At 40.5% G+C, this 116,241-nt stretch overlaps 1 protein-coding gene across 2 annotated transcripts; it reads right to left on the bottom strand.

Moving 5' to 3' along the window:
* Window positions 1-16,404: 16,404 nt before the first annotated feature.
* Window positions 16,405-115,825, bottom strand: zcchc14 (zinc finger, CCHC domain containing 14). 2 transcript variants are annotated; one of them, XM_078210752.1, is made up of 13 exons: window positions 114,804-115,825; window positions 93,915-94,026; window positions 81,840-81,913; window positions 80,379-80,450; window positions 74,420-74,532; window positions 73,404-73,498; window positions 71,799-71,859; window positions 65,500-65,728; window positions 54,404-54,495; window positions 47,327-47,454; window positions 41,390-41,533; window positions 35,726-37,180; window positions 16,405-26,666 (listed from the first exon to the last, which is right to left on the bottom strand). In XM_078210752.1, the coding sequence occupies exons 1-13, from the start codon at window positions 115,377-115,379 to the stop codon at window positions 26,611-26,613; spliced, it is 3,207 nt and encodes a 1,068-aa protein (XP_078066878.1). In that variant the 5' UTR covers window positions 115,380-115,825; the 3' UTR covers window positions 16,405-26,610. The 2 variants fall into 2 exon arrangements, with proteins under 2 accessions (XP_078066878.1, XP_078066879.1); XM_078210753.1 differs by lacking the exon at window positions 41,390-41,533.
* Window positions 115,826-116,241: the final 416 nt, after the last annotated feature.

Below are 116,241 nucleotides of genomic sequence, written 5' to 3'. Positions count from 1 at the left end.
CTTTAAGGTTTCCCCAAATGTCACTAGTAATATTTTATTGTAATGAAGATATTTTCCACCCTTTCCGCTGGCGGGATCTTCCAGTCCTACTAACAGCGCACCTCTGCCGTGTGTCTCCTGGCAGCGCGGGGTGGATTCAATGGAAAATCCCTTTAACAGCAGTGGGACCCAGAGATCATGCCACCAACCAATGGCGCGCTGCCACTGAGAAATACACTCAGGAGGAGCGGGGGGGGGGGGGGGGGGCGGCCTTGGAATCACACCTGATGTGCTTTTAATGCACTGATTCATCATTAGTATCTTCCTTTAAAGGTAAGTTGAACCTTACATTGACCAGTCTTATGTACTTGTTCACATGCAATACAGTGCTTTTCCAAAGGAGAAAACACTACAATGCAAAGAAAAATGTTATAAAATGTTCTGTTAGCCTGCCTTCTCTTTGGCTGTGATTTAAATGGCTCTAGCTGATTTAAAACAAAACTTGATTTTGATCTAACCATTACATTCTGCTTTTGACACTTGAAAATCTACTTATGAAAATATCTAACCAACTGCTTCTTTACATTGATTGACAGACACCATGTTTTGAATTTGAAATGACCACACTCTGCTCTTTCCTTCCCAGAGAGCAGTCCATTGTTTGCACAGCTGTAACCATTATCAATGCTTGGCTGAGTTTCAAGTGCTAATGGGTTTCAGCACAGAATCTGAAAAGGAAGGATAGTTTCACAAAATTATCATAACAAACTGTCCCTTTAACGTGGCTTCAGGTTAGTTGACAAAAGCTAATAGGATTACAAGTATTATGAGATTTATTTATATGGTAAAATACATTTTTCCTCAGGATCAATGGTCTGATGTGTTTTAAACAGTGATAAGTTTTTTTTAACCCAAGGAATGCAAAACATTTCTATTGATATTGCATGCAATTTAAGGATTCTACATGATGCGTTCTCAAACAGTGGCCATGGTAGATGCATAGTGGTGGCATGGAGGGGCATTGAGGAAGTATTGGAGTGCATAGAGGTGGCAAGGAGTGACATGGATGATCTGTGGGGACATAGATGATACATAAGGACATAGAGTTAGCATGGAATGGTATGGGTGATTTGAGGGCAGGTGGGTGGGATTGAGGGGCAGGTGCAGGTGAGGGAGGTAAGGTTTCAGGGGTCTTTAAACATTGAGGAGCTGAAATGCATACTGAAGAACTAAGGCGGGTCATTTAACTGGCCTATTTCCATACCTGCAATTCCCATGCGCTCCAGTGCAGCTCGCAAACTGCACCATGAACCTAACCCAAGTGTGAAAGGAGAAAAATGGCCTGTGAAGTCACATGTGGGTAGGTGTGCAGTTTGTGAGCAACAAATAGATCGGTCAAGTCTTCCTGAACACAGAAAGATTTGGCCTTATGGATTGAATTTATTTTTTTCTATTCTTTCATGGGATTTGGATGTCTTTAGCTGGGCCAGCATTTATTGGCCAACCCCAATTGCCCTTAGGGGGCATTTAAAAGTCAACCACATTGCTGTGGGTCTGGAGTCACATGTCAGCTAGACCAGGTGAGGATGGCAGATTTCCTTCCCTAAAGGACATCAGTGAACCAGACAGTCAACAATTGTTTCATGGTCGTCATTCCAGATTTGTATTTATTTCAAATTTCACCATCTACCACGGTGGGATTTGAACCTGGGCCCCCAGAGCATGATCATCAGTGAACATCCTAACTTCTGACCTTAAGATTGAAGGAACATCATTGATGAAGCAGCTGAAGAGCCTAGGATGCTACCCTGAGAAACCCCTGTAGCGATATCCTGGAATGGAGATGTTGACCTCCGACAACCACAACCATCTTTCTTTGTACTAGATAGGAGAGATTTCCCTCTGATTCCAATTGACTCCAGTTTTGCTAGGGCTTCCTGATACAGCACTTGGTCAAATGCTGCCTTGATGTCTAATGGCAGTGACTCTCAGCTCACCTCTGGAGTTCAGTTTTTTTGCCCATGTTTGAAACAAGGCTGTAATGAAGTCAGGGGCTGAATGACCCTGGTGGAACTCAAACTGAGTGTTGGTGAGCAGGTTATTGCGAAACAAGTGCTGCTGGATAGCACTGTTCATGACCCCTTCATCACTTTACTGATGATTGAAAGTAGGCTGATGAGGTGGTAATTGGTTGGGTTGGATTTGTCCTTTTTTCTGTATAGGACATAACCTGGACAATTTTCCACATTGTTGGGTAGATGCCAGTGTTGTCGGTCTACCAGACAGCTTGGCTAAGGGAGTGGCAAGTTCTGGAGCACAAGTCTTCAGTGCTATTGCTGGAATATTGTCAGGGCTCGTAGCTATTGCAGTATCCAGTGCCTTCAGCTGCTTCTTGATATCACATGGAGTGAATCAAATTGGCTGGCATTTGTGACGTTGGAAATGTATGGAGGAGGCCAAGATGGATCATCCACCTGACACTTCTGGTTGTAGGTTGTTGAAAATGCTTCAGTCTTGTCTTGTGTTAATGTGCCCCTATCATTGAGGATCAGGATATTTATGGAGCCTCCTCCTCCAATGAGTTGTTTAATTGTCCACCACCATTCACGACTGGATGTGGCTGGATTGCCGAGCTTAAATCTGATCCTTTGGTTGTTGAGTCACTTAATTCTTGTCCATTACTTGCTACTTCTGGTGTTTAGCATGCAAGAAGTCCTGTGTTGTAGCCTCACCAAGTTGACATCTCATTTTTAGGTATGCCTTTTAAAATTTATTTATTAGTGTCACAACTAGGCTTACATTAACACTGCAATACAGTCCCTGTGAAAATCCCCTAGTTACCACACTCTGGAGCCTGTTCGGGTACACTGAGGGACAACTTATCATAGCCAATGCATCTAACCAGCACGTCTTTTCAGACAGTGCGAGGAAATCGGAGCACCTGGAGGAAACTCACGCAGACACAGGGAGAACGTGCAGACACCACGCAGACAGTGAGCCAAGCCGGGAATCGAACACTGGTCCCTGGCATTGGGGCAGCAGTGCTAACCACTGTGCCACCCCACACCTGCTGCTGCTCCTGCCGTGCCTTCCCACACTTTTCATCGAACCACGGTTAATCCCTTGAGTTGATGGTAATGGTAGAGTGGGGATATGCTGTGAACTATGAGGCTACAGATTGTGGTTGCGTACAATTCTGCTATTGCTGATGACCCACAGCGCCTCCTGATTGCCTAGTCTGGAATTGCTAATGCTGTTTGAAATCTTTCTCATTTAGCATGCTGGTGGTGCCACACAACAGAGGATATCCCATCAATACTGTCATGGACAGATGCATCTGCAGCAGGCAGGTTAGTAAGGATGAGATCAAGTATGTTTTTCCTTCTTGTTGGTTCCCTCACCACCTGTCACAGACCCATTTTAGCAGCTATGTCCTTTAAGACTTGGTCAGTTCAGCCTGTAATGGTGCTACTGAGCCACTCCTGGTGATGGACATTGAAGTCCCCCACCCAGACTACATTCTGCTCTCATGCCACCCTGATTGTGGAGTTTGGTTCATCATCTGTAATGTCTAATTATGTGAGTATAATATTGTCAGGCTGTTGTTTGTGAGACAGCTCTCCCAATTTTGGCATAAGCCCGAGATGTTAGTAAGGAGGACTGTGCAGGATCGACAGGGCTGGATTTACCGTTGTCATTTCCGGTTCCTAGGGCAATGCCAGGTGGTCTTCTGATTGCATTCCTTATTGACTTGCTTTTAGTTATTTGATACAAGTGAGTGGCTCGTCATTTCAGAGGGCATTGCTTTGGGCCTGAAGTCACATGTATGCCAGGTAAGGACAGCAGATTTCCTTCGAGGACATTAATGAACCAGATGAGTTTTTAACAATGGTCATGATTAGACATTTTATTCCAGGGACGGACATCTTCCGTCCCGCCTGCCACAGGAATCGTAGCAGGGAGGGGGGTGGGGGGGACCATGGAAAAGGTCCATTGACCTCAGGCAGGATTCTCCGGTGTTGATGCGAGTGCAGCCAGGGAATCCCATCCCAGATTTTTATTGAATTCAAATTTCACCATTGGCCTTGGTGGGATTGGGTCCCTAAAGCATTACTTTAGGTCTCTGGATTACTAGCCCAGTGACAATACTCCCCCAAATGTAGTCATGTTGTGTGAAAAAGCCTATAAGAAATTCAAAGCTGAAGTAACCTTGACTGCAACAGACAGCTATGCTACTTGCAGAAACTGACTGAAGTTCTTCTTGAGAATGTGACATTACTCTCTCACTGGCTTCTTAGAAAAGCACAACCTCCTGATATATTGTTCCTAAAAGAAATGCAGTTCTGTTCTTGGCCTATAATCTCTGCTGGGAGGATATGTATTTCTCCATGGACACATACATCCTGCAGCTGCAACTCTGTTTAATTTGCTGCATCTCCACAACGCCCTGTGAAGAGGCTACACTTGAAACTCATGAAGATGATGTGGAGAGGTAAGATAAAGGCCAGCTGGCACAGCTCTCCATTTGCAACTAGTCAATAAATTGTTCTACTGAAGTGAAGTGGGAAAAATATACAGAAGAGTACACTTTAAAAATGACTGCCTGGCACATAAAGAGTTAAGACCACAAACAGGCACTGACTCTTAGCCCAGACAATTACTTAGGATTAAAGACACTCAGACAACTACTTGTAAATTAAAATATGCAGGAATTAGATACTGCAGGAAGCCAGTGAAAATAGGGACAAAAGGGTCTGGGAAAGAGATTACTCTTACACGGGACACGGTGGGCAGAGTACCCTTCGTCGTCCAGTACTTCCCCGGAGCGGAGAAGCTACGGCATCTCCTCCGGAGCCTTCAACATGTCATTGATGAAGACGAACATCTCGCCAAGGCCATCCCCACACCCCCACTTCTTGCCTTCAAACAACCACGCAACCTCAAACAGACCATTGTCCGCAGCAAACTACCCAGCCTTCAGGAGAACAGTGACCATGACACCACACAACCCTGCCACAGCAACCTCTGCAAGACGTGCCGGATCATCGACACGGATGCCATCATCTCACGTGAGAACACCATCTGCCAGGTACACGGTACATACTCTTGCAACTCGGCCAACGTTGTCTACCTGATACGCTGCAGGAAAGGATGTCCCGAGGCATGGTACATTGGGGAAACCATGCAGACGCTACGACAACGGATGAATGAACACCGCTCGACAATCACCAGGCAAGACTGTTTTCTTCAGCAGTCACGGGCATTCAGCCTTGGATCTTCAGGTAAGCATTTTCCAAGGTGGCCTTCACAACACACGACAGCGCAGAGTCGCTGAGCAGAAACTGATAGCCAAGTTCCGCACACGACGACGGGCCTAAACCAGGATGTTGGATTTATGTCACATTATCAGTAACCCCCACAGCTTTCCCCCTGATCTTGCAGAATCTTACTAGCTGTTCTGTCTGGAGACAATACACATCTCTTTAACCTGTGTTTAATGTTCCCTCCACCCACATTATCTGTACCTTTAAGACCTGGCTGGCTGTAGAGATTTGCATTCTAATTAGTATTCTGTAACTTGATTTCTGTGTCTCTGTGCACTGTTGGAGAACCGATTTCCACTCCATCTGACGAAGGGGCAGTGCTCCGAAAGCTTATGGTATTTGCTACCAAATAAACCTGTTGGACTTTAACCTGGTGTTGTGAGACTTCTTACTGTGCTTACCCCAGTCCAACGCCAGTCCAACGCCAGCATCTCCACATCAAGAGATTAGCTACAGGTGGGATCGCGAATACAAAATGCAGGAAAACCAATTACTGTAAACTACTGTATGAATAGACCAAAACTAAAGTCATTGATAGTCACTGACGTAGGAAATGTATCCATTCATAGACCAATGCGATGTTAACATGCTTATGTCTGTATCTGTCTGTATTTGTCTACAATGATGTGTTTAACAATCGATCACCTACTTGATTACAACGATGTGATAATGGCTAGATGTCCAGTCCATCTATTGTGTAAACGATATAAAGATGGACCGCTCCTATTGTCTCATTGAGAGAAGGTAGCTGTCTAGAAGCACTGCGGAATGTCAGTGCCTTTTCTCCACGAAGCTTCGTTAAATAAAACCGTATTGTTGAAACCTTCAAGCCTGACTCACAAAGTGGCATTTTTCCCACAACAATTGGCGTGGTCGGCTAGGATCCTATTACTGGTGAGATCGATTGGCCACGATCGGAGCCGGGGTAGAGATCACTGAATCTGAGAGAGTCAGACAAGGTCAAGAATACAGTTTGCAAGGGGTTAAATCTAAGGGGTATTTGTAGTAATAAGTATTGTTGTATATGATATAGTGATAAGTACTAACTGCTGATAGTGATAAGTAACTGTTGCTTGTGCTGACCGACAGAGGACAAGGTAGTGCCTGTCTCAAAACCCTGCCTTAGACTGGTTGTTAAGAGGAGGAACCTCCCACGCGAAGGTCAGGAGATTGAAGTGGGGAAAGAGACACCAAGGGCACTTAGGATTGTGAAGCACAAGTGGCAGAGGTCAGTTAACATCAAACTCTGTAGTGGCGAACAAATGCAGAGTTGCCATCTGATTGCATGAAAATCTGAAAAGTTGGGAACTGTACTGTCAATGTTGTGAAAAGCAGGGTGGAAAAGGAGCTTGATCAACTCTGACCTAAACCGGACTCCGGTGAAGAAGCACCTTGCCAAGGTGGTAATAGTGGAAGCTGTGAGTATAACTTGAAACCCTGTAATGGTAGTGAAACACGGTGCTAGAGTAGTAATAGTGGCCGGGGGTAGTGAAGTCCCTACGGTAGAGAGCACACTTTACTAGGGAGTAATCGTGGCCGGGGTTAGTGAAGTCTGTGAAATGGCAGATAATGAAGTTAAAAGGGGACCTGCAGGATCCCTCATTGAAATTTACATGACAGACAGGAAAGAGTTAATAAAGAGAATGCAAAAGGATGGCTGGGATACTTCCCACACCTTAGAGCAGCAGAGAGAGTGGATAGATAAAGAAAAGAGAAACAAGACAAAGAAGATAGGAGTAATGTTAACACATCAGCTAATTGAGCAAGTAGTCGCCTCTATTAAGAAGTGGAGAGAAGATAAAGAAAGGATTAGAGAATTAGAATCCCGAGTGAGGGAACTGGAGAAGCAAAACCAGGTATTAGAAGAAAAGCAATGGAGAGGGGAAACTCTTTCTCTACCTCCTTATGAGTCCACACAGCAGGAACCAACCACTCCCCCAGAGGAGTGGGAAGCGCTAGAACACAACTTAGCACCAGTAACCCGAGGGGGAACAGATGCGTGACCAAAAGCAACTTATAAACCATTCACCCCAGGTGAGAGACAGCAGATAATGGCTTCCCTGGGTAAATTACAACCTAGAAGCGCAAACACTAAATTCTGGGAAGAATTAGACACAATCTGGGTAGGACACCAATTACACCCGAGAGACATACACCAGCTGGTCAGGGCAGCCTGTCCAGCGGATAAGTGGAGGCAGGTAGCAGGTGGACCCGCCGCTCCTCCAGCACAGGATTATAATGGGGGACGGTGGACACATGCAGTTGCCCTAACATCGGAGATAGATGCTCAACAGGCACCCTTCACCCAGTTTAAAGCAGAGATTCAGAGGGTATTAGGGAATGCTCCCACTAACTGGAGCAGAATTACCACAACAAAACCGTTAAAAGGGGAAGGAGCTTCTGAATACGGGAAACGATTGTTCCAGATATACCAAGAGTGCTCAGGACAAGGGAACCCAGGTCGAGGGGATCGAGCGTTCATCCAGGCTTTTAAGGATGGACTCTCTAGTACTCACCAGGTCATCCTAAAAATGGGAGTGATTATGTCCCAAGATTACGATGAGTTGGTAGAGTGGGCTAGTGGCGTACCTGGAGGTGGATAGGAGAGATCTTAGTTTCTGTATTTCAGTGTGTTTGTGTGATCTGGAAGCTTGTCGAATGTAGGTGGTTGTTATTGTATTAGATTGAGAACAGGAGCTGAAGCGTGTTTGTTGCAGGCAGTGGGTGCAGTGCTTTGCACTTCGATTTAGCCTCAGGGGGCTGGGGGAAGTGTTAAGACTGTTAAAGATTAAAGTGATAAGATTTCTTGAATTTACTTCTGTTTACAGTTTGGAAGAAAGAAGAATAAAAGGGACTGTCTTAATCAACGTTCTGTATTCTCTTTAAATGTTTTACTTACATCCCAGTTTGAATGAAAAAGGATGTGCTGTGGAATGACTGTTGGAAGCTTCCATGTGTGTCTGTGTGTGTTTAAACAAAGTGGTTGCATGGATGTTTTGTTTGCTTTAATGTTTTAATGTTCTTACCCTAATTGTGATTTTACAACAGTGGGTTTGATAAAGAGTTTAAATAAAATTGGAAAGTAAATTGAAATTTAAGAAAGGATTTAAACCTTGGAAGGAACCATGTGCTCTTTCCTTTGTCTTGAAGTAGAAATTGTAAGAGTTAGTTGAGAAGTTAAAAGAAAATAAGTATTTTTGTGGAAAGGTAAAAAAGCAGGAACAAAAGAATAAGGTAAATATATTGTCTCCGAGTCAGTTTAAAATATATCAAGTCAGTGAAGTACAGTGTTAAGGTCCGCAGGATATCGCGATTTACGAACGTCTGAGAGTTTAGTATTCTGTAACCGGTTAAAGTTATATACTGCCGTCGGAATTTCATGTGCCATCTACTGTTCAAGGTTTGCCAAATATAAAAACACTGCAAAGCTTAAAGTCTAGCCAGTTAAGAATCAAACCAAAACGTTTCTAATCAAATAACTAGTATGTATGGTACCTACTTTGATTTTGATTCAGCGCCTGTTATTTTCCTAGAGTGCGGGGGTTTTGATCTGGAGCTCAGTTTAAAAATGGAAGCGGCTTGAATTAAAGGGGTTTGGATCTCACGGTTACGATGTGTAAAGTGGTATGATACAGCTGCCGCTTGATTATTTTTATTATACAGTATAGCATTGCCAAATAGACCCGAGAATAAAATCAAATCCTGAAAAGCCTTAACCAACTTTGTATGATATATTTATATACTATATATTGTGTATTGATAAAGACATAATTGTTTTGTGAAATACTGTGGTGCTGCACTTGCACGCAAACAAATGATCAAATTAGAGATAATGTAAGAGTACATCATATAAAGATCGGAGCTGTATGGCATGTGATTTTAATGGGGAAAGCGATGTCTTTTGATAAGATTACATACAAATGAATGGATGTCCAGCTGCAGCTAAAAAAGGCCAGTACAAAGTGTTATTTAATTCACACTAAGCTTTCTATGGAAGGGGGATATGTAGTTAAATGTAACTAACAGAACTGCTTTCCTCAATACAGGCAAAGACTGCAAGCAAGAACGATTGGCGTGCGCGGGTGAATAGATAATATAACTTGTAAAGATTATATGAATTATAGTGTTAGGTTTGATATTTGATCGTTGCGAATATGTATGTAATCGCGTATGTAACTCTACTACTTTGCGTTGTCGTGACTGTAAATTTGACTGGATTGGAGGATAACTTGTTTTACAAAGCTCACATACATTTACACGGGAATCGAACTGTATGTTACCCGTTAGCACAAATCAGTAAAAGCCCTATTTGTAGCCACCCCTGGGTGGACCCCTCATGACTTATATACTGTAGGTACATCAGATGTAAGGGACAAATTGGCAAATATAAAAGAAGTATACAGGGGAGATGTGGGGGACTTGTAAACCCCACAGATCCTGTGTGCAGGGGGTTCCAACAGGTGGGAGGAAAAGCTTGTTCAGATACTGCAAGCTATCCGCTTTGTTTTACGGGGCAGTGATGGGGATGTGCCTATGCCTTGGTCCCGAAGAATGATTCTTGCATACAGACGCAGTGTGTCCGTCAACATTGTCGGGTTAATAAGGGACAGTTTACTTGCACTTGTGATGAACAGAAATGTCTGAATATAACCGCGGGAAGACAGCTTATTTGTGGACAATGCAATGGAACTCACGTAAGCTCAGCCAAATGGACATACCCATTTGATTCTTACCAAGTGGTGGGATCAAACGGGGAGTCAAGTAAACCGAACAACTGGCAATATGAACAAACTCATAATCAAGACACTAAATGTTACCGGGCTAAGAAGGGATGGGTGTTCCTCTTCAATGGTACTTACATGACAGAAACACCAAACCTCCCAAACCGTTTTGCAGTAGGAACAATCGGACCACTGACTGTTCCATGCCCTCAGAGGGGGCATATTCGGAGGAGAATAGTAACTCGGGCTATCAGCAAAGAATTCTGTGCTGACTGGGAAGCCCCGGGCACAATGGGATCCTCACTGGGATATGGGTTCCTTGGAGCCTTATCTCGGGGGGGGGGGGGGGGGGGGGGGGCAGCAGGAGTGATTAGTGCAAAGAATAGGAATCATATTGTTTGTGGACTGACAGTCCTGGGAAACAGCACTTCAAAAGCACTGGAGGCCGTTAACCAAGAAATAGCTGAACTGAGATTATATGCACAACAGACACGATATGCAGTGGACTACCAGTTAGCACAACAAGGGAGAGTGTATACAATTATAGGCAATAAATGCATAACCCATGTCACAGATGAGTCTTATAACATCACACAAGTCATCAATGACATCAGGGAACAACTTGATAGCTTCAGACAGGGACCCAAGGAAGGAAGTAACTGGCTGGAGTGGCTAGTAGGGGGGTCCTGGGAATCTTACTTATTACATGGATTGGTCATACTCATTTCAAGTGTAATTGTCTGTTGTCTAATTGTTGGATGCCTGAAGGTCTGCTGCAAGATTATGGTGACAAGAACTGTGCCAGGAGCCAGTGTATCCATCGAAGAAGAACCCCTATTGAAGATCCCCGAAGACATCAGAAGAAACGAAGAAGGAAAGAAGAAAACTGAACTTTATATGTGAAATGTATAATTGTTGGTCTAGGGATTATTAATGCCATAATCCGACCAAAAGTGGGGACTGAAGTGGGAAAAATGTACAGAAGAGTACACTTTAAAAATGACTGCCTGGCACATAAGGAGGTAAGACCACAAACAGGCACTGACTTTTAGCCCAGACAATTATTTAGGATTAAAGACACTCAGACAACTACTTGTAAATTAAAATATGCAGGAATTAGATACTGCAGGAAGCCAGTGGAAATAGGGACAAAAGGGTCTGGTAAAGAGATTAGCTACAGGTGGGACCGGGAATACAAAATGCAGGAAAACCAATTACTGTAAACTACTGTATGAATAGACCGAAACTAAAGTCATTGATAGTCACTGACGTAGGAAATGTATCCATTCATAGAACAATGCGATGCTAACATGCTTATGTCTGTATCTGTCTATAACGATCGATCACCTACTTGATTACAACGATGTGATAATGGCTAGATGTCCGGTCCATCTATTGTGTAAAGGGTATAAAGATGGACCGCTCCTATTGTCTCATTGAGAGAAGGTAGCTGTCTAGAAGCACTGCGGAGTGTCAGTGCCTTTTCTCCACGAAGCTTCGTTAAATGAAACTATTGAAACCTTCAAGCCTGACTCACAAAGTTGCATTTTTCCCACAACATGATGCATTTCTCACTTTTTTACATACTGAAACTACGGCTGCAGTTCTCCTGGATTGGGACTAAGTGCCCACGTTTCCCACTGGTGTTAGCAGTGTCTATCTGGATGTTGATTTATGCATCAGACAACCCACTGGCCAACCCCTTTCTTCCAAGATTGGGCATCATTTTTAAATGGTGTTCCGATTTCCACAATCATTTACCTCCCCTCCCCGACCAGGGGAGCACCACCAGCCACTCACCAAAAGCGGGTCATCCTCTCTTCCCCCCAAAACACACTGCGCAGGCATGAGGGTGACCTGACCCACCACCCCAGACCCACACTTACATTCCCTTCCCTCTCAGACCCCCACTGAGTTCCCCTTCCCCTCAGGCAACCCCCAACCCACCACCTTTCAGACCACAGTCATTGAGAAGGCTTTGATCAGTCAATTTCAAAAAGGCCTTCAGTGATAGCCTCAGCTATCAATGCACCTGAAGTGGTTTCATTGATCCTAAACATAGGCAAAGCCTGATTGACAGTCTGTAGTTTCTGCTTTGTAAAAGATGAAATGAGACCTGTTTGGGTGTCCGAGGAGGAAGGGGGCCTAAGTGGGGGAAGGGGATCTGAGTGGGGGGCTGAGGAGGAAGAGGGCCTGAGGAGGGGTCTGAGGGGGTGGGGGCTAAGTGCAGGGTGTCACCCTCTGCTTGTGTGGTGGAACAGGGATGCACCGTTTTGCTGAGGTTGGCAGTGCTCCCTGGACCCTTTGGATCCAACACGCCAGGTTCACGACTGAAGATTTGTGGTGAAACCTGCCCAGTGCTAATCCAGCTGGAGAGGTGGCTGCATAACAGGAGGCAGTTGAGTCAGCCAGCAAGCCCACTAATGACAATATTTATTTGGTTCTCACCCACTCTGGCCAGGAATCCAATCATGGACAGCAGGCAGGGTCAGGAACATAGTGCTGGCTTGGGCGCCCGATTCTCCGGGCCAACATGATCCAAGTTGGAGCTCGAGGGGCTGGAGAATCCCCCACTACATTTACACTTCAATTATAGCTGGGGATGCACAAGAGGTCAGATTTAGAAAAGCACAGATATCTCAAGAGGGTTATGAGGCTGGAGAAGAGTGCAGAAATTGGGAGGGGCAAGGCCATAGACAGATTTGAAAATTTTCAAGTCAAGACATTGGTTGACTGGGAGTCAGTTTACACCAGCACGCATTGGATAAAAATGGGAACAGGACTTGCTGAGAGTTAAGACGTGGGCAGAAGAGTTTTAAATGACTTCAAGCTTAAGAGGGTAGATTTTGGGAGACCAGGCAGGAGCATGCTGAAATATTCAAATCTAAAGGTAACAAAGGCATGAATAAGGATTTCAGTAGGTGACATGAGAGGGGGATAGACATTGTTTATAGAAAAAGCAGTCTTAATGATTACATTAAAAAGAGGTTGGAAGTTCATCATGGGATCAAATGTGACACCAAGGTGCAAACAGACTAGCTTAATTTCAGACTGATGCCAGGTAGAGAGTAAGAGTTTGGAGGGGAGACCACAAACAATGGCTTCAGTCAATCCAATATTTAAATTGATGTTGCTTCTGCTCATCCAGTATTTGATAAACAGTTTGATAATTTAGCAACAGTGAAGGAGAGCGGATGTTGAGGTAGAGCAGGGTGTTGTCCCTTTGGATGATGTCACCATAGGGGGACCAATAAAGGTAATGATGTCACCAATCCTTGGGGGACAATAAAGATAAAGGTGGGAGCAGGAAGCCATTGCAATGATTTTCTGGCTACAATTAGATTGATGAGTGGAACCATTTGAGAGCAGACCCACCCAACTGGATGGCAGTGGTGAGCTTTGGACTAGGATGGTGTGAGAACTGTGACAAAAGCTGCAGACGGGTCCAGAAGGACTAGGAGGGAAAGTTTACATTTGTCACAGCCACAAAGAATGATTGCAAATAAGCTACACTCCTCAATGTTCTCTTATAATGGGCCCAATTTTACCATTTTGATTCTAAGTGCTGAATCTGGGCACAATTCAGATCAGACTTGTAAAACTGCTCTCAGGCACCCCCATACGCACTTAGCCTGAAAAAAAAATCACGAGTCTGAATCATGCTATCGTGCCCAAAGTGCTGCAGTGCTGATCAGAGCTTTGAACTGCACATGCGCAGTGGAAAAAAATTTGAGAAACGCGCCCGTCACATCGCTCCCGGGACGCAAAAAGCGGATAAAGCGGCCCGGGAGTGATGGCCCACACAACATAACTGTCCCCCTTATCCACCCACCCCACCCCCGTTACCCAGACCGATCACGACCCTCTGCCCCCTTCCCCCCACTGATCACCCGCAGAGTGGCAGCGGTCCCCCCTCCCCCCCAATTGCCTGCAGAGTGGCAGCAGTCCCCCTGTCCCCCCCCCACCAGAGATCCATCTGGCCTCCCTTCCCCCCCCCCCACTAGAAAATGATCTGGCCTTCCTCCCCACCAGAAAACCACCTTGTCTTCCTCCTCCTCCTGCCAGAAAACCATCTGGCCTTCTCCCCCCCCCAGAGAATGATCGGGTGTCCATCCTCCACCCACCAAAGATACATCTGACCTGCCTCCCTCCTCCCCACCAGAGAATGATCTGGCCCGCCTCCCCCCCCCCACTATCTGACTTAGAGCGCCGCTGGAAGCTCTGAACGTACCTCTTCAGAAGCTGGAGCACCCGAAACAGACCTTTGCCGAGCATGTGTTTCGTGCCAAATCTGGGCGGGCGAACGCGATGGTAAAGGGGGAAATGCAGGTAAAGTTGGGCAGGCAGCCTATTAATTCAATTTAAATGCATGCAAATACATTTAGATTGCCATTGCGCCCATTTCGGGCATGGTTCGGATCGCAGCCATTTTCGGGCCTTGGTAAACTGGGCATCTGTGCAGACCCAGGCGCGGATCGCGCTAATCGCCTCACACCGTGACGCAATGGTAAAATTGGGCCCAATGTGTGAAATTGGTGGCAGGTAATTCTATTTCGATCTTTCCATCAGTTTCAATGGATTGGTCGCATGAAGTCACATCTGTGACCTCTGCAGCATGGCTAGACTGTGAGCTATTTGGTGAATTGCATCTTTTGATCATCCTCTTCGAATGCCCTTGTGCCTGCCTATGTGTTGAGTTCAGCTCCCAGTACATATCGCTTTAGTCTAGCCACTGAACTACATGGGATGCCATTCTGGGTTATTGCCTGCAAGGGGAAGATCATGTTTTTTTCTTCTACTGTTCTATCTTTTTATTCTGCTCATTCAGGGCCCTGTTCAGTTTCTGGGCCTATAAATAGAACATAAGTACAAGGGTTAGATATTGGTAGCAAGGCTAACCAGTGACATGAATGGGTGACCTCACACTTTCCCACATTGAACTCTATCAGCCAGTTTTTCCCCACTTACTTAAGTTACGTCCCTTTTCTAACTTCTTGCTTCCATCTGCATTACTTACTACCAACAGGACTTAACTAATTCCTTCCCCATAATCTTTTTGAGGATTTATTTGTATAGCTTTGTACTTAGCCATTGAGTATACTCTTTTCTCCAAATTTTACAAATATTTCCCTAAACTCTTAATTTTAATGATGATGCACTTCAAAGTATTTTATTAATGATGCTTTTGCATTTATCAGATCTTTTTTGTCCTATGTCCCACATGTTTTGAAGATGCCCACTTATCCTTGATGCTTAATTATCAAGAAGTGACCCCACCCCACCTGGAGTTTGCAAAGTTGTCCCTCATGCACAATTTAAGATGGGTAATCTTCAGCAGTATTTGGTTTGGTTGCATTTCTGTAATGTTCCCATTTGAATTCCTCTTTCTTTAATGGGATGAGAATGCCCCTCTCTAATTGTCCTTGAACTGAACATTTCAGAGGACAGTTAAGGGCCAACTACATGCTGTGACCAGACCTGGTAAGGGATTTTCTTCCAAGGGTCAGGGTTTCTACAATGATTGACAGTAATGATCATGGTCACCATTACTGAGAACAGCTTTATATTCCAGATTTTTATTAATTGAATTTCACCAGCTCCCATGTTGGCATTTGAACACATGTGCCTGGGCCTCTGGTCCAGTGATATTACCACTACACCACCATCTTTCCAGTGAATGAAAGTTATCTTGTTGCAATCATCATTGGTTCATGGTTCAGTCGCTGTTCTCAAAGGTTTATGGTTGAATGCGTTAAGTCCATCAGTGCTAGCTTGCTTTATTTTAAGCACAGATTTCTAATATCAAAATCATAAGTTTTCCTCTCTATTTTGAGCAAGCAGTCTGTAGTCAACTTCAAATATGGTCTGGACTTATCACTAAGCATATCAAGACAAGAAATTTATCATAACATTTCCTGCTAACTGGCTTGAGTAACTTCCCAGGAGTCCTTTAAATATAAAGAAACACCTTCTATCTTTCCTGTGCTCCATTCTTCTCAAATCCCCTAATTTAGTCACTGATTTTATTTGTAATTCCTATGACATAATTACTGGTTGTCAATAATGTTGAGTTCTGCCATTTAATTCTGAATATTTCTAGGATTCATACATACGAATGGAGCAGCAGTGACCAAAATTGGCAAATATCATGTATATACTTATCATGGTCATTGTCCAGATCTGGTGCATCTGTTTCTATAGAGAACTTATAGCCTATACAGTATTATAGTTTAGAGTAGGTGATCATACGTCTGCTCCTTCATGGCTCTGCAGATTAATTAGGAGATAAACAACTGACATCGACAAGTCTCTTCTATCTCTTCATGCTGTCAAGGTCAAAGGTATATTTGGTGTATTTGGGGGGAAAAAACAATAGGCTGTTTATATTTTTATTGCTCTTCTGTACTGGCATTTACAATACAACAAGGCTTAAAAGATAAAAATGTATTCTTCTACAAATGTACATTGTGTTCCTTTCATTAACAAAGTCATAAAATATAAAAACAAATTAAAGTGTGAAAAAGCCATGTTGAGTTCAATCAGTTGCACAATAGCTTTAAATATTTATAAAAATGCAACATATTCTCAATATTAATGTTACATGCACAATGGTCAAAAAATTAAATATACTGAAATGCGCAACTGCTCGAAATGAGCTTCACTATGTTTCCAACCGCAAATATTTTGATATTAGATGCCACTGCACAAAGGAAAAAAAAAGCAAATGACAACCAGCAGAAACTACTGGCTGTGTAAAACTAACCTGTCCAAGTTCTTTGGTAGAATACAAAGAAAACATCATCAATCTTGACACTTCCAAACATGCCACCATGCAACTACAACACTGCATCTCAAAATGGGACAAACATTTTCGATGGCACTTGTAAATTATGGCACTTAGAGCAGTTAAAGTACACAAGTCCAGTCAACCCATGATGCAGGCAATGACTACTATGATAGCACAAAAATGTACCTGGAGTTTCAGCAGTGACAAATGCAATGTTGTCATATACACAAAGAATGAAAAGGATTATTATACAAACTATTGTAACGAGGCAAAAATGTTAACATTCACCAGAAAACTAAATTTTTAAAGCATCTTTTAGCAATTCAACACAAACTCCAAGGGCTACAGTTTTGACATTAAGTCAATAAAGCAACAGTCTTATGTGACTTCCTTCATTGGATAGCATGCATGAGTTTGCTGATTTTTCAAGCAATTATATGTGTTGAATAAACAGAGCAATAGCAAAAGCAATTCTATTTTACCCCAATATTCATAAAACTGCCTATACAAGAGAGAATGAATAAAACGGAGAAACTTAGCATCTCAATTTCTTTACAATGGCAGTGGAAATTTGCTTATTCAATTTTTAAATTTGCATAATGTGCAGTTCACAAATTTTAATTAAGAAATGTCAGGTATTGCAAGTATGAACGGCTTGTGGTAGTTTACATAGATTAGCTATAAATAAAAATGAATGTTACAAATGATGACAAAAATTCTACATGAATCAATCCACTGGCACTGTATATACCACGATGTGGAGATGCCGGCGTTGGACTGGGGTAAACACAGTAAGAAGTCTAACAACACCAGGTTAAAGTCCAACAGGTTTATTTGGTAGCAAAAGTGGCTTTTGCTACCAAATAAACCTGTTGGACTTTAACCTGGTGTTGTTAGATTTCTTACTGTATATACCACACCAGTGAACTGTACCACTGCAATGGGACAAAATGTGCTCACAATCTCTTCTGCATGGTACTGTGGGAATTACTGTAGGGATGCCTAGCACTTCCTCCGTAAAGTGAAAACATCTGATGGTTCTATAGTATACCTCTTTGGAACTGCTCAAGAATAGTGCTGGAGGTAGTTTATAATAGCTTTCCTACTGCTTTACTGCAGGGAGTGAGCAGTGAAAAAGCACAGGGGTAAGAAATTTTTTTAAAAACCTTTAAAGAAGCCACAAAACCTTGAAAAAATTAAGCATAAAATGGAATGAATGAAAAAGCATTCCTTAATGTCAAGTATAATGGGATTTCAAATGAAAAATCAAATTGAGAAAAATCTAATCAGGGAATTATTACTTTAAGAAACATAGAATGGCCACATCAGTTGTTTCAGAAAAAGTAAAATAAGGAAACTCCTGTTGAAGATGTCTTTTAGTGTTTTATCCTACCTGCACATTTCAATATTATTTGTATGATTAGTGTTACTTCTATTGCAAGTTTTAGGTACCGTGGAATGCTATAACATTGGAACAACCAAAATGCAAAAAATTGTGCTGAAAATCAAATTTGCTTATCAGGGATAACTAAAGTGTTGGCATATTTAGAAACGAAGAAATATTTGACTACAAATGGATTCTCTATGCTATTAGATTTTTCATATCTGATAGCATTATAAGTGCTTTTGCCTATATTATGAAATCAAATCAGTTTCTAAACAAGTAAAACATAAATAAGAAATGCAACAAATATCATGCTGTGAACATTTAGGTACTATCTGTATACAACAATTTAACTCCAGCTACCAACTGAAAATACAGAAATCATCCAATGAAGGAAGACAAATTTGATTTGTTGGTCAATGTCAGACTTCTGAATTTCTGATCCTCTTATTTGGCAGTCCCTAAATTTAATTGCTAAGGTCACCAGGTTCGAGATTTTAAACCCACATTTTGCATGGGCAGTTGTGACAATGGCAAATAATCCTTAATGCACTCAACTCAGTTAAAGCAAAAGCAGATTCAAATTTTATGGATGCATTTATTTCACTAGGAAAACAGAAATTGTAAAACAATACACCACTGTCCCCTGTGAAGAGGCACTGATTGGATAAGTCATGGGATGTCATAGGATAAGGAAATCCTACTTTTCAATGTAGTCATAATATGGAGAAAATTGTGACATTGAACACAAATTTAATTTACAAGTGACCAGAGTCTTTTAACTCATTGAGGAACTAAGTAGCTGATGGCAAAAGATTTACTCATTTATCAAACAGATCCTGCCATTTTTACAAGTAAACACTTAGAAAAACATAATGCAAAATCATTAATACAAGTGTTCTATCCAAGACAAATTGCAAATACAAGAATCTAAATTGTAGACAGATTAGAATTTGAAATTTAGAATTATTGTGAGAATCAATACGAAATACATTTTGCAGCATAGACAATAGAAATGTATCTCAAAACTCTTAGATGCGTACCTGGGATACAACACGTGAAAATGTTTTATGAAATTCAAGTAAAGATATTTTATAACAAGTTAACTAGAGGTAGTGCAACTTAATCTCAGTCAAAATAACAAGGTTTTCTATGGACCAATAATACATAGATTCCCAATTAGATTCTAAAAGAGATGACATCAAAACCTGGCACACATGGAAAGGTACACCGCTAAAGTGAGTAAAGAACTTTACCCTAATAAATGTGCCAGTAAGCAAATTTCCAATATTATAAATTTAGGTCCATCATCCTCCTCTACTATAAAAAATGTTAAATATACAAATTAACCATAAGAAAACTCACCTGATGTTGTGCCTCTTGTGATTGTTTAATGCACAATTTGAGATAATATGATGACGCACAACTGTTGGAACTTGTTAGCTTTAAAAGGTACAGGATTAGTGATAGATTGACAAAATGTCAACTTCCAAATAATTTGGGTGCAACGACATTCTTCCTATTCTGAGTGACACAGCTAAAAAAGCTCACTTGCCATTTAACAAACTATATCAATTTTCAAGGGTACTCATAAAACTTGTCTCAGGATATATTTCCTCAGTTTTTTTTTGATTGACCATTAGATGGAGCATCACCTTTGGGGAGGGTGGGAGTGTGGAAAGGAGAATAAAAATCAATCAGATTACTTATCTAACCGTGTGGATCAAATGACCCTGCCTATGTTGCGACAGCAAACACAAACAACTTCACAGCTCAACCTGTGCAACCATTCTGGTTCAAGCAGAATACATGATAATGACCAGGGGGGGAAAGTAGGAATAACCAAAACTAGGTAAAAGAACAAAATCTTCAAGCCACAGAAGTGATTAACAAAGCAACCAAGAAAAAGTGTTTGTTCAGCGTCCAGTGCATTCACTTCTGCCTATAACAAGCCAATTTGCTACAAACATTTGCATCAACATCAAATGATTTTTAGTTCTATATTAACACAAACTGTGTAATACAATTCAAGTCTGAGGCTGCCCAAACTGAAATCAGACATATGTGCAAGATCCACTTGAGCAGCTAGGTAGTCTCAAATCACTTCAGTTCCCATGTTAAGTTTAAACAGTTCAAGGTGTTCCTTTGGGCTCCCTGGAAATTACTTCAGCTTTTAGTTCTTTGAATTCATTGGCTCTTTGTTAACACTATAATTTAAATGGTATTCAGATATTATTGAGGTGCTTTTTCTGACTAGAGTGGTATAAAATGAGCAGTTTAGCTTGAATATTACAAATATGCAACACTAAAGGGCATTGTGGTAGAAAATTGGTGTGTTGTCGGCATAAAACAGGTGCAATTTAGCACCGAGATGGCTTACTTTTAATTTGTACAGCTGTAGGTCCCACCCCTAAATTTGTGGATCTTGCTAATTGAGCCTGCATACCACAAGATTCTTCCATGGCTCCTTCAATTACCAATGACAAGTAGGTGGATTTTTAAAACAATAACATACAATAAGTTCCTGTGGAGCTAATCAACCTTCCATATCCCCATACTTCTCTTCAACCTCTGTGACATACCCAACAGCCACTGTCAGTGAGGCAGACATGTTGATCAGAGTTGAGATCTAATTTCCTTCAATCTCCAGAGCTTTTGGTTTTTGTAGTGCTGAGTCTGTACCTGTAAATACCCCACTAATTTCAGATTGGTAAATGCAAGTGAATGGTACCATAACCCTGGCCTATCAATTTGTTCCTACTGACAATGCAAAGCTGTAGAAAAGTGGATGGTGCAGTGTATCAGAACATTGTCCTTTCATTTTTTGCAAACCAGCTTAGAGAAATGATAGTGTTATGTAAGGTTTTGTTTAGACAGTTCTTCGTAAATATGGGAAAAATTGGCACTTCACTCTGGAGACTATTAGGATGTCTGCCTAAGAAATGGAAAAATTCAGACTGTTTCAGCAGAAAGCTGAAAAGAATAGGATTAAGGCACATTATTGGGGAGTAGTACCTGGGCTTTAATCTTCATTTGGCTGATGTTATGCATGACCTACAATTCAAAATAGGGATATCTTGTGCCAAAAATTTAAAATAGTCTTGTTCCTCAGCATTGTCATTCCATATCTGAATAAGACCAAAATTCCCATAAAAATGGAAATCGACAGTTTCTCTGTACAGTTGATCTTAAATCACATAAGTTAGCAATTTGTTCACAATTCAACAAGTACAGGAAACTAGTTAAATTGTTTCAGTGGAACTATATATTTTTATAAATGCAATTTTTAAAAGCAAATAAAAGTAAAATCAACTGACTGTATGAAACACTGAAACAAGGGTATCTCTGCAGTTCAGTGGTCATGAAATATAGGATAATTTTAAAATGTAGAAGTGTCAATTTTGTAAATCATTTTTCATTGTGCAGTTATGACTTACGGAAGCAATGTACTATTCCGCAATACCATCATCTACCCAGTGTTCTGCGCAAGGTCACGTGAAATTATGGAAATAAATTCAATCCTACCACTGCATAATACATTGGGATGGATTTTCAACATTGCTGCCCCATGTAAAATTGAAGTTCAGCAGCAATTGAAATGAAAATCTGACTGTTTCTATGATGTATGACTAATGCATAAACCAGTTTTGTGCTTGGGTGGCAAGCTGAAAATCTACCCATTGTATATGCTGTACTAATTCTGGGCTACCTTATAGAGGAAGTTTATAGTTTCCATTTGATAATTAAAATCAGAACATCCACATTAATCTTTCTCCACGAAGACGACAAATCAAAGCTTGTGTAAATCATTGAAAATACAGTAAATGAAAAACAGGGACATACACATCAACAAGTGGCACTCTAAACTAAGGTAAGTAATCAAGAAGCCATGAATTTTGCTGTGTAGAAAGTAAGATCACTATTTTTAAACAGAATTTTGTACCAACATAAAGTTTCCAAAATGGCATATGGGAACCACTACAAACAGAAAATTAGAGTACTTAACTTCAAAAATGTTGAATTCTTAAATAGAACTCAATTGTTAATGATGGGGAAGATGGCATTGCCAGAACAATGTGAGATTATCTAAATCCATTGAAGAATCATTTTGGTAATCAAATGTAGATCACATGATAAAATAGATCGATTACATCACGTACTTTTAATACTCATTATACCTCACACAAAATGCATACCATTCTGGATTACCAGTTGGCAAAACCAAAGGATAAAACTGCCAAATTCCACAGTACACATCATAAAAAAAGTTATAGATACGTTATAGATATGTCAGAATTATTTGAATGTACTGACTGCATGTTAAAGTTCAGATAATTGTTATGAACCAAACATTATTTGAAACCTTCAGTGAAAGTAGTGCTTTCAAACCATTGCCAAGTATCCATAATTCTCCAAGTAATTCTCTGATATTCATAATTTTACAAACTTCATTAAAGATTAATGCTTCAAAAAATGTTGCTTTTAAGTTTAACCAGAAGAAATAAAACACAACTTAGGCAAGGATGGGGAGCTAATCAGCAGGGCAAGGAAATTCTGCAACAGCACACCAGATGAGACAGGATTACCACAGATTGCTGATGGAACAGAAATACTACAACAGTCACTTGCAAGTTGAGCACTATCTTTTTGTAAAAAGCTGGCAATTAGGTTGAGCTGGCAAAAGTAAAATTTTGAAGGTTTCACAATATACTTGGCAATTTTTAGTTTGTATATAAATTAATACAATCTTGTCCAATTCTCTCCTGTTGACCCTCTGCCCACATCCCTCTGAAGACACCACTCTTGCTAGGGTAGGGTTACATAAGATTCCATCGCTCTCTGACAGTTCATTCAAGTGGTCATTCTTCAATTTCTTCATGTGCAAGCCTAAATTGCAGGTTTATCAATCCAAGAAAACACTATTCTCAAGCATGATCCTATTATCACTGGATATCCAAACACCTTCCAGTAGGACTCATTAGATAGTGATCAGAAGTGGAAACTATTGTTGAGCTCCATTTCTTCACCCCCATCCATAAAATCTTCACTGGCCTAGCCAGAATGTTACAAGTGAAAAGCTTACTCAGCAAAGAGTAAACACTGACTTAAATCATTTAGCCACTGGGAGCTTAACAATGTCTTTTTCATGGTTGGGCAGAGCATTGGAGGGGACAGATTGAGAGAGGGACACCGAGACGACAAAAACAGGGACAAAAACATACAAGCAGCTGCCACTAAAAGACAATATAACAACCCTTTCAAGCAAACAACAATCCTGCTGTTCACTTCTCTATATTCTATTCTGTACTGCAACGTAAAATGTAGGCATAAACTAGGAATAGGATTGTTTTGCACCTCAAGATCATGTGAGCTTTTCTATGAGAGGTAATGTTTTAAGCTCTGATAAGTCAATCAAACTATCTGGTCATAATGCAACCAAATCAAATGTACGTTTTAAAAACGTATCCACAGGTGTCTTATGCCTCTTGCAGCTCTGCTTAGTTTGTAGAAGTTTTAGTCTGCCTGAAATACACTGGTAGATTTTTTTGTTCACTTGTCATTTATGTGTAAATACGTCTACCATAATACAAATCTGTTTCTAGTCAGTATTGAGATATGCAACTGTTTCCTTTTAAAATTAATACAGATAACTAATAAAAACATGAATTTGTGTTGTTGGATTGGTAGAAGATAAAGTCTGCTAAACACACTGTTCTCAGATTGGACATTTCCACATGCAAAGCACTTGGTGGGCAGGAGGTGGGGGAGTAGACAGAGTGGTAGCAGGATCACCACATTTCTCAATTTTAAACAATTTTCATGAAGTCACACGATTTGGCCAAACATTTTCATGATACATACACAGATCACCGTATATGATCATACATCCTATTGGTTGTATAGCTGGTTGTTGTGAAACATTAATTTGGCTTGCTTTCTGCTTTCAAGGCCAGTTGTCCAACATTTCTTTTAACCAAACTTATCTTATTTCCAAGTTGAAGCCCCACACCAATTCACCACTATTTAAAATGGTCCTTTACATTTCAAAAATTGTCCTTCCATGTGTTCTTGTATCTTAGCCATGCACTAGTAATTGGCAGTAAAATTATGTGATCACAGGCAAGCCTAGTAAGGACATTTTACATCTGAATTTTTTCCACTACAAAATCACAAATGAGGGAAGCAGTCCCTAGCATCACTGGAGCAGAATGTTATATCACAATGGAGTAACTTGAGTTTTATTTCAATGCAATAATGGGTGATATTAAGGATTTTTGATTAAGAAATCACAAGATATCAGGTTTCGAACAATAGATAATGCAGCCCAGTCTACATCTTAAACGTGGAATATATTAAAGCCCTTGAAAGATGCATAACTTTGGTCCCAAAAATAACTGTGGGAGGTTTGGATTATGAACCTGATGGAAAGTGATGGAAATTTCTGAACCCCAAATCATAACATTTTTGGAACTCATATTGCAACTAAAATTACCTTGTAAATTTATGTTCAGGCATCAAATATAAAATCTAAAAGAACAATGTTTTGTTTTAAGTACTATACCATGGTAGTTATAATTTGTATACAATTGGTAAGAGTTGCCATTTAAGCTCAGTTATTCAGCGGTCACCTCGCATGAAGGATCACAATGCAGAAATTATACAGGGCTTTTATAGAATATCTAAACAGGGTTTACAAAGCATTGAAAGTGCAGGAGTTACCAAAATAAAAACAACTTTTTATTTACCCAACACTTGCATTGCTATGGATGATCACACCACATATTTATTTCAAAGCCAATTCCTCTGCATTAACTTTCAAACAATATTCTTTTCATCTCCAGTAAAAGTTTGGACTGTGCCAAAAAACTACCCAGAATATTTCTGTCATAACCTTTATATTTTAGGATACAATCCTATAATAATGTAATTACATTTATTTGGAAAACTGGCTTTTGATTTCAAGTTAATTAAGGCAAGTAGTAATGGTGCACATCAGTTCCTCCCACTTCATCCCTATATTTAAACAGATTCCTTTCATACTGGTCAATAAAACTATGAGTAACAATAAATTTAGTTCCAAATGTCAATTCTTCAAGTTCTCAAGGGTGAAGTAAAAATACTATTTGTTGCAAATTTCAACATACTGTATACTCAAAATACAATCACATGGAAATAATACTGCATCTGTGTTCAATTCTGTGGAAAACTTTCAGCTTTTACTTTGCATAGAGACAAGATGATGAGTTTCTGTAAGTAACAGCCTCCATATCCAACACCTATCAATTTATATTTACAAATCTGGGACTGTAAAAAGCACAAGATAAATGGATTTCTTTGTGAATGAAGCAAAATGTTTCCAACTTTTACTTTAGTAAACCAAGATTTCCTTCTTATGGATGAAAAGCAAACATCAATTTTTGTGTTCTAAATGTTGACAGAAAACAACAGGCTTCCTTTTCACACTGAAGAGTAAACGGACTTTGCTTAGTGTGATATGCAAGTTCATCCAGGTTGCAGGACTAATTCAATGTTCTTTTTAAATACAGACATATTCAGTGTTCTCCTTAAATACGGACATGTGTAAAGGTTCTTCTGCATTAGCCTTTGGCTACACACACACACGCGCGCGCGCACACACACGCACAAACACTTGTAAACATGACAAATTGATTCAGGAGAACTTGACAGCATATTTCTACAAAAAACACACTAAATTTACAAAAAATATTTGTTTGTATCTTTTTACATGTAAAGGTCTCTCTCTTAAAAATATACAGTTGAAGAACCTTACAAAAACAGAAACAAGCTTTTCCACCCAGCCAAATTTATGCTTAAAGCATCTTCTCAGAGACTGAAGAGTCTTTTGTTCTTTCAGCATTGGTTTTCCAAATGTCTTCGTATCTTGGTGATCAAACGAGAGTACTTTGGTCAACTCTGCTGTGCTCCACCAATATTGCATTGTAACAGCAAATTTGAAAGAGTTATTTGTTCCTCTCTCTGGAGTTTTCCCCTTTACTCCATTCTTGTAAAGCTGTACAGTTATAGGCTATCAAAAGGAAAATGGTTCTGCTGTTGTGTTTTAGTTTGGAGGAACATCCATTGTGTTTAATAGTTCTGGATAAATTCCATTTTCTTTGTGCAATGTCCTTGCACAATTTTTGCTAAACACAATGATTCTGGTTTGAGCCATTACTTCTTGAAACTCAGTTATATTTACAGCTAGTGCATGCGTAGTGTAGTTTCTATCCCCGTATAAGATTTATTTTTTTAAAAAAAGCACCTTTGGATAAAAACAGCAGGAAGTTAATTTAGCAGGGCAAGATATCCACTGAACACCTTTGCATCTTTCTTTGTACCTGCTATTGGTTTATTCAATGGCACATTGTGATTCATGCTAATGTGCATTTCCAAATGTTAGTCTGCTGAATCCATACTTTCAGACGGAGGGGCGTACTTCAGTCTAAAAGTACCTGAAAGGTAATTTAAAACAAAAAATACACTTGATTTGTCTTCTCCAGAACATTTCAGATTTTTTTTAGTAGTTGCATTTGAAACATATCATATTGGTTTGCCAAGAATACTAATAAATAACACTGTTCAGGTTACTTACATTTACAATAATCAACATTACCTTTTTGTTAAGTGCATCAGTGACTTTCAAAAATAAATTAAACTAGATGTTAGATATCATCATTCTTTGAAGAAGGGAAAATCTTCATTTTTTACAGCATCTCTCATACTGAAATAAATATCTGATCTAATTAACATAATATGTCTGTATCTAATTAACTGATTAGTTCTGGGAAATTATATATTTTGGCTAAGGCAGATAGCTTCCAGGTGAATCCCATTCCCACCATGTCTAATAGTCAAGCATTTGCGCAACATTTCTGTTTTTTAGATCTGCACTAGCCTAAAGTCCTTCCAGGATCTGATGGTTTCCTTCCCAGGCTTTTTAAATAAATAGTTGAGGAATTTGTTAATGCCTTCAAAATTCTCTTATTCAGGCCATTCCCCTGCAAAATAGGTGTACTACTTTGGATAATCTGGGGGAATGGCCTATCAGGGAAATCATGATGTGGAGATGCCGGCATTGGACTGGGGTAAACACAGTAAGAAGTTTAACACCACCAGGTTAAAGTCCAACAGGTTTATTTGGTAGCAAAAGCCACACCAATGGCTTTTGCTACCAAATAAACCTGTTGGACTTTAACCTGGTGTTGTTAAACTTCTTATTATCAGGGAAAAGCAGCTATAGCCAAATTTATTGCACCACGGTTGGTTCTGCTTCATGGAGAGAGGAATAAAAAGTGTGAGAATGCAATGGTTATAGGAGATTCAATTGTAAGGGGAATAGAGAGACGTTTCTTGGTCCACAAATGAAACTCCAGGATCATATATGGCCTCCCTGGTGCTAGGTTCAAGGATGCTCAGAGCAGCTAAAGGCCATTCTGGAAGGGGAAGGTGAATAGCCAGGGTCGTGGTACACATTTGTACAAATGACATAGGTTAAAAAAAAAAGAGATATGTCCTAAAAGCAGAATATAGGGAGTTAGGAAACAAATTGAAAAGTAGAACCTCAAAGATAGTGATCTCAGCATTACCACCAGTGCCACATGTTAGTCTGAGCAGAAATAGCAGGAAATATCAGATGAATACTTGGCTGAAGAGATGGTGCAAGGGGGAGGGTTTCAGATTCCTGCAACATTGGGACCAGTACAAACTGGACAGGTTGCATACTGGCAGGACCGGGACTGATCACCGAGGGGGGAGTATTTGCTAGAGTGGTTGGGGAGGATTTAAAATAAAATGGCAGAGGGATGGGGATCTAAGCAAAGAGTCAGAGGGGGAAATAAAATGAAGAACAAAAGACAGAAAAGTGATAGGCAGAGAAATCAAGGGCCAGAATCAAACAAAGCCACATTAAAAAATAATGGGAATGGGATAAAGAATGTTAAAAAGACAAGCCTTAAGGGTGGAGCATTCACAATTAAGTGGACAGATTAATTGCGCAAATAGATGTCAATGGGTATGATATAGTTGGGATTATGGAAACATGGCTGTAGGGGAATCAGGAATGGAACTGAACATCCAGGGATATTTAGGAAGGACAGACAAAAAGGAAAAGTTGGTAGGGTTACATTGCTGGTTAAAGAGGAAATAAACACAAAAGTGAGCAACGATATTAGCACAGATGATGTGGAATCCGTATAGGTAGAGTTGAGGAACACCAAGGGGCAAAAAATTTAAGCCGGGGTTGTATATAAACCCCCAAACTGTAGTGGTGATATTGGGGATGACATTAAACAGGAAGTTGGAGATGCATGCAATAAAAGAACATCTGTAGTTATGAATGACTTCAATTTACATATAGAATGAGCGAATCAAATTACTAATAATATCATAGAGTCGGAATTTCTAGAATCTATGTGGGATTGTTTTCTTGACCAATACATTGAGGAAACAACTAGAGAACAGGCCATTCCATACTGGGTATTGTGTAATGAGAAAGTAATAATTAGCAATCTAGTTGTGCGAGGCCCCTAGGGGATGAGCGACCATAATATGATAGAATTCTTCGTCAAGGTGGCGAACGATGTAGTTGATTCTGAGACTAGGATCCTGAATCTAAATAAAGGAAACTATGATGGTATGGGAAGTGAATTGGCTACGATGGATTAGGGAAACATTATTTAAAAGGATGATGGTGATTAGGCAATGGCAAACATTCAAACAGCATATGGGTGAAGTGCAACAATTCTTTATTCCTGTCTGGCGCAAAAATAAAACAGGAATGGTGGCCAAACCATGGCTTACAAGGGAAATTAGGGCTCGTATTAGATCCAAAGAAGAGGCATACACATTGGTCAGAAAAAATAGCAGACCTGAGGATTGGAACAGCTTAGAATTCAGCAGAGGATGACAAAGGGATTGATTAAGGGAAAAATAGAATACAAGTAAGCTTGTGGGGAACATAAAAACTGACTTTAAAGCTTTTATAGGATGTGAAGAGAAAAAGATTAGGAAGACAAATGTAGATCTCTTACAGTCAGAAGCAGGGAACAAGGAATTGACTGACCAACTAAATACATATTTTAGTTCCGTCTTCACAAAGGAGGACACAAATAATGTACCAGAAATGTTAGGGAATACTATTTAGTGAGAGGGTGGAACTGAAGGAAATCAATATTAGTAGGGAAATAGTGGTGGGGAAATTAATGGGATTGAAAACCGATAAATTCTGAGGGTTTACTAATCTACATCTCGGAGTAATTAAGGAAGTGGCCCTAGAAATATGGATTCATTGGTTGCCATCTTCCAAGATTCTATAGGCTCTGGAACAGTTCATACAGTTGAGAAAATAGCTAATGTTACCCCACTATTTAAAAAGGGAGGTAGAGAGAAAACAGGGAATTATAGACCACTCAGCCCAACGTCATTAGTGGGGAAAATGGTAGAGTTCATTATAGAAGATTCAGTAGTCGAGCATTTGGAAAATTGTAGCAGGATCAGACAGAGTCAGCATGGATTTATGAAAGGGCTTGACAAATCTACTGGAATTCTTTGAGGATATAACTGGTAGAGTTGAGGTGGTTTATTTGGACTTTCAGAAGGCTTTCAACAAAGGCCCACATAAGAGATTAATGTGTAAAATTGAAGTGAATAGGATTGGGGGGTAGTTCATTGAAATTGATAGAAAACTTGTTGCCAGACAGCAAAGAGAGTAGGAATAAACAGATCTTTTTCCAAGTAGCAGGCTATTTACAATGTATATTAATGATTTTCAGATGAGGGAACTAAATGTAATAACTCTGAATTTATAGATGACACAAAGCTGGGTGGGATGGTAAGCTGGGTGGGAGGGTGAGCTGTGAGTAGGATATAGTGATACTTCAATGTGATTTGGACAAGTTAAGTGAGTGGGCAAACGTATGACAAATGCAGTATGATGTGGATAAATGTGAGGTTATCCACCTGGATAGCAAAAAGAGGATAAATTATCTGAATAAATCCTTGCAGTAAAGAAGGGGCCATTTGGCCCATTGAGTTTGCACTGACTCTCCAAAAGGGGCATCCCACTCTAGCCCATCCCTGTAGCCCCACGCATTTACCATGGCTAACCCATCTAACCTACACATTTGGGGATACTTAAGGGGCAATTTAGCATAGCCAAGCCACCTAACCTGTACATTTTTGAACTGTAGGAGGAAACTGGAGCACCTGGAGGAAACCCACGCAGATAAGGGGAGAATATGCAAATTCCACAAGGGCAGTCACCCAAGGTTGGAATTGAATGCGGGTTCCTGGTGCTGTGAGGCAGCAGTGCTAATCACTGTGCCACCGTGCCGCCCATCCTGGCTATAGATTGAGAGAGGGGAATGTGCAACAAGATCTGGGTGTCCTTGTACACTACTTGCTGAAAGTAAGCATGCAGGTGTAACAGGCATTGAAGGCGTCAAATTGCATGTTGGCCTTCATAGCGAAAGGATGTGAGTACAGGAGCAGGGATGTCTTGCTGCAGTTACACAGGGCCTTGATGAGATCATACCTGGAATATTGTGTGCAGTTTTGGTCTCCTTATCTGAGAAAGCATGTTCTTGCTATGGAGGGAGTGCAGCGAAGATTTACCATACTGATTCCTAGGATGGTGTGACTGATGTATAAGGATAATTGAGTTGGTTAGGATTATGTTCACTGGAATTTAGAAGAATGAGGGGGATCTCAGAGAAACCTATAAAATTCTAACAGGACTAGACAGGACAGATGCAGGAAGGATGTTACCGATGGAGGAGGACTCCAGAACCAGAGGTCACAGTTTAGGACTGAGATGAGGAGAAATTTCTTCATCCAGCAAGTGGTTACTCTCTGGAATCCTCTAACACGGAAAACAGAAAGTTAGATTTAGCTCTTGGGGCTAAAAGGATCAAAGGATATGGGGGTAATGTGGAAACAGATTACTGAGTTAGATAATTAGCCATGATCATAATGAATGGCAAGCGCCAAGGGCCAAATGGCCCAGTGAAAAAGGTTGGATCCCATGGGATAAAGGGGGAGGTGGCTAGATGGGTGGAGAACTGGCTTGGTCATAGAAGACAGAGGGTGGTAATGGAAGGGTCTTTTTCCGGCTGGAGGCCTGTGACTAGTGGTGTACCGCAGGGCTCTGTATTGGGACCTCTGCTGTTTGTGATTCATATAAATGATCTGGAAGAAGGAGTAACTGGGGTGATCAGTAAGTTTGCGGACGACACAAAACTGGCAGGACTTGCAGATAGTGAGGAACATTGTCAGAGGCTACAGAAGGATATAGATAGGCTGGAAATTTGGGCAAGGAAATGGCAGATGGAGTTCAATCCTGATAAATGCGAAGTGATGCATTTTGGTGGGAATAATGTAGGGAGGAGCTACACGATAAATGGAAGAACCATAAAGGGTGTAGAGACGCAGAGGGACCTGGGTGTGCAAGTCCACAGATCTTTGAAGGTGACGTCACAGGTGGAGAAGGTGGTGAAGAAGGCATATGGCATGCTTGCCTTTATAGGACGGGGCATAGAGTATAAGAGTTGGGGTCTGATGTTGCAGATGTATAGAACGTTGGTTCGGCCGCATTTGGAATACTGCGTCCAGTTCTGGTCGCCACACTACCAGAAGGACGTGGAGGCTTTGGAGAGAGTACAGAGGAGGTTTACCAGGATGTTGCCTGGTATGGAGGGGCTTGGTTATGAGGAGAGATTGGGGAAACTGGGGTTGTTCTCCTTGGAAAGACGGAGGATGAGGGGAGACTTAATAGAGGTGTATAAAATTATGAAAGGCATAGATAGGGTGAACGGTGGGAAGCTTTTCCCCGGGTCGGTGGTGACGTTCACGAGGGGTCATAGGTTCAAGGTGAAGGGGGGGAGGTTTCACACAGATATCAGAAGGACATATTTCACACAGAGGGTCGTGGGGGCCTGGAATGTGTTGCCGGGCAAGGTGGTGGAGGCGGACACACTGGGAACGTTTAAGACTTATCTAGACAGCTATATGAACGGAGTGGGAATGGAGGGATACAAAAGAGTGGTCTAGTCTGGACCAGGGAGCGGCGCGGGCTAATTGTTCCTTGTTTCTTGTTTCAAGGCTTCATTCTATGATCATCTTGTTGGTGCCAGTACAGAGCGAGACTGCGGATAGTTGGGAACCTGTCTCGGGGGCAGGGAATTCATATGGTGTTCGTGGAAGTGGAAATGACTAGGGTTGGGAAGCATTTTCCGATCGGGGCCATTGTGATCTCCTGGACTCGTTTCGATCGCCTCAGGGGGTCGGAGAGGAATTTCCCAGATTTTTTTTCCCCATATTGGCCCTGGGGTTTTCACTCTGGGTTTTCGCCTCTCCCTGGAGATCACATGGTCTGGAATGGGGGGGTGGGGGTGAGTTAATAGGTTGTGATGAACAAAGCATCGTAGCTGTGAGGGACAGCTCGGTGGATAGGATATTGGTATGTAGATAGGCTGGAAAATTGGGCGGGGATCCTGGATTCAGGATTCAATCCTGGACCGGGGAGCGGCGCGGGCTTGGAGGGCCGAAGGGCCTGTTCCTGTGCTGTATTGTTCTTTGTACTACTCTCTATGTTTCCATGGTTTAAGGAAAACTAGGCTGTTGCTTAGGAACCAGGTGCCACCCTAGGTTAGAAAGAACTTTTGAGTTTAGTTTTACGCTGGACCCAGAAGCTGGACAGGACCAGAGAGCTAGGACAGAGCAAGACTTCCCAAAAGAAAGGTGTACTGGGAGTGAGGGAGTAGTCTTATTGACCAAATTAGTCCAAATTGACTTACAAATTGCCACAGGCTGTACTATGAAGAGACTAAAGAGATAAAGACCAGTTATGTGATTGGGCAAGAAGGTGATAGAAAGAGTATAATGGGAGAACGATGAAATTATTTGCTATGGTAGGAAGAATAAAAAAGTTAGTAAATATTAGTATTCAGAGGGATTTTAGTTGTCTATAAACAAATAACAGAAAGTTAACAAGCAGGTACAGCAAGCAATTAGGAAACTAAATTAAATTCGCCTTTACTGCAAAGGGATTGAAATACAAGAGTAAGAAAGTCTGCAATTATGTAGGGTTTAGTGAAACCACAATTTCAGTATTGTACACAAATTTGGTCTCCTAACCTATGGAAAGATATACCTGCTTTAGACAGGGTGGAATGAAGGATCATTGGATTGATTTCACGAGGAAATTTTGAGTAAAAATGGGTCCATATGCTCTGGAACTTGAAGAATGAGAGGTTATCTAATTCAAACATATAAAATTCTTAGAAAGTTTGACGGGGTAGATGCTGTGAAGATGTTTTTCTGGCTAGAGAGACTAAAACTATGGGTCATCATCTTAGGATGAGGTCAAACATATTGGACTAAGGAGGAGAAATCTCACCACACAGAGGGTTTCTAGTCTTTGGATTTTTTAAAAAAGAGGGCTATGGATGCTCATTTGTTGCATTTATTCAGGACTAAGATCAAGATTTTTGGGCACTAAGTTCAACCATGATTTTATTGAATGGGAAAGCAGTCTTGAGAAGATGCATTGCCTACTCATGCTCCTATTCCTTTTTTAAAAAATTCATTTGTGGGACATGGCCGTTGCTAGCTGGCCAGCATTTATTGCCCATCCCTAGCTGGCCTTGAAATGAGTGGCTTGCTAGGCCATTTCAGAGGGCAGTTGAGAGTCAGCCACATTGCTGTGGCTCTGGAGTCACATGTAGACCAGACCAGGTAAGGACGTCAGATTTCTTCCCTAAAAGGACATTAGTGAACTATTATCTTGTTGAATTGCGAACAGGCAAGGGTCTGAATGGTCTGCTTCTGTGCCCACGTTCTTTTGCACCTCACCCTTTTGATGATTATATCTATATTTAGAAGTTTCCAACATATCCACATGGCCACCAAAACATTAATTCTCAATTAAACAGTTCTGGTATGTTTCTGTAAGAGCTAAAATGCATCGACATATGTGGCTTCCAACCTGGAAGTCACAGACCAAATATGCATTAAAGCAGAAACTGATCCAATTAATCACTTATTATTGTTTATTAATTGCCTTTCCTCAAATTTGGTCTTTTATTTTGTTTTGCAGCATTTCTTTAATTGTTCACACGTCAATGGGAAAGTGGCTGGATGAAAGGCCTTATAAGGCCTTTGACAATAAGAGATTTCCAAGTGTAAAGAAGCATATTAAAATTTGAATACTACAAATGCTAAAAGGGCTAAATAAGACAAAAAAAGCTAGAACAGTCAGTATCTGTGAGGACAGCAGACAAGAGCAACTCTTTTTCAGATGTGTCAGGAATGTTCCTGACCTACACTCAGAATTCTCCAGCACGACCCCATTAGAAATGGTGGGAGTCAATTTACAACGTTTCTCCATAAAGAAATAGAGTAATTAGTCCAGTTTTTTGTCTAGTGTCTGTCTCAGGAACAGGAAATCTACATAAAGCACAAATTCATTAATTTCATCTGGTATGCAGTCATTCCAGAAACAGAATAAAGTATTGATAAGGATCCCAACTAGCACAGCAAGAATTTTAACCATTAATATGTTAATCTATACAAACTGCGACATTGAATACTTTGTTAGTTGAGGCCTGCTAAGTGGTTTTGATCATTAACCTCAAAACTCAAAGCTAGCGTGATAACTTGAATCCTGCAACATTTCAAACTCCCATTACCAATTTCATTCTTATCCCTAAACCTGTCTGTTCCCAACTTTGGTTTCACATTTGACCTTAAGATGAACTTCTAACCTATGAAACAATTCCCAGCCTTTGCCTATCTCAGCTCATTTGGTGCTGAGATCCTCATTCATGTTTCTGTTATCTCCAGACTTGACTATTCCAAATTATTCCTAGCTGGTGTCTAATATTACCCTCTGTAGAGCTTAGGTAATCTAAAACTCTGCTATCCACATCTTAACTTGCACCCAGTCCCATTCCATATCACCTTCGTGCTCGCTAACCTATAGTGGCTCTTGATTGAAGAGTGTCTTGATTTTAGAATTCTCATCCTTGGTTTCAAACCCCTCTTATGACCTCATCACTCCCCAACTCTGCATCTCCTGCAGTCCCACAACTTGCTGACATATCTGCATTCCTTTAACTATGGCCTCTTGTGCATTCCTGATTTCAATTATCCACCAGTGAAGCCGTACCTTCTCTTCCTTAGTGCCCAAGCTCTGGAATATCCTCACTACACTTTTCAACCTCGGTATCTCACTTTTCTTCTTTAAAACACTCAAAACTATCACTCTGATAAAGATTCTGGTCATATTACCTAATATTTCCTTCTGTAGCTACATGTCATATTTTGTCTTACAATTCTCCTGTGAAGCACCTGGGATGTTTTATTACCTTAAAAATACTGTATAAGTAGTTGTTGTTGAAAAAAATTACTAACATTTAAATTAATTTTAAATGTCATCAAATTTAAATGACTTAATTCTGATAACTCAAGAAAGTTTACCAATATACAGTTTTGTATAAATCTAGGTATAAATTACCTTGCTGATTGGAATCCATAGCTGGTTGCTTGCAGTCCTGAGCTCGATGCCCATTAGCCCCACAGTTGTAGCATGATATATGCCCATTCTTTTTATGTCCTGATCCATTTGTGCTTCCTAGCATGTTTTGTGTTTGATATACTGCAGTTGTACCGCCCAGGAAATTCTGCATGGGAGGCATGACAAAGTTCGACTGCCCACTTAAGATGGAATCAGGAGTTAAACCGGTATTGTAAGCAGGGGGTGGAACAACTGGATAGGGAAAGGCAGTACCATTATTATATTGGGTGCTGATGTAACCACTGTTACATAAAGGACTGAATGGGAAAATTGGAAAAGTTAACACTGAATGCCCTGAAAATGGGCTTTGGAAGTAATTGGCATAGTTAATTGTCACAGGATTTGAACCACAGTTCCCACTGCAGCCACATGAACTGCACACATTACACCCAGTTTGCTGCTGCTGCATAGGGATATTCATTCCTGAGCCACCACTACCATTATTGCTGTTGATATAACTGTTTTCAGCCACAGAGGAGAGAGTCGGGCTGGAGCTAGGGATAGGACAATTTGGCACACTGACAATGTTTGTGAAGGACACAGAAGGATGACTATTGGCGGGTGTATTGTTGTTATTTGTACAGAAAGTGCCAGAGATGGAAGTTATAGGTGAACACTGAATTGTTGAAAAGGCAACTTTGGTGTTGGCTGAATAAGGAACTGTCCTTGAGCTTATTACAGCAGGTGAGACACTTTTTACTTGTACAACACTATTATAGGCAGTCTGTCCCACCAGCATAGGTTCTGCAGGAATGGAGGAAGAGACCAGAAGTTTCATTGGGGGGTGAGAAGCGTTATATGCAGAATTGGATGTTGCAGTAGTGGAAGAACTAGTGTCTGTTCTTGGTATTGATAATGGAGTCGTTTTGGGTGTAGTATCTATTGAAGAAGGAGGTCCAACTTTAGTTCTAATCCCAAAGTTTACAACTTTAGATGGAATCCCACTGTTTTCCGAAACACTAGAAGATATTTGGGAAGCCTGAAGTGGAGAAGTTGGCATTGCATCCACAACCATGGCTCCAAGAGAACCAAATTTCTTTTCTACTTTGATGCTACCACCAGGTCCTTCATGAAGTTTGCTTCCAAGATCAACAGATGAATTTGCATGGATTGGAGAAGAAATGCCAGTAATAGGCTTTATATCAAAACTGCCCCTTTCTGATTTCCTGACTGAATTAAGCATTCGACTGGGAGCAATGTTTGAAGAGATCACAGGCATGAACTGTACAGTGGAAATGGCTGAAGATACGTGGCTAGGATGGGCCAATCCAGTTTCATTTTGCACTGGTGAGACTTGTGCTGTGGGTCTCCATGACCCAGCGTTTAGGTTGCTCAAGTGAGTTGATAACATTGCCGGTTTCTCCTTTATTTGAATGTCCACTGCGGGCTCTGGATCTGCAATTGCAGTTACATGAAAATGAACATGTTACAAAGAGGTACAATAATTCATTCTGTATAGACTATTATGGATTAAAATTTATGAGAGACTGCAGACGTAGCATTTCATAATTACGATAACATAAAATTATTAAAATACTCAACCCTTCTATATTATGATGTGTATGAAAGTGTTCAAAGTGGTGGGTTCTTGGATTATATTATATATTCAAGATAGATGAATTAATAGTCAAGTAATTTAGATCAAAGGAGAACTTTTGTTTGCATCAATCGTGTTAAGCTTGTGATGAATACAAATTGGAAATTGTGAGTATGTGTCCAGTATCTTCAGTCTATTGCTTTTCAGTGGTGGCAATTGGATACAAACATAAATGTGCGGTCCACCCAATGCATTATATAGTTTGATCATGAGTTCCTCCAATTTTGTATTCTACAGGTCAAGCTATAGAGTTCAACACTCCTTCTCTACATTGATTGGACATTTTGAACATCTACAAAGATCTCAAAAGGCTTTTTCAATTTCATCTATAACTTTAATCTAGTTAACCTTGGCATGGTGTATGCAAAAGAGCATGCCAGGAGCAGCAACAGGACTCCTTAGCATGTGGTATCAACTTAGTGAAGCTGCAAAACATAGATAGCTGAATGCTAAATATTAAATATAAAATGCTATAACCAAAGATAAGCAGTCTCCCAAACAACAGTCACAGCAAAGCTCTCTAGCCATACCAGACCCAACTGAGAATGGTGGTGGACATCAGACAACTAACAGAAAGAGACAGCTCCATGAACATCACATCCTCAACAATAGCAGAGCTCAGCACAAGTGCAAGAAAGATGAGTCTGAAATGTTTGCAAGCATCTTCAGCCAAAATATCAAGCATAGAATCCCACTTGTCCTCCTATCAATATTCTCAGCATCACCAATACCAGTGGCCAGCAAATTTAGTTCACTTCATCTGACATTGCAGAAGAAATAAATGCCCCAGGCACAGTGAAGGATATCAGCTCTGACTGCATCCAAACTGTAGTGTTAACTACCTGCAAACCAGAACTAGTCACTGCCATAACTAAGCTATTCCACTACAGACATGGACATGGACTGGACGCTTGCCTTCACATGGACATTGTCTGGAGACATCTTATTTATAAAAAGCAAAATATGTTTAACCCAACCAATTACGACTCTATCAGCGTCCCCATCATTAATGAAATGATGGAAGAGGCACTCTGACACCTACTCACCAATAAGGGGTGGCACAGTGGTTAGCACTGCTGCCTCACAGTCCCAGGTTCAATTCCGGCCTCGGGTCACTGTCTGTGTGGAGTTTGCCCATTCTCCCCGTGGGTTTCCTCCCACGGTCCAAAGATATGCAGGTTAGGTTGATTGACCATGATAAACTGACAGGGGGATTAGCAGGGTAAATGCTTGGGGTTGTGGGAATAGGGCCTGGGTGGAATTGTGGTCGGTGCAGACTTGATGGGCCAAATGGTCTCCTTCTGTACTGTGGAGATTCTATGAACCTGCCGGTCAACATTTTTGAAAATTCTTTTATGGGAATTGGATGTTGATGGCAAGGCCAGCATTAGCTGCCCATCCCTCATCATCTTTCAGCATAATTTTGCTATACCCTTAATTTGGATTTCGCCAGAGCCATTTGGCTCCTGATCTTATCATGGCCTTTCTCCAGGGATAGATTCAAGAGCTGATGTCAGAGGGGAGATGAGAATAATTACCCATGAGTTTAAGGTAGCAGTTGATGGAGAATTGTACCAAAGAGCACAAGCAATGCCAAGGAACTGAATGGAAAACCACTCCATTGGTTGGAATCAAAGGAATAGTCAAGGTCATTGGTGACCAATTACTGCAGCCACAGAATGATGATGATAACATCAATAACCTCTATTTATTAAACACCTTTATTGCACTTCTCAGGAGCATTATCAAACAAAATTTGCCACCAAACCACATAAGGGGTCTTTGTTCCATGCCTCTATTTTTAACGGCTAGGGTATTTGCATGATTTCTTACCAATTTATCAACGTATCCTGCCACCTTCAATGATTTATGCACATATACTCCAGATCCCTGTTCCCCCCACACACTTCAGAACAGTATCCTTTATTTTACATCGCCTTTCCTCATTCTTCCTGCCAAAATGTAACATTTCACACATGTTTACATCAAATTTCATTTGCCATATGTCAACGCAATCAACAGCCTGGCTTTTTCTTTTGAAGTCTTTGACTATCCTCCTCACAGTTCACAATACTTCCAAATTTTGTGTCATTTACAAATTCTGAAATTGTGCCCAGCACATTCAAATCCAAGTCATTAATATAGATCAAGAAAAGCACTAATCCTAATATTAATACTTGGGAATCTCCAATATATACCTTCTACCAGTCCAGAAATTCACTGATCACCATTACTCTTGGTTTCCTATAACTCAGCTAATTTTATATTGATTCCTCCATTGTCCCTTTTATTCCATGACTTCAAATTTGCTGACAGGGCTGTCACGTGGCACTTTATCGAATGGCTTTTGAAGTCCATCAATCATATTACCCTCATCAACCCTCCGTATTCAGGTAAAGGCAAGTGTCCAGCAGAGGGTAGCAGAGCAGCGATGCTGATTAGTTGTTGCAGGGAAGATTTGCATCAGTGCATTCACTGCTTCCAGAAAGTGGACCTCAGGAAGACACCTTCCGTGTTCAAGTGAAGGCAAGCATCCAGCAGAGTGGCTGTCGTGGGGAAGATTTGCATCAGCGCAGTCACTGCTTCCAGATAGTGGTTTGTGGAGCAGCTGTTGTCAAAGGACACTTAAACCCCAAACACTGCTTCAGTGTTTCCCTCCCTACCTCCTCCTCTAACCAAAAATAAGTAACTGTGAGGACCACAAGCAAGGAAAAGGTGAGTTGACGTTCTTTTATCCTTTTAACTGTAAAAGGGCAGTATGGCAGTTAGGACAGTGGTATGCTCCTCCTGTTACAAGTGGGAAATCAGAGAGCAATCTAGTCTCCCTGACAACTTTGTCGGTAAGCAGTGCAGAGTGGGAGATTCTAGTGTGAACTCCCACTGAAAAAAAAACAGCGTGAATTAATCCAGCTTTCCCCTGAATTCAACACTTGGAATTTCTTTTGGGAAAATCACCCCCATTATGTTACACACTCTTCTGACACATTATGTTATTCTATGTTAACTTCTAAGTTGGCAATTTAGAAAATTGATGAAAGTGCCTTTTTTTATACTTTAAAATTTGTTTCCAATTTTCTCCATCTCTCCTCAACTTATGTTCCAGTTTACCCATTATAAATGGGTAAACTGGAACTTATCATGTAAAAGTCTGGGGAGTGAATGTTTGGGAAGCCAGGTAACAATGAAGTTTTATCTCATATCCTTTGGTGTCCACTTATGTAGCAACTATTAGTATGAAGTTTAGCAGATTTCCTTCTCCCTAGCCCAAAGCTCTGATCATGGGATTCTCCAGTCTCTATGGGTGGGACCTGTTGTGAGTGAAAATAGAGAATTTGGCGTTCCAGCCAAAACTCCATTCACATTCAGCAGCACCAGAAAATTCTAGCCGCAAACAAGGACAGAAGATTTTGGCCTACGTTAACAATAACACCTTTTGCTGCTTGCCTGGCTGAGATCAGTTTACAGACAACCTAGTCTACAATGCAAATGTGCTGTTCAGAAGTCAATATTTTATGGCTGTGTGTTCAAGATTTTATTTCTATTCCTGTATTTTTGTTTTAATCTCATGGATACCATAAAGGCAAACAAACAGTTATCCCGAATGGAGAGACATCCATCCAAGAACAAAGATGACAGCAATCAGAAATAAGTAGTCTGTCATTGTTAAAGTACAATAATGTCTTTTATACTAACAACAAATTGAAAAATTCTAAGAAGTTGACTTTTTAACCATCAACCTAAGAGGGAAATTCAGAAACTACACACAGGACAATAGAGTTGTTAATTATGAAATACCAGCAACACTAACCTTCCTTACAATATATGCAATCTGACATTGCTGAACAATAAACTTAAGTGCAGAACAAAATAATATCTGTAGGAAACCAGTAATAAAACTAACTAATCATCTCTGTTGATATTCTTTACCATCATCAAGTTCTAGAAACCCATGTCTGTCATTTCAATCTGCTGATATTCTTTACCCGCATCAGATTCTAGAAACTTACGTCTGTCATTTTCATCTGCACTATCTGAACTCTCCTCCCTTCCCTGGATTCCTATTGGACTTGATGGTGAACTGGAATATTCAGAGGAAGATCCGCTATCTTTAGTTCCCATGCGACTGTGCTGTTCTACCTCCACTCGGAGTTCTGTTAGCAAACAGAAAACAACGAGTCATGAATATACTCCAGATTTTAAAGTTAAAGGCATACCAAAGAGAGAGAGAATAAAAATGTATATTCAAAATTGTTGCACTGAATTATTCAACTGCATTGGTCATTTGTGTTGGAGCAGAAAAAAACACTTGCACATGGTGATATACATTTTAGTTAGATAGGGATAGTTGAAGAAGTCTACATTTTATCCAAATTGAGCAACTGTCAAAATGAAAATAAACTGTACAAGTAATAAAGTTATTTGATTTTATCTTCATATAGTAAACAAACTGAAGTGTAAGCAACAATTGTTGGATAGTTTCCCCCTCCTTCCCAACCCCACATAAGTTAAAAAGTAATGAACTGGTATTGATACACCAACTTCCACATCCTCAGGCTTCATACTCAAATAATTCTTTTGAAGGAGTCAATCTTTTAACTCAAAAGTGTACACAATGGTTTCCTACAAATAGATGTGCATTTTATTTTTACAAATTACTCAGTGATTATGAGAATTTAGGTATGCCAGGAGGATTTGGAATAATTGTCAAAATGAATTGATTCTCAAAAAAAAAGCAAAATTCACATGGATGTTATTTGGCAGGTATCCTAGGAAGTGGAAACAAATCAGAGGAGATAATAGAGGATATGGGCGCAATTTCTCAATCCTTAAATATGCAAATTGTCATTAGATTAGAAAATAACAAATGGAGCAAATTTGAACACAAAAGGGAGAAGGATAAATAGACCACTGATAATGTCTAATGTCAGTTATGGGCAAACTAAGAATTCATTATTACAGATAGTACAAGAGCATTTCTTTTACAATAAATAGACATGAAAAAAAAAGAGTGGAATAGCAGAATGTGGATCCATTAAAGACAGTCGCAGGTGATATTAAAATAGTAAGGAAATAGTGTAAGGAAATAAAAAGGGAATATGTGAAGAGTAAAAGGATGAGACGGGAAGGAATAGGGCCTATAAAAGGTGAAGGCGGGAAAATCTGTACGGAACCAGTAGAAATGGCAGAGGTGCTTAATGAGTATTTTGCCTCGGTTTTCACAGAGGAGAAGGACCTGGGTGGATGTACTGTGGGCTTGCGGTGGACTGAAAAGATTGAGTATGTGGACTTTAACAAAGAGGTTGTGCTGGAATCTTTGAATGGCATCAAGATAGATAAGTCGCCGGGTCCGGATGGGATGTACCCCAGGTTACTGTGGGAGACAAGGGAAGAGATTGCAGAGCCTCTGGCGATGATCTTTGCATCGTCGATGGAGATGGGAGAGGTGCCGGAGGATTGGAGGATTGCGGATGTGGTTCCTATTTTCAAGAAAGGGAATAGGGATAGCCCAGGAAATTACCGACCGGCGAGTCTAACCTCAGTGGTTGGTAAGCTGATGGAGAAGATCCTGAGGGACAAGATCATTTAGAGAGGTTTAGTATGCTCAAGAATACTCAGCATGGCTTTGTCAAAGGCAGATCGTGCCTTACGAGTCTGGTGGAGTTCTTCGAAAATGTGACTAAACACATTGACGAAGGGAAAGCGGTAGATGTGGTTTATATGGATTTTAGCAAGGCGTTCGATAAGGTCCCCCATGCAAGGCTTCTAGAAAAAGTGAGAGGGCATGGGATCCAAGGTGCTGCTGCCCTGTGGATCCAGAACTGGCTTGCCCAAAGGAGGCAGAGAGTGGGTATAGATGGGTCTTTTTCTAAATGGAGGTCGGTCACCAGTGGTGTGCCCCAGGGATCTGTTCTGGGACCCTTGCTGTTTGTCATTTTCATAAATGACCTGGATGTGGAAGTGGAGGGATGGGTTGGTAAGTTTGCCAACGACACGAAGGTTGGTGGGGTTGTGGATAGTCTGGAGGGATGTCAGAAGTTACAGAGGGACATAGATAGGATGCAAGACTGGGCGGAGAAGTGGCAGATGGACTTCTATCCAGATAAATATGTAGTGGTCCATTTTGGCAGGGCAAATGGGATGAAGGAGTACAATATAAAGGGAAAGACTCTTAGTACTGTAGAGGATCAGAAGGACCTTGGGGTCCAGGTCCATAGGACTCTAAAATCGGCCCCGCAGGTGGAGGAGGTGGTTAAGAAGACGTATGGTGTGCTGGCCTTTATCAATCGAGGGATTGAGTTTAGGAGTCCGGGGATAATGATGCAGCTATATAAGACCCTCGTCAGACCCCACTTGGAGTACTGTGCTCAGTTCTGGTCGTCTCATTACAGGAAGGATGTGGAAAAGATTGAAAGGGTGCAGAGGAGATTTACAAGGACATTGCCTGGATTGAGTGGCATGCCTTACGAGGATAGGCTGAGGGAGCTCGGTCTTTTCTCCTTGGAGAGACGTAGGATGAGCGGAGACCTAATAGAGGTATACAAGATGTTGAGAGGCATAGATCGGGTGGACTCTCAGAGGCTTTTTCCCAGGGTGGAAATGGCTGCTACGAGAGGACACAGGTTTAAGGTACTGGGGGGTAGGTGCAGGGGAAATGTTAGGGGGAAGTTTTTCACACAGAGGGTGGTGGGCGAGTGGAATTGGCTGCCGTCAGTGGTGGTGGAGGCAAACTCAATAGGATCTTTTAAGAGACTCCTGGATGAATACATGGGACTTAATAGGATGGAGGGTTATAGGTAGGCCTAAAAGGTAGGGATATGTTCGACACAACTTGTGGGGCCGAAGGGCCTGTTTTGTGCTGTAGTTTTTCTATGTTTCTATAGTATACTTATTAAATTTGTTATTTGTATTCGGTGTGTATTTATCGTGGGGAAAGAGGACAAAATGTCAGTGGTAGAAGGGAACCTAAAAACAAAGGGTAGAGCTTGGTGGATTTAATACAAGTAAGGAACTCACCAAGGATTCTTAGGCAACACATTCCGAACCAACAACCACTACAATCTAAAAGGACATGGGAAGCAGACAAATGGGAACACCAACTGTAAGTTTCCCTCCAAGTCACTCACCATCCTGACTTGGAAAATATCACTATCGCTGTGTCAAAATCCTGGAACTCCCTCCCTAATAGCACTGTGCACGTACCTACACCACAAAGACCACAGTGGTTCCAAAAGGCAGCTCACCATCACCTTCTCAAGGGCAATTAGAGATGAGCAATAAATGCTGGCATAGCCAGCCAAGCCCACATCCTAGAAATGAATTTTTAAAAATGGAAATGGAGAAAATAAAAATCTCAAGAAACTGGTAGCTTCCATCCAACAACTTGTATTTGAATAGCACCTTTAACATAATAAAATATCCCAAGGGACTATGAAGGAGTGTTATAAAACAAAATTTCACACCAAACCACATTAGGAGATATTAGCGCAAATGTCCAGAGAGGTAGGCTTTCAGGAGCATCTTAAAGGAAGAAAGAGAAGGGGAGAGGCTTAAGGAGGAAATTCTTAAGGTATTATAATAAATTAGAAAATTGTTGATGCATTAGTCATGATTTTACAAAGATGGTTAGATTCAGCAATCATGCCAGGGAATTGGAAAATTCCAAATGTCTCAGCGTTAATCAAGAAGGTCAGTAGGATAAACCAGGTGATTGAAGACTTGTCAACCTGTGGGGAAGTTACTGATACCTGTTATCTGGAATCATCAGAGAAACTGAGCACTTGGAAAGTGCTTCAAGCATCAGCATGGATTTGAAAAGGGTAGGTCATGTTTACCAAATTTAGATGAACTTTTTGATGTGGAGATAAAGGGTATGTATTTAGATTGGCAGGGTATGACAAAGACCACCTCCATTCATGACCCAACGTTCCGGTCCTCTGTCATTTAAATTCTTCACCTTGCTATCACGTTGACCTCTTGCCCTTGACCTTCTGCGATGTTCAAATGAAGCTTAATGCAAGCTCAAGGAACAGTACCTCATCTTTCAATGGATCTCTTCTGGGGCCTCAACTTTTTATCAAATTGTTAATGACTTGGATGAAAGAATGGAAAGTTGCACCTCCAGGTTTGCAAGTTACCAAACAAAGTGGGACTGTAAGCAGTGTAGATCACAGAATCACAAATGGAAGCAGGATGCTGCACAAGGACACAGGCAGATTAAGAGAGTGGGAAAAATACGGCAGGTAGAATTTAATGTAGGCAAATATGAGGTCATCCACTTTCCAAATGAGTGTTTAAAATGGTAAACATTTAAACTAGGAATCATAAAGCAAAGACATTTGGAAGTACAAGTACACATGTTTATCAAGAAATATGAAGCCAAGACAGATAAATGGCGTTAAAGAGTTAGATCAGCCATGATCTAATTCCAACTGAATGGCAGAGCAGGTTTGAGGATCTGAATGGACCAGCCTTGAGAATGTAAATGGATTTTCAAAAAGCAACTTGATAAGGTGTTTCACAAAAGACTCGTTAAAAAAAAATCAGGCATGAGGTAACGCAAGAGCATGAATAAAAAAGTTAGGTACAGGACAGGAAACAAAAAATATCCATCTTTCAATTTAGTATACTGAATTTGCTGCTCGCAGTGCGACCTGCTCTACATTGGAGAGACTAAACAAACTTTGTGGAACACCTCCATTCAGTCCACATGCATGACCTAAGGTTCAGTCCTTTGTCATTTAAATTCTCCACCCTGCTATCATGCTGATCTCTTGTCCTCGATCTTCTGCAGTGTCCCAATGAAGCTCAAGGAACAGCATCTCATCTTTCAATTAGGCAATCGACAGTCTTTGCTCCCATTTTGTTTTTAATTTTAGTTAATTTTCCCTTGTTTTCTCTTTCAGATGGTAGCTATTTATCAGTCTGCCATTCACAACTCCTCTAGGCACATCTCTTGTTTCTTCAATGTCCCATTACCTTCAGCCGTGCACCACCAACTCCTGTCATTTAATCTCTCGTGTCTTCCACCCCATTAAAGACTTTCCATTTTGTTCTTTTTCCACTCTTCCCCTTTCACTTGCTTAAAAAACTTATTACATTTCTAACTTTTTCCAGCTCTTCCCTGAAATGTTACCAGTTTCTCTCTACACAGATGTTGCCTGATTGCTGAGTATTTTCAATTTTTATTTCAGATTTCCAGCATCTGCAGTTTACTTTTGAACAAATAATTAGGGTCTTGCCCAGAATTGGAAGTGGTATGCCTCTAGGGTCAGATGGAACTACCTTTATTCCCTGTGTATTTATAGATGATTTAGTTTTGTGAATAGGGAACATTAACTAGAAATTTTCTAGATACTTGGAGGTAGGAGGCATATTAAATAGAAAAGAGGATTTTAAATGACTTCAGAATGTCATAGTCAAGCTGGCATAAAAGCAGATACATGGTAGATGCAGCATAACTACTTTTGGTACTGAAATGAAAGGCATACGCTTATTTTAAGAAACACCACAATCCTGATCAAGGCTGAAGCACTGATGCTTCTTCTGCTCATTTCTCATCAGATGTTACATTTCTAATTTACACAATAAAGGAACCTAATCTATCTAGGACACCAAAAGCTCGCATGTCCCCCAATCCCCACAAAAATTCTGCAGTGGGTGGAATGCCTATGCTGATGGTGTGTGACCAATCTGCTACTGTACCCAATAGATACCAAAGTCTACCTCAAAGTGTCAAGCTAATACACTTTATTTCTTTCTGAAACACGTTAACTAACAAGAATACAGAAACTGAAGAAATGCAAAGCGGTGAATGCCAGGAAAAACTTTTTTTATCATTCAAGCAGGAAACTGTTCACCAAGATATATTGTTAAAGATTTTCCTTTTGTTCAAAGAATACATATTTTGAAATGTAAATATTTGGTTCTGATGTTTGGATTATTACCTGCAGTTGGAATGCAGCGGATCGAGTGAATAGGACCAAAATGACTTGTTGGTGTAACCCGTGCTATTCCAGCATTGGAAATTGGTGACTGACCCATACAGTTGATATTTCTTTTTTCAGACTTCTCTCTGTGGATCACAGAAAAGTTAAAATTCTAAAATGAGAAAAATTTAATGACCAGAAAGTTCAAATTTCCAGTTTGATTTAGTTTAAACTTAGGCAGCTGCTTATCTGTATTTAAGAGAAATATGTATGTCTTTTTATGCTGCCCTTTTACCATGCACTTTCACCATGCTGAAGAGCTGGGTAAAGGGAATACGCGCTTTTAGCATGTTTATTGCACATTTGACCTTCCAGGTTCCCAGACCTCAAAACAGCACCCCAGATCTCTCTGCCACCAAGCTAACAGCAGAGCCAAAATCACAATTCATGACTTAAAAATATGAGCCTGTACGTGCAGTTTTCCTGCCATCTCAACATCTGATCGACTGATTCCTGGTATGAAAGAGTTATCTTATGGAGAAAGGTTGGACAAGTTGAGCCTGCATCCTTTGGAGTCTAGAAGAATGAGATGTGATCTTATTGAAATATATAAAGATCCTGAGGGCACGTGACAGGATGTATGCTGAAAGGACATTTCTCTTTGTGGGGAAGACTAGGGGACACTCTTTAAAAATAAGGGAACTTCCATTTGAGATAGAGATGATTAGAATTTTTTCTCCGAAGGTTATTATTCTTTGGAATTCACTTCCCACAGAGCAGTGGGGGCAGGGTCATTGAATATTTTTAAGATTGAGTTAGATAGATTCTAAGGAGTCAAAGGCTATAGGTGCTAGACATGAAAGTAGAGACTATGATTAGATCAATTACAGAGCAGGTGTGAGGGGCCAAATATCCTACTCCTGCCTTTAATTATCTACAATCCTGGAAATAAAACTTTGCTGCAGGTTCCACATCAATGAGGCTTCGAGTTAATATTTTTAACATTAAAATAATCAGATAGCCATACTCTAACAGCTTATAGCAAAACCCAGAATGGAATAATCCATTCACTGACTTTTGTTTCTTACTCAGAGGAAGAATCTAACATTTGCTGGGGAGTCTTGCAACTCAGTTGAGCTCAGGGATTGATGTTGTGTAAAAATGTATCCTCGAATCCCTGGTCTACAAATCCACAATGCAATAGAATAGTGTACAAAGCTATGGAACCACCATGTAATTGCTTTTACAATAACTTCACATTTTTAACTGCTATTTTGCAAACAGCACCACGAAAATCATGATATGTGTGCTACAGGGTGGCTGCAACACAGCTTCAGAGACAACAATTTCATCTTATTACAGGACAGGAGACTTAAATCCTATAATCAACTGCTGCTCTTAACTATACAATATCGAACAACATATACAAGAGTGTAAGTTTAAATATGATTTAAGCTGCCAAATTCAGACCGGCTTCTTTCTTAATTTCTAACCAGAATTACTTAGACAAATATTTTTTAAAAGTGGCTATTTTTAAATCTTTTGCAACTTCAAGATGATAATATACAATTGTATTAGAGAGTGGCCTGGCTTATTATAAAATGGTATCCTTGTAGCTTTAGCAATAGTCATATTTTCAGACTTAATGGGTAGGATTTTATGACCTCACTCATCCCAAAACCGTAAAATCCCACCTGAGGTTAATGGACCTTCCCATTGTTCGCCCCTCATCCACTCTGATTCCCGTGGTGGGCAGGGCGATAAAATTCTGGCCAATGTATCCTGAAAGGTATTGTACTTGGGTTCCCCCAGATTATTGTGCACCTCAGCTTATATTGTATGAACACTTTCCAATGCAATAGAAAACCAGCATGAAAAAACATTCAAATCTGACAAATAAAAAGTACTACTCATAAAGACTGATAAAATGTTTTAGAGTGCACACTATATCATTCAATATTCATAAGTAATACTTTCTTCCATCACATATTCAGAAAAGTAATGAAAACTAAAATATAATAACTTCTCGTCTAATCACAAATGTTTCTTAAAAATTGGGACAAAAATACATTACTGCTGTTTTTTTATTATGTTATAAACTCAGTGGGATCAGGTTCTTTGCATGCAATACAATTTTATCCCTGAAGAGGGAGCAAAGGTTCTAAATTAGGATTATGAAAGGGAAAATCTTTGCAAATCAAAATTAAACCAATAGTTCCTTGGATCATGATTTAGCTTAACATTAATAGATCCATTTAATAAAATTGTGACTGCAAAATGACCAAGGCTGAAAATTGAATATTCAAGGCATTTTACAATTCAAAAGGATAGGAAGAAAGTAAAAGAAGATGGGGTAGATCTGTTAATAAAGGACAGGCTCAGAGTAGTCAGGAATGATCTTGGCTTGGAAGATCAAGATTTAGAATCAGTTTGGGTGAACATAACAAATAACAAGGGAAATAAATCACTGGTGGCTGTAGTTTACAGGCCCCTAACAGGAACTACACTGTAGGACAGTTTTTAAAAAAATTTTTTTAAAAAAAACTTTTTAAACTTCACTGGCCAGGCCAACATTCATTGCCTATCTCTAATTGCCCTTGAAAAGGTGGTGGTGAGCTGCCTTTTTGAATTGCTGCATTCCATGTAGGATAGGTACACCTACTGTGCTGTTAGGGAGGAAGTTCCAGGCTTTCGATCCAGCAACAGTGAAGGAATGATGATATATTTTCAAGTCAGGATGATGATTGACTTGGAGGGGAACTTCCAAATGGTGATGTTCTCATATATCTGCTGCCCTTGTCCTTTTAGATGGCAGGGGTCGTGAGTTTGGAAGGTGCTGTCTAAAGAGCCTTGGTGAGAACCTTGGTGAGATGGTACACATTGCTGCTACAATGCATCTGTAGTAGAGGGAGTGAATGTTTGTTTAAGAGATGACTTAAGTGGGCTGCTTTGACCTGGATATCAAGCTTCTTGAGAGAGTCACCCAGGCAAGGGGAAGAGTATTCTATTGCATTTCTAACTTGTGCCTTGTAGATTGTGGGCAGACTTTGGGGAGTTACTCGCCACAGAATTCTAGCCCCTGACCTGCTCTTGTAGCCACAGTATTTATGGGGTTAGTACAGTTCAATTTCTGGTCAATGGCAACCCCTAGGATATTGATAGTGGGAATTCAGCGATGGTAATGCCCTTAAATGTCAAGAGATGATGGTCAGATTCTCTCCTGTTGGAAATGGTCATTGCTTGGCATGAATGTTACTTGTCAGCACAAACCTGAGAGTACAAATCAAGCAATATTTGGGATTTATAAGAAAGGTACTGCAATAAAATATGGATGATTTTAATCTTCATATAGATTGGACAGATCAAATTGGCAATGGTAACCTCAGAATGAGTTCAGATTATTTAGGATAGAATATACGACCTGGAGCCAAACAAGAAACAGACATTTTTTGACCTAGTAATGTGTAATAAGATGGGATTAATTGATGATCGCATAGTTAAGGATCCTCTAGGCAAGTGTGATCATGACGTAATAGAATTTCACATTCAGTTTGAGGGCGAGAAACTTTGGTCTAAAGCTAGTGTCTTAAATTTAAATAAAGGCAATTACAAAGGTATGAAGACAGAGTTGGCTATAGTGGACTGGGGTAATAAGTTAAAATGTGTGATGGATAAGCAGTGGCAGACGCTTGAGAGATATTTCTCAACTCTCACGAAGCTATGTTCCATTATAACAGAAGAACTCCATGAGAAGCTTGCACCATTCAACATTAACTAGGGAAGTCAAGGATGGCATCAAATTGTAAGAAGTGTACAATGCTGCAAAGATTAGTGGCAAGCTGGATGATTGACAAAATTTTAGAAACCAGCAAAGGTGACTAAATAAATGAAAAGAGAGAAATTAGAAAAAGAGAGTAAACTGCAAGAAATATAAAAAGACAGCAAGAGCTTCTAAAAGTATATAGAAAGGAAGAAAGTATCTAAAGTAAAAGTTGCTTCTCCAGAAGATCAGACTGCGGAATTAATAATGGGAAACAAGGAAATTGCAGAAACAAAGAAATGGCAAAGTCTTTGAACAAGTATCGTGCATCCATCATCAAAAAATGCACTAGGAAAACTAAAGTGTCTAAAGGCTGACAAGTCCCTTGGACTTGATGGCTTGCAACCTGGGGTCTTAAAGGAAATGGCTGCAGATAGTAGATGCATTGGTTGTAATCTTCCAGAAAGGTCCAGCGATTGAAAATTGCAAATGTAACACCGCTATTCAAGAAAGGAGGGAATCAGAAAGTTGGAAACTACAGGGCAGTTAGTCTAACATCTGTTATTGGGAAAATACAGGAATTCATTATTAAGAAAGTTGTAGCAGGATATTTACAAAATCAAAATCCAATCATAGAATCCCTACAGCACAGAGAAAGAGGTCATCCAATGCACTGAGTCTGCACCGACAGTCTCCGAAAGAGCATCCCACCCAGGTCTTCCCCTCTGCCCTATCTCCATAACCCCATGCATTTACCTTGGCTAATCCACCTAACCTATTCACCTTTGGACTATGGGAGGGAACCGGCGCACCCAGAGGAAACCCATGCAGAATGGGGAGAATGTGCAAACTCCACAGTCACCAAATCCAGAATCGAACTCAGGTCCCTAGTGCTGTGAAGCAAGTGCTAACCACTATGCCACATGCTGCCCCAAGGGCAAGCAAGCAGAGTCAACATGATTTTGTGAAAGGTGAATCATTTTCGACAAATTTGAGGATATAATAAACAGGTTACATAAAGAGGAACCAGTAGCTGTAGTATATTTGGATTTTTGAGAGACATTCAATAAGGTGCCAAATAAAATGTTACTTCAGAAGATAAGAGTTCATAATGTTAGGTAGTATTTTAGTATGGATAAGAGGATTGATTAGCTATTATGACGATCATGAGTCGGAATAAATAGGTCCTTTTCAGGTTGGCAAACTGGAACTTGTGGAATCCATGCTTGGGCCTCAACTATTTACAATCTATATTAATGATTTGGATGAAGGTATCAAGTGTATCGTGGCTAAATTTGCTGACAATACAAAAATAGGTACGAAAGCAAGTTGTGAAGAAGACACAAAGGGGGTGATTCGCCCAGCCTGCTGTGCTGCTTGAGCAGTGCAGTGGGTTGGGAGACATCAGCAGAGGCTGTTTCGTGGGCTTCCCGTTGGGTGCCATGGCCTCCACAACTATGATTTCCAGCAATGGTGGGGTTGCGGGGCTAGCCAGCGATCGGGAGGCCAGCAATGCGGGGCCACTGCGCATGTGGCGATCTCCATGCTGACAGATCGGAACATGCGCAGTGGCCGCTGAGGGCTATGGTGCCGGCCTCTCAGGTGGGAATAGGCTCCGCCCACTAATTTTCAGAGTGAATCATGCTAGGGCACTCTGCGATGCACAGAATGTCGGAGATTCATTCTAGAAATCACGCTGAAGAAACAGTGGCAATTACTCCCATTTTCCCGCATGTTGGGGACTTAGAGTATTTTTGGGAGGATCCCGGCCAAAGAGTCTGCAAAGGGATGTGGTAGTTTAAGTGAATGGACAAAGAGAATATTATTTAAGTGAAGAGACTGCAGAATACTGCAGTGCATTGGGATCTGGATGTCCTTGCACTCAAACCACAAGCAATTAGGAAGTTAAATGGGATACTGGCCTTTATTGCAAGGGGTGGAGTATAAGAGCAAGGAAGTCCTGTGGCAACTGTACAGGGCATTGGTACACTTAGAGTATGGTGTGCAGTTATGGTCTTATTTAAGGAAATATATACTTGCATTGAAGACAGTACAGAGAAGGTCCACTAGGTTGATTCCTGGGACGAACCGGTTGTCTTATAAGAAAAGGCTGAGTAGGTTTGGTTCGTACTCACTGGAGGTTAGAAGAATAAGAGGTGATCTTTTTGAAACAGGAGGGGCTTGAAAGGGCTAAATGTCCCCTCTTGGAGGAATCTAGAAATTGTGGGTGCATTTCAAAATAAAGGGTTGTCCATTTAAGACAAGTGGAATTTTTTCTCTCAGAAGGCTGTTGACCTTTAGAATTCACTACTCCAGAAAGCAGGGGAGTCTGGGTCACTGAATATCTTGAAGGCCGTTTGACATATTTTTTACCTACAAGGGAATCAAAAGGTTATGGGTGGGGAATGGGACAATGGCAGGTGGGGAAGCAGAGTTAAGGCTCAATCAGGTCAGAAATTATGTTATTGAATGGTGGAGCAGGATCAAGGGGCCATCCTATTTTCTTTGTCTTTAGCTCTGACGAAGGTTCATCCAGACTTGAAACGTTAGCTCTATTTTCTCTCCACAGCTGCTGTCAGACCTGAGATTTTCCAGCGTTTTCTGTTTTTGTTCAAAGGGCCATTTCTGTGCCTATTTTTATGTTCTTATTTCAGAATCCATTAAAATACAGCAAACCAATGAAATTTAACCCATTATTTATCCTTTCAAAAACTGACAACCAGACAAATGGCTGAGGCTAATTTGTTGCAAACCCAATACATATCTTCCCCTAAGAATTTTGTTTAAAATAAAAATTGCCTCTCTACATTTTAAAAATTGTAGCCTTTATTGTTCTTCACCTGTTCTGTAAATGTATTCATGTCATTTCCTAGCCAAGGCAAGTGGCCAGGTAATCATCTTCCCACCTGATACAGCACCGTTTACTAAAAATCTAGCAGATGTGACTACACTCCTGTCCTGTTTCTCCATCCACTGTTATGGATAAATGTCACGTGAAATTATGGAATTATGGTCAATAAACTGAACTGCCGGGGGAATGTTTACATTAAGTTTTTTAGACGCTCTAATATGCTACAACAATAAAAAAAGGTTCATTTAATTAAAAACAGCAATCATGTCCTCAAGAATGGCAATAAAAAAAAACAATATTTTACACAGATATCAAAATAGCAGTTAAAAATTACCATATTTCAAATTAAATATGATTTGTATGCTGCCAAATTGTCAGCATAATTATTAGTCAGAGTTGTGAATCTTCGAGTAGATGATGCACACTATTCCTAAAGTAAATTCATAATATGCTCTTATAAAATCAAGAATTTAAAAAACCTTACTTTTCAAGTTCTAATTGCATCTTCAATTTTTTCTTTGCTCCTAATGTGAGTGTTTCAAACTTGTTCAGATCTTCTTCGGTAAGACTGAGGAACTACAAAAAGAAAATCAGCTATTAATCCAATTTGAAATACAAGATTAAACCAAAAATTAATTTTTAACTCTCATCTAACAGATCAAAGTATGATGTGGAGATGCTGGCGTTGGACTGGGGTGGGCACAGTAAGAAGTCTCACAACACGAGGTTAAAATCCAACAGGTTTATTTGGTAGCACGAGCTTTTGCAACGCTGCTCCTTCATAAGGTGAGTGGCTATGGATGGCGTTGCGTTGCGCTTGGGTGACATTCGGGGCTGTCTTCTGAGTGCAGCTGATGAAACTGGCATTGACGCATCTCCTGACGGCTTGGCATACGTGTTGAGTCGAGGGCAGTGGCCTTCTGGAGGGGTCCAATTCGACTCTTTCCTCTTCGGTTGTTGCACCACGGATCTATCTGGTGGCTGTTCCAGTTCATTGGCTGTTCCAGTTCATTGGCTGTCTCATTGGGTCCGCTGTTGGCCTTTTAGGATTTGTGGAAGAATTCCCAGAGCCTCATTCACCTGATGAATTCCTCTGTCTGCCTGGAGACTGATGGGTCCATTTTGGTGGTAGGGCAGAAATTGAGCCCTCGGCTGAGAACTTCGATTTCGTCTGGTTGAAGGGTATAATCCGACAAGTTGACAATGGACTTCCCTGCAGTGGTACTGTTTTCTACTGTGGTACCGGGGGAGGCATGGTTGCTGCTGGTGATGATGCCAAGTTTCCTGTTCTTGGTGTGCAGGTAGATGGCGTAGTTCCGTTGTCTCATCTGTTTGGCATTTATTCGTAGCTGGTTTACGTCCTGAGCGCAAATTGAGAATATGGACTCCATCTTGGTTTCCAGGTTGTAGCGTCTGCTGTAGAGCTGGTGTATGAGATGGTTGAGGAGTGTGAGAGGCGCAAAGGCAAAGTCTCTCACCGTAGTCTGTGTTACAGGTTGACCTGAGTGGGTTCATGATTTGTAGTCCTTTCGGGATCTTGCGTGCTTTCTTGTATCTTTGTAGAAACTTGATGTCTGTGTCAATATGCACGATCTTCTTGGAGATCCTCTCCACTTTTGAGCTGTCAGTTTGCGGCGTTGGTGGTAGCCATGATGTGAAGATGCCGGCGTTGGACTGGGGTGGGCACAGTAAGAAGTCTCACAATACCAAGTTAAAATCCAACAGGTTTATTTGGTTGCAAGCTTTCGAAGCGCTGCTCCTTCATCAAGTGAGTTGCCAGGTCAAAGTGTGGCAGTAAATAAATCCATCATCACATTGTTATAACAAGGCTACTTACCAAAACATTTTTAAAAAATGAGACGTGTTCTGGAACACTGAGGACCACAGCTTTTCACGGTCTTTAGAAGTGGTCCTTAGACATATTGTTTATGCCTTGATTATCTACTGCATTTTTCAAGAAAAAGTTCAATTCTCACACATAAATAGTATACTTTGTTGCGAGCTCATAGTCTAACATCTCTCTTAAGAAATTCACACTGTCGGCAGTCAAGATATTTTCCCCATTTAAGTACAGGTGGAATATTATACGAGACTGTCCAACTACTTCTTTAAATTAGAAGAGCCAGCCACAGCAAGTGGTCAGCCACGCTCAATGAGAAAGAAAATTGAAAAAGGCTGGGAGGTAGCTTAGCACAAGGAAGTTGAAATTATTTCAAGGATTAAGGAAGACTTTCAGTTATCTAAGAGGATTTCTAATTTGTTCAATTTGTGAGATTATACAGATAAGATCATTTCCACGGCCTGTAGGTATTAACTGATAAATGCTTAAAGGCAGAATATATAGAGAAATTTTGTTGAAAAGCATAAAAATGAAAAGCTAAAACAAATATTCATTCATACCAGGAATTGAACATAAAACTCATTGGACAAGTCACTGATAATTTCCAAGTGCCAAGAATCACAAAGCCGAATAATATTGTGGTAACTTGGCCACAAAAAGGTAGTCTAAATGCGTTGAGATATTGAACCTTCTTTACTTATAAAAATATTGAAATACAGTACAGCATGGACTCAGAAGTGGAGGTAGCTAGTTACACAGGTCCCTCATTTAAGACTAAACCTCGCCCTACTGATGTCATTTGCACATGCTCATACCCACTAAAGACATCAGCATGTATATTCAAATAGGAAGATGTTTACTATAACACTCTACATCAAATACCAATAGGAATGTCAAAGCAGAATAAAAAATAATGAAAAGATTCTGAAAGCCGATTTTCAGACCATCATGAAGCACATGTCAAAGCATTAACTCGCTTGACCTGTCAAGCTTGTAAACCCTTAATTATCACTTGCATTCTGCTCCTTTTTGCTTCTGACAAAATAGAATGAGTTTTTAAACTTTTCTCAATGGCAATTTTGTTTACAGTTTGGACAACTGGATGTGGACAACTGAGCATTTCTTTAGATCGGCAGGATTTGTAACTTAGTGTCCAATATTGCCTAGCAGGGAGTGATATATGAGGAATTACGCTCCCCATCTACATTTATTACTCTCTATTTACAAACTAGTTTATATTTGCTCGTTATACAAGTTATTTGGTAGTACAGAACTTGAGTATTGCTTAAAACAAAAGAGGCATTGTTCAAGACAATTCGCACAAATACCAATGCCAGGGAAAATGACAAATTTATGCTATGTGAGAAGAGTGCTAATTTAACAAATGTTGTCCAATCATGGAATCAGAGCTACTGTTGATTGCTCTGTTTTGAGTGGACATGGATTGGTTGGATATAGTATGTACCTTGCCTGTTGTGAATAGTAGAAGGGACATTCTGTTAGATACAATCTGTTAGAGTTTGGAACCTACAGCCTACATACTAACTTCACAATCAGCACTGAAATTCATATTCCACATTTGTTTGAAAGTATATTGAAATGGATAGAAAACTGGTTGGCAGACAGGAAACAAAGAGTAGGAATAAACAGGTCTGTTTCCAAATGGCAGACAGTGACTAGTGGAGTGCTGCAGGGATCAGTTCTTGGACCCTAGGTATTCACAATATATACTAACAATTTGGATGAGGCAACTAAATGTAATATCGCCAAATTTGCAGATGATAGAAAGCTGGATGAGAGGGTGAGCTGTGAAGAGAATGCAGAGATCCATTAGTGAGATTTGGACAAGTTGAGAGAGTGGGTAAATGATTGGCAGATGCAGTATTTGGATAAGTGTGAGGTTATCCACTTTGGTAGCAAAAATGGGAAGGCAAATTGTTATCTGAATGGCCATAAATTAGAAGGGAATATGCAACGAAACTTGAGGTCCTCGTACACCAGTCATTGAAGATATGCACGCAGGTGCAGCAGGAAGTAAAAAAAGCAAACGGCATGTTGGCCTTCATCATGACAGGGTTTGAGTACAGAAGCAGGGATATTTTGATGCAACTATATGTGGTGAAGCCACACTTGGAATTGTGCGCAGTTTTGGTCTCCTTATTTGAGGAAGGATGTTCTTGTTCTAGAGGGAGTACAGAGAAGGTTTACCTGGGATGAAGGGACTAACGTATGAGGAAAGTTTGAGTTGGTTAGAATTGTATTCACTGGAGTTTAGAAGAATGAGGGGAATCTCACTGAAACCTATAAAATTCCAACAGGACTAGACAGGGTAGATGCAAGGAGGATGCTCCCAATGATTAGGGTGCAGAACCAGGGGCCACAGTCTGAGGATACAGGATAAACAGTTTAGGACAGAGATGAGGAGAAATTTCTTCACCCAGAGAGTTTGGTATTGATTTAAGAGGAGAGTTCTGTTTTCCTAGTATTCCTTAGACTTGGGGGTGGTTCCAGAGGACTGGAGAATTGCAAACATTACATCCTTGTTCAAAAAGGGTGTAAAGATAAACCCAGCAACTACAAACCAGTCAGTTTAACTTCGGTGTTGGGGAAATTTCAAGAAACAATAATTAGCGTCAAAATTAATAGTCACATGGACAAATGTGGGTAAATTAAAGAAAGTCAGTATGGATTTCTTAAGGGAAAATCATGTTTAACAAACTTACTGGAGATTTTGTCTGCAGATGTAACAGAGAGGGTTGATTATGGCAAAGCAGTTGACATGCATGCACACCATTTGATACTGTGCCAGACAACATCACTCACGGAATAAAAGGGACTGTTGCAATATGGATATAGAATTGGCTGAGTGACAGGATACAGAGAATAGAGATAAATGAATGTTTTTTGGGCTGAAGGAAAGTTTGTAGTGGAGTTCCCCAGGAGTCAGAGTTGGGACCCATACTTTTCCAGACCTTGGTCTGCAGGGCATAATTTCAAAGTTTACGGATTATATGAAACTTCAAAGCATTGTGAACCATGAGGAGGATAGTGTAGAAATCAAAACAATGTAGAAATATTGATGGAATGGGCAGACAGTTGGCAGCTGACATTCACTGCAGAGACACGTGAAGTGATTCATTTTGGTCGAAGGACATAGACAGACAATACAAAATAAAGTGCAAAATTCTAAAGTAGGCGCTGGAGCAGAGGAACTTGCGCGCATATGTGCATAAGTCATTGAAGGTGACAGGACATTTTGGGAGCGTGGTTAATAAAGCATACATATTAGAGTACAAGAGTAAGGAGGCAAATTTGAACTTGTATAGGATACTAGTTCAGCCTCATTTGGAGTACTACTTCCAGTTTTGGGTGTCACATTTTAGGAAGGATGGGAAGGCACTGGAGAGAGTGCAGAAAAGATTCACAAGAATTTTTCTAGGGATGAAGAACTTCAGATATGTAGCTAAATTGGAGAAGTTAGGACTGCTTTCCTTGCAGCAGAAAAGGTTAAGAGGAGATTTGATCAAGGTATCTAAAAATCATAAAGGGTCTGGACAGTGTAGCTAGAAATAAACTTTTCCAACTTCTGAAAGATTCAAGAAAGAGTGAACACTGATTTGCATAATTGTTAAAAGAAACAAAAGCGACACGAGGAAAATCTTTTTCACACAGCAAGTGGTTAAGGTCTGGAATGTACAGACTGTGTTGGAGGTTGGTTCAGCAGAGGCATGCAAAATGGAATTAGACTGCTATTTGAAGAGGGAGCATGTGCAAGGTTCTAGGGAGAAGGCAGAAGACTGGCACTAAGTGAACTGCTTATTCAGTTTGCACAGTCACGACAGGATGAATGGCCTCCTTCTGTGACTTAACATTTTTGTGTTTCTGAAACAGACTTGGAATTTTAATTCAGTCCAACCAACTGTGCACAGAACAAGCCTGAAATGGTTCATTTACTGTTAAGCCAATGATTGATGGGGTGGAGAAGACCTTGAGTAATTAATGGACACAATGTAAATATAAAACTTCATAAATTTTTCTTTGCATAAGATGCTATTTCAACAGAGGAGTCTGTTAGTTTAGTTGGCTGGACAGCTGGTTCATGATGCAGAGTGACAGATTCAATTTCTGTACTGGCTGAGGTTATTCACTCCACCTTCTCAACTTTGTCCCTCGCCTGAGATATGATGATCCCCAGATTAAATCATGGCCATCTGAAACCATGGTGACTTTTTTAATTTCAGAAACACAAAATAAATATAAGATATAGATACATTTTTAATGTAACTATCAGCTTGAAAACAGTGAACCCCACAGAGTGATGATACAGAACTTCCTTCTTCTAGAACACTTTGGTGGTGAAAGTGTGAAAGAAAGCATAATTTTGCAGTGTTAGCAGTAGTTTTACAGAAATACAAAGACAGCTATTGATTTTTGGTTTAATTTGTACTGGAAATGAAAATATACCTGAACTGTGTGCAGTTTGTGTACAGCTACTGTTCAATGAATCTTTAACACCCACCGAATTACAGAGACACTTAATTACCAGGCATGAAATATATAAAGGACAAGCAACTTTTTTTTAACCGAAAGGCTAAGAAACTAGTCAGTATGAAAGCAGTAATGAAATCCATAACTCCTGCTGATAAGCTTGGGTCTCATTTAACAAAGTGGCACAGAAAATTGCTAAAGCAAAAATCCCACATACTATTGCTGAGGAGTTGATAATACCATGTGCCACTGAAATAGTAAGGGAAATGTTCAGAGAGCAGATGGCCAAGGAACTGAAAAAGTACCAATGTCAAATAACACTGGCAAAGATGGATTGATTCAATGGTAGAAGGAACAGTTTTGCAGTGTGCAGATCAAAGTGTTGGATGATTTCAACAGCTTTACAAATGTCATTGGGGCTTGCAGCAATGATGGGAAGCATTCCAGTGCTTGCAAAAAAGATCAAAGCCCGATGTATCTATTTGAACATATTGCTTTTTACATGTAGAGGCACTTGTAATGGAAGATATTGAACCAGGTCTTCACAGTGTTCTCAACACACCACTAAAAGTTGTTAATTTTATCAAATCCCATGCAATAATCTCGTTTTTTTATTTACAGCACTTAGTAAGGGAGTTCAGAGGACAATTTTGTGTTCATATATACAGAAGTGAGATGGCTGCCTCAAGGCAGAATGCTTGCCCATATATTTAGTTTCAGGGAAGACGTATATACTTCCTTAACTGATAAAAAAAACACAACCTTGTACTGAACGTTGTGGATAGCTGGCTAAACTGGGTTTCTTGCAGACAGTCACTGAAATGAATAAGTTAATAAAGCTGCGTAAGGTACGCAAATTCATTTGTGCCCCGCTCAAAAATATTTATGCATTCAAAAGGAAATCACAAGTTTGGAAAGTTCTTGCCTGGATGGGGCACTATGGATATGTTCAAGTTCCTACGTTCTTTAATTCAAGGAAAATATATTATTTTGACATCAAACACAGCTGGTTGTACATCTTTTTGATCTATGCAACATATTTAGTAGATACTTTCCCAACCTCATCAGGGTACAATTTGCTATACATCCACGGGCTACAAACTTTAGTGAGAATACTGAAGCTGAACTGTCATCCTGTGTTCCATCAAAGCTACTAGAAAAGCTCAATGTCATTCCATCAGACAGCTCCCTCAGAATCAAGTTCATTGAAACGTCACTGGAGACATTTTGGTGCAAATGCGTTGATTAATTCAGCATTGCATCTTCTGTGGCACTGCGTGTTGATCCCCTTTAGCATAACCTACTTTTGTAAAGTTCAATTTTCAACAATGAGATAAATGAAAATTAAATACTGAGCCAGGATGAATATTAACTATGATATGCTCTTGTGCTCGTCAAAGATACCTCCACTTCTGGACAGAATTGTTGCACAGTAAAAGCAACAAGTTTCATACTAAGTAAAACAAAAATAAATATATGCTTAATTGTATGACTATTTTTTATACAGAAGGAATACTGTGTTACAGTTTTTTATAATACAGGAACAAAAAGGTTGAGAACCAAAGTATGACCGGGCGATGGCAGCACCAGAATGGTCAGGAGAATAACCATCGACTACTTAATTTTATAACTTCCAGAAACAAAAACAAATTTCCCCTTTTGCATAGCTTATAAAAAGATGAGAAGGTAATACTTCATTTAAACAAGTTTGTCAAATTATGAGGTAACAAGTTAAAATGTTTAATTTCACTGGAAAGTAATGCTCGATCTCTAATAACCTGTACAGCACTGTGCTGAAGTATAAGTTCTCGGGCATAATGTCAAAAATGCTGGAGGCTCAATTTCCTGCAAAACAATAAAGAACTGTCCTTTTCTCTGCAAGTCACGTTCACTTGAAGATATACTTGTTTCCTCTTGGAACATCTGGTTAGTCTGGCCTGAGAATAATATGGCCATGGCATTGATGTTCTCAGCCTTCACTTGTTAATTTCCCCACATGCAGAAGTGAACTGAAATCTGGCTCTAAGAATTGCAGTAGGGGCCAGACATTGAACATGCAAGACAGCTAAACCCTAAGCCAACTTCTGATGGAGCTCATCATCCTCAATAGCTTTAGCATATTTAAAGTTAATTATTACTGAAAAAAATACATTTTTTGTCAAGGCTTTTCATCTTGCATTCTTCAGAGCAAATCACAAGAAAACCAATCTCAGGGAAGCAACAAATTTATACCGTATGAGAAGGAAGTGCAGATTTGTTGGAAAGTAAACTGATTGGTAGAGGGATTGCTATGGAGAATGCACCAGTTAATGGTGACTGACAGTTCACTGCCAAGCCTTATTTCAAATTTAAACCACGCAGCTTAACTCTGATTGGTCAAGGCATTGTCCTGAAGAAAGGGCCAGCAAATAGCTGTCCCTTATTTTGTTTAGCAGAAACAGGCAGTGTGTGCATGTTGTTTCTGTTTGCAAAGGTATTAATATATGTTGCTTCCAATATATTCAAATGAGCCACCCTATAAAACTGATTGATGATCTTAAATTGGTTGTCAGCATAATTTTTAGCCCATTGATGATTATTTAGCAAATGTTGCCCAATCATGGAATCACATCGAATTTTGGGACATTGTGCTTTGAGTTTTGAAAGCATAGGCTGATAGCATGGTCTGTACTTTAGAGGCAATGCCTCTACCAATCAATCAGCACTTGCTTCTCGTACAATATAAATTTGTTGTTTTCCCTGAGACTGGTATACTTATGAATTAACGTCATAAGTTTCAACAAAAAAAAGTATCTTTTTTCATCAATATTCCAGTTCTGTACTACCAAACAACTATCTTTAAAGTTATTGAAACTTCAAATTACTTCACAGGCATGGTTATCAGGCAAAGGTTCGACACATAGCAACATAGCATTGGCAAAGATGACCAAAAGATTCCATGAAGCATATTAAAAGACGGACACAAACATACTATTCCCAACCAGTGTATTTGTAAGATGTAGGGTGAGGCGGGTGCGTGAAATAGGACAGGTGGCTAGTCCACCACCTTCACACATACCCCTAAGCAGCCCCCCATAATGTGGTGGGCAGATAAAGCAGCAGCCAACTTGCCCACGCTTAGCTCTATGGAAACCCTTAACTAGTTAGTTAAGGGCCTGTTTCCATTCCCATCACAAGAATATGGTGGTGGGCAGTGAAAGGTGGAAAAAAGGAGGCCAGCTCACTTTTTCACCATCTCGGACGAAAAGGCAGGAGGGGGCAGTTACCTCCTCTGAGAGATGCTCTTGTGGCACTTGTCCCTGCAAAATATTGCCCCCTTTTTGTGATACCCCCTCCACACCATCCACTGTCTCTAAAACCTGGTCCCCTCTGCCCCCATGTCCCTTACCCTAAGATCCCCAATCTCTCCCTGATTAAACGCACAGTACTCACTAATCTTCCAGGTTGTCTTCAGTTTGGGATTTCCTTGTAGCCCTGCAGCAGTCACTACAGAATTCTGGCTGCTGGGACAGCTCAACTGCTAATCAGATTGGCTGCTAGCTCTTGAGGACAGAATTTCCTTTCCCAGGGGCAGAAGTCCTATAATTACCTCATTAAGGCCGTCCCTAGCTTTTTACCCTGTCAGGCAATGGAAACGTACAGAGATCTCAAAGGCTTATGGACTGGAGGTGGGAACAGAGATAGGAAGGAGTCAGATAATGGAGTGATTTGAAACAAGGCTGAGAACATTTTCAAAAACTCCACACAAGTTTCTGGAGTAGTGACTTAAAATCCATGGTTGAAACAGACAAGTGAATTATAGCATGAAGTATGCCTACCGGGAAAAGAAAACATGATATATGTGAAGAGGAAACTCAGTGGAGTGCATAGCTGCTGTCTTAACTCAATGTTATTACAATTATGCAGCTTTCCCGAGGCTTTTTTCCTGTCTGGGTGATGCCCTGTAACTACAAAGTTGAAAAAAAAGCTTTTTATTTTATGCTTCCATTTTACTGAGGAAGCTTCCGCATCCAAAAATTGGCTCCGAAAATTCTGCTCACATTTTGACAGCTGTGACAAATTGCACCACAGCAACCGAGACAATCCACAACTTTCTAAAACAAAAATCAACAGATCCTTTAAAAAATTCCAAGATCCCAATTACCTCATTAAGGCCGTCCCTAGCTTTTTACCCTGTCAGGCAATGGACAGTGGTTAGCACTGCTGCTTCACAGCTCCAGGGTCCTGGGTTCGATTCCCGGCTCGGGTCACTGTCTGTGTGGAGTTTGCACATTCTCTTTGTGTCTGCGTGGGTTTCCTCCGGGTGCTCCGGTTTCCTCCCACAGTCCAAAGATGTGCGGGTTAGGTTGATTGGTCATGCTAAATTGCCCATAGTGTCCTGGGATGTGTAGATTAGTGGGGTAAATGTGTGGGGTTGTGGGGATCAGGCCTGAGGTAGGATTGTTGTTGGTGCAGACTTAATTGGCCCAATGGCCTCCTTCTGCATTGTAGGGTTTCTCTATAATTTTATGATTCACTCTGTCCCTCCCCCTGCAATATCCAATTTTCCCCTACCCAAGGATAACTATGATAAACTGCAAAATATACAATCGATAATCATGTTAAATAATGCAGAAAATAACTCCGGTTTCCTCCCACAGTCCAAAGATGTGCGGGTTAGGTTGATTGGCCAGGTTAAAAATTGCCCCTTAGAGTCCTGGGATGCGTAGGTTAGAGGGATTAGTGGGTAAATATGTGGGGGTAGGGCTTGGGTGGGATTGTGGTCGGTGCAGACTCGATGGGCCGAATGGCCTCCTTCTGCACTGTAGGGTTTCTATGATTTCTATGGTTCCACAACTTTGCCAAAAACTAATCAATTCTTTCTTGAGCAATACACTGTGTACCAAGTTTTGTTGAAATCTGTCCATTAGTTATTGAGATCTATTGTTTACAAACAAACTGACTACAAACAAGGGCAAAAACATCACCTCTGCCCACTTTCAATGGTGGAAGTAGAAAGCTCACTTAAGAGCCTTGAAGATTGCTGATTCTTTTATCACATATTTGCTTAAGATATCTTTGATTCTGGGACCATAATTGCCTCAAAAAAGTGCACAAATTCTCTTTCAATGCATTTTGGGCCCCTATAAACACTAAATGTACAATGAAAATAAGAACGGTTTCCCCATTTATAAACACAAGATTTTAAGCAATTCACCATTTTCCTATTCCTAAAGAACCAACCATTTAAATTCAAGCAAATGTAAACATACCTTATCCATCGTAAGTTGCTTAAAAACAGGATAGTACTTGTGCAGACGTAACTTTTTAAGCCAGTCTAGAATACCAATTTGTTCTGGATTTTGCGGACTCAAGCTTTCAGCCTGTGGCCAAGTGACTGTTGCAGAACTTCCACTGACTGAATGTGAGCATGTAGAAGCAGAGACTGGTGGTTGCAGTGCGTTGTAAGAACACTGGATGCTGGCTACACCACATATTGGCCTGCAAAAAATGAAAAATTCAATTGAATTTAGCAGTTTTTCTTCTATAAAAAACAGACAAGTTACAACAGGACCTCATGGTGGCATACCTCCTGTAATTGTCCAGACAACTAGTGTTTCTAAGCAAGACTGTCCTGCCTTACTTTATCCTATCCTTATCTTATTACAAGGAGGGACAGGAGGCACAGAAATGTTAGTCTCCAGTAGAATAAGCATACCTCAAATCCGTGCATATGATTGACTAATCCTCCCACATTGGATTTACTTCTGCTCCTCCCCACCAGCCTTTCAACTGCTTTCCCCACCCAACAGTCAGTCAATTTGGCAGCTGCCAGGCAACAAATTGAAAAGAAATGAACAGGTTCCACCATTAAATTCTACAAAACCCATGGAAAAACTGTATTCCTGGCTTAACAGCCGCTAGTCCCCCACTTCCTTCCCATCTCACAGTTATCACAGCTTACGGCATATGATCTTTTGCATAAAGTTCAATTTGATTGACTTGATGGACCAAAAACAAGGCTAGGTCTGCAACTATCTTATGCTCAAGAAATTTAGTTTCAAAAAGACAACAGTACAGGCTTAAAAGGACTGCACAAAGTCTATGGAAAATCTTAAAATCTCACTATGGAATGGAGGATCAATCCAAGGGCCTATCTATGGAAATCATTCAAAATCTTTATACCATGTTTGCTTTTCAATCTGGATCAACACAAGCTTCCATGCACAATACATGAATTTCAAAAGGAGTTTATTTCGTCGAATGCTTTTAATAAAATAAAGTACTGCAAATGGAGCAAAAATACAATGTTACCAATTTTGGTTGTAAACTAATAGGCTTAAAAATTATGAAATAAATTGTGTGTATTTGGCATTATAAACTTTCAAAATAGAATACGAGGTGATGCCATGAGTATGATCACTAGTAAAGCCAGAAATTCAGCAATCTGTTCCTTTTGTGGTAGAATTCTCATTGTTGGAGTATGTCTGCGCTAGAAATGATTTTCACACCTTCTGTGGGCCCTCTGTAATGATCCAAGATCAGTATGGATTCCCACAGAACTGGCATGTCATATCGTCACTGATGCTTGGGGGAACCTCTGCAGCTGCACCATTTTTGGCCTCTCTCTGGGCAAGTCAGATGTTGAGAGTTTGGGGTAGATGGGCCATGAAATATGTTAACCCAAATGTCAGTGCTTGTATCCACATGAGCTGGTTGGCTGCATGTTTTTCCAAAAGAGGTTGTATGCAAGGGAAAAGTTTGCCAGGTTCTTTTTTAGACACTTCTGGTGCCTCCTGTCTCTCTTATGTAGTTTGCACTGACAATCTTGGTTTCATTTGCCCTGAGAAAGTTACTCATAGAAGGTCGGTGTAGTTATTCTGTAATCATCCATGTGGGAGGTATGGATTGCCCATCTCAGTTGAATTTTCTGAAGGATGTGCTCCATGCTGTTGAGCCCAGCCAGATCAAGACCTCATTATTTGTGATTTTGTCCTGCCATCGAATTCTCATGATGGACCTCAGGTATCTTTGGTAGAAGTGCTCCAAAGCTTCTACATGGTGGCTAGGGCAGGCCCAAGAGTCTGCACCATACTGAAGATTGGGAGGACAACAGCCTGATGGAGTTTGACTTTAGTCTTCAATACCATTCTGCTTTCAGACATAATCGTGGAATTGGTTGGAGGCAGAAAGCTGCTTCCTGGATGCACGAATAGATGCCTTCATCAATAGTAGCATTTGATTTGATTTATTGTCACATGTATTAGCATACAGTGAAAAGTGTTGTTTCTTGCATGCTATGCAGGGCATACCGTTCATAGAGAAGAAAACGAGAGAGTGCAGAATGTAGTGTTACAGTCATAGATAGGGTGTAGAGGAAGATCAACTTAATGCAAGGTAAGTCCATTCAAATGTCTGACAGCAGCAGGAAAGAAGCTTTTCTCGAGTCGGTTGGTACGTGACCTCAGACTTTTGTATCTTTTTCCTGACGGAAGAAAATGGAAGAATGAATGTCCAGGGTGCATGGGGTCCTTAATTATGCTGGCTGCTTTGCCAAGGCAGCGGGAAGTGTAGACAGAGTCAATGGATGGAAGGCTGGTTTGTGTGATGGACTGGGCTACATTCACGAGCTTTTGTAGTTTCTTGTGGTCTTGGGCAGAGCAGGAGCCATGCCAAGTTGTGTTACAGCCAGAAAGAATGCTTTATATGGTGCATCTGTAAAAGTTGGTGAGAGTCGTAGCTGGCATGCCAAATTCCCTTAGTTTTCTGAGAAAGTAGAGGCATAGAGGATAGAGCTCTGCCGAAGTCCGCAAGGAACTAAAAAAGGTCGATAATGTAGCCCAATCCATCATGCAAACCAGCCTCCCATCCATTGACTCTGTCTACACTTCCTGCTGCCTCGGCAAAGCAGCCAGCATAATTAAGGACCCCATGCACCCCGGACATTCTCTGTTTCATCTTCTTCCTTCGGGAAAAAGATACAAAAGTCTGAGGTCACGTACCAACCAACCCAAGAACAGCTTCTTCCCTGCTGCTGTCAGACTTTTGAATGGACCTACCTTGCATTAAGTTGATCTTTCTCTACACCCTAGCTATGACTGTAACACTATATTCTGCACTCTCTCATTTCCTTCTCTATGAACGGTATGTTTTGTCTGTATAGCATGCAAGAAACAATACTTTTCACCGTATGTTAATACGTGACCATAATAAATCAAATCAAATTGTTGGTGGGTTTTCTTAACTGTAGTGTCAGCATGGGGGGCCCAGGACAGGTTGTTGGTCATCTGGACACCTAAAAACTTGAAGCTCTTGACCCTTTCCACTTTGTCCCCGTTGATGTAGACAGGGGCATGCTCTCCACTACGCTTCCTGAAGTCAATGACAATCTCCTTCGTTTTGTTGACATTGAGGGAGTGCCAGTTCACCAGATTTTCTATCTCATTCCTGTACTCTGTCTCGTCATTGAGATCAACTACGGCAGTGTTGTCAGCAAACTTGAAAATCGAGTTGGAGGGGAATTTGGCCACAGTCATATGCATAGAAGGAGTATAGTAGGAGGCTGAGAACACAGCCTTGTGGGGCACCGGTATTGAGGATGATCGTGGAGGAGGTGTTGTCAAGGTAGCCATCTGGTGTCAAGTACTGGTGATGCTACTTTCAGTGTGTGCCTAGTGCTGGTTGAAACATAAAATTTTGATCTTGAAGACAATGATTTGGAGACCAAAATATTTGACAGCACTTGAGAATTTGTCTGCCACACTTTGTGTGTCTTCCTTGTTGTGTGCAGCTAGAACACAGTCTTCTGCATAAAGAAGCTCTCTGATTACTGTCTCTGTTACTTAAGTGGAAGCATACAGTCTGAAGAGATTGAAGAGCATCCCTGCACAGGACCCAACGTGGATGCCAGTAGGCATGTCCCTCTTTATAAGCATTGCAGCAAAGAAGAGTTGATGCATCCTTGCTTTATGTCGCTTGTTACCACAAATGTATCAGACATCTCACAACAGGCACAGGTTCAACCATGCCATCATGTGATCAGTGCAGAATTTTGATAAACTTATTTGGACATGCTAACTTTGAGGGCAATTGCCATAGATTAGGTCAACTCTCACTGTCAAACATTTAAGTTATGTCTATTGGAATGCTCACACAACAATATCAACTTATAAGCTATAAATATGAATTTATGAAGCAAAAAACTAAAATGGACACTTTCCTGTAAAAAATGGAATTGAGAGGTCAAGTGACTTTTTTTTCCCCCTGTTAATACACACAGAACTGCAAGAGCCGGAGCTAATCTTCAGGTCCGGCCAAGTCTTGACAGTAATTAAAATGCAAAACAACCCTTCCTGTGGTTAACTGTACTTCAACTAATTAAAAAGACTGGTTTCACAATACTATTGCAGACTCTTCACTTCCAAACTTGAAACCCAGAAAATGGGTGTGAACAACTCTATTTTGTTAAGATGGTATGTAGATGAGTGAGACCTGAACTCTATCTAACAATGACCTAACATCAAACTATTTAATCAGAACAATGGAAAGAGATGCTCTGGTCACAGGGCAGACCACCTGCTGGATAGATCTTCTGGTACCACCGAAGACAATGGACGTTTGAATGGTTCACCATGGCCTTGCAAAATAATTCTGGCCTCGGTTTCTGATAAGGAAATATAATAAGGCACATACTGAACCAACAGATAAAACCATCTGTGCCAGTGAAGGAAAAAAACCCTACCTATGAAAAAACAACAGTATGCAGAGACTGGAGTTGACTTTGAACTCTTCTACTTGAGGAATTGTGCCAAGGCTTTGCTACAGGACTGAGCTATTGCACCTTGACTGAAGTGGAATAGAAAAAATCAGCTACTGTGAACTTAAAGCAAGAGCCATTCAGTCCTTCTAAAGCTACAAGGTTTTTTTCTTCAGTGGAAAAGATTACAGGCCTGCATTGTTTCAAGTTTTCACCCAGGGAAAAGCTGTGCAACAGGGAAATTTTAAAATCACAAGGCCTAAACACATACAACTTTTATAATCACAGTCTTTTCTTGAACATGCGCGTATCATATAAGCATGTGAGTATAGTCTATAATTGGGTGTTTTTGAAAACAATAAAATCTGTCATTTGTCTTCTTGGAGAAAAACCTTCTTAAAACATGCTGGCCGCGATTCTCCCATCTCCCTGTGCTAATGGCAAGGAGATTCTCATGTTGGCTGATTCGCGGGGGTTCGTGCCCCGCTTGCATCTCCCAGCGCCGGATTTCCAGCGGCGTCTGCTTCGCACCAGAAATCGGCAGGGAAGCACAAAGACCATTTACACGGTCATTGTAATATCATTTAAATACACAGTGCCATATGCTTTGCTATCCACTCTCTCAATATATCCTGCCACATTCAAAGATCGATGTGCATGAACCCCTGGTCCCTCTGTCCCACTCATTAAAACTTTGCCATTAAATCTATATTGCCTTCCCCTATCCCTTCACCAAAATGCACCACCTCATCATTGGCTATCTCTTGTTTTGAGGAAGAAGTTAGGATTGCAAGTTTCTGTCATGGACCTTCTGTGACTGAGAAGGTCGATTCTTGACCCACAGTTCTTTGGACACATGAGCTAGGGTGTCCCACAAGAGAGTGGGATCCAGTTGCAGGATTTGTTTCCTTTGCTGCCATCTCTATACCTCATCATTAAGGCGTTTGGATTCAAATCTCGCATTCTAATCAGTATTCTGTAACTTGATTTTGTGTCTCTGTGCCCTGTTTGAGAGCACATTTCCACTCCATCTGACGAAGGAGCAGCGCTCGAAAGTTAATGGTATCTGCTACCAAATAAACCTGTTGGACTTTAACCTGGTGTTGTTAAAATTCTTACTGTGTTTATCCCTCAATATCCAGGGTTCACTGGATTTGTTGGGTGCTACTCTTTTTCTTTATTGGAATATGTTGTCCTGTACTCTTCCCTATTTCCTTCTCGAACATGTCTCACTGTTCCGTCACAGATTTACCTACAATTGCCTGCTCCCAGTCCAAATCACATCTGATCTTATTAAAATCAGCCTTCTCCCAGTTTAGAATTTCGATTTCTGGCCAATCCTTGTCCTTTTCCATAGCAATCTTGAATCTAAAGGACTTACGAATGCTGACTGCAAAAACTTCTCCCACTGATTATTCAACGACTTGTCTGGCTTTGTTACCTAAGATTAAGTCCAGGACTTCCCCATCTCTTGTAGGACCTTCTATGTACTGGCTTAAAAAATTCCCCTGGACACATTTTACGAATCCACCTCCCTCTAAACCTTACACAGTATGAGTAACCCACTTAATGTTGGGGAAGTTGAAATCCCCCACTATTACTACCCTGTTACTTTTACTCTTCACTGAAATTTGCCGACATAACTGCTCTTCTATTTCCCTTGGACTGTTAGAAGGCTTTTAGAACATCCCCAACAATGTGATTGCTCCTTTTTGGTTTTTAAGTTCTACCCATATGGCTTCATTAGAAGAACCTTCTCAGATGGTGTCCCTCTTTACTGCTGTAATTGATTATAATGCACAAAGCTAAGCTTACCTGACAGCTGCACCAGTGCTTGTGTTAGTTTTATGTAGCATCACTGGTATGGAGTTGGCATCTGAATGGGAAAAGTACAGAATTACAAATAATTTTCTTTATAGTTCATACATCTTCAAATGCTACAGATTGAATTCAAAGCTTCATAATCATAATAATCAAATAAATCTTTACAATAGACAATTCCTGTAACAGATATTCTGAATTTGTAAAAGATCACAAAAGACATATAATAAATAACTTTGTAAATGTAAAAGAATAATTAAAGAAAGATTAGGATCAGAGTTAACAAAAAAGGAGATTGAAGGGATTACAGAGATACTAAACGATGCAGTAGTGAAACTAAAACGGTAGAAGTGGAGGAAGTGACAAGTTAATAGAACATAAGTGGTAATGGTCTGTTGGCATGTTGAAGGATGGCAGAAAGGAAATTGCATAAGCTCTAAAGTCAATCTTTCCAATATCCATTGATATGTAAGTTATCTAGAAGATTGGAGAGTTGTCAAATGTAGCTTCACTGTTCCTGAAGTTATTCAAGAGATAAACCAAGCAATTATAAACCAATTAGCCTAACATTGGTGATCTATAAACTTTTAAAAGACAAAACACTTGGTAAAATTAATATCAAGATAGATCTGGGTTAATTAAGCACACTGATTTGTAAAAGCATTTACAGAATGATACATTGGTGGTGTGGTTGTGTATATTTATGTAGTAATTATGCATAATTGACATTCCAAGATGAATTTAAGTAGGCACTACATAAAAGTAACCATGGAGAAAGGGCCATAAAGGTGAAGATGACGCATCTCCCTTTCTCCACTGTAGTTTTATGATTGGTTAACTTTTCCAGCAGAGTTAAGAATCAGTGTCTTCTTATCAAAATTAACTGATCCTTTGCTCTGCAAAAGTGCACTATAGGGTTCAAAAGTGGATATGTTGTACTGGTCTACAGGAAGGTGGTCCAGATAACTTGATATTTCACAATTCTAGATGGAGTTGTAGGACAAATGACCACCAAAGCCCCAGGCAACAGCAGGTGGACATCTGTTTCATGGTGCAACAAATGCTACCTTTCTCAACTAAGTTCATACACTTACTTACATTTTAGGCAAACAGAATTCTTTTACATCAATTGTTGAATTGTTTTCTCTTTTGCTTTACCCTCAACGTTAGCTTCATTTCAGTGACTAGTTGGGAATTCTAACAACAGCTCTATTTTACATTGGCCGAAGTACTTATATTAGTGCAGTTCTGACACACAGGACTAGAAGAAATACTCAACTTCAATATAAATAATCAATCTGTTCCAATCAAGACTAGCTGAAGGCCCTTGATTCCAAATTATGCTCAAGATATGGTTTCTAGCCCAAAACAGACAACAGGGAATTGAACAACCCGCATCACTGTGTTACTGATGTTAGCTATGTTGTGCGGAGAGGCAGAAAAAAGGGCAGTTATTAGCTGCTGGTGTGCACACATGCTTAAGACCAGCACTCAGTAGCTTGGAAGTAGCTTATCAGACGAGTATCTTCACAAAAAAGTGTGCACATTTTCAAAAATGAATCCAACCCAAATGATCAAAAATTGAGTCAATTTACTTACTTAGGTGTTGAGTAGGATGATTGGCTGTGGCGGTACAGAAAAATTTCTGTATCTGATCATTTTTTAACATATGAGATGGCAAAGATAGTAGGTATCTGTGAAAAATAAAAACTAAATTCAATAATATGATACATTTTTAAGTGACTATTACAAAGATTTCAAGTTGAAATATTGAATGCAAAATGCAACCCTGTTGTATTTCTGTTTAAAACAAATTTCTATTACTAGTTAAAGAAAGAAAATATTTAAAATTAGACACCGACTCTTTGAAGTTAAAGACATATCATCCAGTGTACAATCTAATTCTGGAGTGGCCATTGGGATGTGCGGGGTGGTTTGGGGGAACCCTCATGGGGCACAAAGTGCCCGAATAGAAAAGACAACATCTCTCAGAGCCTGGAGACTACTGCTGGGATCTACTTGGCTTGCCAATAACACCAAGATAGGTAGGAAAGTAAGTTGTCAAGAGGTAGAGTCTGCAAAGGGATACAGACACGTTATGTGAATGGACAAAAATTTGGCAGATGGAGTAAAATGCGGGAAAATAGTGAACTTGAATTTTGGCAGGAAAAATAGAAAAACTTTAAATGGAAAGAAATTACAGAACTCGCTGGTACAGGGGATCTGGATGTCCTAGTAAATGAATGACAACAAGTTGGTATGCAGGTACAGCAAGTGACTAAAAAAGCAAATGGAATGTTGTCCTATATTGCAAAGGGCATGGAAAATAAAAGTAGGGAAATTTTACTGTAGCTGTACAGGGTCTTGGTGGAACCATTTCTGGAACACTGTGCGCTGTTTTGGTTTGTTCACCATCACCAAAGTTAATACTAGTATGAAAAAGTGTATTCACCTGTTGCAGCAAAACCTATTCTACCTATTAAACATTTAACTTTAAACTGTTGAAAATCAGGTTAATAATCCACAGTGATTCTGCATTACTATATATTTTCAATACTATAGTGCCTTTTTCATTGATTTAAATTCACAATGGATCACATAATTAAGAATTTCACCTGAGATAAGGTTCCAGATCTGCATATTTTCGTTCATCTGTGTAACAACAGTCATGGTTGGTGGTTTCTGGAATGGAATTTTCCAAATTCTCATCTGGGAACATTTGAGGAAGCTGTAAAATTGAGATAATTTTTAATTTAACAAAAGGGAGTATCCAAATATAATGGGACTGATTTTGTCTTTAGTGCCTAGGAAAACATTAATCCTTGGCCAATAGTAACAGGAAATAGGGGTGCAGATGCATGATGCTGAGTGTCTACTCTCTTTTTGTAGCTGCAGGATTTCAGAGATTCCTAAGGGGCAAAAAGCAAAGCACAGCACTTCCATGTAAATAAAATGGGCGGGGGTTTCCCCACCCCTGAATTATTCTGCAAGCTTCACTGATCAGTGTGCAACCAGATTCAACTATGTATTATCACTTTACAATTCAGACAGAAGGAGGTCAGTCAATACATTGTGCCTGTGCCAGCTCTTCAATTAGTCTATTCAATTACTTCCATTCCACGGTCTTTCCCCATAGCCCTGCAATTTTTTTCAATTTTCTTTTGAGAATTTCTACTGAAACTGCTTCAACTGACTTTTTACATACGAACATACAAACAAGGAGGAGTAAGCCATTCAACCCCTTGTGCCTGCTCCAACATTTAATAAGATCATGACGAATCTGATAGTAACCTCAAATATGTATCCCATCTACACCCAATAACCTATCATCCCCTTGCTTGTCAATAATCTATCCACGTCTGCCTTAAAAAATTCAAGACTCTGCTGCCACCACCTTTTCAAGAAGGCTCTCAATCCTCACACTGACCTCCAGTTCTAAATTTTCCCACAAGAGGAAACATCCTCTCCACCCTGTCAGGATCTTGTATATTGCAATTACTCTTTTAAACTCCAGTGGATAGAAGCCTAGCCTGTCCAACTTTTCCTCAAAAGACAACCATTCATTCCAGTTATTAATCTAGTGAACCTTCTCCGAATTGTTCCCAACACGTTTACATTCTTCTTTAAATATGATGACCAATACTGTACTTTGTACTCCAAATGTGGTCTCAAGTGCCAGCACAACTGAAGCATAACCTTCCTACTTTTGTATTCAATTCCCCTTTCTTATTCTTCCTGACAATTTTTCACATTTTCCCACATTATACTCTATTTGCCAGATCTTTGCCCATTCACTTAACTTCTCTCTGTATTTTTGTAGCCTTATGTATTCTTCACAACTTACTTTCCTGCTCGTGTAATATTTGTGTCATCAGCAAATCTGGCAATCATTGTTTCATCCATTTATATAAATTGTAAACAGTTGACGACCCAGCACTGATCCATGTGGCAAGCCATTCATCACAGTTGCCAACATGAAAAGGACCCATTTATGCCTACTCTCTGCTTCCCGTTAGTCAGGCAATCTTCTATCCATGCCAATATGTGAGCCCCGATACCATGAGCTTTCATTTTACGCAATAACCAGCTGATCTGACATGTTATCAAATGCCTTGTGGAAATTAAAGTACAATACATCCACTGGTTCCCCTTTATCCACAGCCTATGTGTTTTCCTCAAAGAACTCCAATAAGTTGGTTAAACACGATTACCCTTGTTGACAATGTTGAACATGATTACCCTTGTTGCTACCATGTTGACAGTGCCCATTTACCATGAACTTATTCAATTGCCCTGCTCTAACTTCATTAATAATAACTTCTAACATTTTTCCTATAATGGATGTTAAGCTAACTGGTCTGTAGTTCCCGGTTTTGTCTCCCTGCCTTTTGGAATAACGGAGTTACATTTGCTATCTTCCAATCTAACGAGACTTTCCCGTTTTGGAAAATTAAACCCAAAGCATCAACCATCTCACTAGATACTTCTTTTAAGATCCTAGGGGGAGATCCCTCAAGACCCAGGCTCTTGTCAGCCCGCAGCTCCAACAATTTACTCGGCACCACCACAGACTGCAATTTCTCCCTCCCTTCTATTTCTTGGTGTATAGTTGCTTCTGGGATGTTACTTATATCCTCTTATGATGAAGACTGATGCAAAAGACGTGTTCCATTCAACTGCTATCTCTGTATTTTCTGTAACTAACAGAGCCATCCCTCTATCTTTTCCTCCTTTCCTGTCCTTTCTAAGTATTCTGAACCCTTCAATACTCAGGACAAATCCATGACCTTCTGCAGCCATGATTCTGTAATGGCTATGAAATCATACTTATTTATTTCCATGTGCACTCTCAATTCATCTGTTTCATTTTAAGTGCTATGTGCATTCAGATAGAGCTTTAATTTTATCCTTTAATGCATCTTTATAACCTCTAGTCTCATCAGCTGATTTACTACGTACTCTCCATTCCTTCCAGTCATGGTCTGTTTTTCATTTTCCATAACAATACCTCTCCCTTTTGCCTTGTCTCAACTCGTTGATTTGCAATTTATTCCCAAATTTGATTTCTTGCCCCACTATTTAGTTTAGAAACCTTTCTACTTCCCTAATTATGCAGCTTATAAGAACACTGGTCCCAGCAGGGTTCAAATGCAGACCGTCCCAGTGGTACAGACCACATTTTCCCCAACACTGATGCCAGTGCCCCATGAATCAGAACCCATTTCTTCTACACCAGTCTTTGAGCCATGCATTCATGCCTCGAATTCAATTTGTCCTAAGCCAATTCTAACATGGCTCAGGTAATAATCCAGAAATTATGACCTTTTGAGGTTCTGCTTTTTAATCTGGTGTCTAGCTCCTCATAATTACTATGGAGAGCCTCCTTCACCCAGCCTATGTCTTAGGGCCACAATGGCTGGCTCCTCCCCCTCCCACTTCAAGTTCCTCTCCAGCCCCGAGCAGATATCCTGAACCCTGACAACACAGCCGTCTGGAGTCATGTTCTTTGCTGCAGAGAATGGTGTTAATCCTCCAGACTTTACTATCTCCTACTACCACAACATTTCTTTTTGCTGCTCCCACTTGATGGCTTCCTGTACCACAGTGCCACATTAGTTCATTCACCCCACAGCCCCCACCCTCATCCAAACCCATTGAAGAAACCACAAAACTGTTGATTGCAATGGCTGAGGTTCCTGTGTTCCTGCCCTGACTCTTGTGTCCCTGAACACTGATCAAATCAGAAGACCCTGTTCTAAGAGATGTGACTGCCTCCTTGTACAAAGAGCCCAGGTAGCTTTCCCCCTCGTTGGTGCATCAGTGTCTGTAGTTCATGCTCCAGCTCAAACTCCGAGCCACAGCTGCTTGAACTCCAAACAATTTCTGTAGACATTTTTGCCTTGGATCAAACTGGCATCCAGACCTTGCTGCCATAGGTAGCCCTCCCTGGAGCAAGGAGGCCCCAAAGGCGTTGCTCAAGGAATTATCAGAGTATAGAAACCTTTCCACCACGTCAAGGAAGAAATCCCTCTGTAGATCGCTACTCTTTGTGCCCTAGCACTGATGGGGAAGTTTTTATCTGCATTAGCTATTTTCTCTGGAACTCCTCCACAAACCTCTACCTTTCTCTCCAAATTTAAAAATCCAGCTTTTTTGCTAACCTTTCCTGATATGATGTCCATTTAAAAAATATTTTTTATTCTGAAGAGGATACTTCAGAAATTATTGATACAACTTCAAGTTGTTCTTAATTTTAAAAATATGAAATGTGTTCATGTTTTCACTCTACAGATTTGTGTGCTTTACTCCTATAGTGGAGTTGCATCTCTTTCACACAAAACAATTTGCCCACAGCAGTTTTAGCGCACCCTGCATCCAAAGTGACATTTTAACTTGTGCACTGTGCCTTAGTAGAAAGTCAGATATTTCTAACATTAGTGATCGTACAGTGATTTAAGAAATGTGTATCTTATGTTATCCATGTTATTTTTAGATGTATATTTTGACCTGAGTGAAGAAAGAAAATGGCAGCTGAAAACACTGAAGTCATTGGAGCATAAGACTTAATTTAGTCAGTGTTTGGCCAAACCTCCAGAGGGAGCTAAAATTCATACAATACACGATAGATTTATCCATCTATTCTTCTTACTTTATCACTCCTTCCATTCAGCAACATAAGCACTGAATGTAGTGTGAACCTAGATGAATTTTTAAAGTTCACTTTTAACTAGTCTTTAACACTGTTCTAAACTAAAGACAGCTAAACAGCAGTTAGAATTGCAGTAAGATTTCTGGATTTTGTTATACTCATCCTAATGAAATAAATTATTGTTTCATTTCTATTTTCTGAAAACCTGTCAAAACATACCACTAATATTTTATGATGAAAGGTTACTCCTGAAATATTAACATGTCTCATCCATTTATAAATGCTGACTAAATTGCTGTGCATTCCAAAACTTCTCTTTTTGTAACATGTCACAACATTAGATCGGTGCTGGGCAAGTCTCAACAAAAAGATGTCTATATATTATGTTCAATAAAAATAATATGATTTATAAAAAATAGAATTACAACTTTATTTCACTCACTGCAGAGAAAATTTTCCCCTCACATAGCAAACCCTATCATGTGTCTCTTCCATTGCAAATTATGATTTTTTAAAAATCCTCAAGTAAAACTCTATCATGAATGATCTAGCATTATGGACTTAAAGCTATCATAAGCTGGTCAGAAACTGACCTTAACCATTTTTCACCCAACCAAGTCAAATGAGATTCAAACCAAAATTCAAAGGTGAAAGCATGGTTCCATAACTTATAGAACCACCTCAATGGAAATTTTAACTCATATTTTCTGATCAAAGCTTCAGCTTTCCAGGGAAAATTACAATTTTAATTTCTCAGCTTCAGCTGAATACATGTTGATAGTAAGTTACAAAATAAAGCATACTGGTTAAAGCAGTCTACAAGATGAAGCTCTTTTTGTACATTGTAAACCAAGAGGAGAAGTTGTATATATTTTCAAGAAAAGATTGAAATTGGTATTTCAGATATCATAGAATCACAGAATCCCTACAGTGCAGAAGAGACCATTCGGCCCATTGAGTCTGCACCAACTCTCTGTCAGATAATCTCACCCAGGCCCTTTCCCTGTAATCCTACACATTCACCATAGTTAATTCCCTCTAACTACACATCTTTGGACACAATGGAGGAAATTTTGTATGGCCAATCCACCTAACCTACACATCTTTGGACTGTGGGAGAAAACCGAAGCACCCGGAGGAAACCCACACAGACATGTGGAGAATGTGCAAACTCCACACAGTCACCCAAGGCCAGAATTGAACCCAGGTCCCTGGAGCTGTGAGGCAGCAGTGCTAACCACTATGCCATCCTATATAGATATACATTATCTAAATTTAAGTGCATTCATAATGAGTTTTAGCATTTCTTTGCAGATTTTCCCATGTACAATTTGTGAATTGAGGCCATACCCCATTATGACAACTTTTTGTATAATATCCTTCATACAACGTTTGGTTTTGATGTTGAATATCTTGAAATCTCAAGATTGAGTACTCCATATGCGCAGTCAGAATGCTAAATAAAAATTTCACATTACGTAAAAAAACTGGATTCACAGTGGAAGGCAAATCCTGGAAAGGGAGCTTGTTTAGCAAAGTTTTCTGGTTGCAAGAGGGCAGTGGTCTTAAATCTATAGCACATTGAAACTACAAATGGTGTTCTGTCCATCATAGAACACTTCAATTAGTGTGATGAAATAATTAAGATGCATTTTCTTTGTTCTGAAACATTTGTGTCGAAAATCAAAACTTGACTAGATTTACCCCATCCCATGTGAAGTTGTCTCAGACAGCACATTTTTCTCCTCCCTTTCTACCCGCCATTATGTGGGGATTATTTGTTTTGTTAACAGGTCAAAAAATATTAATGTTGACAACAATAATTGGCAGCAACAATTTAGAATGAAAGGAAAGCAGTTAATTTTCTACTTTTGACCCATCAATAGATTGTGTTCTACAACACCATAATCTCTCTGCTCGTTTACCTTTGTCAGAAATTCTCTCAGCTCACGATAAGACTTGGATACAAAAGTCATTGAAGAATCTGACCACAGGACCTGAATATCAAAGTAAAAAAAAATGTACATTTTGAATCCAAAATATACTGAAACTTTAAGGCACTTAATGGATCTGCGTAGGAGAATACTGAAATCATAGTTAAGAGGGGTGAAAGGGAACTCTAAATCTATTGTCTAACATAATCTTAAAGATCCTATTCTAGCAACATTAAAACCACAGAAAACAAAGCAAAGCAAATACTCAGACTTAAATTTGCCAACATTACCTCTTCTATTACCAAAATAAGATGTCTACCAAAAGCTTGTAGGCTAACAGAGGATTCACAACCCTGGTATGAATTTCAGATTACAAACTTTTTCAAGATCCAATTCTTTAAACTGGAAGATCAAACTAAAGCCCAACATGGAATCTTTTAAGTATCATAGAACATGGAATATAAATTTATAGGTTCACCAGAACAATCTGGCACAGTGACCAGTGAAGATGAACAATAGTTAAGCCACATCAGGAAGGGCCCACAGTAATTTGTTTTACTTTGTGTGGCATTTCAATTGTGAAAAAGCATAGCTCTATTATGAATATGCCCAGATTTTAACAGGTTTGGTCCAGGCTTATGCAGCAAAATGCACTTTTTAGCCACTCTGGCAGCCTTGGCCTTAGAAACAGTATGCAAGTTATTTAATCAAAAACAGAAAGCACAAGTCAGAGTTGGGTGAAGAGCTATAAGGCTCAAAAGACTGAGGGATAGATCTTTTTCAATAATTCTGTACGGAATTGTGATAAAACGGGGCCAAAGTCAGGCAGAAATACTTACTATCTGAGCTTTATTTCCAGCTCCTCGCCCTTGCTGTGTCCATCACTTACTGTATTTTGTCATCTGTTCTCTCCCTCCATATAATTAATAATATTGCTCAAGGTCTACAAAATTTCTGCACCTTCAGGGTCCTTTTATACCTTTAAATTACCCTATTGCCTATTTTGGTGCTGCAAAAACACTCAAATTCCCTACTTGCGATAGTAAGCTCCCCTTAAATCGTGGGGATCCCACTTTGCATGGGAATTTACATCCAACTCAGAAAAATAGTACAGGGTTAATGGTGGGGTTGTAGCCAGCGTTTACCCTTATGGGAGTGGATCTGGTTGGCTTTGTCAGAGCTCATGGCAAAAGCTCAAGGCTGGACAGATGGACCCCTATGAAGAGAGCCCCGAGTTGGCAAGTCAAGTAGAAGCTGTTGTAATGTCATCCAATCTTGTTGGCGGGGGTTACAGAGGTGGATTGCTGGAAAGTAGGAAAGCAATTCCTATTACCCACTAGGCTGGGCCCTATATTATGACAATTAAATATAAATATTATACACAATGTGTAATATGACCCAAAAGGGATTTGTGCTTTGCACGTTACAAATCTAGATCACAGAAATCTCTACCTCGAAGGAATATTCAGCAGTCTTCTCATTCTTCTTGTGCTGTAACCCTCTTACATCTATCCTCTCGATGTTTACTGCAAAGAGAGTAAAAATTCAGCTTTATTTCCCCTCAAGTTCTTTGTAACGGACAAGATATCACTATTACGTCAGTGCAACTTAAAAAGTTACAAATATTAATAGCTTGTTTATACTATTGGAGAATTGCCTAAGAAAACTGTAGGCTGTTGCATTGCATGTCAAACACACATTTGCTGTAATGCCTTTCACAAAGCATACTTATAAAAATGTAAACATTTTCAGAGTTTTAAACAAAAAGTCTCAACCTAAAATCAACAATTCCCAAGTACAGATCATTATTTTTTATTATTAAAATAGGTCCACAAATGGAAAAGTACCATTAGCAAAAATCACTTTATACCGGATATGCTGTTTCCATATTTCTTAGGATATTGTGGCCCAGGAATTGGGCTGCATAGCAACAACTTGTATTTATAGAATACCTTTAGTGTTGCAAGACATTCCAAGGTGCTCCACATGACAGGTGGCATAAACTTTGGTCATCAATGTAAGTTTTAAGAAATATCTTAAAATGGAGAAGGGCAGAGGTTCAGAGAGGAAATTCCAAAGCTCAGGGCCTAGGCAGCCAATGGGGGAATAAAGAAAATTGGGCACAAATGGCCATATTTGGAAGAGCCCTGAGATCTTAGAAAGTTGTGGGGTTGGAGAGGGTTAATGGGATACAAGGTAATGGAGGGATTTCAATACAAGGATGAGAATATTAAAAGCAAGATACTACTTAACGAGGAACTAATGTAAGTCAGTGAGCACAGGGTGATGGGTGCACTGAATGAAACAGCTGGAAACCATGCCTACAAAATAAGTAGGCAGATTTGCTTTTGTATACTTTTTACACAAATGCGCATAGCAATTGGTCAATATGGGGCTACAATAAATGCAATCACATTGTTTGAAATAATAATAATAATGGTCCAGATATTTCAGTCGTCAGAGAGCGGACGTATACCACAAGATGCATTTTGGAACTCTGCAGAAGTCCCAATGAAATGACTCCATGGAAATTGCCTAGGGAGTTTGCACTGCAAATGGGCAATTCCCCTGCTCCCAGGGATCCTCCAAAAAGTCTTTGATTGTTCTTAGGACTACATTCTGGTCTTTTGTGTAACTATATAATTGGCACTCTAACTTCTAATCTTTCCCAACTTGACCATCCCTCACCACCTGAATCCCCACCACCCATCTCCCTAACCAACTCCACCCCAACTCTTCCCCCCACTCAACCCAATAACCCCTCTAAACCCCCTACCCAAACTGACAGCTCCTCCTAACTCTCCAGACCCTTCCTAACCCACCTGTCACTTACCTACTTACCTCATCCACCCTACCCACTTGCACACCTACAGATTTGCCCATCCTATCACATGCAGTCATTCACTAACACACTGAAAAGCTGTTTAAATGTTTCAAAGCTTTTATATGTATCAGTGAACTTACCAGAATCTGCTTCCCCCCACCCCAACTCCACCTAACAATTCAGTGCTATGAGGAAGCAGTTTGATAGGAGACCACTCCACATTTTTAAAGAAGTCACAATGGGAAGACCCAGCCAGAAATGTAGAACTCTACAGTGATGCAGAAAGATACGCAGATGAGGGCGGCACAGTGATTAGCACTGCTGCCTCACAGAGTGAGGAACCCAAGTTCGATTCCCGGCTTGGGTCACTGTCTGTGCGGAGTCTGCACGGTCTCCGTGGGTTTCCTCCGGGTGCTCCAGTTTCCTCCCACAGTCTGAAAGACTGCTGGTTAGGTGCATTGGCCATGCTAAATTCTCCTTCACTGTACCTGAACAGGTGCCAGAATGTGGCGACTAGGGAATATTCACAGTAACTTCATTAAAGTGTTAATGTAAGCCTACTTGTGACACTAATAAATAAACTTAAACTTTAAAGGAGCAGAGCAGCAATTTGACTGCAATTGCCGCTCCTCAGAAGATCTGGGACAATGTATCTAGCCAGACAAAATTATATCAGATTAAAGCCTGGCCCAATGTTGCCAAAAAAAAATTGGATTCATTTAGCTTGCTGGCTCATGATAGAGTTGCCAACTCTCCCGAATTTCCTAGATTCTCCCAGAAATAATAAAATGATCCCCTAGAATCTACAGGGACAACATTTTATTCACACGTTTAGTCCCAGCTAGCTTCTCAACAAGTACAGACTAGTTAGGCTGATTGGCTCATCTCTCTCGGTTGTATCTGCTATGCAATTGTGTGGTTTTCTAAATGTTGTATGTGTTACTTTTAAATACTTTAATTACGCGGACAAATGTAACACATTTACTCTAATATGTTCTTTGCAAATTTGCAACAGTATTTTTTTCTAAGAACCATAACTCCTTTCAGAGTGATCAACCATTTTTAAATTTTGCTAATTCAAAGTTCTTTTGCACAAATATAAATTTAAATTAAGCAACCAAAATAACAAGCATAGAAAACTCAAATGCTTAAATAATTTTAACTTATCCAGAAATTTGAATTAAGCAACTTCAAACTAACAGAACTGTGCAGAATTCTGTTTGCAATTTTCAGGATACTTTTTTTCTTCTCCAAAATCCTTGAATGTGTTGTCACCCCCATTAAGTTTGTGCCCAACATTCCCACAATTCCATGTTAACTTTAGTATCAAGTCACCATATCATTATTTACTGTGATATTACTGTTTGCTTTACAGTCTTCAAAAATAAAATCAAATGTATTAAACATATAGAACGAAGGATTATTTCAGCGTTCAGTAGTTCTGGTACTAACCAACATAGATTTGGACGTATAGAATTCTTTTGTGCAGTTTGGATTTACAGCAAGAGATGGCCAATTCAATAATTTGTTAGAAAGAGCTGGAAGACCCACCAACTCTTACCAACAATCATGTTAGTTGAATGTAACATCAATATCAGTTGTGGTGCAATCTGATAATTAGATTAAATCTGCCAAGATCATCTTCTTACTGCTGTCACTGTCACAATTTTAGCCAGCATTTCCAATATAAATTACTATGTCCACTTTTTCCATTTAATTTTCTGTATCAACTTTCATCATCAATTAGTTGAACAAAAAAACATTGTTTTTGTACAGTAACTGAAATCTGTAGTGCAGAAGCTTTAAACAATTTAGAAAGTTCAAAACATTGAACATTTACAATAAAATGCTTAAATTAACTAATTTAGTTGTCTTTTTAAAAATAACTTATGGCTTTTTGTTTAAGGCTCAATCTCCACAAAAGCCTGGGCTTTGCATGTTTTTTTAAACAATCGGGGTCATTTTACAGCAAGAGTAATGATCTTCGCCAATTTTCCATTTCCTAACCAAGCTTAGCTAATTGAACAAAACTGAACCTTCACCATCAGGAAGATTGAGTTGATTTCCGAGCTAGAGAAAAGACTCTCTCTGACTTTCTGATCAAGATTAACAAGATTAACAGCTCTGCAAGTTCATCACTAGTGGAATTACGTGCCCCCTTCCATAAGAGGAAACTGCTGGTTAATGAGCGAATAACATTTTTCAGGCTTTGATAACCATTTTTCTCCTTCTCACTTTCATTGCCAGGAGTTAGATTTCTTTTTGAATGAAGAGAAGTATAGAATCTTTTCCTGGATCCTGAGGCTCACCTTTGGGAAGTATAATTAGTTGCTGGTGTGTGGTTTCATCCAACTAACAACATTCTACCTCCAGACAGTGGAGACACACTTAAATGCAGTCTTCTGAAATGGCCTGCAATAGCATTTGTTTCTCCATTAGGTGCATGAACCGGAACAGGCAGCTATTCTGCATTGAACTACAGGGTAATTCCTTGGCTGGGCAAGATTTTGTGCAAATCCTTCCTGAATAATTCGCTTTCCTGCTGAAGTAGCAATGTTCCTTGGAAGCCACTGCTTCCACAAATCTCATGTAATGAAATGTAATAGTGCTGGCTTCTTTAACTCTGTCAAGTGCATAAAAGGGCTAATAATCAGTTTAATTCATTCCAAAAAAATATTTTACTTGTTTTTATTTAATAGTTGCAATCTATAACTTGTCTAAACTTGGTGACTGAGAAGGAGTCATACCATTTAAAGCTTATGAGTTTAGTTAAATTTATATTTGGTTGCCTGCTCCCTTGAAGTTTAAAAAACAATTACTTAGTTTTGCTTGGTTCCAGTCATACTTTGGAATATCCTCAGCCTATCTAGTTCAGTGGGGAAAGACATACCCTGACACTTAATTAAAGAACAATGTACATTATAGTTTAGTGTAATATTAAAAACTATATTATTTTCTACATTATTTAACATGATTATCGATTGTATATTTTGCAGTTTATCATAGTTATCCTTGGGTAGGGGAAAATTGGATATTGCAGGGGGAGGGACAGAGTGAATCATAAAATTATAGAGAAACCCTACAATGCAGAAGGAGGCCATTGGGCCAATTAAGTCTGCACCAACAACAATCCTACCTCAGGCCTGATCCCCACAACCCCACACATTTACCCCACTAATCTACACATCCCAGGACACTATGGGCAATTTAGCATGACCAATCAACCTAACCCGCACATCTTTGGACTGTGGGAGGAAACCGGAGCACCCGGAGGAAACCCACGCAGACACAGGGAGAATGTGCAAACTCCACGCAGACAGTGACCCAAGCTGGGAATCGAACCCAGTTCTCTGGAGCTGAGAGGCAGCAGTACTAACCACTGTGCCAATGTGCCGCCCGTGAAGAAATAGGAAAGGACAGACAGGAAAAGAGAGAAAAAGAAACAAAGGAAAAGAGTAAAAGTGATCACTTATACAGTTTTGGGAAAGACTTCTTGTATTATTGAACTGTTAATACTTTTTAGTGACATTTTATACTGTACATGTAATTTCCTCCTGCCCATTTAAAAAAGGCAAATGTTATGTTGGGCTGGTAAATCTTTGCTTTATAAAACAAGGTTTAGTGTTCAGCCAATATTATAAGCCATTGCAAGCTGGGAAGTCAGTTAACTGGACTTGGTAACATTTAAGATATGGAATAGGACTGGGAGCATACAAAATTCTGAAACATCTGGTGTAAGCTACACGGTGGGAAAATAAATAAACTCCATAAACAGATTACTTTCAACCTTAATTCTTTTTGATATTTAAAATTCAACTATCATAATGGGAATGGTTTCAATGCAGCTTTACATAGCTGGAATTGAAATGCTTTCTTCCTTTATGCAAAATCAGAGGTAATGCATCTTGTTGCATAACTGACTGAAGTGACCAGAAGATGATACAAACCAAACCGAGAAATACAGAAAACAATAAATAACCCTCCACTATGTTAGTAAGAATTCAGTAGTAGCCAAGTGACTGATAGAATTAGATGTCAGTATGCAGGAAAAGATTGGCAAATTACACAGAACTGTGTAAATATCACAACATGGAAACAGGTTGGTTAGCCTTACCAGTCCGTGTTAGTATTTATAGCATTTTAGTGTTTAATCCCATTAACCCCCAAGAAGTAGGAGCACCAGTAGGCCATCTGGCCCCTCAAACCTGCTCCGCCATTCAATAAGATCATGGCTGATCTTTTCGTGGGCTCAGCTCCACTTACCCACCCGCTCACCGTAACCCTTATTCCTTTACTGTTCAAAAATTTATCTATCCTTGCCTTAAAAACATTCAATGAGATAGCCTCAACTGCCACACTGGGCAGGGAATTCCACAGATTCACAACCCTTTGAGTGAAGAAGTTCCTCCTCAACTCAGTCCTAAATCTGCTCCCCCTTATTTTGAGGCCATGCCCCCTAGTTCTAGTTTCACCCGCCAGTGGAAACAACTTCCCTGCTTCAATCTTATCTATTCCCTTCATTATCTTATATGTTTCTATAACATCTCCCCTCATTCTTCTGAATTCCAATGAGTATAGCCCCAGTCTACTCAATCTCTCCTCATAAGCCAACCCTCTCAACTCTGGAATCAACCTAGTGGATCTCCTCTGCACCCCCTCCAGTGCCAGTAGATCCTTTCTCAAGTAAGGAGACCAAAACTGTACACAGTGCTCCAGGTGTGGCCTCACCAGCACCTTATACAGTTGCAACATAACCTCCTTGTTTTTAAAATTCCATCCCTCTAGCAATGAAGGACAAAATTCCATTTACCTTCTTAATTACCTGCTGCACCTGCAAACCAACTTTTTGCAATTCATGGCACAAGGCCACCCAGATCCCTCTGCTCAGCAGCATGCTGCAGTTTTTTACCATTTAAAAAATAGTCCATTTTGCTGTTATTCCTACCAAAATGGATGACCTCACATTTACCAACATTGTACTCCATCTGCCAGACCATTGCCCACTCACTTAGACTATCTATATCCCTTTGCAGACTTTGTGTCCACTGCAGACTTTACTCTACCACTCATCTTAGTGTCATCTGCCAATTTTGACACACTACACTTGGTCCCCAAATCATCTATGTAAATTGTAAACAATTGCGGTCCCAACATTGATCCCTGAGGCACACCACTAGTCACTGATCACCAACCAGAAAACGCCCATTAACCCCCACTCTTTGCTTTCTGTTAGTTAACCAATCCTCTATCCATGCTAATGCATTACCATAACACCATGAACCTTTACCTTATGCAGCACCTTGTCAAATGTCTTCCGGAAATCCAGAAACACCACATCCACAGGTTCTCCATTGTCCACCGTGCATGTAATGTCCTCAAAGAATTCCACCTAATTAGTCAAACATCATCTGCCCTTCATGAACCCATGCTGTGTCTTCCCAATGGGACAATTTTTATCCAGTAGTCTTGCTATTTCTTCCTTGATGATAGATTCAAATATTTTCCCTACTACAGAAGTTAAGCTAACCGGCCTATGGTTACCCACTTTTTGTCTACCTCTTTTTTTAAACAGTGGCATCACATTTGCTGTTCACCAATCTGCGGGAACCACCCCCAAGTCCAGTGAATTACCATGAGTGCATTTGCTATTTTCCCCGCCATCTCTTTTAGTACCCTGGGATGCATTCCATCAGGGCCAGGAGACTTGTCTACCTTTAGTCCTATTAGCTTGCCCAACACTATTCCAAATTACATTATGATTTGCTGATCATACTTGAGCTGGTATCATAAAGTGTTAACAGATTTGGGCCACAGTACATGGAAACCTTTCAAGAAATGATTATGTCTAGGGAAGGACTGAAGGGCAAAATCCGTTAAATTGTGGTGTATCCAACTTCACAATCTATTCCTGTCCATCTTAAAATACAACTTCCAAACCTTCCATCGCTTCACCTCTCAACAGTAAGAGTTAATTTATTATAGCCAAGAAAAAAAACCAATGATATCCTTTAGGAATTTCCTGGGGAGAGGCGACCAACGCAATATCATAGTGACCAGATAGGATGACACAACAGATTAAAACTTGTTTATCATGTCTAAAGAAAATGATTTGGGCAATTAGCTTCACATCTGACTATCTACATTAATCCAGACACACGGAACAGCCATGGGGACCAAATTCGCACCTCAATATGCCAACATCTTCAAGCACAGGTTCGAACAAGACATCTTCTCCGCACAGGACCTTCAACCAATGCTATACACTAGATACATCGATGACATTTTCTTCCTTTGGACTCATGGTGAACAATCACTGAAACAACTATATGACGACAACAACAAGTTCCATCCCACCATCAGACTCACCATGGACTACTCTCTGGAATCGGTTGCATTCTTGGACACACGCATCTCCATTAAGGACGGTCACCTCAGCACCTCACTGTACCGCAAGCCCACGGACAACCTCACGATGCTCCACTTCTCCAGCTTCCACCCTAAACACATTAAAGAAGCCATCCCCCACGGACAAGCCCTCCGAATACACAGGATCTGCTCGGATGAGGAGGATCACAACAGACACCTCCAGATGCTGAAAGATGCCCTCATAAGAGCAGGATATAGCACTCGACTTATCGATCGACAGTTCCGACGCGCCACAGCGAAAAACCGCACCGACCTCCTCAGAAGACAAACACGGGACATGGTGGACAGAGTACCCTTCGTCGTCCAGTACTTCCCCGGAGCAGAGAAGCTATGGCATCTCCTCTGGAGCCTTCAACATGTCATCGATGAAGACTAACATCTCGCCAAGGCCATCCCCACACCCCCACTTCTTGCCTTCAAACAACCACACAACCTCAAACAGACCATTGTCCACAGCAAACTACCCAGCCTTCAGGAGAACAGTGACTACGACACCACACAACCCTGCCACAGCAACCTCTGCAAGACGTGCCGGATCATCGACACGGATGCCATCATCTCACGTGAGAACACCATCTACCAGGTACATGGTACCTACTCTTGCAACTCGGCCAACGTTGTCTACCTGATACGCTGCAGGAAAGGAAGTCCCGAGGCATGGTACATTGGGGAAACCATGCAGACGCTACGACAACGGATGAATGAACACCGCTCGACAATCACCAGGATCTTGGGTTTAATGTCACACTATCAGTAACCCCCACAGCTTGCCTCCTGGACTTGCAGAATGTCCTGTCTGGAGACAATACACATCTCTTTAACCTGTGCTTAATGCTCCCTCCACTCACATTGTCTGTATCTTTAAGACCTGGTTGGCTGTAGAGATTCGCATTCTAATCAGTATTCTGTAACTTGATTTTGTGACTCAGTATGCCCTGTTTGAGAGCAGATATCCACTCCATCTGACGAAGGAGCAGCGCTCCGAAAGCTAATGGCATTTGCTACCAAATAAACCTGTTGGACTTTAACCTGGTGTTGTTAAAACTCTTACTGTATCTACATTAATAACAGACAACTCAATTCTACTGAACACCTCTGTTGCATTCACTGCTGTGAAGGTAAAACTTGTCAACCATAATTCAGACTTGACCATTAGGCCTCATTTAGGTCCAATTCTTGAAATGTACATTTTTCTATTCTTGTATGTGCATCGAAACAACTTAAGTAGCTCAGAATAAAATGTAAACGCTACTGTTGCGACATGGCGATAAGCTGGACATAAATGGAGTAATATTTGCATTTTTTTGATTTCAAGGCCACAATTCCTTAATTTAGAAATTTGTGGAAAATTATGTTTAATTTCAACTGCAATTTTCTCACTCATTTTAGTATCTTGGGATGGAACCATTAGGTCCAAGAAATCCATGTACCTTACTTCAGATTATTTTCAATATGGCCACTTTTTAAAAAACTTGTATTAAATCAATCAAGTTCCTCCCCTTGACTTATTTTTGGGTTCCCTTATACCATTAGCCATGAAAGATACAAAGTACTCATTTAACAAGTTTGCCTTTTTTAAATTTCCCATTATGGTATCACTTGAATCCCTCCTTAGATTATGCATATTTCCTGTTATAACTCTCTTTTGCAATATATTTAGCTGGTTATGAATCTTTGGAATTTTCTATGCCAGAGGATTGTGAACATTCCATGGAAGTATATTCAAGGCTGGGATAGATAGATTTTGATCTCTCAGGGAATCAAGGGGTACAGAGCTGGAAAGTGAAAGTGAGGCCTGAAATAAACCATGATTGAATGTGGAGCAGGAAACAGAAGTCACATGGTCTACTCCTGATTCTATTCCTTATGAATAAGAGCATGATCAAAAAGTAGATTTGAATCTTGTTGGAAGAGAAAGAGTAGCGAGGTAGAGATGTTTAGAGAGGAAATTGCAGAGCTTAGGCCTAGACAACTGAAGCCAATTGATAATGACTGCCGATGATGGAGTGATCAAAATCATTGATGTGCAAGAGGCCAGACTAGAGGTGTGCAGAGATCTCAGAGTCATAGGACTTAAAAGGTTATAGAGAGAAAGAGGAGCAAGGCCATGGAAGGATTTGAAAACAAGGAAGAAAATTTTAAAATGAATTGGCCAGAAGCCAATGTAGATAAACTAGCACAAGGCGAGGGGCTGAGTATGACGTGGTGTAATTTAGGATACAGGCAGCAATTTTGAACGAGCTCAATGTTACAGAGGGTGCAAGTTGGACAGCCAGCCAGGAGGGCATTAATAATCATGGAGTCTAAAAATAACAGCACATAGATGAGGATTTCAGCAATCAATGAGCTGAAATGGGGCAGAGACAAGCCAGGCTGCATAAGTAGAAGTAGGGAGTAGATGGATTGGGTAATGGAGAGAATACAGGGTCAGAAGTGGGGCTCAAAGTCAAATAGAACATCAGGGCTTGAATGGTCTGGTTCTGCCTCAGAAAGAAGTTTATGACTGAATACGATGTCTGATCTTCCTAAAATTCAATGTAAAGATATTTCAGGTCTTCCAATATTGGATGTCAGACAAACAAACAGCATGACAAGTACGATGCAGTGGATGGATTGAAAGAGATATGATGAGGTAGGGCTGTATGTCATCAGTGTGCATGTGGAACTTGCTGTTGTTATGCAAGGCATCATCCAAAAACACAGAAGCAGCACCTTGAGGAGAAAAAGGATGGGGTCAAGGTCAGGGCTTTGGGAAACTTCAGGAGTAACCATGTGAGAGAGAGAAGTTAAGCTTTTGCAAGTGATTAAACAGGAGGGGAAAAAATGATCTGAAGAGTTTGTCAGCGATAAAAATCCTGGAAAGTAAGTTGTGACATTGAGATTGGAGAGATGGCCTCTGTTTTGATTCTTGTTTATCCAGATTTTTTTTCTCACATACAACACAAAAGCAAGCTCCAACAGGTAAGCCTGTCTTATTGAACAGCTGTGAGAGCTCGTATGCAAAGTAATCAGGCATTAAATGAATTCATTTAATGCCTCCACCTTTACACGTAGGGTCTACAACATGCAGCCCAGTCCACTTCAAAAGACAATTAGTAGCCATTCCAAACACACACATAACAGGTTAAATTAATTAATGACCAGGTTTATACAAACAAGGTCACAAAGCAGCAAGCAGCAATAGCAAGTTGATCAGTTCCAGCACTGCAACAGCTATGAACTAATTAATGAAAGGGTTAAACTGAAAAAAAAAGTAAGAGACAATCCAAGTTTCTCTGAATGGCTTCCTTTGTAGTACTTTCAATTTAACAAAAGATTAATGTGCTTTGGAAGGGAGTAGCTGTCTGATCCCTATCAGTTACAGTGATTCTCAGAATTACACGATCGTCTTACTCATGGTGGAGGTGTTCTGCCGAAGTGGCTATATTCAAATATCTTTCACACAATGTCAAAAGAATTGAAAGTCAAACTTACAGCATAGAGTTACACAAATCATTTCAGTGTTTGGCTTGAAAGTATTTCGAAGATAAGAACCCATATACTGAGTTAGGATCAATAAACCATGGACAAAGCTATTCATTATAAGATGTAGGGCAAGCCAAAATGAATGGTGAGGTGGAGTCAGATAAGGACGGCAAATAAATTAATTGTAGAAGGAGAGATAAGTTGTAATTGCTGAGGAAAAGGAGTTTCCAACCAGAGAAATTTAAGAAAGATGGGCATGAACTGTGTAAACTTTCCCGGTTTGCTGTAAACAGTGAAGCTGCTGACATTGACAGGATATAAAGAATTGAGATATACTCCAAGAATGAGGTCTGTATACATAGGGGTAGAAAGACTATCATATCTTTCATGATACGAAACTACTTAAGGGAGCAATGCTTCCTTTTCCTCAGAAATTTTCCCAGCAGCATGGATGACAGCTTTTTCTTTGTACGTGGAGGCTGAATGAATGTTAAAGAATTCCTCTACTCTTAGGGGTTTTAAATGAAGTGCATGTCCAATGTTCTATTTATTATATTAACAATACATTTTAAGACTGAATGTTTTAATTCTGCTATTTGCTTTGGGATGTTTATGTGTAATCTGCAACATATTTGAACAAAATTAATCAATTAAACTGGAAATTGGAAACAACATTCATAAGCATTGTTGTGCAAATATAGTAAACATTTGTTCTGCACACAATAATTTGTAAACTACAATCATTATAAAAGCTTAGAGCTACAAATGACAAATCCGTACGCCAGGTAAGATTTTAGCATGTTACAACTTACTTCTTGAATGCTTGCCCGAAGGCCGTTTTTGGGAGGATTCATCACAGGAATGTGCTGATGTCTGTAATGCATTCTCCAAACAGTGTCCACCACTTTCAGCTTTGTGTGTTACCTTTAAAAACAAAGAAAACATTGTTTCCTTAAAAGTTGAAAGAATATTTTATGATTTCCCAACTAATTACGCAAGGCTTTGATAAATATGAATTACCCACTTCTCACTCTCATTTCAAGTTTTTTTAAGCCTTTGGCACAAGATTATCAAGTGGTGATAAAAGAAAATTCTCAGACATTTCTACTGCATCAAGACTTAAGCAATTAAGATTTCCATCAATAGTTTACTGCACAAAAATCATTGTCAAATCTAGTCCTAAACTTTAGAGATGTGATATTCAGAGGTTTAATTCACAGGTCTGTGCGGGTTCATTGATTCAGCATTCCTTGCATGGATAAAAATTGGAGTTGAAGTGCTCTTTCCCAATTGTTTTCCACTGTGCGTAAACATTAGGTGAGAACATGGCATGGCTAGGCCTCATGCCCTTCACAGTCAAACATACCAACTCTCACCATCAATAATCGAGAAAGAATCTTCACAATAACGAACTGCTAACAGTACTCTCAGAACTGTGCTCCAGCAAGAGCGATCACTGTGATGAGGAGGGGAGATGATGCTGCACCTAATTTCATTTGGTTTCACATATTCACAACAAAATTACCATTACTGCTTTCTGATATCAGGATAATTAATACAATAGAATGACACTTAGTCCTTGGCAGATAAAGAACTCAAGAGTACAACAAGAAGGAAAGATCTTTCAACACAAACACATTGCCCTTCACCCTGATCCTAGTTGCATGTTGTTACGATTTCCGCAGAGACCAATAACTTTTAAAAAGGATTTGAATTCTCAGTGACCAACTCAAAGGATCACACAACAGGATTTCCCATTTAAGACTTCTATTGTAACTAAATTCAAAATTGACTAAACATTACTTAATGGGCAACTAATACTCTAAATTACAGAAGGGATATGCCCCTTTAACCCTCCATCACATTTATGTATCACATCACACACTTCTCAGAATTGTAGTCTTTACAGGACACAGTCCAAAGTTACACCAAGCTTCCAACAGTCTCACTTCACCCTGCTTTTCTCAGTCCTAAAGTCAGTATATGTTGAAAGTAATTTTCCTCAAGTCTTCCAAGAATCCCAGAATTGACTTCCAAGAGCAAGGCCCCACTCCAAGGTCAACTCCTCCTGTCACACAATGGAAATCTACCAGTGCCCTAAATTTTCTACTGGCCCCATCTCTTCAACCAGGGAACACATTCTGCCTGGTATCTACCAGAGAACAGCCTCTACCCCTACTGTTTGCATTAGTTGTCATTTCCCTGTCTCTCCCTCTCCCTGGGACCAACACACGGGCCAAAATTTTCTGACTGTTCATGCCAGCAGGATTTTCCCATCTTGCTGCAGTGAACGGAGATTTGGCTTGATGCCAAATTCTCCACCTTCGCTGCAGCGTGTGTGGGGCATAAATGAGCGGCAAGATCGAGCCCATGAGTCAGTGAATCTGAAAGTTTGTAAGTCGACCCATAGTAAAGCCTCTTTTTATTGTGCCTACGTGTGAAACCAGGCACTTGGGTTTCAACAGGATTTGACCTGGGCCCCCAGTCCCCAGAGAAACATTGGCTTATCGCCAAGAAGAACTAGCGGTAGGTCACATGCTTCATTTTACCTTGAATTAAAAGAGACAGTTAAAAGACAACCATTTTACGACGTCCAACAGTGATAACAATATCCTTTATTTTTCTGAAGCACTAAGCTATATCCTTACTTCCATTCTTATATTGGAGTCTAATCTGATTCACCTCAGCATGTTTCCTTGTCAATACTTCCTGCAAAAAGTGGTAGTTCATTCTGCAATTCGAATGTTCAGTGAGTAAGTAATTAAGTTAAGTTTCTGGTTTCTATAGCTTCCGATCACATCTTCTGGTTCTCCTGTTCCAACATTGCATAAGATGCACCTCTATAACAAGCTTATAAATTTGATTTTACAATTTAAGAACTTGCATCAAATATCACTCTTCCCAGGTGACGCTTTTTTTCTCTAATCAAATCAGACTTAGCATTCTTATGTTTTCTTCAAACAAAAGTGAATGAAACACAGAATTATATTTATTGCTACAAGTGTATACATGTCATGAATTGTAATCCTTTATGGAATATAACATGGAGCACCACTTACTTTTTTCCTAAGAATCTTCTCTCAGCCTTTACAACCATCTCTTACTGCATTTACAACCGTCTCTTACTGCCTTCACAACCATCAACCACTGAATTTAGTTTTTTTGGTTAAATTTTGAAATTGACCCAACCTTCCCATTATCCACTCTTTGTTAAATACAATTAATGGTATCAAAATTCCATAGGCACTGTACTTGTAAGATGCATTGCAAATGTAACACGCTATTGTCCAGATTTTGCAGTCAGTGATGAAGGAATCACTGATCACTAATTTTTTTTAAAAATAAAAGAGTGAAAATGTACTCTAACTTGGCATCTAATCCAGGGCAGCAGCCTCCACCGGGAATCTGTGGGCAACAGCTTGGCTCTTCAGCGAATCGGACTGAAGAACTCACACTGAGATATAGAATTCTTTTGTAAGATCACGCCCTAAGTGTCGAATGAGCAAGGAAACAGGAGGGTTGCAGACCAGAGCTAAGGTCGCCAGTGAAGCCGGTTGCAGACTGTTTGTGGTGCCATTGTGCAGGTGCCTTGATCTCCCAGTGAATTGGGAGACCTCCTGCCACCCCACCCACAATTGCCTTCAGTGCAATCTGATGCTCTTGTTCAGTTCTCCATGCTTCGCAATCCACAACCGTCTCAATCCACTATAATATCTTTCATGGATCTTCTAAAATCTTCCCCACTCCAGCCCCAATCTTTCTGGCCCCTTCTATCATCAATGTCACTCCCTCAAGCATTGTGATCTTTTCCCTTTCTCTCAGGCTCTTCTCTACCCTCATTAGCTGCTGCCCAGGGCCACAGGCCTACCCACCTGAGCACTGCAATGGATGAATGGCAGTTTTCCCTAAGGAAGCAATCACATGAAAAGTCATACAGGAAATTCAGCTGCTGTGCTAATCAGAAACAGAATAGGGTGCAAATGATTAGTGCCCATCTTTACTGAACATACCAGCTATTTTAGATTAACTATTTGGGAAAATCATCCCATTAACATTTATACAACTCCTTTAAAAATAGCTTGCTGAGATTTTTCTTGTATCCAGTGAATGTTGAAAATGGATCATTTTCCAACAACTGGATATTGGATATGTAGGATAGATAGATACATTCTAAGTACATTAAACTTCAAACTTCAGGTCAGTCATAGATATGTTTTTGAATTTACTACCATTCACTGCCATTAGCTTTCCAAGATTCTTATTTTAAATAAGATTGATTCACTATGATCTATAACCTACTTGTACAATAGTGATCCAAAATGTAAAAATAGTGCCCTTTTGTCTTCCGCATACACATTTCTCAAATCGCTTGAAGATGAACGTGGTGAGATGAGCTTATTGCAAACAGTTAAGCCGGTTTATTTTATTGCAAGTGAGCACACAAACAGTCATTATTTTACAGAATTCACCAACTTCAAACCAATAAAATGTGTCTCTGCTTGTTATAATAATTAACATGCTACTCTTCCTGACATTAGTTGTACTAACTTAGAATAACTCTCCTGCATTCTTCTGTTTTTCTGAGCTTGCATAAAACTGTATTCTCTCACTTCATTGTAAAAAAAAAGACTGCTCCTATAATCTCCTCCTTGCTCTTCATCTTTTGCGCACACAGCTCAAAATGGCTTTTGAACACAATGGAGGTAAATGTCCAACTTCAGCCCCTGGACAAACACCTGGTGGAGGAGATCACTTGCCTGTCATGGAACCTGCCTGATTTTCATCTCATTGAGAACAATGGATGAATCCCTTTGCCATGATACAAGCTATGCAGCAAAGTTACCCCTAAGGAGAAAAATCCGGTGAAAAATCATAACTTCATCGGAGTGGGAATCAACAGCTCAGCTTGGGTGAGATCCAGGCAGCTCACCCCAGAGGCCCAGTGCTGGAGTCCATCTCTGTCAAATTGAAGAACACATGCATCTTTTTAAGACACTATCTGCCATACACCAGGCAAGTTTAACTGTCACTGAAACTAACAAGCCAGGGAAAAGTTAAACATCAATGGCAAGTAGATAGGATATGGAGGGTTGGGGACAGAAGTTAGGGGGGGGGGGGAAGGGCTTGGGTTGTGGGGGAAGAGTTGGAGAGGGTGTCAGATCATGGGTGGTGGGGATGGGGAGGGGAGAGAGAGAAAGAGAGGACATGAGTCGGGACCGGACTGCATGGTGGAGGAATGGGCTGGTGAGGAGGAATGGGGCAGCGGGAGGGGTGACCTGATGGCGGGGTGGCAGGGAGGGAGGACCCGACGACAGGGTGGCGGGGAGGGGTACCCAAGGGCAGGGGGAGAGGGGAAGAGTGGGTTGGACCTCAGAGTGGTGTGGAAATCTGACTCTTTCATACTATTTATCTCGGACTTATTTTCTTTCCAAATGGGTGCGAATATTCTTCTGCTTTTAAAAATATTCCAACTTTGAAAGTTATTCATAATTTCCATTCCTCTGTGCATACAATTGTCAAGTCTTTGAGAAACGTGATGCAAATCCACTTGATTCTCATAGAACATATTGACAACCATTTGTGAAAAATATCCAAGTTATATCTGCATATGTTAATTGTCCATAATCTTCCGTTACCACCTTAACACTGCAATAGGTCATGGGAAATTTTTACCAAGCTTACTTCAACTGCAACTTGCAGCTCTGTGAACTTTATAATCAGGAATAACCTGAGCAACAATGTCATGGGAATAGCTTTCTTTCCAATTTTCCTTTCAAATCACCTTGATCCTCATCTTACCATTACCATTTCTTCTTTGGTAGCAGGTCAGAATCCTTATATCAACCAATATGGGAGCATCATCTTGACAAGGACTGTAGCAGTTCAATATTCATTACCACCTTTTCGAAGAAACCAGGGATGGGCCACAAATGCAGCCTTGCCCATGTCAACCATACCTAAAGAACAAACTAAAAACCACTCCTTAAGCAACCAACTTTTCCAGTATTCAGAACTACTCCAAATATTTCAGTTATGAATCTATTTCACCTGCAAATGCTTAGAATTCAAACACTTGGAAGGATGTGAACTTATGGTACTTACCCACTAAACACATAGAAGACATCAGAGCAAATGTTGAACTATAACTAAAATGATTTGCTCTTGGAGTTCATTTAGAAATAAAAATGGCATATATTAATCAGTAGAAGAAAGCCAATATTAAATATCACCTTTTCTTTCTCCCCTCATTCTTTGCATCACACTTTGTCAATTTTACAATTTAGGAAAACAATAGATTTAGGGAAAACAAACTCCTCTTGCACTTGTTCGTTACCATTATAGCCAATCTCATATTTTGTAGCTGAACTTGTGTTTTAACAGATATCAAATTCCATGGTTCTATTTATACAACCATGCCTTTTGGCCTAAATCAAAATCAGGATAATTCTAGGTACTGTCGTGGAGCTAAGTGACTGTATCTTTTAAAAAATAAATGAAGTATTTTTTTTCTTTTGACAAATCCTCAATATAGCTGGTATATCTTTTGTTAAGTATAGTACAAGCTTCAATGCTGCTATGTCTAACTCCGGCCCGAGAAATGGTAGCCAATATACAAGCTTAGTACTTACCCCTGATGGAAGAAAGTGTTCTGAAATATGCATATTTGTTTGGCAGATTGCTGGCAGCAGAAACTCATTATTAATTATTGCCTTGCCAACAGTGCAAATTATGAAACGGGTGAACAAAGATAAAAGTAATTGTTGCATGGATTTTTTTCTCTCTCGTTTTGAAAAACCTCATATATATGTATAAAAATAATATATATATATATAAAATCATACACCTCAAGGCTGCACTGTATCCATCACAGACATTAAAATTAGAACATTATTTTATAACATGAAAAGGGGAAAACAAATGCAAAATTCTTATATTATTTAGGTTATCATAGAATTAACATTTTTATGAAATATGTACATCAACATGGCTATTTCCGAAAATTAAAAACTGGACAAAGACTTTAAAAAGGTTGAAGCTATGTCTACCTGCAACCCTGAACAACAGGAGTTAATCTAGCAGTAACAAAAACATGCGCCCCGTTATCTTTGAAGATACATTAACGAACCTGAAAGCTGCAGAAACCACTTCAAAAAGGATATTATACAAAAGCCATCTACATTTCCTAAGCCAGATCTGGCCAACGAAGACTACTAGGCTGTTAGGACGAAGGACCCTGCATCTTTCCTTTCAAATTCTTGATGGTTGAACATTAACAATTTCAAGAATCCAGACAAAGAAGTATACATCTTTTGTCAAAGCCAAAGTCAACAGGTGGGAGTCACGTCACATGAACCTCTAGCTGGAAGAACTAGTTACCCTGTAATGCCAATCAGTCTGCCATATTCCATCTAACAAGCATTAGCTCAGAAAAATGGCTCTGTCCAGGTTTGAACATCTGGCTCCCAATCTATACGGTTTCTACTGCAACTTCTGTTCCAGCATCTACAAGACCAATTTATCTCTACGTGCCAATTCCATTGTGGAAGTCATCTCTATTGGAAAAGTGAATTATCCAGTATTAGTCTTCAACCAGTTGACCTCTGTGAAAGAATACACTATTGGACTTTAATTCTGGCCTCTAAAAACAATAATGCTTTGGTCTTTTGCCCATCAATCTTCCTTTCCCTATTCTTTCTTTATTGTATTAATGCACCTAGAGCTATTGTGTCACACACACACACACCCCCCCACCCCCAACTTTTTTTTTGAGTGTTTGCGAATAACCTAACCCTGTAAGTTTACCCTATATCCTTTCAGGAACTATTTCTCCCGACTTGTCCAAAATGTGAGCAAGTCCATTGTGTCGCTCCAGGATTCCAGGATACTGGGGCCATTCAATTATTGTTAAAGGGAAACCTAAACCTAATCCCGCTACCTCTCAGTCCTTCCTGAAAGCCAAAGCACTGATCAGTGGAGTGGGAGGAGCATCTGTGTTTGTACCCCTCCATAAGATCCACCTAGAATGTGATCTTGTTTCAGTAGGAATTGTCCCTGATCTACCAGAAGCAGGAATTGATTTCCTCCTTAGGAATGATTTCGCCGACAGCAAGGTATTAGCCATAAAAAGAAGAGGTCCAAAAAGGTGAAATAGCACCCGTAAACATTGACCAAGGGCTGCTCAAACTCAAATGTATCATGGCCAAAGCCAGGCCAGTAAAGCTAACAAATTCAGTAAAGACTACGAGACTCTAAAATATATTCCCAGAGTATCCCAGAATTAAATAGGGACCAGAGAAGTTCCAAAGCAGGGAATGAGTTAATGAGGGAGATGCCCCACATTGTCAAAGAGCCTGAAGGAAGGGCGGCATAGTGGCACTGCTGCCTCAGTGCCAGGGAGCCGGGTTTGATTCTCAGCTTGGGTCATTGTCTGTGCGGAGTTTGCACATTCTCTCCTTGTCTGTGTAGGTTTCCTCTGGGTACTCTGGTTTCCTCCCACAATCCGAAAGACATACAGGTTAGGTGCATTGGCTATGCTAAATTCTCCCTCAGTGTACCCAAACAGGCGCCGGAGTATGGCGACTGGAGAATTTTCATGGTAACTTCATTGCAGTGTTAGTGTAAGCCTACTTGTGACACTAATAAACAAACTTTATACTTTATAAGGCCCATAAAGAAGGTTAAAGGCTTGCCTGAAGTATGTTAGCAGAAACCTTCTTTCCAACATTAAATTGGGACAAAGAGAGTTCCCAAACTGACAAGCAAGTGAGATGTCACACCCAGTCGAAAAGTCACAAAGATGTGTAGCTGGAGCTGGATTTCCACTTGAGGGTACGTGTTCTAAGGGACATGGAACAAGTTTGAGGAGCACCCGCTCCAAAGGCAAGAGCCCCAACAGGGAGGCCCATGATGGGTTTCACTGATAACGTTATGGCAAATTTAAATTCAAGCCAGGCAAGTTCCCAAGTGTTCACATTTGAATGCGTGCAAGTAAACTAAACCTCTGAGTTTACCCCATCTGCAGTTTATGTTGGGCTATTATTAGAAATTGGATCGCACCATATTGAGGGGTTGGGAAATATGCCACAAATTACAAAGGTGTCCATAACAGTTATCAATGAAGAATCCTGAAGATAGCTTACTCAGTTGCATTAATTCAGCACATCATCTAGACTTTGCACATACTGATTCAGCCTAAGCAGGTGGTCAAAAAGAGAGAGGGAGTCACTAAGAGTTTTCCTGATATACAGTTGGAGAATATTCATAACTCAATGTTAGACAAGCATTCTGTGGGATCCTATTCTACATATTGAGGTTTAATTCTCATCAGCATTCTATTTCAGAGAGAGTTTTTCAGAACTTAGAATGTCCTGTAATTTTAAAAATGTTAGCGTACAGACCATAGATACAAAATACATTCTACTGAGTAAACAGATAGGTACAGTATTAAGAACAAGCTTCTTTAATCTTTAATACAAGGAACAAAGAAAATTACAGCACAGGAACAGGCCCTTCGGCCCTCCAACCCTGCACCGACCATGCTGCCCGACTTAACTAAAACCCCCTACCCTTCCGGGGACCATATCCCTCTATTCCCATCCTATTCATGTATTTGTCCAGACCTGCCTTAAAACTCACCATCTACCTCCCCTGGCAGTGAGTTCCAGGCATCCACCACCCTCTGGGTAAAAACCTTGCCTCCTACATCTCCTTTAAACCTTGCCCCTCGCACTTTAAACCTATGCCCCCCAGTAATTGACTCTTCCACCCTGGGAAAAAGCTTCTGACTATCCACTCTGTCCATGCCCCTCATAATCTTGTAGATTTCTATCAGGTCGCCTCTCAACCCCCGTCATTCCAGTGAGAACAAACCAAGTTTCTCCAACCTCTCCTCATAGCTACTGCCCTCCATACCAGGCAACATCCTGGTAAATCTTTTCTGTACACTCTCCAAAGCCTCCACATCCTTCTGGTAGTGTGGTGACCAGAATTGAACACTATATCCCAAGTGCGGCCTAACTAAGGTTCTATAAAGTTGCAACATGACTTGCCAATTTTTAAGCTCAATGCCCCGGCCGATGAAGGCAAGCATGCCGTATGTCTTCTTGACTACCTTCTCCACCTGCGTTGCCACTTTCAGTGATCTGTGTACCTGTACACCCAGATCCCTCTGCCTATCAATATTCTTAAGGGTTCTGCCATTTACTGTATATTTCCTATCTGTATTAGACCTTCCAAAATGCATTACCTCAATACAGTAAAGATTACAGAAATGCGATGCAATCAACTACAAATGCATGCTGAGTTATATGGCGATTGAAAAGAGATGGCAAAAATACTTAGCTAAAATGATGAGTTTTAAGAAGAGGATTAATAAATTGGCAAGAAATTAGTAGGAGTGGGGGAGTGGTTAAGGAGTTTAGAATGGGGTTCCACAGAATAGTCCCAAAGTAGCTGCAGGCTTTGTTACAAATGGCAGGGCAAAAAAGGAAAGAGCAATATATAGAAACTTAGAAGATCAAAGGCTGGCTAAAGTTTTCAGTAGTCACGTGGGGCAAAGATATGAAGGGATTTGAAGGTGAGGATGCAAACTTCAAATTCAACATGATGGGAACAGGTCAGTAAACAGCACATAATGCAGGCCAGGAACCGAGAGCTAAGTTTGGAGTTTAAGGAGAATGGAAAGCTAGCAAGAATACAGAAATCAGATCTTGAGGTGACAAGGATGTAGATAAGGGTTTCTCCTGTGGGAGGGGTAAGGGATGGGGCAGAAGTATTTGCATAAGAGAGGAGATTTGGAGCTCTGGGTATGAACACATCATCTTTGCACATAGTGATTCAGCCTAAGCAGGTGATTAAAAAAAAAGAAAGACGGAGTCACTAAGAGTTTTCCTGATATATAGTTGGAGAGTATTTTGGCTTATTCACAACTCAATGTCAGACAAGCATTTTGTGGGATCCAAACAAGTATGGATAGTTAGAACTGAATATCATTGTGATATGTATAGAAACTTATTCATGTCTCTGTGAATGATGTCACTGAGCTTCACCACGTAACCAAAGAAGAGGAAGGAACCAACAACAGATCACTGTGAAAGTCCAAAGGGGACTTCTCATTATGTAATTCTTTACCTTGGAAAGTTAAGAATCATGAGCAATCTATTGGAGCCACGCAAGAGAGAGGCAAAGAACAAGAATAAAATGGTCGACAGTTTGGAACACTATGGAGAATTCAAGAAGGATAAGGAGGAATGATGAACCATGGTCACAGCCACAGAGGATTTCATTTGTGACATTACTCAGGGTGGGATTGGTGCTTCAAAGGGTACCTAATGAATTCAGAGAATTATTGAATGATAAACAGTGACAAAATATTCAAGGATCTTAGACGAGAAGTAAAATTAAGTTTTGATTTGATTTATTGTCACATGTATTAGCATAGTGAAAAGTATTGTTTCTTGCATGCTATACAGACAAAGCATACCATTCTTAGGGAAAGAAAGGAGAGTGTGCAGAATGTGTTACAGGCATAGTTAGGGTTTAGAGAAAGATCAACTTAGTGCGAAGTAGATCCATTCAAACGTCTGATGGCAGCAGGGAAGAAGCTGTTCTCGAGTCGATTGGTATGCAACCTCAGACTTTTGTATCTTTTTTTCGACGGAAGAAAGCAGAAAAGAGTATGGTCCGGGGTGCATGGGGTCCTTAATTATGCTGGCTGCTTTTCCGAGGCAGCGGGAAATGTAGACAGAGTCAATGGATGGGAGGCTGGTTTGTGTGATGGACTGGACATCATTCACGACCCTTTGTAGTTTCTAGCAGTCATAGGCAGAGCAGGAGCCATACCAAGCTGTGATACAACCAAAAAGAATGCTTTCTATGGTGCATCTGTAAAAGTTGATGAGAGTTGTAGCAGACATGGCAAGGGCAGCACAGTGGTTAACACCGCTGCCTCACAGTGCCAGGACCCAAGTTCGATTCCCAGCTTGGGCCACTGTCCATGCGGAGACTGCACGTTCTCCCCATGTGTTTCCTCCAGGTGGTCCGGTTTCCTCCCACTGTACGAAAGGCGTGCTGGTTAGGTGCATTGGCCATGCTAAATTCTCCCTCAGTGTACCCAAATAGGTGCCAGAGTGTGACGACTAGGGGATTTTCACAGTACCTTCATTGCAGTGTTAATGTAAGCCTACTTGTAACACTAATAAATAAATATTCTTAGTCTTCTGAGAAAATAGAGGCATTGGTGGGCTTTCTAGGTTATTATCCTAGGTAGATTGGCCATGCTAAATTGCCCCTTAGTGTCAGGGGGACTATTTAGGGTAAATGCATGGGGTTATGGGGATAGGTAAGGCCAGGGCGGGATTGTGGTCAGTGCAGACTCGATGAGCCGAATGGCATCCTTCTGTACGGTAGGATTCTATGATTCTTAACTACAGTGTCAGCATGGGGGGACCAGGACAGGTTGCTAATGATCTGGACACTAAGAACTTGAAGCTCTCGACCATTTTTACTTCGTCCCCATTGCAAATGGAGAGAACAGATGAATCCCTTGAGGAGGAGGAGGGGGGGGGGGGGGGGGGCGATGGAAATTAAGGGAAGACTGAATTCAAGGAATAGATGAAGTTTGACAGAAAATGACAATAAAAATTGCAGCATCCATGAGAAGGGTAGAAAAGAAGTGGAAGAGTGAGTTTGGACAACAGGTTGTGTGTGATATAAACAACTGCACAATGATTTTAATGTTGAAGACAAATAAGTCCATGAGCTTTTGATATTTGCTGTGGGAAGTGAGGGTATCAGAGGAGAGTGATACTCTTTTTGTCAGAACTACTGGGTTCAAAATAATTAATCACCTTCAACCAAGAATCAACAAGTCCAAAGAATTCTCTTTGGAATAATTAAGTTCCAGGGGATCAAGGATGTTAAAGAAATCAAGTCCTGAGGTGACAAGATCGGTAGCTGCAGTATGGGTTCGAGCCAGGCAATATCCAGTTTACAATACTTCACTGAAATTCTTTCTTCTGCCAGGGGAGAGTTTTGGTTACACACATGAACAGAGCTTCTTTTCAGTAATAAAGGATTCAATGTTTCAATACATCTACCAGAATATTTAAATGAACTACAGACAGAGATAATAAGTAGCCAGGAGGTCTTGGGCACTTGTCAAAAATTTTTACACTACACGTGTTACATTCCAGGCAATGGCAAACTATCACCTCAAGGGAGTTTCACATCCCTTCACTCCAGAGAAAAACTGGACTTCAACTGCAGACTTACATCGCAAATTGCAATCATTGCAAAGTAGAAACTTATTTCCAGAGATGGTAAAATTGTAGTGTGAATACTTCCTTAATGGTATCATTAAAGAGATCCTGATTGCAGATTTTAGTTGAAAATTATTAGCAGACAAATTTAACAACCCTACATTTATAAATTGCAAAGCCTGCTAGATTTATTTCAAAAAGCCCAAACACTTCCGCGATTCACTAAAAGTGGATCCTCTGCTTTAAGGAGCAGAAATTGTGGGCTGAATTTTACATGGTGTCACGGTCCCGGAGTCTGCCCAGCATCCTTACAGCTGCCCTGCAGCAATTTATCTCTCGGGGCAGCATTAATTGCTTTAAGACAAAACTTCTCTCCCTCTCTCATCCATGTTCATAAAATCCCAATTGAATGGCATTCAATACACTCAGGTAGACTTTCTGCTTTGGGAACAATAGTGGATCTGGCTGCAAATTACACTCAAATATGCACTAGTTTTTAAGAAGTATTTTCAAGTTTCTGCTCAAAATTATTTGCATATCAGTGAATGTAAAATTGATGATGAACCAGCACATCTGGGTCGCATTTTAGAGCCTAATTTTTTAAAAACCTTGATGTGTGTGTTAATTTGGTGCAGTTTGATTAATATAGCTAAAATGGTTTAACTGTATTTATATAATTAAGAACGTTATGTTTCTTATTAAATTAGAAACAAACGATTTAAAACGTACTTTCAGTGTTCTTATGCCTAGAAAGCCAGCGTAATTTTAAGAACCTCCTTGCAGGCCTGCATGGAATGGATATGAATAGCAGAAACTTGCCATGGTGATTAATTTGATCTGGGATGTAACCAGTTTTGTGGGCAAAAGATCACAGAAACTCTGAGCATTGGATGTAATTTGCGTTTGGACCTTTTCCACTGTTTAGCCGATTTTGGACACATTGTGCTAAAAAAAGGCAATCTAGTGGAAACACCAGGCCAAATCCTGGTTAGGGATTTTTAAGCATATTATGCATATATACAAGATTAAGCTAAAGGTATAACAGTTCATTCAGCTCAAGTGTACAGAATCTTCATCTCTTCCTTGCTCTCCAAAATGTATAGCACATAACTAAAGTTTAATTTTAACTGACCTTGTCTAATGGGTGGTAATTTCACAAAGAACCATTTTCACACCAAATAGATTAAGGTAATAATTTCACCACAACCACCCCCCACTCTACACCATTGCCCCCCACCACTCCAGCTCCAGCACTCCAAATCAAAACCCAAGTTAAAACAAACAGAAAATAGATTTGGATTCATCCATTTACAAAAATATCCAATTCAGATGGATTCTCTAAAGCCAATCAAATGACATTTATTATTTATACTTTAAAAACTCAAATTATTTAACTACTTAGTCAATTTAAATTAAAAACATGAGCTACAGAAACTCGGAATTTAACAACTTTTCCTGGAATGCCCTTAAGAAAATATTTTTTTAAAATTACAATAGAAGACCGACTATACTACTTAAAGCATTTATTTTAACATGCCAGCGATAACTATGTTCTGGATTTAAATGTATTTATAGATTAACTTAATTTTAAATACAAAAGATGTTTTAAATCTTCAGCATCGTCTTAAGGTGACATCTTGCAACAGTTATTATTCAAGAGTCACCTATTTTGCACCATGTAGAACTTAAAAATCAAAATTCCATTGCACATTCCTGATGACAAAAGGCATTCTCAGCAAGAGCAAAAAGATTTAAATACTGAAAGACAATAACAACTTGCATTTGTACAGTGCATTTAACTGAGTAAGTTGGCCAAGGCACTTCAAAGGACTGATAAAAAATTGCACAGAGTAGAAAAGGAGATAATAGCTCAATAAACCAAAAGATTGATTTAGATTTTAGTGAATGCTTCAAGACAGGAAAGCAGGGGTTTCGAGGAGGGTACCCAGAGAGTTGGTCTTAGATGTGTGAAAGCATGGCTGCCAAACGTGGAAGGAGAAAGTGGGGATGGACAAAAGACCAGAGCCAGAGAAATGTAGAGTTCTCAAAGGTTGACAGGCTGGAGGTCAAAGACAAGATGCAAGGCCATGGAGGCATGAGAATTTTAAAAGTTAGGTGTTGGTGGATTAAAAACCAATTTAAATATGAAAGCACAGGGATAATGGATGAACAGGACTTGGTTTGCGTAAGATTGCAGGCTGTAGCATTTTCGGTGAGTTCAAATTTATGGAAGGTGGAAGATAGGTCAGCGGGAAAGAAATGATATAATTGAGCCCAGAGTTAACAAAGATATAAATGAACATTTCAGCAGCAAATAGTTTGAGGTAAAAGTGGACATGAATTATATTAGGGAAGTGGTAGAATGTGATCTTTGTGATATTTGGAATATGGAGTCAGAAGCTCAGTTCATGGTCGAATAGGATTGTGAACAATCCGAGGTGATGACCATGGTGTGGGATTGATTTGATCACTAAGGAATAAAGTTTATGGCTGTGAAGCCAAAGAGAATGGCTTTGCCTTTTCAATATTTAATTAGGTGAAATTTCAATTCATCCAGAACCGAATTTCAGGTAAGCAGTTAAACAAGAAGCAGTAGAGAGGTCGAGAGAGGTAGGTGTTACACGTGGAACCTGAACAACAAACCCAAGGGCTTTATGGATTTCTTTTTCACCAAGATTGAGACTGGTGAGCAGTTGCCTTTACCACATGCCTACTTTTCCCTAGCCCACTGGGAAAAATTTTCTTTAAGGGTCCCTCACTGATCTTGCCCACAACTTACATTTTTCTAGTTTGTCTCCCTTCTTACTGTTTCCAAATTTAACTTGTCCACAAGACCCACTTGAAGCTGCTTTGATCCTATTCCCATTAAACTGATAACCCCTTAACTTGCCTTCCTGGCTCCTACTGTAGCTGATGTTAACAGTTGTCTCTCTTTAGGTGCTATTTCCTGCTCATTCAAATCTACCATCAGAACTTGGCTCTTCCAAAAAGAAAAATAACCCTTGACACCTCATCCTTGCAAACTATTGCCCCATCGCTAATCTCTTTCCCCAGAGTCCTTAAAAACATGCTGTCTGCCCTCAAATACAATTCCACCTCCCAAAACTCTATTTTTGAATCCTTCAATCAGGTTTGCACCTCAAATTATTCAAATCCAAGTGACATCCTATGTGACTATGACAAAGGTAAATCAACTCTCCTCATCCTTCTTAATCTGCTTGCAGCCTTTAACTCAGTTGACAACCTCCTCCAAAGTCTCTCCACTGTCGTCCAATTGGGTAGGATAACAATTGCCCGGTTCCATTTTTTACAATTCAGTTGTAGCCAGATAATCACCTGGAATAGTTTCCTACTCCAGCACCATTATCTCTGGTGTTCCCCAAACCTTGCATCCTCCTATTTCATATCTACATGCTACTCCTCACTCAAGATCTCACAACCACTGCTCCTGACCCTTCATTTTCTCCAAGTTGTCAGACTGCTTGTCTGATATCAAGTACTGGAGGATAAGTAGATAATTCCTCCAACTTAGTAAAGAGGCAGCCACGGTCACAGTCTTCAGTTCCCGCCACAAATTCTTGTCCCTAGCCATTGACCACACCCCACCCTCACCCACTGCCGGATAACTGTCTGAGGCTGAACCTGTTTGAAACTTTGATGCCCAACCATATATCTACACTGTCACTAAGACAGCCTATTTCCATCTCCATGACAGTACCTGAATCTCCGTGCCTCAGCTCATTTGCTGCTGGAGCTGTCATCCACGTGTTAGTTAGCTCTAGACTTAACTGTTCTAAAAGCATTCAAGGCCAGCCTCCCATATTCTACCCCCTGCAAACTTAAGGTCATCCAAATCTCTGCTACTATGTCCTAACTCACACCAAGAGCATTGACGTTATCCCCAGTATCCTGGCCAATATTTATCCCTCAATCAACATCATAAAAACAGATTATCTGATCATTACACATCGTTGTTTTGTGGAAAGCTGCTAAGAGCAAATTAACTGCCTACATATCATAAATGTAAATGATTTAGATTCAAATTTAAGGGGTAGAATAAAGAAGTTTGCAGGTGATATAAAATTGGACATGTAGTTGACAGCAAGGAGGAAAGCTTCAGACTGCAAGAAGATATAGATCATAGGATCCCTTCAGTGCAGAAGAGGCCATTCAGCCGATCGAGTCTGCACCTACTCTTTGACAGAGTAACTTACCCAGACTCTCAACCCTCCCTATCCCCGTAACCCCACAAATTTCCTATGGTTAATCCATCTAACCTACACATTTTGGGACACTAAAGGGCAATTTAGCATGGCCAATCCACCTAACTTGCACATCTTTGTAAGGTGGGAGGAAACCGGGGCATGGGGAGGAAACTAGTAAGGAATACAGAATAGATGGGAGGATACTGAGTAGTGTGGAGGAACAAAGGGACCTTAACAGTCTATGCCCACAGATCCTTAAAAGCAGCAGGACAGGTTGAACTGGTGGTTGAGAAGTCAAATGGTATGCTTTCCTTTATTAGCCCAGGCATAAAATAGAAATAAAAATACAAGAGCAGGGAGGTTATGTTAGGAACAGTATCGAACATTATGTAGACCACAGCTTGAATACCATATACAGTCCAGATCACCACCACATTACAGGAGAGATGTGAAAGCACTGAAGAAAGTGCAGAGGAAATTTATGAGGATGTTGCCAGGATTCTTAAAATTTAGCTATGAGGAAAGATTGGATATGCTGTGGAACAGAGGTGGTTGAGAGGTAAAAGCAAATTACTGCGGATGTTGGAATCTGAAACCAAAAGAGAAAATGCTGGAAAATTTCAGCAGGTCTGGCAGCATTTGTAAGGGAGCTGACGTTTCGAGTCCAGATGACCCTTTGTCAAGCTAAAAGGCATAGAAGGTGGGAGATATTTGTACTGTAGGGTGAGGGAATGAAAGATGAGCTATAGTCACAAAAACAAGGGGAAAGGCTGCTAATGGCAGTCCATAAAGAAAATAGAAGGTGTGAATGGCCAAACAGCAGAGAAGCTGAAATCAAAGGGTAAGCTGTGACAGATGAAGATGTTGGGGGGTGGGGGGGCAGGGGAAAAGGTAAAAAATTGAGTAAAGGGGAGAAAAGGTGAGGAAAGGGGATAAAATAGGGGGAAAAGAAAATAAATAAAAGGTAGAGAACAGGTTAAAGTTAAATAAAATGAAAACAAAGGGGTCGAGGTGGGGTAGAGCTAATCATCTGAAGTTGTTGAATTTGATGTTGAGACCAGAAAGCTGTAACGTGCCTGGCCAGAAGATGAGATGCTGTTCCTCCAGTTTGCGTTGAGCTTCACTGGAACATTGCAGCAGGCCAAGGACAGACATGTGGGCATGGGAGCAGGATTGTGTGTTAAAATGGTAAGCAATGGGAAGTCAGGGTCCTGATTGCGCATAGACCAAATGTGCTCAGCAAAGGAATCACCCAGTCTGCGCTTGGTCGCTCAGATATAGAGGAGACCACATTGGGAGCAGCGAATGCAATAGATCAAATTGAAAGAGGTGCAAGTGAAACGCTGCTTAACCTGGAATGAATGTTTTGGGCCTTGGATGGTGAGCATGGAAGAGCTAATGGGGCAGGTGTTACACCTTCTGCAATTGCATGGGACGGTGTCATGGGTGATGGGAGAGGTGTTGGGTATAGTGGAGGATGGACTAGGTTATCTGGAGGGAACGGTTTCTGCGGAATGCTGACAAGAGGTAGTGAAGGGAAGATGTATTTGGTGGTGGGATCATGCTGGAGTTGGCGAAAATGGTGGAGGATTATTTTTTGCAGGCGGAGGCTGGTGGGGTGAAATGTGAGAAAAGGGCCTTGTTCTGGGAGGGAGGGGATGAGGGTCGTGGCACGGGAGATGGACTGCATATTGTTGAGGGCCCTGTAAACAACTGTAGATAGGAATCCACGGTTGAGGAAGAAGGAGCACACATTAGAAGCACCACTTTGGAAAGTGGTATCATCGGAACAAATGCGATGGAGGCGAAGGAGCTGAGAGAAAGGGATGGAGTCCTTACAGGATGTAGGGAGCGAAGAGCTGTAGCCCAGATAGCTGCGGGAGCCAGCGGGTCTTGTAATGGACATTGGTAGATAGTCTATTGCCAGAAATGGAGATAGAAAGGTCAAGGAAGTGAAGTGGCTGAGATGGACCAGGTGAAAGTGGTGGAGGGGTGGAAACTGGAAGCGAAGTTGAAGAATTTTTCCAGGTCTGGACGATAGCATGAAGCGGCACCAAAATAGTCATTGATGTACCAGTAAAGGAGTTGTGGGAGGGGATCCGGGTAAGCCTGGAACAAGGAATGTTCCACATACCCCATAAAAAGACAAGTGTAGCTAGGACCCATGCGGCTATCCATTGCTACTCCTTTGATTTGGAGAAAGTGGGATGAGTTAAAGGAGAAGTTGTTGAGAGAACGAGTTCAGCCAGGTGGAGGAGAGTGATGGTGTATGGGAATTTTTCAGGCCTCTTTTCAAGAAAGAAGCAAAGAGTTCTCAAGCCATCCTGGTGTGGGATAGAGGTGTAGGGAGATTGCAGATCCATGGTTAATAGGAGGCGGTTAGGGCCTGCGAACTGGAAGCTGTCAATATGACGCAGTGCATCAGAGGAATCCCGAATGTAGTTGGGGAGGGAATGGACCAGAGGACTGAGGATGGAGTCAAGATAAGAGGAAATACGTTTGGTGGGGTAGGAGCATTCTGGCACAATGGGACTACCAGGACAGTCCTTTTTGAGCAGGAGTTGGCGCTGAGCCTCTGCGAGGTAGAGGTCAGTATTGCAGATGACAACAACGCCCCCTTTGTCGGCAGGTTTGATGACAAAGTTGGGTTGGACCTGAGGGAGCAAAGAGCAGAAAGTTTGGAAGGAGAGAGGTTAGAATAGGTGAGGGAAGCAGAAAAATTAAGACGGCCAAGGTCCTGTCGACAATTCTCAATGAAAAGATCGAGGGCAGGTAATTGTCCCGGCGGGGGTGTCCAATTGGAAGCAGAATGGTGGAGGCACCTGAAAGGATCTGTGGAACAGGGGAGAGGTTGAGGGATGACTTAATTGAGGTGTATAAAATTATGATGGGCTAGATAAATCGGAACAATCCAGTTACCATAGCAGAAGAGTCAAAAACCAAGGAGTACAAATTTAAAATAATTACAAGGAGGACTGGCTGGGAGATCAGGAAACATTTTTTCACTCAGAGGGTGGTAGGGACCAGGAACACTCAGGCTGGTCGAGGCAGAAAGTATCACCATATTTAAAATATTTGGATGTCTACTTGAAGAGCCACTACCTGCAGGGCTACAGACTTGGTGCATTAAAGTGGGGTTAGAACGGGTAGCACTGTTTACCAGCACAGACATGATGGGCTAATTTTCTATGATTCCATGATTACAACAGTAACTACACTTCAAAAGTACTTCATTGGCTGGAAAGCACTTTGGAACATCCAATGGTCATTAAAGACGTTATATAATTGTAAGTTTTACTTTCTTTTCATATACAATTTACCCATCACCCGAATTATGGCATCCAGTGAAGCAAAGCTTTGAATGCAAAATTCTCATCTTCACTTCCATGGTCACGCCTCTCCCTATCTTTGCAATCTTCACGAGCTGCACAACCCTCAGAAATATTTATGCTCCTCTACTAGTGATCTCATAAGCATCACTGATTTTAATAATTCCACCATTGATGGCTGTGTCTTCAGCTGCCATGGCCCTAAGCTCTGGCATTCCCAAATTCTCCATTTCATTTCTCCTTAAAACCTCTCTCTTTGACCAAAGCTTTAGATCATCTGCACTAATGTCCACCTACATGTTCAGTGTCAAATTTAGTTTGATAATGCTCCTGTGAAGAACCTAGGGGCATTTTGTTACATTAAAGGAATTATGGAAATTCAAGTTGTTGTTCAAGTTATGTCTTTAACGAAGTCACCAAGTAGAATGTAGATATAAAATATAAAAAGACCATGATAAATCTTAGGGGAAGTCCAGAGGTAGTGAATGTGAAATTTTGAAAGGTGTATGAATGACAGAAGTTTAAAAGTTTATATCTTAAATTATATAAACATAATAATTGCAGTAATTTTAATGGGATAACAGAACTTGCAAACTGCATTCTCAGAAAAAGGATAATCTCGTTTTCAATTTTCCAAATATCCAATCTTTATACACAAATCTACTTTGTTGTCCCCAAAGGGAAAAAGATGAATGAAAATCAGAATCAGAAATGAACCTATCGTCACCATGCAAGTAACTGAAAAGCAATCTATATGGGTACTCAATGACGAAATTAATTATGGATCGATCGCCAGTCGTTAAGGCTCAAGGATATTGGTAGTGCAGTTGAACTTTTCGGTTTCCGAAGAAATTGAGGTCCTATCAGCGAGATTACATTGTCTCTCTACATATACATATTTATCCCACCTTGCATACAACCGAGCTAGTATCCCAGTTGGTTGCAGTCGTAACTGATGTTGTGGTCGCGACGGGAACCGTGCTTGTGTTGGAAGTACTATCGATAATCCTCTGGATTTCCAGCAGCTCCTGCCTCAGAACCTGTTTCTGGTGAAAGGTAAAGGAAGGGTGGTTGGAAGCCATGGTGAACAAGAGCAGGAATTCGTCGCCAGTCCTGTCGTGAAGCTGAAGGCCATAGTTGTTGATGATGGAATCGATGTGGGTAAGGGTGCGGTACAGGACCCCGGACGCCTCCCTGTTGTCGGAGCATAGCAAGGCCAAGGAGACGATGAGTTTGCTGCGGACCACTTCGTCCGTCATGTTCGTTAAACTGGCCAGGTCAGCCACGTTGTTCGCTTTGATCTCCGAGTCCCTGAGAGAATGATAGTCTTTCTTGGCCAAGTCCTCCAGGCAGGAGCCCAAGAAGCGCAGCTCCAGGGGGATACAGAGGTCGAGCAGCCCGCAGATGAAATCCACTCTCTGAGAGGAATTCAACTCACCGAACCAACGGTAAACCTCATCCCTCTGCAGCTGCTTCTGCATCATCCTCACCCACACACTCCCAGCCGGGGCTGGTCGACAAACCCCCCTCACCAATAATTATCAGATCAAAAATACCAGCACAACTTTCAGCTTCACCGCATTGTGGCTTCTTAGGCGTGTTCTCCCGCTTGTTAACAGAGAATTTCCATTTTGATTTTTGCTGAAGGGGGAAAGAGAGAGAGTGGGGGAAAAAAAATGTACTTTTCCCTCGGTTGGGGGCGGGGTGGTTGGAGACAAACAGCTGTTTTAACGTCTAGCTTAGCGCCGTGCAGGAACGCTGTCGGCTTCTTTTTTTTCCCCTTTTCAGTCCATCGCGCTTTTTTGCCCTTTCCCCTCTTCCTTTCCTTCCTTTCTCTCCCGGGTCTGTTCACTTATAAATGAATCGCTGGCGGCCTCGATGTGTGACGCGCACCGTTTCTGACAGCGATTTGTTGTCTCTTGTGTTTGACTCCTCGGCGGGCCGCGCGCACTGGCTGTTAACGCGCCGGACCTTCGCGCACGCGGGGGCTGCTGCTGCTTGCTGCTGGCTGCTGCCGCCGCGCGCGCGCGCACCGGCAGCTCAGGCGCCGCCGGCATCGCGCGCGCGCCAGCCGGCCCAGCGCGCGCAGGCGCACTGCCCCTGTCGACCGGCCCGGCCGTTTGCTTCAAACTCACGGCCTCGCGCAGCCCGGACGCGTCACCGCCCGCCCCTCCCGCCAAATCTAAGCGCCGATTGGACGGTCGGACTGTCAATCATCGGGACCGTGACGCGGCCTTCTCAAAAAAAACAAAGAAAATCCGAACGTTGTCGGAAAGCCCGTTATTCTGGTCCCCGTCTTCCAAATTGTTAATTCAAAAAACGCACGAAATCTCTTTTATTTTCTTT

This window comes from Mustelus asterias, chromosome 4 (genome assembly GCF_964213995.1).
Source record: "Mustelus asterias chromosome 4, sMusAst1.hap1.1, whole genome shotgun sequence".
NCBI lineage: Eukaryota > Metazoa > Chordata > Chondrichthyes > Carcharhiniformes > Triakidae > Mustelus > Mustelus asterias.
This window is presented reverse-complemented; position numbering and strand designations above follow the sequence as displayed.

Excerpts from the sequence above, each read along its gene's own strand:
- zcchc14 (XM_078210752.1), bottom strand. The coding sequence starts at position 115,379 with ATGATGCAGAAGCAGCTGCAGAGGGATGAGGTTTACCGTTGGTTCGGT. Across the intron at positions 65,729-71,798 it reads AGCACTGGTGCAGCTGTCAG|GCCAATATGTGGTGTAGCCA; the intron begins GTAAGCTTAGCT and ends CATTTTTTGCAG. Across the intron at positions 47,455-54,403 it reads ATGCAATTAGAACTTGAAAA|AGAGAAGTCTGAAAAAAGAA; the intron begins GTAAGGTTTTTT and ends TGTGATCCACAG.